The sequence below is a fragment of the Primulina eburnea genome, chromosome 5 (assembly GCF_022965805.1).
Source record: "Primulina eburnea isolate SZY01 chromosome 5, ASM2296580v1, whole genome shotgun sequence".
Taxonomy (NCBI): Eukaryota; Viridiplantae; Streptophyta; class Magnoliopsida; order Lamiales; family Gesneriaceae; genus Primulina; species Primulina eburnea.
In genome coordinates, this window is record NC_133105.1 from 8,600,557 (window position 1) to 8,741,989 (window position 141,433).

The 141,433-nt window shown below is 33.7% G+C and overlaps 11 protein-coding genes and 1 pseudogene across 18 annotated transcripts; 11 read left to right on the forward strand and 1 right to left on the reverse strand.

The window, feature by feature from the left end:
* The first annotated feature begins 2,180 nt into the window (after window positions 1–2,180).
* LOC140831335 (pectinesterase inhibitor-like) lies at window positions 2,181–2,723 on the forward strand. Its single transcript, XM_073195086.1, has one exon. It carries the CDS (start codon window positions 2,181–2,183, stop codon window positions 2,721–2,723), a length of 543 nt encoding a protein of 180 aa, XP_073051187.1.
* A 7,800-nt stretch (window positions 2,724–10,523) lies between these two features.
* On the forward strand, window positions 10,524–16,227 carry LOC140832899 (small ribosomal subunit protein bS1c). Its single transcript, XM_073197179.1, has 7 exons — window positions 10,524–10,918; window positions 13,846–14,121; window positions 14,283–14,366; window positions 14,860–15,141; window positions 15,220–15,330; window positions 15,868–15,954; window positions 16,071–16,227. The coding sequence occupies exons 1-7, from the start codon at window positions 10,622–10,624 to the stop codon at window positions 16,170–16,172; spliced, it is 1,239 nt and encodes a 412-aa protein (XP_073053280.1). The 5' UTR covers window positions 10,524–10,621; the 3' UTR covers window positions 16,173–16,227.
* Window positions 16,228–39,591: 23,364 nt separating this feature from the next.
* LOC140831721 (transcription factor MYB78-like) lies at window positions 39,592–41,095 on the forward strand. The gene is made up of 3 exons (XM_073195467.1): window positions 39,592–39,866; window positions 39,952–40,081; window positions 40,180–41,095. The coding sequence occupies exons 1-3, from the start codon at window positions 39,704–39,706 to the stop codon at window positions 40,868–40,870; spliced, it is 984 nt and encodes a 327-aa protein (XP_073051568.1). The 5' UTR covers window positions 39,592–39,703; the 3' UTR covers window positions 40,871–41,095.
* An 8,243-nt stretch (window positions 41,096–49,338) lies between these two features.
* On the forward strand, window positions 49,339–50,851 carry LOC140832901 (F-box protein At5g49610). The gene has a single exon (XM_073197181.1). The coding sequence runs from the start codon at window positions 49,547–49,549 to the stop codon at window positions 50,633–50,635; it is 1,089 nt and encodes a 362-aa protein (XP_073053282.1). The 5' UTR covers window positions 49,339–49,546; the 3' UTR covers window positions 50,636–50,851.
* A 5,030-nt stretch (window positions 50,852–55,881) lies between these two features.
* On the forward strand, window positions 55,882–58,644 carry LOC140832900 (alcohol dehydrogenase 3). Its single transcript, XM_073197180.1, has 10 exons — window positions 55,882–56,081; window positions 56,173–56,309; window positions 56,417–56,463; window positions 56,636–56,961; window positions 57,046–57,128; window positions 57,245–57,320; window positions 57,656–57,717; window positions 57,812–57,907; window positions 58,106–58,267; window positions 58,362–58,644. The coding sequence occupies exons 1-10, from the start codon at window positions 56,045–56,047 to the stop codon at window positions 58,473–58,475; spliced, it is 1,140 nt and encodes a 379-aa protein (XP_073053281.1). The 5' UTR covers window positions 55,882–56,044; the 3' UTR covers window positions 58,476–58,644.
* A 5,229-nt stretch (window positions 58,645–63,873) lies between these two features.
* LOC140832902 (uncharacterized) lies at window positions 63,874–67,063 on the forward strand. 2 transcript variants are annotated; one of them, XM_073197182.1, is made up of 3 exons: window positions 63,874–64,087; window positions 64,457–65,154; window positions 65,485–67,063. In XM_073197182.1, the coding sequence occupies exons 2-3, from the start codon at window positions 64,470–64,472 to the stop codon at window positions 65,850–65,852; spliced, it is 1,053 nt and encodes a 350-aa protein (XP_073053283.1). In that variant the 5' UTR covers window positions 63,874–64,087; window positions 64,457–64,469; the 3' UTR covers window positions 65,853–67,063. The 2 variants fall into 2 exon arrangements, with proteins under 2 accessions (XP_073053283.1, XP_073053284.1); XM_073197183.1 differs by having other exon boundaries at window positions 65,916–67,062.
* On the forward strand, window positions 66,209–66,961 carry LOC140831336 (uncharacterized). The gene has a single exon (XM_073195088.1). The coding sequence runs from the start codon at window positions 66,209–66,211 to the stop codon at window positions 66,959–66,961; it is 753 nt and encodes a 250-aa protein (XP_073051189.1).
* A 13,292-nt stretch (window positions 67,064–80,355) lies between the features above and the next one.
* On the forward strand, window positions 80,356–82,047 carry LOC140831722 (desiccation-related protein PCC13-62-like; annotated as a pseudogene).
* Window positions 82,048–88,455: 6,408 nt separating this feature from the next.
* LOC140832903 (desiccation-related protein PCC13-62-like) lies at window positions 88,456–90,015 on the forward strand. Its single transcript, XM_073197184.1, has 3 exons — window positions 88,456–88,854; window positions 89,013–89,238; window positions 89,482–90,015. The coding sequence occupies exons 1-3, from the start codon at window positions 88,544–88,546 to the stop codon at window positions 89,851–89,853; spliced, it is 909 nt and encodes a 302-aa protein (XP_073053285.1). The 5' UTR covers window positions 88,456–88,543; the 3' UTR covers window positions 89,854–90,015.
* Window positions 90,016–103,644: 13,629 nt separating this feature from the next.
* LOC140831723 (uncharacterized) lies at window positions 103,645–107,432 on the forward strand. 5 transcript variants are annotated; one of them, XM_073195473.1, is made up of 7 exons: window positions 103,645–103,827; window positions 104,395–104,596; window positions 105,542–105,754; window positions 105,859–105,951; window positions 106,059–106,157; window positions 106,239–106,533; window positions 107,235–107,422. In XM_073195473.1, the coding sequence occupies exons 3-7, from the start codon at window positions 105,596–105,598 to the stop codon at window positions 107,249–107,251; spliced, it is 663 nt and encodes a 220-aa protein (XP_073051574.1). In that variant the 5' UTR covers window positions 103,645–103,827; window positions 104,395–104,596; window positions 105,542–105,595; the 3' UTR covers window positions 107,252–107,422. The 5 variants fall into 5 exon arrangements, with proteins under 5 accessions (XP_073051574.1, XP_073051571.1, XP_073051573.1 ...); XM_073195470.1 differs by lacking the exon at window positions 104,395–104,596 and having other exon boundaries at window positions 105,411–105,754; XM_073195472.1 differs by lacking the exon at window positions 104,395–104,596.
* Window positions 107,433–115,881: 8,449 nt separating this feature from the next.
* LOC140832904 (uncharacterized) lies at window positions 115,882–118,317 on the reverse strand. 3 transcript variants are annotated; one of them, XM_073197187.1, is made up of 4 exons: window positions 118,296–118,317; window positions 116,884–117,550; window positions 116,395–116,557; window positions 115,889–116,296 (listed from the first exon to the last, which is right to left on the reverse strand). In XM_073197187.1, the coding sequence occupies exons 2-4, from the start codon at window positions 117,386–117,388 to the stop codon at window positions 116,293–116,295; spliced, it is 672 nt and encodes a 223-aa protein (XP_073053288.1). In that variant the 5' UTR covers window positions 117,389–117,550; window positions 118,296–118,317; the 3' UTR covers window positions 115,889–116,292. The 3 variants fall into 3 exon arrangements, with proteins under 3 accessions (XP_073053289.1, XP_073053288.1, XP_073053287.1); XM_073197186.1 differs by lacking the exon at window positions 118,296–118,317 and adding an exon at window positions 117,942–118,289; XM_073197188.1 differs by lacking the exons at window positions 116,395–116,557; window positions 118,296–118,317 and adding an exon at window positions 117,942–118,289 and having other exon boundaries at window positions 115,882–116,296.
* Window positions 118,318–130,794: 12,477 nt separating this feature from the next.
* On the forward strand, window positions 130,795–139,279 carry LOC140831337 (uncharacterized). The gene is made up of 3 exons (XM_073195089.1): window positions 130,795–130,980; window positions 131,023–131,499; window positions 139,208–139,279. Exons 1-3 carry the CDS (start codon window positions 130,795–130,797, stop codon window positions 139,277–139,279), a joined length of 735 nt encoding a protein of 244 aa, XP_073051190.1.
* The last annotated feature ends 2,154 nt before the right edge of the window (window positions 139,280–141,433 follow it).

The following is a 141,433-nucleotide window of genomic DNA, read 5'->3' on the forward strand; positions in this document are numbered from 1 at the left end:
CTCCAAAGAGCGAGCCAGCGGATCTATGCGAGGCATCGATTAGGCCAACACAGAAGTTAACATTCTTAGCAGCTGACGAGGCCCGCGTCCTTCTCATGCAAGGGCAAAATCTGGCGCTAAACGACAGGTTTAGGTCATGTATAGGCATCTATCAGCAGGCGAGTCTTGGTCTGTCTGAAGTGGAGCGGCTTTTGAAGGCGGGGAAGTATCATATGCCTGCTGAAGGATCTAGCTACTACGTTAGAAGAAGCTGGAGCTTATGATAGACAGTTTCAGCTGTCGGCAAGCGAGCCTGCCTAGATGAAGAAAGCAAGCATGGCTTTGGAGGATGGTTGTAGTGTAGTCTTGGTTATTTCTGGTCTTTTAGCAAGACATGCAATATAACGTTTTACATAATTATGTTATATTTGATTACGATATTACCCAATCATACAAATCTTTCTTCTAAAAACACTATCGGTTCATCTTCTATTATATACGTTGATTTCTGAGACATTCCGGACATAGATTATCTATTTGTTGATCACTATGCAATGTGTTCTATCCAGTGGCGGAGCCAGAAATATGGCTCCGCTTAGGCTAAAATTTTAAACTCTATAATTTTTTAATATATTAAATTGATCTATCCAGGCTAATATTATATTATTCTAAAATTATACAAAATTTACATATATTTTTTTTTAAAAAAAAATTTGGGCTACCCGGGCCTTTGGCTCTGCCCCTGGTTCTATCTGTCCAAACCGTTGTAAAATTATCAAAAGAGATAAAAAAAAAAAAAAACAAAAACAACCTCGAAGAGTGAGTAATTGTCCAACACAAAACAATAAGATATAACATTGGATTATACATTCTCTAGGGCACCCAACTCAATCTTGGAATGAATATACTTCTATGCATTTGAATCGTCGACTACTCCGATCGAGATAATGCGTGGCGGCACAGAGCCCTATCCGGAAATATGGTGTCCCTATGACAGCTTGATTTCTTTTAGCAACTCTTTTCAACACAAAAACAGGTCCCCGTACGTTCCTCTAATCATATCTCTTGCCAATTGGCTGAATACTGAAATCTCAAAGAAAGGAGGATGATTAATATATGTGTTCCATCTCTCATTGTTATGTTAATGCCAATTATGCATGCTAGAATAGTTCTCATACTAAAATCATAACAAATATAAGCCACATAATCACATGCTTAGGCAATTTTTAAATCTCACATGAATAATAAGTTAATAACAACTTAGCAAATGTGGCACAAAGTCAACATCCGAGAAAACTACATCTTTTGTTTTATAACTGGCATGTTTTTCATTTTTAGTCACGTTGTCAGGTAATTCATATTTTTAGTCCACTAATTTTCACTTTTTTTAATCTGTTCTGAACTATGATGTGACGTCAAAAAATGATAATATGATATCAAATATTACCGACGGATCTGATGCCGTAAAAGACCAAAATTGGAAAAAAACATACGAGTTAGTATACTAAACTCATAAATTGTCCACCAACCCATCCGCTGATAGATAAACAATCAACAACATGCTTATGCAAGCAAACAACTATCACTACATTACATCATTTCATAATTTAGGTCAAGATCAACATGAACTTATGGTTATTAGAGACATAATTACGGATAAAGTATTATAATGTGATGCATTTTTGTGTGAAATTAAATTTTACTAAAATTACCAACATATACTAAAACAATTGGCACACACGTAAATTAAATTTTAATCTAAAATATATTATATATGTGATGCATTTTTGTGTGAAATATAATGACATAAATAAAGTATTTTTTTTTTAAAATTGAAAAGTTCATTTCTGAATTTCTAAAATTTGTTTTATTTTAAATAAGTTATTATGGAAATGAGTATTTTTGGAAAGAAATTAATTGGTATATAAATATGAGCGTTAAAATATCTATAATATAGTGTAGATAATGTAATAATAAGTCGTCCTTACATAAAATACAAAATAAGAATCTGATTTATTGATTTTAATACGAATCAAATTACAGTCAAATATATAACATAAAGTTTATTAATTCATGCATGGCTACAAAATCCCTCGTTGTACTTAATATACAACATTAAATGTGAATTGTTTCTGATTTATATACTAGCAACTTGTAAATATACACTATCAGAAATCAGAATCCTCTCATATATTCAAAAAATGGTGTTTTCTTGTCCCAAAAACTGCTCGATCATCTTCGTTTCTCTCTCGCTATTCCTTCTAATCAACACCAACGAGTCGTTTCAAGGGGACGGAAATGATCTGGTGAATGAAATTTGCCCCAAGACCCGTAATCCCACCTTCTGTTACCAGAATATAGGGAGACTTAGAAACGAGAGCCTGCCCGAGCTATGCAAGGCAGCAGTCGTGCCGGCACGGTTGTTAGCCGAATTAGCGGCGGACCAGGCTCGTGAGCTTCTCATTCAGGGGCGATTTCCGGCGCTCAATGACAAATTCAAGTCATGTATAGGCAGCTATCGGCAGACCAATCTTGATCTGTTCGCAGTGATGGGGGCTTTGAATGCGGGGAAGTATCAAAGCCTGCCTGCCGAAGCATCTGCGGCGTTCGCAGAAGCCGGAGCTTGTGATAAACAGTTCCAGCCGCCGTCCACCGAGCCTGCTCAGGTGAAGAAGGGGACCAAGGATTTGCTGGATGGTTGTAGCGTAGTGTTGGTTATTTCTCGACTTTTAACAGGACGTTAAATGTAACTTTTATATAATTATATTTCTTGAAATATATATGTCCAATTTATTGAGATATTTCTAAGAATTATTATTGGTTTTTGTTCTTTTATGTCGATTTACGAGGAAAATAGGATGATAATCGATTTGGTTCATACTTACCGTCAAAAACAATAATTTTTATATAAAAAATAGAGTTCCTTTTGACAAGAGTTTTTTTATAAAAAGTAAAATTTTTATGACTGGAGTCGTTCTAAATTGACATGTAAATGATTTTTTTGTGTTATTTAAAATGCTCGACCACGAGTCATTTCATAATTTTGTAAAATTTATTCTGAGTCAATTTTGGGCAAATCCTACCGTTATACATATCTTTTCTAAAAGAGAATATACTCAATTAACATAAAATTCAGAATAGTAATCTTGCATATTAATAAGATGCATAAATTTTAGAGTGTATTTTTCCTATATGGGAAATATCTATGTAAAATAAGTGATTTGACTGTATACAAGTTTTTGTGCCTCAGTGCCCCGGTATTTTTAAGAAAAAGTTTACAAGTTTTCTTTTTTTTTTTTTTCTTTTTTTTTATTTTTTTAAAATATGAGTAATAAGGTTCTGTAGTTTATTAAGAATAATTTTATAGAAATCTAATAAAAAAGAATAATTTTATATTATGAAATTTCTAACAAAATGATCATACTCAATAAATGGTATGGATATACATCATATCAGTATATATATACTCAAATAAAAAAAAGAATATTCACTATTATATTTTGGGCTTAACTAATTAAAATACATTTCAGTACAATGTATTTGGTTAATCATTAAAATGAACCCTTTATTAAATGAAATTATATTTGATTCTAGTGGAAAAATATAATGTTTTAGCTTCTGATCTCTTTAATATTAAATATTATTAATATCAAAATATTTAAATATAAATATAAAAGAGTGGGTCTCATGTGAGATCGTCTCACGGATCTTAATCTGTGAGACGGGTCAACCCTACCCATATTCACAATAAAAAGTAATACTCTTAGTATAAAAAGTAATATTTTTTCTTGGATGACCCAAATAAGAGATCCGTCTCACAAATACGAATCGGGAGACCGTCTCACACAAGTTTTTTCCAATATAAAAATATTAATTCATGTCATATATTATATCGATATATAATATCACAAAAACAACGCGTGTATCTATATAGCGACTAGAATAATATAATATCTAGTAAATAGGTTGACAAATATATATTTAGAGCAACTTAATATGCAATATTAAATAAATCAAAATAACATTGCCTAATTCTTAAGAACCCTAGCTATATGCAGACTCTCCAACACTAATAAATACATATGTTCAAGCATAATCAACCCATCAAGACATCTGACACACACGTACTAGTGAAATTCAAAGCCCAAAAATGGGTATTTCTTGTTGCAAAAACCTGCTGATTCTCTCCATTTTTCTCACCCTATTTTCTCTGAACATAAATATTGCATCCGCAGAAAAAGGCCGTCTAGAGAACTCAAAAACTGCAGATTTGATCAAAGAAATCTGCCCGAAAACCCGCAACTCAAGCTACTACTTCTACCTTCTCGGATTCCAGGAAAACGCCACACTCTCGGAACTAGGGCAGGCATCAGTCAGAGAAGCAGTGACTTCGGTGATTTTAGCTCAGTGTCAAAGAACTGAAGAACCCAAGCTAATGCTCAAATGGGTCAAAGAAGAATTGTATTTCAGTTGGTTGAAAATAACCACTGTACAAATGTTTATATACATTTCAGTAGATGAGCTAAGAAACGTGCTTCCAAAATGCCACACAATACAATCGTGTTTTATTATTTTGTACAATTAATACTCCCCCTTCAAGCTTGGTGTGGATGTGAACACAAAGCTTGAACCGAAAAAAAAAACTTTGAGACTATGCAATGCAACAAGCTTGAATTGTGGTAACTCCCCCTTCAAGGTTGATGCAGGTCATAAACACCGAGAAGCCCGAGTAGGTAATCATGTGAAGTCTTCCCCAAGCTTTTGGTAAAAATGTCCCCAAGTTGTTGGTGTGTGGGAATGTACAGAGTTCGTATAAGGCCTTCCTTGATTTTCTCACGTACCAAATGGCAATCGATCTCGATATGTTTGGTCCTTTCTTGATATACTGGATTGGCGCCAATATGGATGGCGTCCATATTATCACAAAACAACGTTGTAGGACCACGAATATGAATTCCCATGTCACGCAGAAGACCAACAATCCAGATGATTTCACAAGTAGTGTTTGCCATGGCCCGATATTCGGCTTCGGCAGAGGATCGGGAAACAACGTTTTGTTTCTTGGATTTCCAAGAGAGAAGGGAGTCACCTAGCTTAACACAATATCCAGTAACAGAGCGGCGGGTCATGGGGCAAGCAGCCCAATCGGAATCACAATAAGAAATAAGAGAGAAGGAAGGAGAGGGCCGTAACAAGATACCTTGACCTGGACTTTTTTTAAGGTACCTAACCACTCGAACAGCAGCAGCCAGGTGCGACTTATTCGGAGCATGCATGAATTGGCTTAGAGATTGGACTGCATAACAAATGTCAGGTCGAGTTATGGTCAGGTAGATCAACCTGCCAACCAAGCGCTGATATTCATGCGGATCCAGCAGTAAAACATCATCAGTGGTACTTTTGTGATCGTGTTGCAGGCTAGAATCTAGCTCGTGGTTGGTGAACTTGCGGTTTTGCTCCATAGATGTATCAAATGGCTTGGCCCCTGCCATGCCCGTGTCAGCAATGAGTTCCAAAGCGTACTTCCGTTGATTAAGGTAAATGCCGTCTTTGGAACGAGCAACTTCAATGCCTAAAAAATACTTAAGAATCCCAAGGTCCTTAAGTTGTAGCTTGGAGTGAAGAAACACTTTGAGCTCATTAATTGCTGTCAAACTACTCCCTGTGACGACAATGTCATCAACATATACGACGAGCAAAGTAATTGATGCATTAGCATGTTTAAAGAACAATGAATGATCATGTTGAGATTGACAATAACCAAACTCAATCATTATATTTGAAAACTTCAGATTCCATTGCCGAGAGGCTTGCTTTAGACCGTTTAAGAATTTTTGTAATTTGCAGACCTTCTTTTCTCCTTGTACAGTGTATCCCTGGGGTAAATTCATGTAAATGTCCTCATCCAAACTCCCTTGGAGAAAAGCATTGGTCACATCCATTTGGAAGAGAGGCCAATTCTTATGCATTGCCACATGGAGAAGACAACGAATGGTCACAATTTTTGCAGTGGGAGAAAAAGTGTCATGAAAATCTATGCCCGGCTGTTGTGTGTAGCCCTTCGCAACCAACCGTGCTTTAAATCTCTCCACACTTCCATCGGACTTGAGTTTGATTTTGTATACCCATCGGCATCCAATGGGCTTCACTTGTGGTAGTAGATCAACCACTTCCCATGTGTGATTTTTCTCTAGAGCAGCAAGTTCTTCATCCATAGCAGCACACCATCTAGGATCAGTGACTGCCTCATGATTGAACTGAGGTTCTTTAACTGAGGACAAAGCTGCAAAAAAAGACTGATGTGGCTTGGAAAAATGATTATATGTAAGGTGGTTAGCCATGGGATACAAACAAGCATTATGATTTTGATTATGAATGAATGAACAAGAGTAATCATGTGTCCAAATAGGAGGAACTATAGCTCTAGTGGACCTGCGCAATGGAACAACTGCAGGTGTAGAACTAGGAGGAGATGGTTCAGGCAAAGGGATAAGCACTGGTGGTTCGTCAGGGACAAGTAAGGGATCCCCTGTAGCAGAGGATGGAGTAAAAATGAGAGGATATTGACTAGGGACAGCAAATGGAAAGATGTGTTCATGAAAGATCACATCTCTAGAGATCAAGGTCTTGTGTGATTGAAGATTAAGGAGCTTATACCCTTTCTGGACAGTAGAGTAGCCAATAAAGACACAAGGTACAGCTCGAGGTGAGAATTTGTGGCTGTGAGGTAGGATAGATGCATAGCATAAGCACCCAAAAACTCTTAGGGCAGTGAAGGAAGGGATCCTGTGAAATAATAGTTCAAAAGGGGATTTATTTTTCAGTAATGGTGTGGGGGCACGATTGATTAGGTGCACAGCTGTTAACACACAATCTCCCCAATATTTGAGTGGTATAGATGATTGGAATCTAAGTGCTCTAGCTACATCAAGGATGTGTCTGTGTTTTCGCTCCACTATCCCATTTTGTTGGGGAGTATATGGATAAGAACTATGGTGAATATTGCCCAATGATGAGAAAAAATTAGTACACTCAGATTTAAAGAAATCAGTGGCATTATCTGTCCTGATAGCAAGAATTTGTTTAGAGAATTGCTTGTCTACCAAAGCAAAGAACAATCTAATGAGCCTAAGCACATCCATTTTAGATTGTATGAGATATACCCAAGTTCCCCTTATAAAGTCATCAACAATGGTAAGAAAGTACCTTTCACCATTGTGAGTGGGAGTATGAAATGGACCCCAAATGTCCATATGAATCAACTGGAAAGCAGAGGAAGATCTGGACGAACTAGTTTGTGGAAAATCTAAACGGCGACATTGCTTGGAAATAGGACATACAGAACAATGCGATAATGAATCATTTCTTTGTATAAAAGGTAACAAATGCATTCTGGATATTGACATATGTCCTAACCTTTTGTGCCAAGTATCAATACTAACATCCTTACAAAGATCAGTAGCAGAACAAGAATATAGACTGTCTATTCTAGGTAGAAAAGAATGAAGATTGAAACTACCCTTGGGAGGTGATTTTGGAACTGTCTTTGAGATGAAATGATAGAGTCCATGCCTCTCTTTACCAATCCCCATTACTCTCCCAGTCCTGAGGTCCTGAAACACACAAAAAGGTGGGTAAAAGGTGATAAAACAGCCATGATCTTTGGTAAATTTGGACACATACAGGAGATTGAATTGAAAGTGGGGTATATATAAGACACGTTCGAGTCGAATGGAAGTTGTTAGCTGAACTGAGCCAGTCTTATGAACAATGGCTGTACTACCATTTGGCAATCTCACTGCACTAGTGGAATCTACCACGAATTTAGAAGCTTGCAACAAAGAGATATCACCTACCATGTGCTCATTAGCTCCTGTATCAATAATCCATTTCGAACTGAAATTGTGTGAAGTATTACCTGCCATATTCACTACTGGTGCACACTCATTTTGCATGTGATGATTTACCAGAAGCTTCAGAATTTCATTATACTGATCAGGGGTAAAGATAGGTGGAGCTCCAGCTGCTATTTTTGGTTGAGCAACAATGTTTTCTTCCACAAAGTTAGCATCTCCTGACATTCTGCCTTGCTTCCCATTGTCTCTGTACACATTCTTGTTCAATCCCTTATTCGGGGCTTTGTACCATTTATGCCATGCAGGGTAACCAACAAGTTTATAGCAGTTCTCTTTGGTATGTCCACCGTAATTACAATGATCACAGAACAAATTCACGCGATTCTTCGCTGAACTTCCTGCCTTAGTCTGGTTAGTGTAGAAGGCTGCTATAGGAGCCTCAACTGATGATAAAGCCCTATGAGATTCTTCCTGAGACAATAGGGAAAAGGCTTGCCCCACCGTAGGTAATGGAGTCATCAGTAAAATTTGGCTCCTTACATTCATGTAACTGTCATTAAGCCCCATTAGGAACTGAAGGAGCCGTTGCTGCTGATCGTGTTCCAAATATCTTCTAGCAACATCACACTCACATGAAGGCAAGATCACAATAAAGATCACAATAGCAGAGTATTCATCCCAAAGTTGCTTGAGCTTACAGAAATATGTTGAGATAGTACTAGTACCTTGAGTTAGGCGCCCAATTTCTCTATGTAATGAGAAGATTCGCGATCCATTGATCTTGTCAAACCGCTCTTTCAGACCGGTCCATACAGATGAAGCATCGGATGCGTAGATGATTCCTCCGAAAATATCCTTTGAGACTGTATTCATTATCCATGACAAGACAAGAGCATTGCATCGTTCCCATTGAAGAAGATTTTGGCTACTTACTGAGGGTCTTTGACAACTGCCATCAATCAGCGCAATTTTGTTCCTCGCCCGAAGTGCGATCAGCATGGCTCTGCTCCAAATGCCATAGTTTTCCACACCAATCAGCGAATCACTGACCAAATTCATTCCCGGAGTATCCGATGGATGAATATACAACGGATCATTGAAGTTGCAATTGTTAGCCATGAGCTCTCTGGAAGAAATCAGGGGGAAAATTGCGTCGAATTTGTTTGGAAAGCTACGCAATTGAGCAGCAAATTGAAAAAAAAAGCCCTAGGATGATTCCTATGGCTCTGATACCATGTCAAAGAATTGAAAAACCCAAGCTAATGCTCAAATGGGTCAAAGAAGAATTGTATTTCAGTTGGTTGAAAATAACCACTGTACAAATGTTTATATACATTTCAGTAGATGAGCTAAGAAACGTACTTCCAAAATGCCACACAATACAATCGTGTTTTATTATTTTGTACAATTAACACTGAGGACGTGGCGCACGTGAACATGATTCATGCTAAAAGTCCAGAGCAAAAGCGAATATTTCGAGCATGTTACTGAACTTTTCTTCAGGTCGGCGAAGATGTGGCGGCGGTGGGGGAACTTATGAAGTCGGGGCCCAGAAGTTACAAAAACTTGCCTGTACAAGCTGCTGCCGTTGTAACAGAAGCTGGAGCCTGCGACAAACTCTTTCAGCCCCCGATTCCACCGCAACCTGAGGATCTGAAGATTGTGAGCCAGGATTTCCAGGACCAGTGTAGCATTGTTTTGGTCATTTCAAAACTTTTAGCTGGAGAAAAGTTATGACTATGGATGAGCTTGATGGTTAATAATTGGTAATAATGATAAAGATCGTTGTAAAATGCATGACAATCCATAAAGCTGAGTCTACTGAAGTAATATTTTGATAAGTAGCTTTTTTATATAAGTTGGAGCAACACGAAGTTTAATTATCACGATTGAAAATATGTTTTTCAAATTTTAAAGGGAAGTGATATTACAAGTATATAAAATTAAAAGTGAGTCTCATGTGAGACCGTCTCACGGGTCATAATCCGTGAGACGGGTCAACCTACCCATATTCACAATAAAAAGTAATACTTTTAGCATAAAAAGTAATACTTTTTTCATGGGTGACCCAAATAAGAGATCCGTCTCACAAATACGACCCGTGAGACCGTCTCACACAAGTTTTTGCCTAAAATTAATTGTTATATTTAAGTGATATGTTTGTCGATTTATAATTTGAGTAATTCTTGTACGAGACAGTCTCAAAGATCTATATTCATGAGATAGATTGAACTGATTTATATTTACAATAAAAAATAATATTTAGACATAAAAAGTGAAAATTTTCGTATACCGAGTCGGGTCTGTTTCACAAAATTGACCTGACGGTCTCATAAAAGTTTTTATGTTATAATTTTGATCTTATACATTATTAAAGTTTGATCTTAACTATTTATCTTTTAAATTAATTTTTTTTTATCACTTTAATGTTTAATTTTGCTATTTCGACTTGCCTAAAATTTATAGTAATTTATTAGCATCGATTAAATATTTAAAAGGGTTATTAAATTGACACATTTTAGAATCGTGATATATCAAATCTCAAAAGGGAAGACCAAATTCTATGTGGGCCTCAGTTTCTACGAAGAAAAACCCATTTTTCATGCTCTAAGCCCAAATTACAACCAGTAAAGACCATCAAACTAAGCCCAATAATTCTTCGTGGGTCCCTCTCATCTCTCCATCATCATCTTATCTAGCTCAAGCGTTTCACCAAAATCGGGAGCCACAGCAAAATCTCTCCTCCGTAATTTTTCTGTGTCGAGGTGTGAAAATCTTGAGCAAAAATGGCAACTTTGACACAGCAATTTGCAGGTCTGAAGTGCCCACCAATAGCGACCACCAGGAACAGCAAACTGTCCAATTTCAAGAACCATTGCCCGAACAGAAAGGGAAGCGTGATATTGGCAGCTGCCGTGGCTGTATCCAATGCGCAGACAAGGGAGAGGATGAAGCTCAAGGAAATGTTTGAAGATGCATATGAGAGATGCCGGACAAGCCCCATGGAAGGTGTGGCTTTCACCATTGAAGATTTTCATGTTGCTCTGGAAAAGTATGACTTCAATTCCGAAGTCGGGACAAAGGTCAGACTTTCTTTTCTTCCTTTTTTTTACATGTTAATGCTTGTGGGTTTGTGGAGTTGGGATGTATTCTTTTGTTTTATTCAGTGGGATATGAGCCGCAATGAGACTTTGTATGTGAAATTTGATTGCAATTTTCCATCTTTGTTTGCATCTAATTATTGTAAATTTGGGTTTTCTCATGTCGAATGTTCCCGTGAAATATCTGTGGTTGTTGGGAATATTAGTTAGCAATGTGTATATGCTTTCTTCTGTGTGTGGAGTGTGGACGGGTTCTGAGTGAAATGCAGTTAATGGCATGATGGGGTTGGCTAAAATCTGTTATTCTTGTGGGGCTTCGTGCTGTGGATTGTTCTTGGTTATTTATATGCATTTTATGTTGTTGGATGTGCTTTTGGTATTCAAGGACAATTACTTGCCATGAAACAAAGATTAAACCATGGCAAACAATAGACAAGCGGATGAAACTGTTCTATGATCGATGCTTGTGGCTGAATAAGGCTTTGTATGTTAAATCATAAATGGAACAGACTTTCTTTTAACATGTACATGATGCATAGCTAATTTAGAGAATAAATGAGGAAGGAATTGACGAATCCAAGAAAAGAAGGAGAATGGATTTATAATTCAGACTCAGACAAATGTTCAAATACAACTGTTTGCCTCTTTTCTCCCGTTTTCCCCACTTTAATATTCTACAATGCTAGTTGAACTAACTAGTTACTATTTTATACAACTAACTATCTATCATTTCAACTGAATTACAAAATCTTCCCATTTTGCTCTCCTACCATGTTGGTGCTCATGTCCAAATGACACAACCAACTTACATGGATTTAATGCCTTTATTCCTTTCTGTCTTTTGATTAATTCTATGTTGAATAGCTACAAACTCCCCCCACTCAAGTCTGTTGCTTTGAACACCATTGAATTCACTTGTCTAGCATATTTCTTCTAGTCACGCACGAAGTTAACTTCCTCCGCCCAATATTCTTCTTTCCTGCTAATTTTTCAAAGCCCAATTTATTTGGATCCCTAGCAACTCTTTTTTTTCGCTGTCATGGGTTTCCTACTTCCTTCCATTTTGGTTTGTGGGGATATATCTGTCAGATTGGTTTATCCTCAATGGTCGGTACAGTCATGCTTGAAAGATCGCTCACAGAATCGAGTTGTTCGAAGATGAGTGTTGAACGCTGTTCATGGCCATCTTCAATTCAAACACAACTTGTACTCCTTCTTTACCGACCGTCTCTCCATCCTCCAATTCCCCTTTCATAATTTTTCTTCTGTTCTGATATGTTCATCTTTTGGTTGGTGTTTCTGGAATCGACGCTAAGATTCCCAATTACCATCAACAGCCTTTGTTTGCCCAGTGAAGTATATGTCCAACATCGACTTTAAATCCTCTGCCGTTTGATGAGCAAATTCAAGTTGTATATGAAGTTAAGGTTTTAATCTTGAGTGTTCATAGTTGCCACGCCATTTAAGGTCCTTTCAACTCTTGAACTCCAATCAAACAAATTTACCCAAAGCAGGGCGGAAAATCGAGACTCCTGTACTGGAATTGATTTTTGTGTGCTGGAAAATTGTTGTGCCCAGGTATTATAAATTTGGAATTGATCGGCAAGTGCGACTGAGTTGCTGCGGTGAGATGTTGATATCGGCTTCTGTATTGTTCCATTTTTTCGTCAAACATTTGCAGACCAATTGTAAAATCTTTCGCTGAATTGGAGAGGAATGCAACATTTTTTTTTGATAGGAAGAGGAATGCAACACTAGTGTTTTGTTTCTCGATTAACACAGCTTGATTCTCCTGTAGGACTGTGACTTTCGCAAGAATTTCCTCCAATATATCTACTTGCATTTCTGCTGCCATTATCGACCCTCGGAGACTTAAATGAGAGCACCAAATGATGCATAGCTAATTCCAGAAAGCTAATCTCCTAACGAGTTAAAGAGGAAGGGATAAAAGAATCCAAGAAAAGAAAATGAGAATGTAATTAGAATTAAAATTCAGAAAAATGTTCAGATACAACTGCCTGCCTCTTCTCTCTTTTCCCTACTTTTATATTCTACAAAGCTAGTTGAAGTAACTAACTTGTAACTATTGTACACAACTAATTATTTATTATTTCAACTGAATTACAAAGTCTTCCAATTTTCTTGGTAGTTTTTGTCCTCCTTTTCCTCACCTCTACAAGCATTATCTTTAGCCGTATCAGTGCAGCAGAGTAGATATAAATCCACCACATTTTTTATTGAATATGTATGTTAATCCACTACATTTAATTGAGTGCTTACTGATTGAGCTCAACTATTCTTATATTTGTCCAGCTGATTGGAGAATCTCACTTGGAATTTGTGGAAAAAGGGGTGGAAGAATGACGTGATTTTGTTTAAGTCTGAGATTTAATAAAACTAAGGATGATTTGGTTTAAAGTCTGGGATTTAGTAAAAGTCAGATCTCTAACTGCTTCCTAATCGGATTGTGTAGAAGCCATTTTTTATTCTTGTGTATGTGTTTGTGTTTGTGTTTGCTTATGTTGAGTTGATACATCAGCAATTTAAACCCGAATACAAAGTTAGATGTGACTGCGAGCAAAATGGCCGGGCTGGAGGCAACAATAATAACTGGAATATAGATTTGTTATGCCAGCGGTCTTAAAGAAAATTTTAATCTTTGGTGAGTCTAGCTTTATCTAAATTGATAAAAAGGGTCATTCAAAGAGGTCGCGCATCTTCAATTAGGATGAACATGTAACAGTTTGATTTGTTGGATGCATAATCCTAGACTCTCTGGAAAGAGGGGCTGTTTATGTTTAATTTGTTGACTCTTAAATCACTGCCACCCATTATCAAAGGAAGTTTTTTAATATAGAAGGAAAGTGAATTGATAATGTTGTAATTTGGTTGCATTTTATTTGTTTCAGGTGAAAGGAATAGTTTTCAATACGGATGCAAATGGAGCATTAGTTGACATTACTGCAAAATCATCAGCATTCTTACCTTTAAGAGAGGCATCCATTCATAATATTAAACATGTGGCAGAGGCTGGCATTGTTCCAGGTTTACGTGAAGAATTTGTAATTGTTGGAGAAAATTCATCTGATGATAGTTTAATTTTAAGCCTGCGGTCGATTCAATGTGACCTTGCTTGGGAACGGTGTCGACAACTGCAAGCTGAAGATGTTGTTATCAAGGGTAAGGTATGTCTTCACCAAGAATAAACGCCAAACTATGCTGTTTGGGTGAGGTCGGGCATATCATGATAATGTTTTTGCATCCATTTTAACACCACGGGCATCATCTAAAGTTCTTTGTTCGAAAAAAGTTATTCAACTAAGATTTTCCTTATGATCACATGCAGGTTGTTGGAGCAAACAAAGGTGGAATGATGGTGGCATTGGCGGAGGGCATTAGTGGTTTTGTTCCTTTTTCACAAATCTTAACAGTTTGTTCTTCACTCTGGCTTGCTTATAAATCTTCATGAACTATTACAGATTTTTTTCATAGTTCTTTAGATTTTAATTTAATGTTTTAGTGAGATGAATAATTAGATGTTCCAAAAACATGCTTATGAAGCGTTTCGCGTCCAGTTGTTACAAAATATCTAGTTCTTCAGAGATGGACCAACCATCATTTCATGTTTTAAAACTCTTCGGCTCTCCCCCCACGTGGAATCTAGAGAATGGGAAATAAATTCCCTGAAATATTATCGAAATTGCAGTCACTGGGTTTGTGCAACAAAGCTTAAAAATAGCCATCTTAATGAATATGATAGAGGCAATTTTTTGACGATTCCAACTTTTGTAAGCTTGCTCTGGTGTCACGTTAGTAACCACTTGTCCCAAAAAATTTTGATGAGGTAAATGAACAGTTTTGTACTTCATACACACTGTATTGTTAACCAAACATTTACGATGCATCTCTCTGAATTTTTCCAGAAATCATCTGCAGAGGATCTTCTTGGGAAAGAACTTCCTCTTAAATTCGTGGAGGTCGATGAGGAGCAGTCCAGGTTAGTCCTCAGTAACCGCAAAGCAATGGCTGATAGTCAGGCACAACTTGGAATCGGATCCGTGGTAATTGGAACTGTTCAGAGCTTGAAACCTTATGGTGCATTCATTGACGTCGGTGGAATCAATGGCCTTTTGCACGTAAGCCAAATCAGCCACGATCGTGTCTCAGATATCGCTACAGTTCTGCAGCCTGGTGACTCTTTGAAAGTGCGTTTCTTTGCAATTTTCTGTTTCTGTTCAATGCCTCCAAAGCATTTTATGCTAATGTGTTCAAACTTGCTGTAGGTCATGATACTGAGTCATGACCGCGAGAGAGGCCGAGTGAGCCTTTCGACCAAGAAATTAGAGCCTACTCCAGGCGACATGATTCGGAATCCCAAGCTGGTCTTTGAGAAGGTAATGTTTGATTTTATTTGGCTATCTTGTTGGAAATTGTTTCTCATAATATGTTTCAAGAAAATGGATTGGAGAATGTGTTTTCTTTATTTTCTGAAGGAGATATGTTTCTAAGGTATGCCACGTATTATAAAAATGTGTTGGATAATCTATTTTTTTTTATTAGTTTGCGTGATATTATCATCTCGAAGACTAAAGAATTTTGAATTAGAATATTATAGGTTTACAATTCTTTTTGGGGTGATGAAAATTTTAAATAAAATAAAGATTGTATTGGGATGCATAAAAGTTGGATGTCTTTTGTAGAGAATTTGAATATAACGTGGTCATGTTTGGAGTTATCTCCAGAAAATGAAATCATTCTGCTTGTGTAATTTTTCGCAATAGCCCAACCCAGCTTGCTTCTTTTGCATCCGCGATTTACAGTTGAATAGAAACTGCGTCCTTTTGACACGTCTTTAGTCACGTTACATTGCTATATGGGATTGCAACTCCTTATGGCGTTTGTATGAAAAGTTCTTTGATTTGGTATGCCAGGCAGAAGAGATGGCTCAGACATTCCGGCAAAGAATGGCTCAAGCAGAAGCCATGGCTCGTGCAGACATGCTGAGATTTCAACCTGAGGTATTTCTTTAGTACATATATGCTAAATTGGGCAACTTTTTTCTACATTGTTATGAGGCTTTTTCCTCGCTAAATAAGCCTAAGAAACGACGCCTGCCTGCACTTTTTACTTGCAGAGCGGATTGACGTTGAGCTCGGAAGGAATATTAGGCCCTCTGACTTCTGATCTCCCAGCGGAAGGTTTAGATTTAAGTGATATCCCCCCTGCTGAAGATTGAATCAACAATTGACTGTTTGTTGCATATCTATTTTAATGTAGAACGTTTCTCAATATCTCTTGTTCAGTGTCATATATGCTTTGCTTTTTCGAGTTTAAACTTTTAGAAAACCAAAACAAAACCAATTGAAGTTTGCATTCCATGTCGACTTTTGGAACTGTAGACGTAACCAAAACAAGGCCAATTGTGGTCTGTCTCAAGGTTAAATGACAGTCATTGTTAAAACTTTGGGCACAAATAAAAATATACGACTGATTGATCTAATACACTTGTTAATACATTTTTAAGTTCTTACAATATATGTCAAACACTAAAATAAAATACATATTTTTAAAGATAATAAAAACTTGACCAGAATGCATCAATTTTCAACGTCGTTTAGCTGCGAAGAGTTCGAAAAATTCCGTCTGAACATTTTAGAATCCTTTTGTTATTTGAAATCTGGAAGGAAATTTTGTTCAATCCATGAACTTTATAAGCATATTTATATTTCGAATTAATAATTTATAATTTTGAAAAATAATTTGCAAGAAGAAAAAATTTCAAATCGTGTACGTGGGAAATCATTATAATTTAGGGAAGCTTCTTTAGTGGAAATGGATATAGTCTCTCGATGCCAATTTTCATTAGGTTTCTTGAATATAAATATACAACATCGATGAAAGAATAACAAACAAATAATTTAGAATTCCCACTTGTTTCGCACGCATGCGCGCGCGCACACACAATTATATATATACCCTGGGTGGAAATAACAAACAAATAATTTTAAATTCCCACATATTTCAGACACGCGCACGCGCGCACACACACACACACACACAAATATATATATATATATATATATATATATATATATATATATATATATATATATGAGTGTGTGTGTGTATGAAACAAGTGGGAATTCTAAATTATTTGTTTGTTATATATATATATATATATATATATATATATATATATATATATATATATATATATATATGTGTGTGTGTGTGTGTGCAAAAACTTGTGGGAGACAGTCTCACAGGTCGTATTGGTGATACGGGTCTTTTATTTGGGTATCCATGAAAATGTATTATTTTTTATGCTAAGAGTATTACTTTTTATTGTGAATATGGGTAGGGTTGACCTGTATCACAGATTAAGATCCGTGAGACGGTCTCACTTGATATCGGCAATAATGAAGTAAAATTAGAAATAAGATCAACATGTCCATAATATAAATATATATATATATATATATATATATATATGAGATATTGGATTGCATTTTTAAGGGCAACACGGTTGAGACTGTCTATGTCATATTTATATGTAATGATAAATCTAATAAGAAATTTATATTTATTCTTTATTTTTTTATTAATAAAAATAACCTCTAGAAAATATATACTAAAAATAAATCTAGTATATATATATATAACCTTTGACCTTTAAAAACATGAAATTGGCAGGCTTCATTTAATAATGTTTTTGACAATATGAATTTTGTTTCACAGTGGATTGAGTGTTGAATTTGGACTCAACTTAATTTTTCCACCTTTTTGAAAATGGAGAATCAAATTCAAATTTATTTTGATTGAAATGACATTAAATTGTTTGCTATAATTAATTAAGTTTGAAAAACCATCTAAAAAAGATGTGATAGTGTACATTGGTTCTAATAGTAGGTATAGTAAAAGATATTCATGAATATGCCTCGAGTTTGACATGGCTAAATCAATTCAAATATTGGACTACTCAAAGTTTATCGATTAGGGATTTGAGTTTGAATTAGAACGTGATTTAACATGTATGAGCAAAAATTAATCGTAAATGATAAATATATTTTATTTTATTTTTACAATTTTGATCATATATATTTGTTTCTTTGCGATTTTTATTCTGTACGTGGTCAAGTTTCAGCTCCTGACATTTATCTTTAAAATTTTAGCCACTTTTCATCGGATATGCTGATATGACATTGCATATATCAATATCCACATCGTCATATTGGAAAAATGATTGTAATACGCTCAAAGCTCTTCCAACCACATGTGAACCCGAAGTAGAAATCAAGTTTGAGTCAGAGTGTAAAAAAAAACAATTCAAATTTGGGTGGAATATATCGATATTTTTTGTGGATAATATGAAATGTTTTCGTATCGAAAACATATGACTTAATACAAAGCAAAACAATTTTGTCATCTAAGGGCCATTTTTCTTTTTGAATGTCGATGTTGGCTTCTTTTGTTGACAATCAAACAAACGTGTGGTGTCTTTTCATGATACTATAATTAAATAGGTTTGTTTAGGTTTTGAAACCTATGTCACAATAAAGAAACAAATGTAAGTCAAGGTCTTAAAGCCAAAAAAAATAATCATTTTTTTACTTGATTTAAATAGTCCTTGGCTTTAATCGTGCCGCAACTTTTGTATAATTTACTGATATTTTATGCTTTGAAGTTCAGGGAACGAGGACGATTGAGATTTAAAATACTTGAAACATTTTCAAGAACACAATTAAATAAGTTGGCTTATAAAAAAAATTTGGATCAATCCAAAGAACATTTGCAATTGTGAATCAGTCCGACAATGTTTTGTAGGGACTTTTGCCGACCCATTATCTCTCTCGTGTATAAAGCCGGTTTTATGTTGTTGAGTTCATATTCGACAGTTTATATATATATATATATATATATATATATATATATATATATATATATATATAGTTTTGATATGTTGCACACCTACCTTGCATACCTACCTTTGCGAGCACCGATGAGGTGTCACTCACCCATTGGATGTGATGAAATATAGAAAGACTTTTGTAAGCACCGATGAGGTGTCACACACACATACATATGTTGTACTATGTATTGGAGAATAATTATAGTCCGTCAAAAAGAAAAACGATCGAAATGTGATGCATAGATATTGTTCAGTTTAAGAAGATTTTAGTTGCATGGTCATAATCATCTACTACTTATATCCTAAATATAAAGCTGTATTTTCTTTTCCAAGTGTTCCAAATGTATCGTTTAGTTTCCTTGGTTAATAAATTTATTCTTGTTTTATTTCAATATACCATATTAACTAACTTTTGTAAATATATGTAATTGTTTCTTGAATAAATTAAATAAGAGTAAAATATAAAATTTGTTTTTTCAATGAAATTCTTAATCAATGTGAAAAATAATGATCAATCTACCTAAAAGTTCCCTATGAATATAGAAATCAAATGTAAATTATCTTGAGTTTTAGCATTACCTGGAAGGTTTGAGTGTAGTCTTTCTTCCACCTTTGTATTTTCTGCAAATGTAGGAGTATAATGTAATTTACTGAATTACACTTAATTTTTAATTGATTAATTATGGTTTGAATTGTGGGTTAACTTTGGCAATCTAAAGTCTTACACGCAATTTAAATAAATAAATATTATGTACGTGCCCACAGAAAAAGAAACTGTTTAAACTTTTCTTTTTTAAAAAAGAAGAAGAAAGAAGAACTAAAAAAGCTGTTTATACAAATGTTAAATCACCTCACTAAGCAGTTTTAGTTTTCTAGCTTATTTTGTAACAATCTAGATTCGACGATGATCCTCACCGTATCAATAAAAGTCTTTCTAGCATGCTTATGTTATGACTCATACATAACATGAGAAAATTTCAAAATGGTTATTCATCCCAAAATTATCTCAAATCAAGTACGCTTATCTTTGAAGTTCTTATGTGATGAACTCTCGAGAAGAAGTTATATCTTGTTGATATCATAAGTATAACCTATAAAATCTTGTATTCCTCTCATTCATGGTCCGAGTCGCCCAATCATTAGTGAGATTACCATCTTTCAGGTATTAACCATTTATACAGTGGATCATGTACTACCCTTGAAATTTTGGTATAAGATGTCACATAGGTCAGGCTTATAATTTTTCTCTGTATTTCAACATAGTGTTTGTTTATCTTTAAAAAATCGATAAGTTTTTTTTGGGTGAAGAAGTTTTGAAAATGCAATTTTTGGTTTTTAGCTCTCAGGTTAAAAACCATTATCATATAGCCAAAAAAAAAATAATAAATCAATGGTTTTGATTCTGTAATTTATTATTTATGTTTTAGTGGATGAAACATGTGAAACAATCAAAACTAATTTATCTAACAATTATATTATATTATAAAATATTATGAAAATAAAATTTTAATTTAAAACATAAAATTAGGGATTAAATTTAACTTATAAAAACTAAGTTGTTTAATTATATGCAATGTGTTGTCTTGTGAACTATACTCATTTTAAAATCTATGATTACCTTCCGATTCAGGTTAAAGTTTCATGCAATTTCAGTTCTAATCTATTAGTTTTAGAATTAAAACTGAATAATAAGTTCTTAGGTTCGTTTTTTTTTTTTTATGCATACGTATCTAATTTTGATTCACGATTCCAAATAACGATGGTCGGGTGACTCAGGTCTATTGTTATAAACTCTGAGGAAATAGAATGTCTATGCTCATGGACAAATTTAGGACTATCATATGCATAATCACAAAAACTCATGTGAGACTGTTTCACTAGTTAATTTTGTGATACATATTTCTGACCTGACCAACTCATGAAAAAGTAGTTTTTTTGTTAAATATATTACTTTTCATTAAAAATATAGATAAGATTAACTTTTTTTAAATATAGATATGTGATATTGTCTTACAAAAGACCTAATGATACATAATTATATAGTAAGATATAGATATAATGTTATTGGAAAATTTCCCTAATTATCAAACTATGTTGAAGATTTGTAATTCTATTTTTCATGACAAGTAGCCTAATGAGAAGACTTGTTTCAGTCTTTTATCTGACTTGGTACTGGACCCTATCAACTTCCCCTCCATCTCAAATTTCTTCCTTCAATTCTTTCTTACCAATATCTCCCATACATAAATAAACATACAACAATTTTTTTGCCAATATCTCCAATACATAAATAAACACACACACACACATATACACACACATATAATATCTCTTTTGTATTATAATAGTTGAGAGGGTAAGAAAAACTGTTCGAGGATGATACCAGTTTTTTTTGTGTATGCATTTTTATAAAATATAATCGAGAATTATATCACATTGTTACAAAATTAAATTCTATCATGTTAGATTGCGGAAATGCTAACAATTAGATTTTGATAATAACAAAACTTGTTATTGTATTTCTAATATATTTATTCAAGTGTGAAGTTGTTATCTCAAGTTGGAAGCTGGAACTCGAATTTTGGAAACGTCTAGACTCTGGCGAGCTTCAGTGTTTCTATGATAACTCATAGCTCAATAATCTAAACAACAAGAGGGAAAATGTTTGAATATAAAACACAATTTTCTACAAGTCTTGTTTCAGACCGGTTGGGGATTGTTAGGATGTCATCTAGGCAAAATCAAGTTAGAAGTTGCTGATCCAGCAAACGACTGGACTTGACCAACTCTAGAATTTTTCTCATCTCGCAAACCAATTACTCCAATGACCAAATGCCAAAATGGTTGGAAAGCCAGCTCAAGTATTTAGAAGTCATATTTCAGGCTGATTGGGTTATTTCGGACGTTATATATACTAACCAAACGTCAAAATATCCAACTGGAAGTCACGGATATAACAAACGGTTATATATGAGCAGTTTCAGTATTTCGAGTATATTTCTCTAATATGAACTCTAAATTGGGTGATTCTTGATTCATTGGAAAGTGAAGAAAAAAGGGCTACAATTTGCATGTTCAACACATTGCTCCAAAATCAAATATTCAAGAGCTATGATCACCGAACCAGACAACAAAACTTCAAGCCGTTCATGGGACGGTTTTTCAAGCAGTTCTAGTTTTTCGTGCATATCTCTCTCATATGAAATTGGAATTAAGTGATTCTTGATTCTAAAAAAAACAACGAGAAAGATCTACTATTTTATATGCACCACTTTACCCAAAAATTGATGAATCAAGAGTTATAACTAAGAGAAGATATCAACTAAACTTGGTTCTAATTCCAGCAGCTCAAAGTCATGCCGCTCAAATCTAACCAGACCACTCCAAAATTCTAGCCGCCATTCCAATAGCAAAAAGTGGCTATAAAGCGAAATGACCGTTTCAATGTCAAAAAAGTGAGAAAATTTTCCAAAATGTCATATTCTTATATCTGATGTTCATATCATTCTTGGATGCCATAAATACCACACTTTGAAAATCAAACAACAAGCTTTGATGGGATTTCAAAGCATTTGTAGCCTATATAAAAGAAAAACAAGCTATAATGAGAGCAAGCTCAAGAAAAAAAGTCTAAATTTATTATATTAGCTTAATGAGAACTTTTACCTTGTGCATGAGGATGCATTTGAGAGTAAGTATATACACTGTAATAGATTAATTTCTCATACACAATCACTCATATAAAAGAGAATTGAACTTCAAGAATAATTGAGTGATAGTCTTCTCACAAAGTCACTAAAGATTATGTTTGTAGTTTTAGCATAAGAGAAGTTAAATATTATACGGATTGTGATATTGTGATCTATAATTGAGAGTGTGCTAGGAGTTTCGATTAGACAAATGATAAATCCTAAGTCGAAATGAGTACAAAAAGTTGTATAAATCAGAGTCTTTCAGTGAATCATTATAAAGTGGAAGAATGGGTAACATGAAAGTTTTATCTCCGAACATCCATAAACAAATTCGTGTCTCTTAATCTATTGCATTTAATTATTTCTACTGTTTTTAAGATACATTGTCGAAGCATTTTATGTGTCTTTCAAATACCAAGATATTACATACTTTTAAAATGATGTACAAAATAATTAATCTTTTTTAGAAGGATTATTTTGAGTTTCTTCTGTATGATTTTAGAACCAAACTCGATTTAATTTTTTCGATTTTCTGTTCATTTTTAACATTTCAAAAACGAGCTATTGTAGACTTTACCGCAAATTTTTTTGAGGTGTTTATTCACCCTCCTTTTAAACACATTTCCGATCATAATACATCTAATAGCTACATACATCAAAATTTAGAGGTTGTGAATTGTGTACAACTCATATTCATCATCATATATATCGAATCCGGAGATCAAAAAAATATAGATACACGGAAGAAATACAAGATGGCGCCAAAGGCCTTTCGACCCAGTGACGTTCCAGTGTCCCGATATGAGATGATATTAGACGACGACCCATGTTTATCGGGTGAAAAACAAACACCTAAAACCAAATAAAAAACTCGAAGAAATTCCACCAATATGTTTCGAATGTATAATATTAGCTCTAAACTCAAGTAACAAATTAATATTTCAAAAGTTGTATTCCCATATCTAATTGTGACAAATTAAAAATATAAAGAAATGCGATATAATCGTAGAGAAAGTGGTTGAATGGTCCCCCCCTCTTCCAAATGCCATACATACAATTTTACACGTTACATTAGGGTATTTTTGTACGTAACTTTAGATTTTGGTATCATACTCTCGAGATCTTGCTTCTCAACATACAACTCGAAGACGCAAATCATTTCATGCATTGGAATAAATGGACATGTAATTTTCATTGGTTTTGATCCCCCATCAAATTTTAAATGTTATAAATTAAAAGCTTATAATATGTATCTTGTGAGACAGTCTCACGAATCTTTATCTGTGAGACGGGACGAGTCAACCCTACCGATATTCACAATAAAAAGTAATACTCTTAGCATAAAAATTAATAATTTTTCATGGATGACCACTATGTGAAAAAAGGCTTTTTACTTCGGATATTATCCGAAGTAATAGGGTAGTTAAGTGCCGAAGTATATGGACGTGAAGTAATAGATGACCTTTTACTTCATACAATAACTGAAGTTGTATGATTGAAAATACTGAAGTCTTTGGTACTGAAGTCTTTGGCCGGTTTTTGTGTAACTAAATTACTAAATTTAGCGACGGAATTCATGTTACACACCGTCGCTATATTGCGACGGAAATATAAACTGTCGCTAATTAGAGACGGAATTCATGTTAGAAACCGTCGCTACCTAGCGACGGTCTATGCATGAATTCCGTCGCTAATTTGTTCGGTAAAATAAAAAAAAATTAAATAATTTATTAAATCTGTTTTATTAATAGGTGCGGTAAAATAAAAAAATTTAATAATTTAATAAATCTGTGTTATTAATTGGTACAATCGTGTAAGAGATAAAAATTTTAAGTATTGTGAAGTGGTAAAATCGTGTAAGAAATTTAAATTTTAAGTGTTGTGAAGTTGTAAAATCGTGTAAGTGAGAAAAAATTTTAATTGTAGTGAAGTGAAGAAATTGGAGAGAATTTGTAAGTATTTATAGAGAGTGGTGGAAGAAAATGGAGGGAAAAATAGGCGGGAATGAATTTTTTTGAAACTGGCGACAATTTTATTAAAAACCGTCGCAAAAATTTGAATCGGCGACGGTTTAAATGGAGAGAAATATACGCGGGGTGTAATTTTTTTTAAAATGGCGACGGTTTTATTTAACCGTCGCCAAATTTTAAATCGGCGACAGTTTTTATTTGACCGTCGCTAAAATTAGCGACAGGTTAAAGTAAACTGTCGCCGATTTTAAATTTGGCGACGATTGTTTAAACCGTCGCTACATTTAGCGACGGTTTATAAAAACCGTCGCATGGTTTAATCTTTTTACTTCAGTACAACGCATTTTCATTATTTTTTACTTCATCAAAATTGATATGCCGAAGTAAAATATAAAAAAAAAATATAGTGAAGCCCGTGTTTTTAAACATCCGAAGTAAAATATATTATTTTACTTCGCTTGTGTTATTAATGAAGTTATTGGTAACGTATTACTTCGTAATTTATATTTGCCGAAGTAACGTCTGGCGAAGTAAAATGTCATTTTTCACATAGTGGACCCAAATAAGATATTTGTCTCACAACATACGACCTGTAATACCATCTCACACAAATTTTTGTCATATATATAGATATATATGAGGCTATAAAGTAACCATCTTCGTATCGAGAAATTTCATGCGACCTTAGGGTATATACCCTAACGATGTATATAAAGATGACTATTCATCCTCATATGTGAGATCCATTGAAAAAATGTAGATCGCATATGCATTCGTAATTATACAATCCTTGGATGTATTTAAGTGCGATACCATAAAGGTAACATCTCATCAACCGCATATTTGACGTCATACTGTACCACAGAATGATCATTCTACTTTTAATCTATAAGGCGGCGTTTGGTTTGAATGATAAAATAAACTAATGATTAATATGTAAAAGATAAAGAAAATGATTGTTGTAGAAATGTAATATATGGTATAAAATAGTATTTTGTTTGGTAAGATTTTTAAGTGTAGGATAATTTTGAATTGTTTGATGAGAGTACTAAATTGTCATTTCCTCTTTTTTTTTCTTTCTTCCACTCCGACGATGGCGGTCGGCCGGAGGCGGCGGCGGCGGTCTGCGGGGGATGCCAGCGGTGGTCGGCCGGAAGCGGAGGTGGATGTCGGAAACGGCGGCGGCGGTGGTAGGCAGTTGCCGCGGCGGTGGCCGGCGGCCGACGGAGGTGGTCGGCGGTGGTCGGTCTTTTGCGGGGTTGCCGGTGGGCGGTCGGAAGAAGGAAGTGGTGGTGAGTTTGAATTTAGGAGAAGGATAAAATTGGAAAAATAGAATGTATTAAGAGTGAGATAAATAATCATGTGGGGTGAGTAGGTATTATTTTAACTTACCTAATATAACCTAATCATTCATAAGATGAATTGACTTGGTTAAATAAAAAACCAAACAAATGATTAGGTAGGTTTAAAAAAAATAAACCTACCTAGTACTGCAAACCAAACACAGCGTAAATGTAAACTTAGAGAACAATAGATGTGTATGATACATTTATTTGATGTTAACGTTGTCAAATCACACTTCCATATGATCAGTGTTTCCAACGAAGATTTTCTTACAGAATACAAAATGAAGAAAAAAAATTTAAATTAATTCATTAATCAAATTTAAATTTCACATAAAAAATTATGTGTCCGGTTAAATAATTAATTGTTTAGGAAAGAATATTGAAGAATATAAATGAATATATGTCTACATAAATGCCATGATGATACGCTACGTAACCTCGATTAACCTCGATTAATGTTTTGTTTATTGCAAAAGAAATAGCAGTACGCGTGGGATAATGTTTAAAATCACATAAAACATTATCCTAAAAAAATGACAGTTTTTTTAATTTGAAAATATCAAAATAAGTAAATCTATATCTACAAATGTGTAAATAATTGAATGAAAACAATTATACATTTGGTTATGTATATTTTTTTTTTTTCTAATTTTGGTAATCAATAATGTCGAATATCAATTTTAGTTGACTCGAGTGTGTAGTGTCACACCAATACTCCTAATAATAAAAAAATTACTAAATTTTGAAAGATACCAGAGTAAGATCAAATTTCGACAATATAAATAACTAAAATCGACAAACATTTAGAAAGAAAATTGCAAATTTCTCATACCTAAATTTACCTTAATATATATCCATTCCTTAATCATGACACTCGAATTGTTACATTTGTGGTTCAAATAATATATGGAACTTTTTGACTAGTATTTGGACAACTATTTAATTGTCTATCGAACTTCAATCAATCCTTGTTTGGTAAATTATCACATAAATAATTTTCAACCATATAATATTGAAATTAATGGGTTCATGTATGTATATCTATTTCTATCATTATACTTTCTTTGACATGTTCCTGATAATTTTCTTCATCAAGATGGAGTTACAAACGCATACGTACATACCTCTTTAATCACTTGACTTTTTTTTTATTAATCGGCGCGTGTTGTATATATATACATATGGAGCAATGATACCCTGCACACTCTTTTCCTGCACACATGTGGGCGCCTGCCTGCATGGCACGTCCACAACCACACAAAATTTTTTGTTTTGTTTTTTTTAAAAAAAAAGGCTGACCAATCGTGGCGGTGCTCATGATACCTGCACACCTAGTGTGCAGGGTAACAAATTCGTATACATATGTATGTGTATATATAATGAATATATCTCTTGTGAGATGGTATGCATACCTCTTATTATATATTATTTACTTATCATATCACACGACCCAAACGATGTCAAATAGTTCTATTATTCACGAAAATAATTATACCGTAGGACGTATTTAATGAATGAAATATCGTTATTGCTGTCTCATGTAAGATTTAGATGAACAAGATGTGTATATTCTTATCAAAATCGCGGATGAAATGATATAAAAATATAAGAATAAATTGCTCTACCTTAAATAAAAAAAATTATTATTCATCCAAGTGTCGTACCTTACAAACCACGTAAGTCAGGTACATAACACTAGACAAGCCAACGTGACAGGCTCGACGGAAAAATTGTTGGTAAGATAATCGAACTCGTGACCAATTTGATCACACACTCACCTATTTCACTAACTTAAATACTCACGGGGTTTTTTATACTCTTGATTCAATTATCTAAAATAGAGATGTTTGATTGTTTTGACTTTAATTCTCTCATAGAAAATTTTTTATAGAAAATATATTGTGAATACTTTACATAAAATAAAAACTGAACTTTGTAATTTATATATATATATATATATATATATATATATATAAAGAATTTGTATGAAAGACATGAACAAATAAATGTATTATATGTCAGTTATGTCAGTTACATTTAAAATATAATGTTTTCTTGAATATGTGTCGTTTAGTTATTTTATATACCGATGTATATATATTTCTAGATAGACTCCTAGCAATCAATTTCTAGCAAGCTCTAATATCGATTCTTTTAACCAATTACATTTCACTAAACTTTGATCTTCATTATATAATACAATAAAATATTATATATACTGAATAACAATTTTTATTTTCATATTTTAAGGGCGTAATATTTATGATTTATAATTTATTGTATTTTTAGAATACTTTTTAATGACAAATTTCATCATGTAACTTTTCTTCCTTGTTTATTTATTTTTTTTGAAAATGTATGTATATATTTATTCATAGGAAGTTACGTAGAAATAATTGTCCGTGTTAGAAAAGCAGCCGAAACCTGAATATATTTATTATATATGATTTTTTTTTTGGCCAAATAATTATCATATGTAATATAATTAAGTATATACCCTCATGTATATTTTATGCACAAATATGCAGTAGCATATAATTAATGAACCTAAATCTCAAGGGAGGATGAATTAATTGAACAAGAACTACACATGTAGGTAGACGTCTTTAGAAAAACGGAACCAACCTGAACCCGAGTTTTTAAATAAATAAAAAATTAGCCGATCCTATCAGGTGTAATCAGATCGAGTATCCGGGAAAAAACTCCTACCTCTATTGCTGGGGTATATATATATATATATATATATATATATATATATATATATATATATATATATATATATATATATATATATATTTGGATCCTCTACTGTGTTGAAAACACAGCATTTGGTGCTGTGTACTTTTTACACGAGATGATCACATGATCATCTCGTTTGATCTGACAATTTTTTAAATTTATCTCATATGGTGTGATGTCCACAAGATGATCACGTGATCATCTCGTGTAAAAAATGCACTGCACCAAATGCTTTGTTTTCAATACAGTAGAAGATCCAATCCTATATATATATCGGTCCCCCTATATTGAAATGCACCACTTCTCAGATGACAAGAATCAAGTAGAATTTAATCAATTAATATTCCCTTTGTCCTCTCGAGATCTTTAATTATGCAGTTATCGTAGTCAACTAACTATTCATTCATTACTCTAAGTAAAGTCCCATTGCTATTTAATTGTGAGAGTGGAAAATATATATATGCTACTGCTACATATGCAAATTGTTACTTTAATTAGTGTGGTAGAGTTTGAATTCTGAATATTTCTTTTTGCACTATGTAAATTTTTTTAGAAAAAACGCTTATATTAATCTATTTAATATTTTCAGTTTGTATATAATTGTTTGTATTATGTATTACTTTCGTCCCAATTATGCATGTTTTTTTTCATATATATTAAAAATTCATTAAAAATTAATATTCTCGAACAGAAGTGATACATAAAATATGTTCGGAATAGTTCATCATTAATGATCGAAATATCAATTATACAATTTTTTTTTCAATTTTACCTTTATTTAATGAATGTTTATATACATTGTTTTTTTTAATCTTTCCAATAGTTAATTAATTACAAGATCCTAAATTAAAAAATAGTATATTAAGAAAAGAATAAAATAAAAAAATTATTGATATGATACTGGAAAATTATGTAGCATTGAAAAGTAATGACGTGGCATCGGAGATTATTGACACGTCAAAAATTTGTGAAGTGTTAAGCATCAAGTCAGTACTCCAGTAAAAAATGTCTAAAATTATTTTTTGGAAACAACTATATATCCTTCGGTGAGAGATTTTAGTTACAGATATTTACATCCCTAAATCTTTAAGTTTTTTTTTGTTTTTGTTTTCACATTTTGTACGAAATTTTCACAAAATATATACTTTGTTGATAAAACATATTCAATATTTATGTTATGAATTAAATATATTGAATTTTATTTTAATTCCATGTATGACGCTTGCTATTAAGGAGTCCACGAAAAAATGAAATTGTGAATTAAGGAAGGTAGATTAAGCTAAAGGGGAAAGTGATATTGTCGATCGGTAATGTACGTTGGAATACAAATTTACTGAAGAATCAAATTAATCCAAAATATTAGTTATGTAATTTATTCTGGATCTTTAACACTAGAATAACGATGTGTAACAACAGTAAGCATTAAGTCGAGGCAATGATAAGTCTTCTATCTGCAAGACGAAATTGTTTGTGTAACAGTGTTATACGTTGACGGCAATCGTCTCTAAAATACAACGAATTCAAATCAAAATAATGTAGCACGACAAGTCTTGATTACAGCGAACGAAATATACAGAACTTTCAAGTACAAAAACGAGAAGAGAATGCAGCAATGCGAGAGAGAAAAAAAAGAACGCGAGTAATGCAGTTGATGGGATTATTTGTAGCAATCCACCAGTTGCGTAAAAGCAGCGCAACTTTCTGTGAAAGGGTAATGGACGCACGGGATCAAATTCATCCTTCTTGGACTGTTGAACTATTCTGGACGAACACACTGTTTCGATACAGACAGACGCGATGTTTGATCCGAACCGAACATTTCTGTGATAGGCTATGAGATGGCACACACTATTTTTGAATGGGTGCAGTATTTATTTCGAAAATAAAAAATCTTTTTCCAAATAAATTGTCTAAAAAAAAATATGGTCAAGAGATCCCACCCACTGAGCTAGTTTTGCCGCACGTGTGTGTTTTATCGAGACCCAAGCCTATTAGCGTCTTTCCTTCTAAAAACTTCTAGGTAATCCTTGGGACCCAAACCCTTAGCTCAAACTTGGAGCTAATAAGAAAGACTATTCCTGACACATTTTTTAGTGTGGGACAACTCTTCATTTCATTCACTGCTTACCATTTATCCAAGTTAAATATTAAATATCATTTCAAAATTAAGATTAGGTTTCTTCACGAATCTATATCCGCGAGATGTGTTAACTCAGTTAATAGATGAAGTCAAAAATAATATTTTTGGCATAAGAGTAATTTCCATTTAAGATAGTCTCAATGATATTAGATATGTGGGCTTGATCAATCTAATCAATGTATAGAGTGAAAAGTAATTTTGACATGAAAATAATAAATTTTAATGGGTCGGGTCGAATAGAAGATATGTGTCATAAAATCGATATGTGAGACATACTCATTAAATTTTTATGTTTACGTAAAAAAATTAATATTTTTTATGAGTCATGTTGATTAATAAATCTATCTGCAAAATTAATTCATGAGACGAACTCATAAGAATTTTTGTGCAAAATTAATTATGAGATCAGTATAAGATTGCAACATTCACTAGAAGTTAGATAGGAAAAGAAACATAGTTTTTTCATTCATCTGTGTCTAATTCATATATTTGACAATTACCTCACTTGTATCTTTTAAAAATTGCTCAATCTAAAGTTAGTTAGATATATGATCTTATGTGAGACGCTTTATCTCAAGGATTTTTTTTTTTCCAAAATATCTCATGATAAACATTGTCCTATTCTTGGCAAAAACTTATGTGAGACGATCTCGCAGATCGTATTTTGTGACACGGATCTTTTATTTGGGTCATCCATGGAAAAATATTACCTTTTATGCTAAGAGTATTACTTTTTGTTGTGAATATCGGTAAGATTGACTCGTCTCACAGATAAAGATTCGTGAGACCGTCTAATAAGAGATCTTGTTGAGGATCGAACTTGAGTTTAGAGGGGGGTGAATAAACTCTACTCGTTTTTCGTTCTGATGAGGTACTAAAATCCTGTTAAGGATAGTAGTTGATCTTGTGCGAATACTTTCACCTGATTACAGTAGAACGTGCGGAAACAATCTGATGAAGTAGTTGAAACAACAATAAAGCAGTAGACAGCAGTTGTTTATGGAAGTTCGAAGATAAACTCTTCTACGTCTCCCCTTCTTCTGTTTCCAGAAGGTATAACTAAAAGACTTTGGATATTACAGTACAACACTTGTACACACCCACTTCAGAAGGACTTACACCTCAGCCTACTTAAACTCTTAGTTTCTCAACTCACAAATATGCGAAACACAAAGTTCTGAAAAGACTCTTTTCAGATTACAGACTCTTCTGATAAATATTAGTGCAGTAAAGATCGTGAAGAGTGTAAGAATTAGTAGCACAAGATGATCTACAAAAGATCAGATATAAGCTATGAAGCGTGTGCTACTTTTCTTTGTGTTGAAATTTTAAAATGCTCAAGGAAAACTGATATTCGTTTGATAAGAGAGTAGCTTTGTTCCTTGAAAATGATATTATGCGAAGTGTATTTTTAACAAGGATTTGATTCAAGTATATATAATCGACTGAGTTCAACGTTCACAATCAGAGAAGTCTTCAGATAACTGATACAATCAGCTTTATTACCGAAATGAGTTCCTGCAGAAAAGCTATAAAACAATCAGTCTTGTTTTATACTTAATTGGGTAATATGCATTAAATGACTCCGTATAGTATTTAATGCTGCAATTAATACTAGTACTAGGAACTCTTTAACGGTAACAATTAAGATAGCAACGTTAGAAGACATTCTCTACTGGTTTGTATTGTTATCCTTTTTCTACTGGTTTAGTTTTACTAGAGCAGCAGCTACTGATAATCTATTCTATTGTTTTGGTCTGCTGGTCTACTGGTTTTAGTTATCATCGCCACAATAAAATTCATATCTAACAGATCTACTAAAAATTATTGTTGGTGTCATAATTTTCTCTTCTTTTACGAAACTTTTTATGGTCAAATACAATTTGTTGATAAAAAAGTAATTTTGACATGAAAATAATAAATTTTAATGGGTCGGGTCGAATAGAAGATATGTGTCATAAAATCGATATGTGAGACATACTCATTAAATTTTTATGTTTACGTAAAAAAATTAATATTTTTTATGAGTCATGTTGATTAATAAATCTATCTGCAAAATTAATTCATGAGACGAACTCATAAGAATTTTTGTGCAAAATTAATTATTAGATCAGTATAAGATTGCAACATTCACTAGAAGTTAGATAGGAAAAGAAACATAGTTTTTTTCATTCATCTGTGTCTAATTCATATATTTGACAATTACCTCACTTGTATCTTTTAAAAATTGCTCAATATAAAGTTAGTTAGATATATGATCTTATGTGAGACGCTTTATCTCAAGGATTTTTTTTTTTTCCAAAATATCTCATGATAAACATTGTCCTATTCTTGGCAAAAACTTATGTGAGACGATCTCGCAGATCGTATTCTGTGACACGGATCTTTTATTTGGGTCATCCATGGAAAAATATTACCTTTTATGCTAAGAGTATTACTTTTGTTGTGAATATCGGTAAGATTGACTCGTCTCACAGATAAAGATTCGTGAGACCGTCTAATAAGAGATCTTGTTGAGGATCGAACTTGAGTTTAGAGGGGGGTGAATAAACTCTACTCGTTTTTCGTTCTGATGAGGTACTAAAATCCTGTTAAGGATAGTAGTTGATCTTGTGCGAATACTTTCACCTGATTACAGTAGAACGTGCGGAAACAATCTGATGAAGTAGTTGAAACAACAATAAAGCAGTAGACAGCAGTTGTTTATGGAAGTTCGAAGATAAACTCTTCTACGTCTCCCCTTCTTCTGTTTCCAGAAGGTATAACTAAAAGACTTTGGATATTACAGTACAACACTTGTACACACCCACTTCAGAAGGACTTACACCTCAGCCTACTTAAACTCTTAGTTTCTCAACTCACAAATATGCGAAACACAAAGTTCTGAAAAGACTCTTTTCAGATTACAGACTCTTCTGATAAAATATTAGTGCAGTAAAGATCGTGAAGAGTGTAAGAATTAGTAGCACAAGATGATCTACAAAAGATCAGATATAAGCTATGAAGCGTGTGCTACTTTTCTTTGTGTTGAACTTTTAAAATGCTCAAGGAAAACTGATATTCGTTTGATAAGAGAGTAGCTTTGTTCCTTGAAAATGATATTATGCGAAGTGTATTTTTAACAAGGATTTGATTCAAGTATATATAATCGACTGAGTTCAACGTTCACAATCAGAGAAGTCTTCAGATAACTGATACAATCAGCTTTATTACCGAAATGAGTTCCTGCAGAAAAGCTATAAAACAATCAGTCTTGTTTTATACTTAATTGGGTAATATGCATTAAATGACTCCGTATAGTATTTAATGCTGCAATTAATACTAGTACTAGGAACTCTTTAACGGTAACAATTAAGATAGCAACGTTAGAAGACATTCTCTACTGGTTTGTATTGTTATCCTTTTTCTACTGGTTTAGTTTTACTAGAGCAGCAGCTACTGATAATCTATTCTATTGTTTTGGTCTGCTGGTCTACTGGTTTTAGTTATCATCGCCACAATAAAACTCATATCTAACAGATCTACTAAAAATTATTGTTGGTGTCATAATTTTCTCTTCTTTTACGAAACTTTTTATGGTCAAATACAATTTGTTGATAAAAAACAATAATTAAAACGGTTAAACATATCAAAACATCGTATTTGAGCTACTACCAGAACGTTTAAAATACAATATACATAAATAAACTGTAGATGTATGTTCAGGCCGACGGTGGGGATGTTAGGTAGTTTAAAATACATGATTTATGTCATGGCATAAGTTATAACTTTCAGAAATAATTTTATCAAAATTGTCACATATATTCTATATTTTAATTAGTCGAGATAGGTCTAATAGCAAGCTACCGAATATATAGAGTGGGGTTAGCAAAGTATACAGTATTTATTGTGGGATAGAATATATATAGATGGTATCGAAGGGCATCCGCAGTCCTTAGTGAATTTAATACAGCTTATAGCTTACACTCTATTCATTTACTTTGAAGTTGCACCCACCCCCCCCCCCCCCCCCCCCCCCCCCCCCCCCCCGAATATATCTGACCTTTTTCATATTTTGAGTTATTAAGACATAAATTGATCCACACCAATAAAATCGAACTGTCAACTTGAAAGACATACGACGTTAGATCGTTGCCGGAGTGCGACGACGAAATCTTTCCGACACAACACATAATCATAAACGAATATAATATATATTGCGTAAATAATACCGTAAATGTTATATGAACTGGATAATTTATTAAAGTTGTATATTCAGTTACTGTTTTAATTAATGGAGATATCTTTTATAAATTAACTATTTTTGGTGTGGATGGTGATTTTTTTTTTTTTTGCTTTACAAGGCTACCCTGAGTATTTATAACTTCATCTCCTACTTCAAAAGAGTAAATATTAATAATTATTTCAAAATTATTTAATATAAACTATCATTTATAATTTTATTTTATTTCTTGCTAATATACTAGGCCCTTCCGCCTTAATAATACAATATAGATATGTTTTTAGTAACAGTTTTTTTAAAAAAAAAATTAGTTGACAGTATAAAATATTAATAAAATTAAAATAAAACTAAAATATATAATTTTGTATTGTACCTTTTTTTATAGCTATTTTGTACCCATTATTTCACCCACAATATGCGTATAAAAATATAGTACTAATTAATTATATATTAAATGTGTGTGTATATATTAGTTTGGTTGAGTTATACTCTAATTTGTTACTCTTGATATATACGTGTAGATGATGAGTAGGTTTCTGGTTAACCTTATTCATATTCACAATAAAAAGTAATATTTTTAGCATAAAAATTAATATTTTTTCCATAGATTACCTAAATAAAAGATATGTCTCACGAAATACGACCTGTAATTTTGGTCATTTTTTGTCAAATTTCAGTTTTAATATGATATATTTACATTATTTTATATAATTTAGGTATTTTTTGTTTCCAAAGTGGTGCTGAGCCATTGGCTTGACACCATCGTGATGCTCATTGTGTATTGTCAAATCTACACTCTTGATAAAAAATGATAGAAATTAAAAAAGTTAAAAAATATGTGACTAAAACTCAATTTTGAAAACATAAATAATGAAATATACAAGAAAACAAAGCAAACAAAATAACGATAATTACAATTTACTCATCTATTTGTTTAACTATAAACCACGAGCTCTTAGTAGTTTTTCGGATAAACTAATACTGACAAAAACTTGTGTGAGACGGTCTCACTGGGTCGTATATGTGAGACAGATCTCTTATTTGGGTCACCCATAAAAAAGTATTACTTTTTATGCTAGGAGTATTACTTTTTATTGTGAATATGGGTAGGGTTGACCTGTCTCACAGATTATGATCCGTGAGACGGTCTCACGTGAGACTCACTCATTAATAAGTCGGACATTTTTCGGCTCACACAACCCACGAGTTCTAATGCAATAGATATTTCTAAAACACAATTAGCCGCTATACTAACCATAGTAATTTAAAGCTCTTTTATAATCTTTAATTTGATTAAGAATACGTGTCAGCTTAATAACACTTTATAATGATCTTTACGTCGTTATTACTTATAATAATTTTATGTTAGTAAATTTTATATTAAAAAAATTAAGAAATTATCTTAAAATTAAATAATGTTTAAAATTCATTAAAATAATTATTAAAATAGGACACATTTTTATTATATTTAAAATTTATGTTGCTTTATAATATTTTTCTATTTTTAAAATTATAGGTGGCATATATGATCATTTTGTAATTATTCAATGATATTAAATTAGATGGCTTAATCCAGAACTTTTATTTATTATTATAAGATAGTACAGATCATGGGATATATATTTTTTAACGTGATACATCGTACGCTAAAAATTTAAAAATTTTCTATCATTTTTTATTTTTATTTTTAAAAAATTTAATTAAAAGAACTTTTAAGAACCTAACTCGTATCGCTTTACGTTTTAATTAGTTCACAAATCACACTTATCTTAATTATATGCTAGTGAGTAGTGAATAAATAACACATCATGAACTATGTATACAAAAAAAAAAAATTGTTGTTACTGATTTAATGTGTCAATTTTGTGAAACAGATCTTCTATTTAGATCAATCGTAAATAATATTATTTTTTATATCAAAATTATTACTTTTATTGTAAATATAGACATGGTTGACTCTCTCGCGAATAAAAATATATGAGATCGTCTTACAAAAGCATCATATACTAATTATATGAAAGCCATAATGTGATTTTAGATTTTCCCAAAATACATTCTGTCTTATCAAACTAATTACATAGTTTTACTATATAATAACAATTTTCTTATATTTTATTTTCTCACCTACCATTTGAATTTCAAAAATTATTAAAATTTATTTTAATATTTTTAAGAAAAAACTATTTCATTATTTTTTTAACAGAATTCATTCATCGCGTGTGTCATGATCTACTAATTTTAACAAAAGAGACGGAGCGATAAAAAACAATGAGACGAAAATCGGTTATTTTTTTTAAAATAATACTCATCAATTAATGTAAATATAGCTATTCACACACACAGAGTGAAACCATATTAAAAAAAATAGTTAATAAAGAAAAAATCAAATATTAATTAATGGTTTTCTAATTAACTTTCTAATGCTTCAGATTATGAAGAAAAAATCGAAATTTATTCAAAACTTTCTAATGAAATAAAACTTAAAAACAACTATCGATAACAATCAATCATCAATACATAAAAAAATATATGAATGCATAAAATATTTACATTCTTTCTAAAAAAAATTAACCTAAAAATAATATATGATAAACTATTCATAATGTAACAAAAATTTAGGGCTTTCTATTATTTCTCTCACCCATTTATTCTATTATATAATAAAGAAAATATAAAAGGAAAATGATGGAGGGGGCGGGGAAATTTTAATTATGAAGTGGCACTTTTAGAAGACTAAGAACAGAAAATCAAAGAGAGAAAAGTCAATCAAGATTATGGACTTCTTCATTCTTTGTCTCGACATGGGTTTTGTTTCAGTACGCTGTTAGGTTATGTTTGGACGAAAGAAGTAATGAATTTCAAATACATCGAACATGTACATGAGTTACATTATCATAATCATCTGAACTATCAAATGAATTTATATTAGGATGGAAGGATTTCAAATACATCGAACATAATATCATCTGAACAATCAAATGAATTTAAATTTCATGGCTTGAAATCCTTCCATCCTAATATAACATCATAGAACAAGCTAAGAATGCTGATAGAATCTCTTAAGCCGGGATGAATAATAGGACTACTCGGGCCAATTTTCTCGGGAAGGCTCCTAGAACCCTTGACTTCACCGTGCTCGGAATTCCTCCATCTTTTTAAAGGGGCAGTGATGGTATCCGCGGGATGTTTCATAAGCGGATCATTTTCAACAAAGCTAAGAAAAGACGAGTTAAGATAATCGATCGATCATCTCACTGTAAAACAAAAAAGTTGATAAACGTTCCACATTCATTTTTTTGTTTTTAGATAAGATGATCGATCGTTCGTTTTTTACAAACCAAAAATCTAGAGTATATCTTCCTATGAGCATAGACTCACCCACTAAGAAATGACCCACACCACCTTCCCCAATCAATCGTCAAATTTCAAGTTGATACAATTATTGTGAGATTTAATAATTTTTATCTACCATAATGACGATCGAGACATATGGTGTTTGATTTGCTGAGATTTAAAATCGAGTCGCACATTTGTCAATAATTATGACTTCTGGTTGTAAGAAAAATGTTCGATCATATAGTAAGAGTAACACTTATTTGATTTAACATATGATCATTAATCAAGTCCACTATATAGTAATTTTGAATATTCCATTTTACCTCCATCGTGGAATATGTGTGTGTATAGATATAGTTAAGTCTCTTAGTGAAACTGTCTCACGAATATTTATCTGTGAGACGAGTCAACCCTGTCGATATTCTCTTAGCATAAAAAATAGAATAGGTCTCTTGTAAGACGATCTCACGAATCTTTATCTGTGAGACGGGTCAACCATACCGATATTCACAATAAAAAAATAATACTCTTATTATAAAAAGTAATATTTTTTCCTGGATGATCCAAATAAGATATCTGTCTCACAAAATATGACCCATGAGACCATCTCCACAAGTTTTTGCCTAAAAAGTAATAATTTTTCAGAGATGACTCAAATAAGATATATGTCTCACACAATTTTTGTCATACATATATATATATATATATATATATATATATATATATATATATATGTATATATATATATATATATATATATATATATATATATATATATATATATATATATATATAAACACGGACTAGTAAGTTTAAATATTCCATTTTACCTCCATCGTGGAATGTATCAAGTCGTACGAGAAATGAAGTGGCATAGTCAATGATCGGGTAACAATTTGATTGGACAGAGAAGTCGGAGTGGATACCGACAATTCTTTTTTCATTCTCCATTGTTTCTAATTATTATATCGATATCTATGTATATATCCAAAAAGAAAAAAAGAAAAATATTTTAACCATCTCCACGAAGAAATAAACCATCAAAGTCAAAGTGTCAAACCCCAAAGCTGCCGTTAAACAATATTTAATGAATTTTTATATTATATAATTCGCAATTAGTAGAATAGGAAGCCCCAAGTTTTAAGTGTGCGGGCAATTAATTATTTAATTAGTGCGTATATTAGCCATTAATTAGCTGTAATTAATTCCCATTGCGGCTTCCCTCTCTCACATGCCACCTTCTTTCCACCATTATTCAAACTTCTCCTGCTCTTCTATATAAACCCCCTACCTTCTCTTTTTCTTCTTCCTTGTATTCAAATACCAAACCCCCTAAGATCTCTCTCTCTCTCTCTGATCCATACGAAGAAATTTTCTGTGTCAAAGTTAGATCAGATTACTGTAAACAAGAAAATGGATGATCGAAATGCTAAGGTTTCAATAAATGACAGTGGAAGTGACGAGGAATTGATGGAGTTAAGAAGAGGGCCGTGGACTGTTGAAGAGGACTTCATCCTCATCAACTACATAGCTCATCATGGAGATGGCCGCTGGAATTCCCTTGCTCGATCTGCTGGTAATAATTTTAGTTCCTTTTGTTTCTTTATGATCATCAGATTAATTTAAAATGGGTTAAATAGAACTAAGTTTTCATTTCACAGGTCTGAAGAGAACTGGGAAGAGTTGCAGGTTGAGGTGGCTGAATTATCTGCGGCCTGAGGTTCGAAGAGGAAATATAACTCTCGAAGAACAGCTTCTGATTCTTGAGCTCCATTCTCGATGGGGTAATAGGTATGATATGTTATTACTCTTAGCAAAAATCTGTAAAGTACATTCATATGTTGTTTTACAGATCAAATAAAATTTGGAAATCCTTTTTGTGTGCGTAGGTGGTCGAAAATCGCTCAACATTTGCCTGGAAGAACTGATAACGAGATAAAGAATTACTGGAGAACCAGAGTTCAAAAACATGCGAAGCAGCTGAAATGTGACGTGAATAGCAAGCAATTTAAGGATACCATGCGGTACCTATGGATGCCGAGGCTCGTTGAGAGGATTCAGGCATCCGCCGCCTACGGCGGTGGAACCGCAGAGGTGGCGGGGGCTTCTTCTTCCTCCACCACCACAACCAACTCCGCCACCACCACAGCAGATCGCCGTCTCAGCTACCAAAACAACAATCATCTCGATATTATAAGCTCGGGAAGTCAGATAATGATGCCGCCACCTGATCCTAGCATGATCGGCGGAGGTGTTCACTTCTACACGGCTGAGACCTCCAGTGCCGCGGCGTCTTCCGACTCTTTCGGGACTCAGGTTTCGCCAGTCTCCGACCTGGCTGAGTGCTACAACTACCCAGTCAACGAAGGGAACAATCAAGACTGTTATCTTGTCAATCAACCTCTGTGTTATCACGATCAATCTTTAACGAGCCCCACCGGCTACAATTTTAACCATGGTTTAGATTTCCAGGTTACGAGTCAAAACTGCAACCAGTGGATGGACGGTGCTGATGCGTCGGATGGTCTGTGGAATGTTGATGACATGTGGTTCTTACAGCAACTCAACAGCAATGTATAATTAGAAGAAAACAAGAAAAGAGAATGTAGAAATTAAACACAACAAAGAAAGTAGGAAAAAAAAAAAAAGTGGTTCAAAATAATGAAATAAAAACTAGATATTAATTAGTTTTTCATGCCATCATTATACAAATTTTCTATTTGTATTCCTTTTTATTTTAATTAATTGTATTTGGAAGGTACGTATAAAAGAAAATATTGGGAATTAAAGGTTTTTATTTTTTGGGTTATCATGCATGGATTTGTTTATATATTAATTACTATTTGTGTGAAAAATATTTTACATAAACAAATAAATAAGTAGCAGTTTATATGCCACATGAAAATCATCATAGATTTCAACTATTTATACATATACGAAAGGTATTATATATCACCACATATATTTGACATACTAATATACATAGTTTGTACTCGAGTCTTTTATATATCTATAGATCTAGATATATATAGATGAATTTTTATTTTTTTACAGTATGGTTCGACTCTCGATTTATCTAGATTAATCAATAAACACATATCTATCTAGATACGTATAAATATGTGATTTCGTCTTACATAACATTTACATATACATAAATATATACATATGTATACATAGTTCATTAGTGGTTCCATTATCTGATTACTTAAATGTCATTGTTGCTTGTGGATTATAATAAACAGTATTTTATTGATTGTGGAGTCAGGAAACACAAGATAATGGGTCCTCTCATAGATTAAAGCCAAGCACCCATCTTTTTAGGTATATATAATTTATATATAGATTAAAGTGAAAATGAAATCCAGAAATGATTCAGAAAGATGGGAATAATCTCAATATTTATATACTAGCTAAAGTCTCCATTTACTGTGATATTAATCAAGTTACTCAAATGCCATGTGAGTGGCTTACAAGGTTACACATTTGCTAACCTCATCCCCCATATTTTTAAGTGTATTACATATATTTAATTAGTTCTATAGCGTACATGCATAAATTATTGCACAGACATTCTCTTTACTAATGAGAATCAAACGCTTAACTTTAACTCTGATATCAAATATAAGATCGAGCTAGTGTCTATATATCAAATATAAGGTCAACAAAAAGAATTCAGTAGCTAACTTGTGATAATGGTTTATTTCAAGGCAAAAACTTGTGTGAGACGGTCTCACGGGTCGAATTTGTGAGACGGATCTCTTATTTGGATTATCCATGAAAAAGTATAATTTTTTATGCTAAGAATATTACTTTTTATTATGAATATGAGTAAGATTGACCCGTCTCACATATTAGTATCTGTGAGACGGTCTCACATGAGACCCACTCTTATTTATATTTCAAGCCGTTTAACACCCAAAGAATCACATTCTAATTACTCTCCTTGACGGGATATAATAACTACTCCCCGATAAATGAATAAAAAAGATTTTATCTGATTTCCTTGATTTTTTCCCCTAAACCGACAAATTATAAGTTATCCGATACAGATTTTGGTGGAAGATTATATATTATACGTGAGGAAGTATATTAATTTGGTGTGTTGACGTAAAATTCATACAAAAAAATTGTCACATCCAACTCGAAAATATATATATACCAAAGAAAATAGAGAAAAGGGCGTCATAATTTTATAATATTGGTGGCTAAATTTGAAGCTGTCATTTGGAAAATTGTCGCACCGAGACTTGAAGAGCAAACCGACCTCATCTGATCAGAGATATTCGATGGTTGACAATATTTTATCTCATTTTCGTTCGAAGATTTGATGTACAATCTTTCAAGAAAATGGGTTCGTGTAAGTTTTGGGACCACCGATAGCATTGTAAAGCTTAAATTATTTAGATTTAGAAAAAAGATTGATAATAATTAATGAACCCAATTGGACGGAGGGGGACTTTAGAATTGAAAACGTGATGGAATGGTATATTGATACACTAAAAAAAAAAAATACTCGGTAGAAAATTTAGAGATTATATTCAGATTAACAAGTTCGGAGTTTCAAAAGTTTTATAATAAACCAAACTAATTACTTATGAAATGTATTTTTAAATTTTATAGTTATAGTATGAAAGTTTAAAATAATTTATAATGGTTAAAACTTGGGTTTTCATTTTCGTAATCCGAAGATGAAATATGAATTAAGTAGTTATTACAATAGTTCATTGTGCAATTGTATTTGTGAAATTTGAGTAAGTCTATTTTGACATAGTCTAACGAATTTTTATCTGTGAAACGGGTCAACTCTACCGATAAAAAGTAATACTCCTAGCATAAAAAGTAATATTTTTTCGTGGATGAATCAAATAAGATATATGTCTCACAAAATACGACCAGTGGACCGTCTCACACAAGTTTTTGTCGTGAAATTTTGGGTCCGAAACACGAGAATATGTATTTATATATAAAACAAACACGATATGCATACATGTATGAATTTATATATAAATTTATGCATAAAATAAGACTTGTAATAGTGATCGTCCATCACGTTCATATGTTCCAAATTATATATTAAATTATGTTATTATTCTCTTCATGTCTCCATTAGGAAATTGTTTTTATTGGGCACATCAGTCATCGAAATACATCATAATTCTCAACTCACAACATGTTGATCTTCTCTCCATATCATTAATTCCACACGTTTCTCCCATACAATCAACTCGGATAAAATAAAATTAGAATTTAAATTTTTTAATATTGTATTTTTAATCATATATATCTATTTTCATACGATTTTGATAATCTACAAATAAGTAATGATTTCAGATACATATTCAAGTATTATAATATATATTAAAGATTCACAAATATTTCCAAAATCACCCGCATCTGTTCTACTTGGTTGGTAGGATATACGAAAATTTACATCTATATATTTGACCAAACTGTCCTACTTGATTGATAGGTCGATCGATCTTTTTATTTTATTTTATTTTTTTGGCTAGCTAGTAATCTCCATAGATTTGACTAGACCGAGAGAGCTATTTGGGGATCAAACCCTATCCTACCATTACAGTGGCTACAAAAAGATCGGATCGGATCGGATCGGATCGGAGGAGTCGGCCTCGATCTTTTTGGACATTGTATAAGTCGTTAGAGTGTTCATATAGTTGTATATAACATATAAAATTACGGTTGTATGAATCTCACCTCATTGATACGTATGCACACGAGAAGAACTTTTAATATAGCAGATATATTTGGATGTATGGACCGGTAGGGGTGAGCATTTGGTTAATTCGGTTACCGACCGAACCGAATTAGCTATAACCTGAATCGAATCGAAATATTTAACCATAACCGAATCGATCGAATTAATTTTTATAATCCATGAAAATCGAACCGATTTAAAATCGGTTAATTCGGTCACCGATTAGTTTTAAAAAAAATTTGTGACTTAACTTTAATCATATATGTAATTTTTTTAACACTATAGTTTACATAAATGCATAAAAACATAAAATTACTTACATCACAAATGTATAAGTTTTATTTGAATATAATTAATACATATTATATCGATTTTAAAATTAAAAAATAAAATATTTATAAAAATTGTTAAATAATAATATTTATTATATCAGTTAATTCGATTAACCGATTTCAAAAGTTTGAAAACCGAATTTCCGAAATAGTCGAACTGAATTTTCGAATTGGTTCGGTTCAGTCGATTAATTCGATGTAACCGAAATCTTACTCACAAAGATGATTTCCATATCTATCTACCCAATTTTTTTTAAAAAAAAAATGTTAGAACTAAATTATAGATATTTAAAATGATTAGCAAATCACAGAAGACGACGATTTTAGTAGTAGATGTTACCAGAGATGGAATAAGAGGAGGTAGGAAAGGAATGAAAAGGGCGGCGGCGGGAAATATTCTAGGCAGCGTGCCTTTTCGAGAAAGCCGTCACAAGTGGTCCAAAAGTGTACTGGTGTTAGTAACTCGCCACGTTTACATTAGCTAATATTTCAGGAAATTATAATTATTTTTTTTAAAAAAAAAATTATTTTGTTTTCAGTTTAATTTAATTGGGATGGCTTCCTAGCCGGAAGCACTAACAGCCGCAACTATTGAAAATTTGGAAAAGTCTTTCAGTTGATATATATATATATATATATATATATATATATATATATATATATATATATATATATATATATATATATATATATATATATATTACACATTGTTTGATCATATTCAATATGTGTACGTTATTTCAATTATGTTTATATAAGTATTTATTATAGATGTTGATAATATAAAAAATAAACGAGTTTAGATCTTTTAAGCATTCACTTTGAGTATTTTGTGAGTATATCTGATGTAACGTTATTTTATTAAATATATAGTTTCATCACATCTAATATATGGACGCTATCTCGATGAAGCTTATATAGATGCCTACTCTTAGATCAATTACATAAATATATATATAACACATGGGATATATAAATGTTTCAAAATCATCGCCCCGGTATATATGTAAGTACACAAGAGGCTCCTTAAATATTTACTATTTATATGTCTATCGCTCTTAATATTAGTTAACCGAAATTATTCATGAGTGCCTTAAATGAGATATCTATCACACAAAATTGATTCATGATACCGTTGTCTGACAATTTTTTTGTGATATGTAGATATAAATCTTGTAAATAATAAATTTTATATTTTGGGTATGCATGGTATTCTCTTCACCTTCACGGAATATCCTGAATATTTGTACATAAATAGTGTCCAAGAATTAGCATACATTCACCACCACTAATGCAGCTTTGAATTTTCATGTACCAAAGCTAATTTTGCAATGTTCATACTTATTCACAAATGAATCAGCGGTCCTAGAAACAGTCTGAAACCTTATCAATCAAATCAAGTTTTGGCCTAATAAAAATGAACAACTATTATGTTTTTTTATTCAATGTCAAATGTAACTTTAGTCATTTTGATATTTTACCAATTTCATTCTTACAATTATTGATAACCATAATATAAGTAGGTCTCTTGTGTGATGATCTCACGAATCTTTATCTGTGAGACGAGTCAACCCTATCAATATTCACAATAAAAAGTAATATTCTTAACATAAAAAGTAATGTTTTTCATGTATGACCCAAATAAGAGATCCGTCGCACAAAATACGACCCTGCGAGACCGTCTCACACAAGTTTTTACCTCATAATATTATCTTATTTTATAATATAAATCCAACCAATTGACTATATTTAGTAGTTTTTTAGCAGTTTTTTTTTTTAAAAAAAAAAAAAACTGTACAAGTACTTAATGTATGCAACGGAATACTAATTTACATTAATTTTAAAGATCCCCTATTATATAAACACGCATAAAAATATTAATAATCAAGTCATGAAAATCAAAGACTGAATATTAATTATTATTGCAATGTCTGAATAAAAAAATGTTGATAATCATAATATTGCAGAAACATACACCATTGAGTCAAAACCAACTGTGTTAGGAGGTTAGCTAATTACATTGTCACAAGGTCTGCTGCTCTTCAAATTAAATAATATTTAATTAATCTAATCTCCTCCTAATTCTACTAATCATTCATTGTCTTAAAATTTTAATTAATTTTTTGCAGAAACCGAGTCTTTCCCACAAGTAGTATTTTTATTTATTTTTATTAATATTTCATGTGTCCTTTTTCTAATTTCATTAAGATGCATTGAACCATAGAAAGATTTAAAATTTTTATCCAGATTAATTGAAATGTATGTATCGTTGCTATTATTTGAAACTTTCAAGGTTTTTCCCCCCTTCTATATGATCCACTCGTGTTCGAACTTGACTTTTTCTTCTCTTGAAAGTTAAAACTTATGAGACGGTCTCACGGATCGTATTTTGTGAGACTGATATCTTATCTGGGTCTTCTATGAAAAGTTTTATTTTTTATGCTAAGAGTATTACTTTTTATCGTGAATATCGGTAGGGTTGACCCATCTCACAGATAAAGATTCGTGAAACCGTCCCACAAGAAACCTACTCAAGATATTTGTGTGACTGTTACGTAGCAGGTGACAGTCGTGTGCTTGTTTTAGGACGCGGGAGGAGATGAGTTAGAAAACATATAGACTCTTGCTTCCACAAGTTATATGGAGTAGAATTTATTTAAGATGTTATTACGTAATCAACAGTGTATACCTAATTCAAAATCAATTTTCGGGGAAAAAAATTTATTCAGTCATTTATTCATATAATAAAACCAAATTAGCCATATGTAGCTGCAGAGATTTTGGTAAGCCTCTCGACCCCCACATTACTATATTAAGACATTTCCAGAGTATGATCGAAACATGTCACGGGGAAATAATGATACATCAATAAAATAATTTTTGAAAATGTTGAGTATATACTTGAAAGTACACTTAGTCTCATATTTTTTTTTTATTGAGTGTGTCTCATATGAAACCGTCTCACGGATCATAATCTGTGAGACGAGTCAACCCTACCCATATTCACAATAGTCAAAAATATCTTTTTAGAAGTTATAATTTCCGATTTTTTGATTGCTGCTTCTGTTTATATTTAAAAATAAAAACACCTTCTAACATTTATTCAAACCCAAAATCGTTTTTGATTTTTTTTTTTTATTAAAAAGAACACTTTAAGAAGCTGGAGTTATTTTAGTGTTTTTTTTTTTAAAAAAAAATTACAACTCATGTATCCAAGTGAGTGGATTTTGAACAGAAACAAATGAAGAAATTGTTCGAAAACGCATATTTACAACACTAAAAGTGTGGTGAAAGTCGAAATAACCACTTCAATAATCACGATTAAATTAAATCGGATCGAATATCCTACCCGACCCGGCCGGTGTGGTTCTCAATTTGTGTTTTTAAATTGAAAAACAATACACTATTAAAAAGTAATTAGGAGAGCTAGCAGCCTAATAATCTCTCGAATCCTTTGTCTGAAAATGGCTAAAAAAAAAAGGGTGAATCTCATATGAGACCGGCTCACGGGTTATGAATCCGTGAGACGGGGCACCCTACCCATATTCCATAATAAAAAGTATACTTTTAGCATAAAAAGTAATACTTTTTCATGGGTGACCCAAATAAGAGATCCGTCACAAATACGACCCGTGAGACCGTCTCACACAGTTTTAGCCAAAAAAAAAAACACAAGTCAAATTAAAGACAAAGAAATTAATTGAGTCAAAACTTTTACAGCTCTAGCCAATCATGCTCTTACTTTGAAGTAATTGACCTCTAATTTCAACTGTTTAATTTTATTTAAATAAGGCACAAACGACCAGTGTCATTTCGTTTCTCTCGCCCGCCTTCCTTCTCTCCATTTATAAATGAACAAAATACTTAGTACTTTTTTTTCAATGGCCAACACAGCTGTTACTGGTGTTCTAAAAAGTTCGTTTAAGTCTCACTTAATCTTACTTAAACTTGAAGCTTCCCTAAAACGTTTCGCTTCAACCAAAAGAGGTAAAAAAAAACCGAACAAATATAGGTTGATCATATTAAACGTCATTAAATACGTCCGAGTGACATTTTAAAAAAAAAAAAATGAAATTGATAAATAAGAAGAAGAAGAAGACGAAACACAAGTTAGCGATTTTATTAATTAATGATGCCAATAATATATATAATCATGCTTAAAACGATTAAGTGTGACATTTTTCAAAAGAAAGATTGACGAACAAAAAGAAGAGAAAAATTAATTTGAAATTTTACTAGCAAGTAGTGCCGGTAATATATAATATTGGATGGTTAAGAATAGCGACGAAAAATATGCGATAAATATTATTGATACTTTATAACCTTCAAGAAATATTAATGCTAATATTTTAAGTATTTCAATTAAATTTGGTTTGTATTTGATGTCACTGAGAGATGAAATGATATAATATATTGAACTGAAATTGACAAAAAAATCATGCATTACACTTACATTTATTGTATCTATACAATACTTACTCCATTAATTTTTTTGAGAAAATTAAAATTATATTTAAATTAAAAACGCTTTTTTTATGCTTAAGGTCGTATTAATCTCGCTTAAACTTAAAAGCTTGAAGCTTCGCTCTCACGTTTCGACGCGTTTAACACTTTTTAGAACCTTACTATTTACGCTCTAATTTGATATATAAAATTTATTGAACGAGTGGAGTGTATATAATATAAAAATAAAACGTAAAAACATCACTCATAATTTACTAAACATTAGTTGATGACTCGATGATGCGCCATAAAAATTGAAGAAACTCTCTTACACGGTAATGAAACTTCTATGACGAAAAAAAATAAAAAAATAAAAAAAAACAGAGAAATTTTCACTATGAAAAAAGCCGATAGTACTGGTTTTGCTTGTGGGCCAAAATTGAGCCCATAAGTTTAGATTTGGGCCGCAAAAGGGGAAATCTTTGTTGGGCTCTCCATATCTTAAGGCCTAAATCGTCAAGACGAAAACGCTTTGTTCTTTCATTGTGCCAACCTATAATTTTACGTCATTTTTCTTTTTGCCTAAAGTAGTCCGAAGATGTGGAAAAATTTTCATCTTCATCCTCATTGCAGGTGTTGCAGAGATTTCACCGAGTCGTTAGAGTTCTTTTTTAGGGCAAACAGACGCTCCTGATGTTACGGAATTGGGTACGTGTTTATTGGACTATTTCTTGATTATTTTTTAAAATCGTTGAATACGAGATGAATCAACGCGATTCGAAATGTGGGTTTTTCCCTGATGAAATTGTACTTCAGATTCTTGCACGGTTACCCGTTAAATCCCTTTTTAGAACTAAGAGTGTTTGCAAGCTATGGCACAAGTTGACATCGGATGTATACTTTTTGAAGCTGTATAATAAGGTTTCTATGAGAAATCCAATGGTGATTGTGGAGGTCAATGAATCCTCGTCAGAATCAAGGTCTAGTTTGATTCTTTTTGATAGTTTCAGGGGCGTGTCTGAACTATCACTTGATTTTGTTAAGGATAGAATCAAGGTTAGAGCATCTTGCAGTGGAATGTTATGTTGCTCTAGTATTCCTCATAGAGGTGTTTATTATGTTTGTAATCCAATGACAAAGAAGTATAGGTTGCTTCCTAAGAGTAGGGAAAGACATGTCACTAGATTTCATCCTGATGGTGAAGCCACGCTTGTGGGCTTGGCTTGCGATTTGTTGACCCAAAAGTTCTATGTTGTTCTCGCGGGGTACCATCGATCATTTGGGCATAGGCCGGAGAGGACATTTATATCCATGATTTATGATTCAGAGTCAAATAAATGGAGAAAGTTTGTTTCTTCACAAGAAGATCGTTTTACCCATATGAATCAGAATCAAGTTGTGTTCACTAATGGTGCCTTGCATTGGCTGACAGCAAGTTGCTCTTATGTTCTTGCTCTCGATTTGGATTCTGAAATATGGAGGAAAATTGAATTGCCTAACCCACTGACCAGTGGAAATGGAAATCGGATCTATTTGTTGGATTCAGACGGGCACTTGTCTGTGATTCAAATTTTGGATGGCCGGATGAATATTTGGTTAATGATTGATTATGTGACGGAAGATTGGAAATTAGCGGATAGCGTAAGTCTTCTTTGCATTAGAGGGATGGTTCCAGGTATTTTTCCAATAAGTCAGAACAGTGAATACGTGTTTCTTGCGACTTACAAACAGGTTTTGGTGTATAATCGAAACTCACGAGTTTGGATGGAGATGTATTCTGTGAAGAATGGTGCCACCCTGCCTTTGTGGTTTTCTGCCTATTCCTTTCGGAGCACAATTTTTTCTTGCTAGAAATGCATGGGTAGCTTATTTGTTATCATCAATTGAATTGTATGTATGTAAAACTCTCGTTGTGGGATTGGCTAGTCTTCAATGTGGATGTCTGAATTCCAGAGATCTTCCACATATTTGTTAACCATTGTAGTTATCTGTCAGGAATTTGAAGTGGCTCTGTATTATGTATATATCTTGTTTAGAGAACAAGTATGGAATGCTCTCTGTTGGTCACTGCTGCACACCTTGATAATTTCTAAAGTGGTCTTGGCCTTGTGGATTTATGATTTTATTTTGGCCTAATGTTAAGACTGTCCTTTTATATAATACATTCACTTCTCAGTTAAATTGAATAATTCTGAATCACGAAAGCATACTCTTGCATCTGGTAAATATAATACATTTACTTTATTGAAGTGCTGGTGGAACGTCTTTGGCTCAAGTCTCCATACTCCCGTTTGTTAGGCTTATTTCAAAGTTACACATACCTCTTGATTAACCGAAAGAGGACCTTTGGACCTTCTGTTTGAGATACCCCTCATCACCCTTTCTTCCACCTGCACCTGCATCTGCATCTGCAAGTGCAGCAGCTGATGCCTGTGAAACTCAATTGCCACAGCCCACATGTTATTAATGTGTTTCCAAATAACTGTGAAAGTCTACTTGAATTCAACAAGATGTTTTCTTCACTGGCAAAATGTGATCCTCGCTTTACGAGGAAGAATGAATGCTTTTCGTAACACATCATGGCACTTGATTGTTGTATGTTGTTTCTCTTCAGATGTGCTAATCACTATTGATTAATGATTTATGTTTTGCAGTTGTTTTCTGCTAATCCTGATTTCAAAGGGTGTAACAATTGTTTTTATCATGTTTTCATGGCATTAGCTTTTCATGTTATAGAGCATCCATTTGGCTGCCTTGCAGTATATATCAGAGCATATCTATGATATTGTTGTCTTGCTGACTCTATATTTCGAATTATATACATTTGCATTCTTGAAATAGAGATTTTCATTCGTGATGGTTTAAACTTTTTCAATATATTAGCTACTGTCATTTTTAGGCTTATCTTGATGGATTTTTTTTTTGGAAAATCGTTATCTTGATGAAACGTAGCTAGCTATATCTGTTGTCGAATACTGGTTGCTTAGCTTTAAGGAATTTTTTTTCGTTTATTACTCTCAACTAGCCCACATGTGTTAATTTTTCGGTAAGAAACTTGTACGATGAATAAATTTAGTCACCATTACACTTTGTCTAACTTAAGCAGATTTAAAACCTTTTTTTGCTTGGCGTTTGACATGCGAGTAATTGTTTCTTAATACATTTGATCTCATGGTTTTTCTTTTATCGAGTTGTTGGATCAATTTAGTTTTGGTAATTTAATAAGACAAAAACTTGTGTGAGACGGTTTCACGGGTCGTATTTGTGAGACAGATATCTTATTTGGGTCATCCATGAAAAATATTATTTTTTATGTGAAATATATTATTTTTTATTGTAAATATGGGTAAGGTTAACCCGTCTCACAGATTAGGATCCGTGAGACGGTCTCACATGAGATTCACTTATTTAATAAAGAGTAGGTCTCATGTGAGACCATCTCACGGATCCTAATATGTGAGACGGATCAACTATACCAATATTCACAATAAAAAGTAATACTCTTAGCATAAAAAATAATACTTTTTCATGGATAACCCAAATAAAAGATCCGTCTCACAAATACGACCCGTGAGATTGACTAACACAAGTTTTTGTCTATGATAAACTGAGTCGAACTGAATTGATAATTAGTTAAACTGAACATAAAATATTGTAAGACGAAATTCGTTTGAAGCTTAACTAATATCTAGATCTATCCAATTGATAGATGAAGATCTACTGAACTAAAAGATAATTGAGTAAATAAAGAAACATTATCTGAAGACTCATTTAGACTGCTCAGAGTTATAAAATTGAATTATTGGATAAAATATTCCGTATCAACACTGTAATTTGTCAGAAATCTACGGGCACTATCTACAATGTATTTAGTTTTGTATCTATGCAAATTGTAAATCCATGGATTGTTACACATTCCTATTTTCGACTATTCTTTCGACTTCATTCACAATTTAAAAATTATCATCAAAGTTATTTAGGAACGTGGCTTCATTATATATATGTTGCATGAGAATGGAAAGTGGCTTCATTTTTGGTCCAACACATCTCGCGCATAATGCTCGACCTCAACTCGCGCATATGCACGAGACCTATTGATCTCAGCACATAACATCTCGGCAGCTCGCGCATATGCGCGCCCCATCGCTGCGCATATGTGCGAGGTCCTCTGGACTTGGCATTTGATTCTCGCACAGCTCGCGCATATGCGCGCACACCCACCGCACATATGCGCGAGGTCCTCTTCTCACTTCTTGCATATGCGCGCATCAGTGTCACGCATATGCGCGAGGGGTACTGTTCCTCGCACACATTTCATGTATTTTCTCGTCTTCCCCGGTCCGATCCTTTCCGTCCATAATTATAGCAAATTATAAATCATTAATCACAAATTATCAAATAAAATTCTGGACATTACGTAGTTATAGTCAAGTGAAAATTCACTAAATGTATATTACTAAACATCTTAAGTATTTTTACCAAGATCTAATAGAGACAAATAACTTCATGTGATGAAATCAAGATCTAATAGAGACAAATAACTTCATGTGATGAAATGTTTTTTTTTATTTAATATCAAATTTATCTTTATGCAGTTTGGTAATTTACCATATTTATCTTAAACATGTTGATAATTATAATGATTTTATTTTATAATATAAATCAAACTAATTATAAATTTTTATTAACCTCTGAAAAAACTTTTTTAATAAAAAAAACAAAACTGTGGAAGTAAGCATTATCAGATACTAGCTTTTATAATTAAAAGTAACCATCGTTTTAGTCTTAAGCTCATCCTCTGCATCATATTTAAGTCTAGATTTAATTTTTAATCTTAGTCAGTTGTATATATTAATTTTTTAAGACGTGAAAACCGTCAACTACTATATTTCGATGTATAATTGGTAGACTTTCGGCTAACGTAAAAGTCTGCAAACTACGTTAACCAAATAAACCGTATTGCTCAAGCTCTGTGCGATATGTTTGTCCGAGAAGATACTGATAAGAGAAATCAAACATCTATTCATTGGTCAAACGTCCACCTCTTCCATAAACTCAAACACCATTGATTCTGATTGTATATATTAATTAGTCAAGTCAACGTTTAAACAAGGTTTAAACAATGCAATAAATAAATAAAGATGCCTAAACTTACTGGAGACAAATGATAGAAACCACCAAAGTACGAGGCATCTTGGTAGATGGTATTAGAGAAATGACCCCACTCTTAATTTTTTTTATATAAAAAAACCTCTTTTAATTTTTTTTTAAAAAAAACCACTTTTAATTTTACATCATCATCATCATCATCATCATCATCATCTAAAAAAAACCACTTTTAATTTTTTTTTTTAAAAAACCACTTTTAATTTTACATCATCATCATCATTTTAAGAGGAGCGACCATAGGCAATGACAGAGGACTTTGATTGTCATTTTATTATCTAAAATTTTGATTAAAATAAATTAAAAAATGGATGTGATATTTTGATATATCTAAGCGTGGTTATTAGTTTTTTTAAGTGTTTTCTTTGTCACAAATGTTAAGTGTTTAAGATAATTTAAAATATAGAAAAAATAAAGTTAGTCTGATAAAACATAATAAGAATATTGCTGATTTTAGGCCGACTCATGAAGCCCAACTGAGACAGTCTATTTATTTGATTCGCCAGAAAAAATCCATATATTTCCTGAGCAATCAGTATGATTAATGATTAATGATCAGAGCCTAGCTGAAATATTGAATAAAGCTTTATGTACTAATAGTCACCGAATTTTTAAAGAATGGTAGATTTTGAGGTATTACCAGAACATGTCATTAAGGACGATGACATGACAACAACAACATCTAAATTTGAAAACAGATATTTTTGAAAAGATTACCGTTGTAATATTAAGTGTCATTTTCCTTTTTTTCCACATTTTATTTTTGTTTAGATGAACTTTAACATGGATAAAATACGCTTTACTTTCGGATAAAACAAAACTTTGAAAAATCACATGACTAAAATCATGAATAAGTCAACTTACAAGATTGAAATTTTAATTTTTTCTTCATTTTATACAATAAGGGTGAGTTATTTCCTACATAAATCTAATTGAACCCAATAATTCATGGTCTTGGAAGTAATACAATATTTATATCACTATTCAAATCACAATAAAGTTTGCAATCGATGGCTATTCACATCGTTTTTCGAGTCAATTTCATTATTGTAAACAAAGAGTTTTTATGATAACTATTTCATATTCGTCTTAATCTTAAAATGGTTAACCTCATTTTATCATAGGAATTCGTTATCACTCTTCATCAACCGATTCAAGTACTCTTCACTAAACTATATTGAATTTAGATACCATAAATTTATAATAAGTCTCGATTAATATTTAATCCGTTTGTTGTAATCTAATTCATTACGTGAATACTAATTTAAATTGACAAAAAACTTGTGCGAGACGGTCTCACATGTCGTATTTTGTGAGACAGATGTCTTATTTGGGTCATCCATGAAAAATATTACTTTTATGCTAAGAGTATTACTTTTTATTGTGAATATCGGTAGGGTTGACCCGTCTCACAGATAAAGATTGGTGAGACCGTACCTACTCATTCAAATTTTAGAAAATTCTTTCAACCATAAACCTTTCAAAATTCTCTTTTTTTAGATCACGGAGAGATCTCCTAAAAAATGCTCGTTTGTTATGATATAAACTAAAAAGTCAAATTCTTAACTAACTTTACTTATTGATTATTTGAGATTTTTACAAATTTAAATTTCAAATCTTATCAAAAAATATATGATTGATTATTATTAAAAAAATATAAACCAATCAAATAAATAATTCAAAATGACACTTTAATCAAAGATGGATGAGTTATATTTTTGTAATAATTTGAGAAATTTAATTAAATAAAATTATTCAATCAATGAATTAAAAGATTCAAACTTCATCCTGACAAAAGATTTTAATATTATTTTATTTTTGGAAGAATACTGTGAAAACAAACAGCGAAAGCAGAGGGAAGCTAAACCAGGAACAAAAACCTTGGACTGCCTTGCCTAACCATGTGCTCAACTGAATTCTTTGTTGTAAAAATACAAAATATTCAAACCAATCAAATAAATTGCATGACTCCTTTCTCCCACTTGATTTCTACTATAAATACGTCGTCAAAAAGTGAAAATTCAAATCAAAACAACAGTAAAAATTCGATCTTTGTCTAACTATTTTACAGTGATCAAGAAAGAACGAAAGAATATGTCGACTGCTGCAGGGAAAGTCATCAAGTGCAAAGGTAAACTCTATATTTCGTCAGTTGAATGTAATAATGGTTTCAAGATTCTTGAATATGTCTGTTTTCCTGGGTTTTTTTTTTTCTGTTGCAGCTGCGGTGGCATGGGAGCCCGGGAAGCCGCTGGTGATTGAGGAAATAGAGGTAGCGCCGCCGCAGAAAATGGAAGTGAGATTAAAGATTCTTTTCACGTCACTTTGCCACACTGATGTGTACTTCTGGGAAGCCAAGGTATCAACAATTTTGAAAATGTAATTTATTTTTTTGTTCGATAAACTTCATTCTTTCTTGTTTCTTGTTGTTGCTGCTGATGATGTTGTTTTTTCCGGATTTTGTAGGCCCAAAACTCCGTCTTTCCTCGAATCCTGGGTCATGAAGCAGCAGGGTATGTTCCATTTTCTTTCATGTGTTGTTTGCTCGTTCTACATAGTAATGGGGAAATAGGAGGGATTTAGTGTCTTTTGTCAGGCGGTAAAAATTACGCATGAAATTTGAACATTGCTTTGTTTGAATGCTGTAAATGAATGAAACTCAACTATCTTTGTGATGGTACATAGGATCGTTGAGAGCATAGGGGAAGGGGTTACCGAACTCGTGCCTGGGGATCATGTGCTACCAGTCTTCACAGGAGAATGCAAAGAGTGCGCTCACTGCAAATCAGAAGAGAGCAATATGTGTAGTCTACTGAGGATCAACACTGAAAGGGGAGTGATGATTCACGATGAAAAGCCTCGATTTTCAATCAACGGAAAGCCCATCTACCATTTCGTAGGCACTTCTACATTTAGTGAATACACTGTTGTTCATGTCGGTTGTGTCGCGAAAATCAACCCTCTTGCTCCCCTTGACAAAGTATGCGTACTGAGCTGTGGGATTTCTACAGGTTAAAACTCAATTCTTGAGACAAACACTGTCATTTTTTGTGAATCTTCGGTTTTGAATGATTTGTTTGATGGTTGTGGTGTAGGACTTGGGGCAACACTGAATGTTGCCAAACCAACAAAGGGCTCGTCAGTGGCGATTTTCGGGCTTGGAGCAGTCGGACTTGCTGTATGTTTCTTGATTTCCCAGGAAATTTTTTGTTTATTATGCAAAGATGTATTGTGGTTTTATGCACAACAGGAGAAGAAAATTTGTCAATGAGTCCACTTTTAATGGGATTTCAGGCTGCAGAGGGAGCTAGACTTGCCGGTGCCTCAAGAATTATCGGCGTGGACTTGAATTCCGCCAGATTCGAAGAAGGTATACATATGAAATTGTTAGTAATACACCTAGCGAGATGTACTTGCAGATTATTCCTAACTTAACAAACCTGTTCGAATATATCATGAGTTTAGGTAAACTGCATTGGCACTCTGTCTCAATACATAGACACTCCCTTCAGTTAGAACACTCAATAAACGACCTATGTTGCAATTTATATAATCTTATATTTTGGAATTATGGTCATCCCATGAAAGGGCGGTGTCCGTGTAAAATATGTAATTTAACTCAACTTTAATCAGCACCTTTCACCAGCCTACAGTTACATAAATCGAAATCATTGATACTACATCAAATGTTGTTATGTTATGCAGCAAAGAAATTTGGTGTGACTGAATTTGTGAACCCTAAAGACTATGACAAGCCTGTCCAAGAGGTAATACATTTATCTAGTAACGATTAGTTTCAACATATCCTCCCGTATATATCACGTGTATCGACATTTTCTCGTTCTTATGTCCTGTCTACAGGTTATAGCCGAAATGACAGATGGAGGAGTGGACAGAAGTGTTGAATGCACAGGAAACATCAATGCAATGATCTCTGCATTCGAATGTGTTCACGATGTAAGTTCCCTAAAAACACACTCATACAAAAGAGACTAACTGACTGTTGGATAGCAGATTTAAACTACTTTGCAATTTGAAGGTTTGAGTTGTATGACTACTAACAACTATAGTCTTCGTTGCAATGCCAAGTGTTTGATCCTACCATATTGTCACGAAAATTTACATTGGGTATCAATTAATCAATACTTGCTATAGGGCTGGGGAGTTGCGGTTCTTGTTGGCGTCCCACACAAAGACTCTCAATTCAAGACTCATCCGATGAATGTGCTGAACGAAAGGACGCTGAAGGGAACTTTCTTCGGAAACTACAAACCAAGATCAGATCTTCCATCTGTAGTTGAAATGTACATGAAAAAGGTCAGTATTCCAAGATTATTTGTAAACTCGAAAAAACACAGTTTTTTAGGCTGTTTCACTTTTCTCGCCATAGTCATGCTTTTTCCATGTTCAGGAGCTCGAACTGGAGAAGTTTATAACGCATGAAGTGCCGTTTGTTGAGATCAATAAAGCGTTCGAACTGATGCTGAAAGGCGAAGGGCTCCGTTGCCTTATCCGGATGGAATGATGGTGATGATGTAGCATCAAAGGAGGAGAAAATAATGCAGTCTGTTGTAATTCTTGTGGATTGTGCATCTCTTTCGTTTTCTGTTCTGTTTCCTTGTGTTCTGTTGATGATAATAATAAGAGATTATTGGCTGAATTTCAATATCATTTTGGTCCAGTTACTAGTGTGATGTGAATTTTGTATCTTTTTCATTAATAATGACGTACATTATATTAATTTTGTCATGTAAAATTATTTTCACATTACTCGGTTTCAGTGTGATAGCACGAGATTTAAATGGAAAAAGGAGCTCGAACTCGGAATCACGAGCTTATAAAAAATATTATAAAATAAAAATTCGTAAACAACTATGTTGGACTAAGAAGTAAGTTGAATTTTTTAGCTAAAAACTTCGAAGGACTAAATTCGGCAAGACTACACAAGACTAAAGTGCTTGTACTACTAAAGTCTTTACCGATATTCTCCCGGAAACAGAAAAATAAGAGATGTAAAACGATTACATTACATTCGAACTTTCATAAACATATTGTATTTGTTGTTTCTTACTTTGGCTATTGAATTTCTGCTGTTTCTAAGAAGTGCTGAATTAGACCATTGTATCAACACTCCTACTGATTCCAACAAGCTAGCTTCTTTCCGCACGTACTCAGCATGGTAAAGATTAGATTTATGACTGTTGATCTAGTTTATATTGCCTGAACTTTTACTGATACTTCTTTCTTCGACTATTTTCAAAGGCCTTGTTTCTAAATTTTTAAAAAACAACTGATTTATATAATGAAAAATGTGTACTTATTGTAAGGATGTGATGCCTAATTTATAAGGTTTTGTTCTTGAAGTTGAAAGTATAGCACTAGTTCACAACTTTAATTTCTATAATTAAATGATTAATTGATGAGGATCAGGTTTGGAGATGGACGAGCAACGATGCTCTTTCATGATGTTCTCCGTGAATTTTTTAGAAGTGTAATGAATGAAGTTATTGTTGGGATCCGAATAGAGTTTAGATAGTGAGATGAAAGGAGTGAGAAAAATAAATTCGTAAAGTAAAATAACAAAGAGATTTTATGGATCTTCGGAGACAAAAACTCTTACGTCACACCTTCTTCTATTAGGAAATTCTTTTACTTAAAGACTTTGGTTTTACAACTTTTTGTAAATACCCACTACAACTAGGACTTATAAATGCCTAAGTTGAAACTTTGAGTTATCATTTTAAAAATCTGGCTTGTTTAAGAATCTTTGATTCACCAGAAAACACAAAAAATAACTAACGGTTAACTTGTAATGCTTTGAGTTAGTGAATTAGCACAAAGATGTTCCTTGATGATCATATATGAGCTGTAAGGCGTATGTTTGATGAGCACCTTGCTTGGAGTTAGAAAGATTCGAGTGATCAAAGATTCAGGAATGCATATTGTAATGTGTAGAGTTTCAGTCGTTCTTCATTTTTCAATCTACAATTTGAGTATTATAACACATACATACGATATTTGAATGTATGAAACAATTTGATGAAAATGTTCAATTTTTTTTTTTAAAACATGGTAATGTTTTATAAAATTTAAGTATAAAATATATTATTCGGGACCAATAGAATAAATTAAGTATTGGAATATATAAATTTGGTATTCAAAAATATGTGACCATTTGATGTCATAACAATTAAAAAAAATATGATATTATTTTGTGAAATCGAAGTATAAAAATATATAATATAACTAATAATTAGAGTAAAATGAACGATATAACAAATATATCGGGACATGAATGAATGTGGTCATTTGACACTTCCTGGGCATGCAAATATTTGAAAATTTATCTCAAAATTAAGGATTTGAGTAATTTAAAGAAGAGTTGGTTTTTTATGAGACGGTATCATGAATCTTTATCTGCGAAACGTGTCAACCTTATCGATATTCACAATAAAAAGTAACACTCTTAGTATAAAAAGTAATACTTTTTCATGGATGACCCAAATAAAAGACTCGTCTCACAAAATACGATCCGTGAGACCGTCTCACACAAATTTTTGCCAAATATTAAATAATGAGTGTGTCTCATGTGAGACCGTCTCACGGATCTTAATCTGTGAGACGAGTCAACCCTACCCATATTCACAATAAAAAGTAATACTCTTAGCATAAAAAGTAACACTTTTTCATGGATGACCCAAATAAGATATATGTCTCACAAATATAACCCGTGAGACCGTTTCACACAAGTTTTTGTCTTAAATAATTTTGTGAGACATATATCTTATTTGGGTCATCCGTGAAAAAGTATTACTGTTTATGCTAAGCGTATTATTTTTTATTGTGAATATCGGCAAGTTGATCCGTCTTACAAGAGACCTACTCTTAATATTTAACATATATGTAGGATCGAACGTTGGTCGCTTTACCAAAAATTATAGATGGTGGTAACGGTTTAACCAAATCTCTTAAACCATATAACAATCCAAGCGTTATGGTTCGATCACTCTCGCAGTAGAAACAATTCTTTCACCCCAACAATCTTCTTTCAAATAATTATATTGATTACAATCAAGGTGAATCGAACGAATGCATTGACTCTAATACAAATGGTAGGACTTAGGGCTTGTCGTTTTATCAAAGTTATAGCTTGTGGTAAAAATGTAAATAAAATATTTTAAACTATATGATAGTTAAAATGCCACAGTTCAATCGCTCTCGTAGCAAAAACAATTATTACACGAAATGAATTTTATTATTCTACAAGTAAAATTTAATAAATTTATGAATACTACACACACACAAAAATATCCTTATAAAATAATATAATTTAAATACAAACAATTTATATATATATATATATATATATATATGTGTGTGTGTGTGTGTGTGTGTGTGTGTGTGTGTGTATGTGCGTGTGTGTAAATAAAATAAGAGAATTTTATATGGAATAAGGGCATTTTAATAAATATATATATAGAATTACAATAAAAATATTGAGATTCATTTTAATAATAATCATAATAAATAATAATAAATAAAAGAGATAATAAAATAAAATATTGAATAGTAAATTATCATTTAAATTTAAGTCTATTTGTCAAGAAAAAAAATTTAACAATTTTTAGGTAGGTGTTGAGAAACAAGCTTGACGCTTGTTGTATGATGATTGATGATGACTCACCTCACCTAAATTTTGCCTATAAAATGACTACAAGGATCGATTTTATCAGATCAGTGTGCCAAATTTTGTGAGTCTTAGAAAGGAAAATTTGGTTAGAAATTAAGCAGAGAAAATTGCAAAATAGAGAAAATTAAAAGAAAATGCCAAAATTTGTCCAACAATCTCCAAATTATTTACGCGACCCTTTATTATCCAGAAACTACTGTGTGCTGGAGGTGTAACAAGACAACGAAACGAGCGGAATTGTCCCAGAAAAATCGAAACCGTGAAGTGTAATTTTAGGAAAATTTTCAGAAAAACTAGTTCTAAGTAGATATACTTATAGCTTGTTTTTATCATTATTCTTGAAAGAATTTGGTTTCAGTTAACATAAAGGTCGTTCAAAATGTTTCTTATTTTACGAACGTGACTGCCAATCATCCTCACAGGCTTCGGAAATGCTATTTTTGAATTGCCAAAGTAAGCCAAATAATCATTTTTTTTCCTAAATCTGAACAAGATCGGTTCCGAACTTAGAAAACTTTCCTACACCGAAGTTGTAGATCGAGACAAGATGAGTCCACGATGAAAAATTCTGGCCACACGTGGTTGCTAGAGCTCCTCCAAGTGTGGAACCGCGTCACTACGATGATCGGGATTTCAAAGGCCAAACACTTCTGAGTGCATTCTTGGCCATTTTAGAAATTTTCGTGATTTTATGACATATTTAATTGTTTATGATTTTTAAAATTTTTAAAAAATATTTTTTAAAAAGGTTCCAAAACATTCTACCAGCCCTAATCAATCTAAAATCACTCATATTATATTTATAGAAAATTATCTTACTTGAGATTGAAACTGAGACGAAAAAATAAGCTATGTGAGGTTTCTACTATGAGTTTACTATCGATTTTTCTTCAATTATGGCCTTTTTGACATTCGACCTGTAATTTACAGTAAATTTTCATACACCGGCCAATTTATTCACACATATTGCATCATATTGTGTATTTCACATTTTATCGATCATATTGCTTTGCATATTTGATTTATGAATGTTATTGGCTACTAACCAGCTATCGATCGGCTACTAACTGATTGAATGACTGAAGCACTAGATAATAGTGTATGTACCGGAATTCTAGTCCACTAGAGAACGCGCCTTCATCCCAGAAAGTGAATCTAATGAACAATGTGTTTAAACCCTATTATATGGTTCATCTTAACAACGTGACTTCAGTTCACCTTGACTCGTAAATTATTATTAAACATCAAAGAGTGTTAATAGTATTGTTCGGAATCTATTGTAAAACTTTAAAATTAATTATCCTGTAATTTTGGTATTTTTAAAATAATTATTGAGTTGTTAAATAAAAATAATTATTTATACCAAATGATTAGAAAATTGTGTTAAAAATATATATTTTTGAATATCGAAAATATAGACGATATAAAATACATAATAGAGCTAAAATAATTAAGAATATATTTTAAAATATTTTTAAACAAATTTCTGTTGCTGTTGTAAAGTAATTACTTCGTTGCATGATAATTAAATTCGATTAGAGTACCAAGACCTCATATCCCTTCTAAATTGATATTTGATTTATATCCATTAAGTACTCATGTTTTAAAAGAGAAATCATTAAAAAAAGTTATATGTATATTATATTTTTATGCTATGATTTAAAAATTCATTTTATTGAAATTTTCGAGTTTAATTGTAATCAAACCGTATAATCTATCACATATAAATTAAACACGAGAAAAGATATGGGGAGTGATCTTGGTAAGTGATTGTAACCTTGATAGTCACTTTTTCGTGCTGTAATTTTAATGAGAACTAAGGTAGGAAATAAATTAATTATTAATTTAGTGAACATGGAAAAAGTGATTATTTGTATGATAGATTATGAAACCAAATTCTTTTAATGAATTTCTTTTTTAAGTGAAAGAAGACAAGACATTTAAGGATTAAACATTCGAAACTCCATAAAAATCACTTGTGTTGGTTATTTTTCTACATTCATTACTTTCCGACAGGGACGTGGGCTCCAGCCCATGCTATAATTTTTGGGCTTAAGAAATTTTTGTTATTGACAATGATTTAATTTATTTGGAGCCCAGGCTATAATTTGGGCCTAAGAATTTTTTTTTTATTAACAAAGGCTTAATTTGTTTAAAACTTATGTTGTTTACCGTTTAAAAAAAAATTGTTAAACTCTAGTCACAGTACATACACGATCGAGCAACCCAGAAATTAGAGAACATAAACAAGCGTCCAATTATTAAACCCATTTCCCAAAGAAACCCAATTAACCCTACCCTTTGCCTCTTGTGGCCCACCGCTGGCGGAGGAACTCCCGGGTAGAGCTCGTTCCAAGCTTCACTTTGGTATCAATATTTCCAAGAAATATTGATTGTAGCCGTTGTTTCTACCATAGTTGGTCTAGATCTTGTTCTTCAATTTTCAGGTAATTTTGCTTCGATTCTAAAGAGAACTTTTGCAGTAGTTGGTTGTAGGAGGTTTATCTGATGAAGTATCAGGTTTCCCCAATGTATCAGTACTCATTTGAAGTGAAGCATGTGTAATCAGTACTCTTTTGAAGTTTCCCACTAGTATTTGGGATTTTCTAATTTTTAACTGAACTTGATTGTAGATCTCTGTTTAGGTTTTATGAGTATGGGGTTTTGTGGCATCCCAACAATATTTCAAACTTATTACATTGTGTTTCCTTTCAAGTTAAAATAAGATTTTCTTTGATCAATTTATCATTTTTCCAGTAAGCACACATAATTTCTAATTGTGAAGTGGAATTTATCATTTTTATCTGATTGTGTAGACAAGAAGAAAATATGTTTTCATATTTTAAACCTAAAGCTAGTACATCGACTAGAGATGAGCATTCTCCAACTAATGACGAGATCTCAAACCATGATGAACAATACCCGGTCAAGTATCAAAGAGTTGACAGTGATGTTTGCGGTTATGTTCAACTAGATCCGGCCAAGTGTACTCCAATTTGGCAATGTCCTGTCAATGAAAGAGATGCAATCAGACGGGCTTATATCTTAAGGGGGCCATATCAACATGTTATGGAGTATCCGCGAACAAAATTAGGAGAACAATACCGGCGATTTCAAAAAATTTGGTTTGAGCAATTTCCTTGGTTGGAGTACTCGCCTAATAAAGATGCAGCATTTTGCTTCCCATGTTTCCTTTTCCAACAAAAAGAGGCTCGTTATGCTGCATTTACAGTTGATGGTTTTAGAGGTTGGAAAAGAGTTAATGATGGAAAAAGATGTGCTTTATTGATGCATACAGGAAGTCCCACTTCACCACATAACAATGCCGTGGAATCTATGAGTGCTTTGATGAATGTAAGTGGTCACATTGATAAAGTGATGAATGCACAAACATTAGAAGAAGTGAAGAAAAACCGTTTGAAGCTTACAACCACAATTGAAAGCATTCGTTGGCTTTGTTTGCAAGGATGTGCATTGAGAGGAAATGATGAATCTTCATATTCCAAAAATCAAGGTAATCTTATAGAAATGATAAAGCTTATGGGAAAAATGGATGTTAACATTAATACTGTTGTTTTAGAAAAAGCACCAAAAAATGCAAAGTATACATCACCAGATATTCAAAAAGAAATTTTGCATATTCTTGCTGAGAGAGTGAGAAAGAAAATACGTGAAGAGGTTGGGAGTGCAAAATTTTGGCTTTTGATTGATGAGGCTAAAGACATATCAGACAAAGAGTAGATGGTTATTGTGTTGAGATTTGTTGATCGTGAAGGGTTCTTAATGGAGCGTTTTTTTGATATTGTGCATGTTTCTGACACCACTGCGGTAACACTTAAAAAAGAAATATGTAATGTGCTTGGTCGACATGATTTGCATATCAAAGATATTCGGTGTCAAGGATACGGTGGAGCTAGCAATATGCGTGGCTCATGGAACGGACTGCAAGCTCTTTTTCTGAGGGATTCTCCTCAAGCATATTATGTTCATTGTTTTGCACATAGACTTCAATTAGCATTGGTGGCTGCTGCTGAAAAAGAGAGTTCTATTTGGCTATTTTTTTCAAAATTGAATTCTATTTGTAATCTTATTAAGGCATCTCCAAAACGTTACACTGAGTTGCAATCTGCCCAAACTATTGAAATTGCAACAATGGTAGCTACTGGTATTCGCGAGACAGATACTAAACTTAATTATATGATTTCTTATTAATAAAATTGATTTCTCATTTTATTTCTCACTAATCATTTCACTTCTCATTTGTTTGCCACGCAGGTACTGGCCTTAATCAGATTGGTACTTTGCAACGAGCTGGAAAGACACGTTGGAGTTCTCATTTTGAGTTGATTTGCAGTATGATATATATGTACAGCTCTGTGATTATTGTGCTTGAGCACATGATGGAGGAAGCATCTTCGAATTCTATACGAGGGGAAGCTATAGGTTTTTTGATTGCATTGAGATCATTTGATTTCATATTTATCCTATATTTAATGCATAAGATTATAGGGATCACAGATTTGCTTTTTCGAGCTTTGCAAGAGAAGTCTTAGGACATTTTAAATACAATGGATTTTGTCTCAACTACCAAATATTTACTTCATACTTTGAGAGCAGAAGGTTATGATATTCTTCTAATGATCGTGCAATCAGTTTGTGAAAATAATGGTATTGAGATACCAAATATGAATGCTTGGTATAGATCTGCTACAGGACGTTCGATCCAGCAAAGGGATTCTATTACATTTGACCATCATTACCGTTTTGATGTATTTAATGCTGCAATAGATTTTCAAGTGGAAGAACTCAATAGCAGATTCAATGATGGAGCTGTAGAACTTCTTAGACTTAGCTCTGCTTTGGAACCTCGAGACAACTTTAAGTTGTTTAATGCTGATGATATTTACAATCTTGCAGAGAAATTCTATCCTAGTGATTTCAATAAACAAGAACTACATTATCTGAAAAGTCAGTTGGATCATTATAAGTTTGATATAATTCATCATGAAAGGTTTCAGAATATTTGTACTATTTCTGAATTATGTCGACGATTATTAGAGACTGAGAAGGCACGTCATTATCACTTAATTGACAGATTGATTCGTCTTGTTTTAACGCTCCCTGTTTCTACTGCGACAACAGAAAGATCATTCTCAGCTATGAAACTTCTTAAAACATCTCTCCGAAATAAGATGGAAGAAGAGTTATTGGCAGATTCTATGATTGTCTACAATGAAAGAGAGTTTACTGCAAGGATAGACATTGATTCAATAATTGATGAGTTTTACTCAATGAAAAACCGCATGTCACATCTTCAGTAGTTTATATCTGGTTTGTATCACTCTTTAATATTAATAGTTAATTTTTAAATATTTGATTTATATTATTTAATGTTGTTTATCGATTCATTTAGTCGAAGATCATAATATTTCTTGGCTACGTCCCTGCTTTCCGGGTTGTATTATCAAAGACTTAGTCACTTGATTATATTGTTCTTCAAATCCCGTCGTACCTTTCCGAACTTCGAAAAATCTTTTAAAGTAGTCCAACTGCATCCGTCTAGTCTAAAAAATGATTTTTACAACTAACCACTGTCAAGTCTGGTTTGAGAATATATCAAGCAAAGAAATTTTTAAAAATTTTATTCACCCACTTCTCTAAACTTTAAACTCGATCTTAACAATAAATCGTTCAAAATCGAAAAAAAAAAACATATAATATCAAAAACGCAATCTTTCCTATAATTATTTAAGCACGGTTAGATGTGAAGGATTGCATTTCACTTTTATTATAATCTAGCGTTTGTCTCAAGTTACACGTAATTATAATTTTCCATATTTCTTGATTTATTCAGCAAGTCAAGTAAAAGAAAAATACATAATTATTTTTTTAAACATTTTTTTAAAACTAAATAGCTTGACAAGTAATCGACTTCTAGAATGAGAGAAATTGTTCACGGCTTAATATATATTTCAACCGAAATTTCAAGCCCTGTCGCGTGTCACCATTAATTCTGAAAAATAAGATTGTTAAATACATGAATTAGTCTCTGGATTTGATAAAAATCAATTAAAACAACTTTGTCCAATCTTAGAGGTTTCATTGATTATGGGGAACTAACATGTACTTTGTACTTTATATTCATAGCTTCTGCCAATGGGGTTCCTCTAAAAAAATAAAAATAAAAATACATGTATTTTTTCTACAATTTGTTATCATTTATCTATTAAAATTTTGACAAAAAGTTGTGTGAGACGGTCTCACGAGTCGTAAAATTGACTCATCTCACATATTAATATCCGTGAGACGGTCTCACATAAGACTCATTTCTAAAAATTTTCTAGCTTTTGTGCCAAAAATTTAAATTAACGATTTCAATATATTGATAAGATAAACACGTTTTTTTAATAATTCTTGTATATATAGTTGACTCTTTATTCATATAATAAATTAAATTTATAAGTCTTACAAATTAATAAAATGAATGTATTATTTCTTAATTTTTTTTAAAAAAAAACTTAAGTCTAACTAAATAACATCTCTTAATGACCATGCAAAATAAAAAAAAATCGCAATTTCTGTACTAGTATTAATGTTGAAGAACCTTGAATATTTCTCTACTAGTAATTAGTGATCAATAACTATCTAGGGACACTAAAGTTAAGAAAATATCGTGATTAGCGGGTCGTGACACACACAATGTGTATGAAAAAAAGATTGTTTTTTTTTTTATAAAAAATGAAAATTATCAAATTGAAAAAAATAAAAAAAATTAAAATTTAACATCTTTCTTTGTATTATGTTATTTTTCTTTCATTCAATTTATATGAATTATAATACATTATTAAAAAATTGCTAAAAATATATTATTCTATAGATATAAATCTTATGCTTACGTTTTCTTTCATTCAATTTAAATGAATTATATATTATTAATTTTTTTAAAAAATATTATTCTATAGATATAAATCTCATGCTTACGCAATACATGCGTTGGTGTCGATAGTTGGATAGTTTTTATCAAGTGTGAACAACTTTTGTAAGTTTTATTCGATAGTTCAACATTAAATTTATTGCTAAATGCATTCTGACTTAAAACTCTCGGATCTTATAATTATAGTCAGAGTCCTTAATTTTAAGAGCAATAATTCAAATTTTATAAATTCTAGTTCAAAGAATGACCATCGAATTTTCGGACGTTAATACTTACGGTGTGTCTGATATATGCAAAATATCTCATTTAAATATCAATAAAACCTCTATGATAACGTCTAAGAGTTAATTTTATGAGTCAGATCTCTTCTTCGACCCCATCAACGAAAAAATATTATTTTTTATTTGAAAAATATTACATTTTTACTTTGTGTATGAAACATATCGACTTGTCTCACTGATATAGATCTGTCATACCGTCTCATAGGAAATTTACTCAGATATAATGGAATTTTGGGTCTCGGATGAATAACAATTTTTAGAGGCTAAAACCGCTATAAGTAGATGTTTTAATTTAAGAAAAATTAGATTTTTTACCATGTAACCTACATAATTATCAGTTTTGGCCATGTTATTGGCCAATTTATAGTCTCGTCACATTAAATTTCTATTTTTTTATGTTTTAAAATTTTTTCATCTGAGTGTTGACGTGACATCGAAAAATAATGATGTGACATCGAATATTTTTAACATTTCCAATGTTACGTCGGCACTCCGATTAAAATGGACTGAAATTTTATAAGAATGAAAGTTATTGAATATAGCACCACGTAAATTGCTCGATAACATGAAAACAATGAAAATTTTTACATAACCAAAAATATAATTTTTTTAAATTTAAAGTTGAATAAAAAAGAAGAGCAAAAGTTACAAATACAAAATTATTAAGGCTAAATTCTCAAGAGCAAAATTACGTAATATGCGTTCTTCTTAGTTCATTTTCTTCTATGTATTTAATTCTTGAGCGTTTAATATTAAACTTAATAGGTCTAATTCTAAAATCGTATGTTTTGAAATCTACCAAACATTACCAAGTACTGTGACGTGTTTGGCTAGCTTGGAGCTCTCGAGACGAATAAATTTTAGTAAATCCTTCGATGGATGAAAGAAGTAACAGAGAAAAATAGACATCGACTTTTTGCCGTCGAACAATTTATTCTTTATTTCTTTGCGTAACACAAGCTCAAACATTTTTTTATATTTGGTAATGTTATTAAATTATGTTTCGTAATAGTTGAGTATCCAGTGATGTACTATCACATCTAATAGACAGACGCCACTTCAACAATCTCATATAGATGTTCACGGTGGGTGCCCGGTATATCAACTATATATATATATATATATATATATATATATATATATATATATATATATATATATATATATATGGTTCAATATTTGTATAATAATAAAATATTTTTGAAAACAGAATTTTCATCTCGAAATTTCATTATTATTTTTATTTTATATATATATATATATATATATATGAGAAAGCCGTTTCAAAAACTGTAAACTAAAAATTCCAAAAGTCTTTGAAAGTAGAAGCGACGTGTTTAAGTTTTACATATTCTTCACTAATTTTAGAGTTAAGATGGAATAAGTGTGCTAATCCAATCCGCGGTAAGCCAAATTCAAGGGTAAATACGTGTAATTAACATGTGTGTTACTATTATATTAAATGTCGTGACCTAATGAATAATTTTTCTTGGATAATAGAATTTAGACGTACTTGCCAAATTAAAATAACCAGCGCCTCAAATATCTAGATTGTGTGTTCCTTCGCTGCTGTTATATACATTTGTACGAATAACTTTGATTAGATGATTTTTTTTTTATCGCAAAAACTTTTGTAAGATTATCTCATGGGTCAAATTTATAAGACAAATATTATATTTGGGTCGCCCACAAAAAAATAATTCTAAATATGGACAGAGTTGAGACATAACATCATGAGTTCAAGTAGTCTATGCAAGAAAGTCAAACCATAGTACTTCTGAACTTTAGCTAAAAGAGATTATTTGAAAATCTAACCATATCAAAGTTCTATATGCAATACACGTTTCCAAACCGTTTAACTCTAACCATACTACAAACTGTTAGATTTGATTAAATTCGAAGGATAATACAAGTCAAGCCGTTTTTGATAAAGTATGATGACACAGTCTCCTACCAACTTCGAATAACAGAATGTTTTCAAATATGTCCAAAGAATCAACTCGACTTTTTGAATCAGATAGACTTTCCAGATATGGTAACCAGAGACGGATCTACGCTAGGGCTATACTGGGCTGTAGCTCAGCCCATTTTTTTTTATTTAGCGACGGTTGTAGCGACGGTTTTTGATAACCGTCGCTACTTTTGCGACGGTTTTAGTAAACCTGTCGCCGATGTGGATCGGCGACAGTTTTATCAAAAACCGTCGCAATTATTAGCGACGGTTATTGCTAAAACCGTCGCTACATTATTAAAAAATAAAAAAAAGGTGGATCGGCGGTTTTAATTAGCGACGGTTTATTAAATAGAACATCATTACCACTTTGATGTTTATAATGCAGCAATAGATTTCATTTTGATGGAGTTAAATACTCGGTTCAATGAGTCATCGGTGAAACTTCTTTCTCTTAGTATAGCTTTAGATCCTAAAAATTCATTTGACTCATTTAACAGTGATGATATTTGCAAGCTTGCGAAGAAGTTTTATCCTGGAGATTTCACAGATCAAGAAATTGTTGTTTTGAAGTATGAATTGATACATTTATAAACTCGATGTGATGCAGAATTTAAAGGTTCCTACACTTGTTGAGTTGTGTCAGCAATTGACCGAGAGTGGACGGTCAAGTGTTTATGTTATGTTGACTAGATTGATTCATCTTGTTTTGACATTATCTGTGTCTACTGCCACTATTGAACGGGCTTTTTCAGCAATGAAGCATGTGAAGACGGCACTTCGCAATAAAATGGAGGATGACTTTCTTGCCGATTGTTTGACACTCTATATTGAACGAGATTTAGCTAAACATATTGATGTAAATTCTATTATTGATGAATTTTATGTTTTAAAATCCCGTAAGGCACAACTTCGTTGAACGATATAATGTACTTTTTTTTTAATAATATATAACTTATCATATTGAGTTCAAGCCCATCCCAACTCTTATTCCTGGATCCGTCCCTGATGGTAACTGTTTCATCATCCTTTCTAACAAAATGTACACTATGGTAGTGCATATTGAATCGAACACTTTAACGAATTGACAAGTAATTATGACAGGAAGGATTTTCATCTCATGATGTTTGCTGGGCTCTAATTTTTATCATGTTTTCACATTTCAGTTTAGTATGTTATGTTTGTAATTTTTGACAATTTTAGTCTTTTTTTTTCGGACATAATAATGATGTAACTATGACGTATGTAATGTGAGATAAACCCTTTCAATGAAAAAAAAAAGACCAAAATTCCAAAAATTAGAAGATATGACTAAAAATGAAATTTGATAAAAAAAAAAAAAAAACCAAAACCACCAAGAAGCAAATATGCATGACCAAAAATGCAAATTTTCTTTTAAATAATTATAACCCTCTATCTACGGCGATGTTGATGTCAGCCCCACATTGAGGGTTTTTTACAAAAATAATTTAATTTTTAAAACTTTTTTCAAAAATAATGTAAAAAAAAAACCTTTTCAAAACTACCCTAATCCGCTCTCACGGAGCGCGGACGCTGCACACGTGGAGCAGCGTCCGCGCTCCGTAAGAACGGACGCTGTGCCGTGTAGGCATCAGAAAATATTAGCGACGGATAATATAATCAAACCGTCGCTACTTTGCGACGGTTTATAAAACCGTCGCAACACCGTCGCTATTATTCGCAACGATTTATAAACCGTCGCTGCAATGTACCCAGCGACGAGTTATAAAACCGTCGCAACTGAAACCGTCGCTAAATGCGCATTTGAAACTTTAATAAATTTGCATGATGGATTTTTATCCAAACTTTAATATTGTGGGTGTTCAACCGAAATGGATTTTTATCCAAAGTTTGAACACCCACAATATTCACTACAACAAAAATGGATTTTCGCAGCGCGCAAATTCTCTTACCGCAGCGTATATTGAAGACTGCAAACTTGCAAACCGTTGAAAGTTCAAAATTATCCGCGGCGTATATGTGCACGATGTTGATACAATTACGCGTAGCGTGCGTAGAGGCAGGTATCTCGAAATTAAAGTGTGCGTCATATAAACAAACAAGTTGAAATTGTCAATCAATGATATTGGATCCTCGATCGAGATTATGATGATATTAATATAATGGGGGCATGGATCGTGGGCTTGCAAGAGTATAAGCCCATCATGCAAATTTATTAAAGTTTCCAATGCGCATTTAGCGACGGTTAAGGGCGCCTTTATAACCGTCGCTCAGTTGCGACGGTTTTATAACTCGTCGCTGGGTACATTGCAGCGACGGTTTATAAATCGTTGCTAATAATAGCGACGGTGTTGCGACGGTTTGATTATATTATCCGTCGCTAATATTTTCTGATGCCTACATGGCACAGCGTCCGTTCTTACGGAGCGCGGACGCTGCTCCACGTGTGCAGCGTCCGCGCTCCGTGAGAGCGGATTAGGGTAGTTTTGAAATTTTTTTTTTTTATATTATTTTTGAAAAAAGTTTTAAAAATTAAATTATTTTTGTACAAAACCCCCACATTGATGCCTGCTAGGGTTGAGTAGATGGAGCATAATTTCAATTCGATTTCAGGCATTCTTATAGCCGATTCTAATATTCAACGAGTATATCAAAGTTTGACTTATAAATAGTTTATGATTTTTACCGACAGTTCGGAAAATACATATTTAATTTAATAGCTCAATGATAAAATCAAACCGTGTCTTTAATCCATATGCTTCTAAAATCCAAATCGAACAACAATTAATTCGATGGTGAATTTTTTTATAGAGTTGCGTGTCGAGACGCCGAGAAAGACGTGCCATTTATCTCAGCAATGTCAATGTTTCTTCCTCTCTATAATTAAATGCTCTTGAATATATATATATATATATATATATATATAATTAAATGCTCTTGAATATAATATATATAACTAATGTTCCTCTACACGACATGCTATGTATACACATAGCACGCCGTATATAGCATGCTGTGTAGCGGAACATTAGTTTTATAGAAATATTTATATATATATATATATATATATATATATATATATTATAAAAGATATGTTGTGAAAAAGTAAAAATTTATGGTAAAAAGTAAAAATCTCAAACTCTCAAAATTTACCAAACTACACACTTTATAATATTTTTCTCTCTACTCAATTGTGATTTTCTTCAAAAATGAGAGATCTATTTATAGGAAATCTTTACAAATAATCCAAAAATAAAATACATCATTACCTACATCATCACACACTAATTTTCAATATTTACAACTCTTATTTTCAACATTCAAATATTCAATACACACATTTTAAATATATTTTTCAACACTCCCCCTTGTGATGATGATCATAATGATTGTCTTCATTACGTGTTTTTATACTGCCTCGTTAAAAACCTTACTAGGAAAAACTCATTGGGATAAAAACCATAGCAAGGGAAAAAGAGTGCAGTCACATAAACTCCCCCTAATGTTGACACGAACAATTCTTCACAAATTTCGTAGATTGCGCATCTCAATATTATATATGTGCTTTCTGAATATTGACGTATGAAGTGCCTTTGTGAAGAGATCTGATGAATTTTCACTTGATTGAATGTGACGAACATCAATAAATTTATTCTTCTCAAGCTCCTTGGTGAATGCGAAGAACTTAGGAGGAATATGTTTAGTTCTGTCGCTTTTTATGTATCCTTCTTTCATTTTAGCAACACATGCAGCATTATCTTCATATAGTATCATAGGCTTCTCGTCGAATGATAATCCGCATGAGATTTGGATATGTTGGGTCATTGATTTTAACCACACACATTCAAGACTTGCTTCATGTAGTGCAATAATCTCGGCATGATTTGATGAAGTTGTTACGAGCGTTTGTTTTTGTGAACGCCAAGAAATTGCAGTGCCTCCACGAGTAAAAACATATCCAGTTTGGGAACGTGCCTTGTGTGGATCAGATAAGTATCCAGCATCGGCATAACCAATTATACTTGGATTAGCATCTTTTGAATACAAAAGTCCCAAGTCTGTCGTTCCTCATAGATAACGGAATATATGTTTAATTCCGTTCCAGTGTCTCTTTGTTGGATATGTGCTAAATCTTGCCAACAAATTTACGGCAAAAGATATATCAGGCCTTGTACAATTTGTAAGATACATAAGGGCACCGATAGCACTTAGATATGGTACTTCTGGACCAAGAATATCTTCATCTTCTTCACATGGTCGGAATAGGTCCTTTTCTATGTTTAATGATCTAACAACCATTGGAGTACTTAATTGATTTGATTTATCCATATTAAAACGTTTAAGGATCTTTTCTGTATAATTTGTCTGGTGAACAAACATCCCACATTCTTTTTGTTCAATTTGTAAACCCAGACAATACTTGATTTTTCCAAGATCCTTCATTTCAAATTCTTCCTTCAAGTATGACACAACTTCTTGAATTTCCTTATTCATTCCAATGATGTTTAAATCATCAACATATACATCAATAATTACGCATCCGGATGTTGTTTTCTTAATGAAAACACAAGGGCATATTGAATTATTTACATATCCCTTTTTCATCAAGTGATCACTTAGTCGATTATACCACATTCGACCATATTGCTTTAACCCATATAATGATCTTTGTAATTTCACAGAATAACATTCCCTGGGTTTTGAACTTTGTGCTTCAGACATCTTAAATCCTTCAGGGATTTTCATATATATATATTACTATCAAGTGATCCATATAAGTAAGCTGTAACAACATCCATAAGACGCATTTCTAAATTTTCAGATACCGCCAAGCTAATCAAATATCGAAACTTAATTGCATCCATCACGGGAGAATACGTTTCTTCATAATCAATTCCAGGCCTTTGAGAAAAACTTGTGCAACAAGTCGAGCTTTATATCTCACTATTTCATTTTTCTCATTTCGCTTTCGAATAAAAACCCATTTATATCCAACAGGTTTTACACCTTCAGGTGTAAGGACTATAGGTCCAAAAACATTACGTTTATTTAGCGAATCCAATTCAACATGGATGACTTCTTTCCATTTTATCCAATCCTGCCGATTTTTACATTCACCAAAAGATTTTGGTTCGTGATCTTCATTATCATTTATGATGTCGATTGCCACATTATAAGAAAATATATCATCAATTTCTTCTATATCTTTTCGTTTCCATATTTTTCCAGTATTAATATAATTTATAGAGATTTCATTATTCTCGTCAGTTTGTGGTTCTGACAGAACATTTTCATCATCATGTGTTTCTTCAGGAACACCATTCTCTATTTTGTGATTATCATGTGTTTCTTCAGGAACATCATTTTCTCTTTTGTGATCATCGTGTTTCTCTGTGAATTTTCTTTTTCGAGGATTTTTATCCTTGGAACCGACTGGCCTTCCACACTTCAGGCGTTTAATGACATCATGAGTATCTTCAATTTGTTTCTTTGGAATTTCAATTCGAGTAGGGGCATTTGCAGCATGTATATATGATTTAGTTACCCCTTTTGTGTCTGCAAATGCATCTGGTATTTGATTTGCTATTCTTTGCAAGTGCACAATTTGCTGTACATCTTTTTCACATTGTTTTGTTCTTGGATCCAGATGTAATAATGATGATACATACCATGTAATTTCCTTTTCGGTATGTTTCTGTTCTCCCCCTAACATTGGGAAGATTTCCTCATTAAAATGACAATCAGCAAAACGTGCCGTGAACACGTCGCCTGTCTGAGGTTCAAGATATCGAATGATTGATGGACTATCATAACCGCTATAAATTCCAACCTTTCTTTGAGGTCCCATTTTTTTTCTTTGCGGTGGTGCAATAGGCACATACACCATACATCCAAAAATTCTCAGATGAGAAATGTCTGGTTCTTTACCAAATGCAAGCTGCAATTGGGAGTATTTATGATATGCACTTGGTCTGATGCGAATTAATGAAACAGCATGTAAAATTGCATGTCCCCATATAGAAATAGGGAGCTTTGTTTTCATAATCATTGGTCTATCAATCATTTGCAGACGTTTAATCAATGATTCAGCCAATCCATTCTGTGTATGTACATGAGCAACATGATGCTCAACAATGATTCCCATAGATATACAATAATCATTGAAAGTCTGGGAAGTAAATTCACCAGTATTATCAAGTCTAATTTTCTTGATTGTATAATCGGGAAATTGATTCCTCAATTTTATTATTTGAGCAAGTAATCTTGCAAATGCAACATTTCGAGTTCACAATAAACATACATGTGACCATCTGCTGGAGGCATCAATCAATACCATAAAGTATCTGAATGGTCCATATGGTGGATGGATTGGTCAACAAATATCACCCTGAATACGTTCAAGAAACATTGGTGATTCAGTTTGGATTTTGGCTGGTGATGGTCTTATAATAAGTTTTCCAAGAGAACATGCTTTACATTGAAACTTATTATTCTGAAAGATCTTCTGGTCTTTCAGCGGATGACCATGTGTATTTTCTATAATTCTTCGCATCATTGTTGAACCAGGATGTCCCAATCGATGATGCAGTTGGTTAATATTGAAGAATTATCAACTACCATGTTTGATTCAATCGGACTTATATGTGTATAATGTAATCCAGTAGGGAGCATTGGTAGTTTTTCAATCACATATTTCTTTCCTGATTTATATGTGATAAGACACATATATTTCTTATTCCCTTCATTCATTGTTTGAGTATCATACCCATGGGAATATATATCATTAAAACTCAACAAATTTCTTTTCGATTGTGGTGAATATAAAGCATCATTGATAAAAAAATTTGTACCATTAAGTAACAAAAATTGTGTTTTACCACATCCTTTAATCAAGTCTACAGGACCTGATATTGTATTCACCGTTGTTTTTGTTGGTTTTAATTCCAAGAAATATCTTTTATCTCGGAGGATAGTGTGCGTTGTACCACTATCGGGTATGCAAACTTCATCTTTGCTCATAGCATTTTCCATTTTTGAACTTCAAAAAATATGCAATGAAATAAAATTACTGGCAATATATATTTTAATATAACACATATCATAATTTTATAATAAAACATTATTATATGAATACATGAAAAATAAATTATTGTACATTTATATTCTACCACTATATTGTTCATTTTCAGAGAAATCATTGAGAAAATCTGCAGCATCAATATTGTTCATTTCTATCCCACCAACATATTGTTCATTTCCAGAGAAATCATTATAAAATCACCAGCATCAAAATGAGTTGAATTACTCAAACGGTCACTGCGTTCAGTGAAGTTGGTCTCATTTTCTTTTCCCTTTAATGATTCTTTATAAAGTTTACAAAGGTGTTCAGGGGCTCGACAAATTTTGGACCAATGTCCTGGAGTACCACATCTGAAACAAGAACTTTCATATCTTTTTGAGTGATTCTCATTAACACTTGTATTCTCATGATGCCTTTTCTGTGGATGGTTTGGGACGCTCTTTTGAGATGAGTTATAAAAATAACTATATCTATTGTTTTCAAAACCACGGCCTCGACCTCGACCTCGACCAAAACCTTGTCTTTGAATTTGATTTTGGTTTCCAGGTTTAAATTCATTTTTACTTACAGTATTTACTTCTGGAAATACTGTTGATCCAGTGGGTCGGGACTGATGATTTCTCATTAATAGCTCGTTGTTCTTTTCCGCCACAAGAAGACATGCGATGAGTTCAGAATATCTCGCAAATCCACGTACTTTATATTGTTGCTGTAAAGTAATATTTGATGCATGAAACGTGGAAAATATTTTTTCAAGCATTTCCGATTCTGTGACCTCATGTGCACAAAATTTTAGCTGCGAGATTATTCGATACATCGCTGAATTATAATCACTGGCTTTCTTAAAATCTTGGAATCTTAACATATTCCATTCATCACGGGCGGTCGGAAGTATAACTTCCCTTATATGTTCAAATCTTTGTTTCAATCCTTTCCACAAAGCCATGAGATCTTTTTCAATTAAATATTCACATTTCAATCCCTCGTCGAGATGTCGACGCAAAAATATAATGGCTTTTGTCTTTTCTTGTGATGTCGATATGCCATTTTCTTTTATTGTCTCACTTATACCCAATGACTCAAGATGCATTTCTACATCGAGAGTCCATGGCATATAATTTTTCCCCGTGATGTCGAGCGCAACAAATTCGAGATTTGTCAAATTTGACATGGTGGTACTAAAGAAAATTACGATGCATTTTATTAGTTAATGAATATTGCAATGCAAAGTAATGGATAAATAACAAGTACAAGCATTTGTAAAAATAAAGAAAACACACGAGGAGGATATTCTCCAATAAATACAAGACTCGTGAGTATGATAACCAAAATAATTAAAAATAACCTTGAAAAAGCCATCTTCTTTTTTCTTCAAAAAGTTTGATGAAGAATAATTTTTAGAGAAGAAGAGAAAGTTGGAATGATTGAAAGAGTTTGTGAGATCATATTTATAGGGCAAAAACTAGCCGTTTTTTTTTTACCGTTGGTGTACAAAAAAATAAAGGTATGTATTTGTATAATTTTATGGTAATAATATGATGTATATAATATTAGACATGTTTAAATAATTATGTATATCATATCATATTATTATAATGAATTGTAATAATTTATTTTGTTTAAAAATCTTATAGGCTTTTATACTTGTCGTATCCCTTACCGGGAGTGTGGGATGTCGTCTTAACATCCTCCCAGGATTTATAACAAGTTTTCGAAAAATTTATTTTTATTATTTCTAATAATAATATTATATTATATATTAAATATATACACAATAAATAAATAACAGTAAAATAAATATTATTACTTTTGTTAACTTTTTCTTGTGTTTGGAGCTTGGAAAAGTATGGAGGACTTTTTGAGCTTCGTGCTGATAACGTGTTGTGAAAAAGTAAAAATTTATGGTAAAAAGTAAAAATCTCAAACTCTCAAAATTTACCAAACTACACACTTTATAATATTTTTCTCTCTACTCAATTGTGATTTTCTTCACAAATGAGAGATCTATTTATAGGAAATCTTTACAAATAATCCAAAAATAAAATACATCATTACCTGCATCATCACACACTAATTTTCAATATTTACAACTCTTATTTTCAACATTGCAAATATTCAACATTCAAATATTCAATACACACATTTTAAATATATTTTTCAAAAAGATAAAATTATAAAAAAAAACTTTGATGTCATATTAAAATACGTATGGTATACTTAAATTTAATAAAATAGCATAGTTTAAACAACCATTTTCTTGACTTAATTGGCTTTGAATTTTGTCTATAAATACCCAACCCCAGAATTCAATTTGCATGAAGAATAACCCGTAAACAAAACGTATATCACGATAAAAACAAAAAAACAGAGCCAACTTAGGTAGCCATCTCAAATCATGGCAACAATATCGTCCATTTCTGCCGCCTCAACCGCCTTTTCTTCTTCCTTCTTCTTCTTTCACGGCAGCCTTACGGTGTCGCCGGGGTATGCCCAAATCGGACGTGATCTTCTCTTGAGTTCCCTCTGAATTTGGAATACTTGGAGGCCGGTTCTTCGCTTGGAGCTTTTGTTCATGGATTGGAAGTTCTTGAGCCAATCTAATCGGGAGGTCCACTTCGGCGTCAGGAACTCAGTCCATTGCTCGAGACTCACATCAGTTTGCGTATCAAGAATTCGGATTTAGGCCTCCTAATCAACTATTCAATCTTGGCACCAGATTAGAGGATTTGTGGATTAAGATTTGGAATTGGATTTGGAAATCAGTATTGATTCATTTTGCTTGGTTTAAATTAAAAGCAATCCATTTGTTTGGAGAAAAATATCGAATTGGATTTTGCTTTTACTAAACTACCCTATAAACTTTGGTGGGAATGATGGTTTGATAAAAAGTAATTTTGTTTTTAAACCAATCCACCAAATCTCTCAAATTTGATGGGATTTGGTATAGTGAAATTAGAAATCCCTGAATAAGCAATCCAACTTTTTTTTTAATATTGTCAACAGTAAAAATAGATTTGAAATCCATCCCATGAAACTCCCAATCCGGGTTGACGTTGTTTGTGATAATATTAGTTAATATACTAATTATATATGTTAAAATAAAATTTTTCATCAAATATGATGTTGGAGTATCTCAAAGTAGTCAGTAATAGCCCTCATACTTAAAAATATATGCAGGGCAATAAAAAGGACAGTCCCTGGATTTCCCCGGCCCCTGCTCGACCTGAGTGTAGCCAATTTCGCGACAGTGATGAACAATGCATTTGGGAAAGAATTGCATCCTCCATTTGATCCCTATGCAAATGATCTCAACTATCTGCTTGCAAGCTATGTTATCCCTTATGTTGGCCTCACCGGATATGTTGGAGCTAATCCAAAACTCCAATCCCCAACCGCCAAAAAGGTGATATATTGCTAGCTGCCATCTTTCTCTTTTTACTTAATTCTACCGGACTATTGATCACAAATTCACAACAATGCCACTACCATCTTCCCTAATGATAATATAACATATCAGTTCATGTGTTTTTTGCGATGCTTCAGTTCAGTTTGATCGAGTTCTAGTCGACTTCCAAGTAAAACTGAGCGATATATCATCTCGTGCCATTAATCACTAATATGTTGGTTACTAATCTTTTGAAAATTTAGCTTGTGGCGGGACTCTTAGGTGTCGAATCAGGCCAAGACGCGGTCCTTCGAGCACTGCTGTACGAGCATGCCGGTTTACCAGTGATACCCTATGGTTATACAGTGGCAGAATTTACAAATAAGATATCAAACCTGAGAAATAGGCTTGGAAAGGAAGGCATAAAAGATGAAGGTCTGATCGTTAAACCCGAGTTAGGCCCGGAGGGGAAAAGTGCAGGTAACGTGCTAGCAGGAGATCGAGACTCGTTGGCTTACGGGCGAACACCCGAGGAAATACTTAGGATTGTGTATGGAAGTGGGAATGAGTCTCAGCCAGGTGGATTCTACCCCCGTGGAGCTGATGGCGCGATAGCAAGGTCATACTTGAAATGAAGTTGCATACGTACAATTCTTTGTATCCATAAATTATATGATGATGATGCATTGTTGAGTGTATGATTAATAATGCTGCTACAATAAGAGCTGCAGATATACTGAAATAAAGTGCATGTATTTTTGTGTGATTAATAACATTTTATATACTTGGTTTATGAACTTTCACCAAATCTTTCAAATTATCCGAATGGGATGATGATGATTTTGCAGCAGCAAAGGAAAAGTAAGTGAAGTTAGTTAGTTGTAATTCTTGTGGAAGTGGTGTGTTTTTTTTTTTTCTAAATCCAAATCAAACTTAAGCTTGAATGCTTGATGTACATGTGCGTGGAAACGCCGAGAAATTAGATTTGCCTTAATAATCTCCACACCCATGTCATTGTGGCTTCCTATTTCTTCTATAGAATTAAATGATAGCCCTACCAATAAATCCAATCTTTACGTGGCTTTTAAATTTGACATGGCGTTTCTATACAATAACTATCCCCCCATTTTCTTGAAGAAGCTGGTGGCATTTAATTTTGCCTATAAATACGCAACCACAAGAATTTAGTTTGCACGAAAAACTCGTAGACGTGTCAATGCTTCTTCTCCACAGCGGAGATCTCCCGCAGGATCAAATTCTTGTATTCGTCCCAAAAATATTAATGGGTTGGGGAGAATCTCCGAACCCGAACTTATTATTAAATTCTTAATGTATTTTTGAAAATATTAATAATAACATTCTTATTGTATCATTATTATTTAATATTAATAATAATATTATTAATATAATTTTCGAGTTGATTTGGAAATAAGGATAGTTTTCGGGGTGTAACTCATTTATCGAATGCGATTATGCATGTCCAAATTGTAGATTCAAAATAGATGAATGATATTTCATTAGTGGTATATATAAATGGGAACAGTGAGACAACATATCAAATTATATATATTTATATATATAACCAAATCAACTCGAATATTTTGGTCCATGTGAATATTTAATCAGAATAGTTTATGGTAAAGTCAAACTCAACGTGTAGGCCTAGGTGTTATATAAATAAGTATCGTATATCGAATTGCTTCTATTAATATTGTACACGTTTCACATTGATAAAATATAATAAAGGTTATTAAACAATATTATATAACTAAGAGAATGATTTGGTCTACAATAGAATCAGAAATTAATGAAAGCAACTTTAAAATAAAATAAACATACGAATATCATTTCATTCACATTCACATTCTTGATACCAGAAAAATAAAACAAAAATAGAGTAAAATTAGTTTTAACTGTCAAATAATTTCTTAATTTAAATTCAAAATAATAGTTACTAAAAAATGTGTATTATTGTTATTATTATTTTAAAAATAAATTTATAAATATTGACACCCTATTAATTATTATATAATTATCGTTATCATAAATAAAATAATATAAATGTTGATCTTAATTTTATTTTTATTAGTAATATTTTATTTATTAAAATAATCTTCTTTCATAAAATATTATAATAATTATTATTTAAAAATCATTTTATTTTATTATATTTTTTAATTAATCTGTCAATATAATTGTATCCAAAATACTATGACCACTACAAAAAAAAAACGGCATTTGCGACGGTCAAAACCGTCGCTAAATGGTAAGGCGACCGTTTTAACGACGGTTCGACTAACCGTGACTATAGGCTTGCGTCGCCTTTTAAAAGCCACGGTTTTTCATCTCGCGTCGCTATATTGCGACGGTTTAATTGATGAAGACCGTCGATTCAATTAGCGACGGTTTATAAAAACCGTCGCTACAGTAGCGACGTCTAATATTAAAAAGACCGTCGCTAAATTAAAAGACGGTTTTTTAAAGAACACCGTCGCTATAATAAGCGACGGTGTTTACAACATCCGTCGCTATATTAATTGGCGGTTTTTTAAAAAAACCGCCGCTTAAAAGCGACGGTTTGTAACCCTAAAATCAATAAAAAAAAACTACAACACAAAAATTATTAAAATTATGTAGTAAATTTTCGGTGAAAAAAAAAATTCAAACCTTATTTGTACGAAGATATGTAACTGAAAGATCACACCGACTATTAAATCTACAAAATAAATACAAAAAAATGTTAGTACAAAATAAAAAAATCGAAACATCGAAATAATGGAGAGAGTTTAACTACTACCAGAGACAAAGTAAGAATCGATTATGAAAATGTTCGGTGAACCTCGGTTTATATAGAATAATAGCGACGGATCTTAGTGCAATGGTCGCTATATAGCGACGGTTTAAGAAAAACCGTTGTTAAATTAGCGACGGTTTAGGAAATGCCGTCGCCGATCTAGATCGGCGACGGTTATTACAGAACCGTCGCTGATGTAGAGACGGTATTACCTGAACTGTTGCCGATCTATAAGCGACGGTATTAATATATCCGTCACTATAATGGCCACGGTTAGTTTTAAACGGTCGCTATAATAGCGACGGGATTTAGTAAAACTGTCGCTTAACAAATTAAGCCACGGTTTACTAAAAACCATCGCTATTATAGCGACGGTTATAATCAAACCGTCGCTATAGTGGCGACAGTTTTTATATTACCCGTCGCTATTATTGCGACCACCTTATACACCCGTCGCCATTTTGTAACAGTTGCAATAATAGCGACGGTTAATGAAAAACTGTTGCATTTTTAGCGACGGTTAAGCTTTAACCGTCGCTTTTTGAGCGATGGTTTTTATTTGACCGTCGCTTAACTTGTGACGCGACGGTTGTTTTAACCGCCGTCGCTATATAGCGACGGTTTACGATAAACGGTCGCTATATTAGCGACGGTTGTATTAAAACCGTCGCTATAGGCTCCGTTTTTTTGTAGTGGACGTAATTCAACTGAATACATATCTAGGAAAATGAAAAATGACTAATTAGATGTTTTTAATTACAGTGGTATCCGTGTTTACATGTTTAAAATGTAGTTTTATATTAAAATGCATAAAACTGTGTTTTAAAGGACATTCGAAACGCGATTGAGTAACGGAGATTGGGGACCATTTGAAGAAAAATATTTTTATTAAATAATTATTTTTAATTGTTTAATGTGGTATATTTTAATGAAATTTTCGAAAATTGGGTATTTTGAGTTGTTTTTATACTCCAAATCGTATTTTAAACCGATAATCAATTTTCGATGAAAAATATGGACTTTTTGGGAACTGGATAATATTTTCGAAAACTATCCTAAACGAAATAATTTTACTATATTCTAATGGGCCTAATGAACATATTATACCTAGGTTAATGGACCTAGCTTACTACCAAACTATTTATATCAAACTTTAATACTAAAAACACTAACCTAAACACATATTATTCACGCCTCACCCCTCACAAAGCACTAGGACTCCTAGGGCAGCAGCTATACGGCACACACTTTTCAAGGCAAGCTCACGAAACTTTGAATGGAAAATTCAGCAAGGTTCCTCTCCACCGACATCCCTCTCATCGCAAGTTGTTTTTCATGCGTAATAAACGCAAAGGCATGCCCTAATCTTCCTTTACTCATCTTTCACACCATATTACATGATTTCATACATGTTTGCATTAAATATGATACACTTTGTATATTTTCGTTTTTATGACTATACATGCACAAAACTAGTATTTTCATCCTTTAAAACTCTTGCTATTGATGAACAAATTAAAGGGGATGACATGGAATGATTTCTTGAAAGGATGTTATTCCACATGTTTAAGGGTTCATAGATGCATAGGTAAGGGCTGGACAAAAGTGGAAATAAGTGGAACGAAAATTGGGATAATGAAGGTTAGGGTGTTCGACTTTTGGAGAAATTAGGAAGAGGGCTTTCCAAGCGAGGGGACGGGCTCATGAGGGTCCTAGCCATGTGCCATGGTGGTCCAAGGACGGTGGAATGGTTCAGGAAGGAGAGGCGCTCGACTAGGAGTCCATAAGATGTGCATGTATTGGGTGGGCGCGGATGGTGCACGTTCTCGTGCATGGGCCGTAGGGGATGGTATAAGGGGATACTAAAGGGTTTGGTCTAGGTCCTAGAAGTGTTGGTCAGGGGCTGGTCCAATGGGTTAGGGTCTAGGTTCGAAAGTTTTGAGGGTGGCATGAGTTAGGGTTCGATCCATATAGGGCAGAAAATTCAGTAGCTGATCTAGGCTGGTTCGAGGGTCTTAGTTGGCTTGATTTGGGTTGTATATGGTATAGTTAGGTGTTATTAAGCTATGGTTCAAGTTTGGTAAATTTTTGTTAAGTTTCGAGTTAATTTGGTTTAAACCGGTATGTACGTCTAAGCTTTAAATACGAATCGAGAAGTTAGTCGAGGAGCTTAAGTTTACGTCTAAGAAATATTTATGGGTATATTTTAAGATGTTATGTTAACTTTGGATGGATTTGGTTCGTAGTTTTAAGGTCCGAGGATAAATTGGGAAAATTAGGGTTTCAGGGGCAAAACTGTCATTTTACACCTGAAAAATGTTAAACGTCCTGATAGTGTCTTGAATGCTGCAATAAATTTTAAAATGTTTATGAAATTTTATGATGAAAAGTTAATGCTGAAAGACGTGTTGCATACTTGGTTTAAAAGAAAATTAATCTATATATACATGAATTTTTATAAGTGATGGAAATGTGAAAAGTTTAAGGAGGTGAATTGATTGTGGCTAATATGATGATATGACAAGTAAGGTCATTGCTCAGGTGACGGCTGAGAGTGTCGCTGATGGCCCCGCCGTCCGGTACCGTGGTTATACGTAGATAGATTCATCGATCCACAACTAATTATACAAAAGTCACAATTGAAGATCTGAATTCAATAAAAAGATAAATGTATACGTATATGATGAAAAATAAAAAGTATATGATGAAAATAAAATATTTAAGTTTATGCATGTTCATGAAAAGCTATTTTATTAAAAGTTTTTTTCTGTTGCTTGTGAATGTATAAGTATTATTAGCTATCATGATTAAGGTTTGTTGAGTCAATAGAGTCGATAGGTGTGATCGATGCAGGTGAGCATGATGTTGATATTGATGGAGGAATTGATGGTTGAACTAGCTGGACTGAAGGTGCTAATAACCCGAGGACCGTTGCTAGTTTTCCGCAAAAATTAAGTTTATGATTTAAGCTACTTTAAGGATTTTATGACGTTTAGTACTTTTATGCTTTCGAGGAATTTTGAGAGATTGGGATATTTATGTTTTATTTTGAAAAATATTAAATTTAGGTTTGGTCGACGATTTACGATTTCATATTTTGAATATTTTCTTTTGGATTTTCAAATAATTAGTTCAAGAGTTTATTTTAAATGATGTCAAAATTATTTATATATGTATAGTTACATTTCGGCCGCTTAGATGGGAAAGAAAAAAAAATTATAGTATATTTTAAAAAAAACGAGTAGTGAATGTTTTAATTAAGATATTATTTTATTTATTTTAATTATTAATATTATCATCATTATTTTATAAATTTAATAAAATATTATTACTATTATTAAGATATAGATTTATATTTGTAGCGTCCGAAAATCAGTTCGAGTAGAACGTATGTATGAAAATTATTAAATTGCTAAAATATTTTAATTAAATGATTTTGGACGCATGAATGATATATTTTGAGTGACTAAATGATTAATTGTGTAATTTTGCTCGAATTACATAATTTAAAGATTTTTCATGCGAATATCGGTGGTTGGCCGGAGACGGAGGACCGAAGATGATTAAGGTGTTAAATATTTAAAAGCTAAAATTTATTTTTAGTTAAGAAATAAATTATTTTCAAGGTCAAATTTAAATTAATTAGTGCGAGCAAGTAAATTATGTATTTTATAAAGGATTTTTTTGGAAATTGATATTTTTAAATCTTTTAATTTGTGGCCTAATGATTTTATAAATCTTAATCTAAATTTTATATATCAAAGTTCGAGTTATAAATAGTGTATGATTCTAACATGGAAAATGCATGTTTAATCTAATAGCTCAATAATAAAATCAAACCGTGTCTTTAATCCAGACGCTTCTAAAATCCAAATCAAACTACAATTAATTCGATGATGAATTTTTTTTGAGTGGGTCTCAAGTCTTAATCCGTGAGATGGGTCAACCATAAATATATTCATAATTAAAAGTAATATTCTTAGCATAAAAAGAAATAATTTTTAATGTATGACCCAAATAAGATATCAGTCTCACAAATATGATCCGTGAGACCGTCTCACATAAATTTTTGCTTTTTTTTTTTAGAGTTGCCAAAGACGTGCCATATATTTGGCAATGTCAATGTGGCTTCCTATTTCATCTGTACAATTAAATGCTCTTGAATATAATATATATATATACACACACCAAAGGCCAATCTTCACGCGATTCTTCCATAATATTTCTATATAACTAATGTTCCTATGCCGCTATATAACTAATATTCCGCTACACGGCATGCAGCATAACATAATATATATATATATATATATATATATATATATATATATATATATATATATATATATATATATATATATATATATATATATATATATATATATATATATATCCAACCCCAAGAATTCAATCTGCATGAAGAATTAACCCGTAAACAAAAGTATATCAGATACAAAACAAAAAACAGAGCCAAATTAGGTAGCCATCTCACATCATGGCAACAATATCGTCCATTTCTGCCGCCTCAACCGCCCTTTTCTTCTTCCTTCTTCTTCTTCACGGCAGCCTTACGGTGTCGCGGGGTCTGCCCAAATCGGACGTTGATCTTCTTGAGTTCCCTCTGAATTTGGAATACTTGGAGGCCGAGTTCTTCGCTTGGGGAGCTTTTGGTCATGGATTGGACGTTCTTGAGCCTAATCTTACATCGGGAGGTCCACCGCCTATCGGCGTTCAGATTGCTAAACTCAGTCCATTAATCAGAGATATCACAGCCCAGTTTGCATATCAAGAATTCGGACATTTGAGGTCCATTCCTAATCAATGATTAGTTTCGTGCATATATTATTTGAGATTTTAAATATACTAGATTTTTATATAAATTAAAATAAATTTTTCCATCAAATATCATGTTGGAGTATCTCAAAGTAGTCAATAATAGCCCTCATACTTAAAAATATATGCAGGGCAATAAAAAGGACAGTCCCTGGATTTCCCCGACCCCTGCTCGACCTGAGTGTAGCGAATTTCGCAACAGTGATGAACAATGCATTTGGGAAAAAATTGCATCCTCCATTTGATCCCTATGCAAATGATCTCAACTATCTGCTTGCAAGCTATGTTATCCCTTATGTTGGCCTCACCGGATATGTTGGAGCTAATCCAAAACTCCAATCCCCAACCGCCAAAAAGGTAATATTTGCTAGCTGCCATCTTTTCTCTTTTTACTTAATTCTACCGGACTATTGATCACAAATTCACAACAATGCCACTACCATCTTCCCTAATGATAATATAACATATCAGTTCATGTGTTTTTTTCGATGCTTCAGTTCAGTTTGATCGAGTTCTAGTCGACTTCCAAGTAAAACTGAGCGATATAATCTCGTGCCATTAATCACTAATATGTTGGTTACTAATCTTTTGAAAATTTAGCTTGTGGCGGGACTCTTAGGTGTCGAATCAGGCCAAGACGCGGTCCTTCGAGCACTGCTGTACGAGCATGCCGGTTTACCAGTGATACCCTATGGTTATACAGTGGCAGAATTTACAAATAAGATATCAAACCTGAGAAATAGCCTTGGAAAGGAAGGCTTAAAAGATGAAGGTCTGATCGTTAAACCCGAGTTAGGCCCGGAGGGGAAAAGTGCAGGTAACGTGCTAGCAGGAGATCGAGACTCGTTGGCTTACGGGCGAACACCCGAGGAAATACTTAGGATTGTGTATGGAAGTGGGAATGAGTCTCAGCCAGGTGGATTCTACCCCCGTGGAGCTGATGGCGCGATAGCAAGGTCATACTTGAAATGAAGTTGCATACGTACAATTCTTTGTAATCCATAAATTATGATGATGATGCATTGTTGAGTGTATGATTAATAATGCTGCTACAATAAGAGCTCAAGATATACTGAAATAAAGTGCATGTATTTTTGTGTGATTAATAACATTTTATATATCTTGTGAACTCTATACTAAGTTTCACCAAATCTTTCGTATTATCCGAATGGAATGATGATGATTTTGCAGCTGCAAAGGAAAAGTAAGTGAAGTTAGTTTGCTGTAATTCTTGTGGAAGAGGGGTGTTTTTTTCTAAATCCAAATCAAACTTAAGCTGGATGTGCGTGGAAATCCCGAGAAAGATTTGCCTTAATAATCTCCCCATGCCATTGTGGCTTCCTATTTCTTCTATAGAATTAAATGGTAGCCCTTGAAAAATACCAATAAATCCAATCTTTACGTGGCCTTTAAAAAAACCATTATAACAATATTTTTGGATTATTGATATAGATAAATCCCACAATTTTTTAAGAAAAAGTACAAATTTGGTATTGTATATTTGTCTTCTATAATTTTGATCATCTATGTTATCAAAGTTCAATATTATGTATGTTATCTTTGTTTTTTCTATAATTTTAGTCATTTCTCCGGCGTGACACTCATGTGATTCCAATGTGGAGTAGATCTCTTGTGAGACAGTCTCACGAACCTTTATCTGTGAAACGGGTCAACCCTATATATACGTTCTTGGACAATCCTCTCCGCTTGAAAACCGAAGCATATATATATAACCAAATCAACTAGAATATTTTGGTCCATGTGAATGTTTAATCAGAATACTTTCTGGTAAAGTCAAGCCCAACGTGTAGGCCTAGGTGTTACATAAATATCTTATACTGAATTGCTTCTATTAATATTGTACACGTTTCACATGGATAAAATATAATAAAGGTTATTAAACAATATTATATAACTAAGAGAATGATTTGGTCTACAATAGAATCAGAAATTAATGAAAGCAACTTTAAAATAAAATAAACATACGAATATCATTTCATTCACATTATTGATACCAGAAAAATAAAACAAAAATAGAGTAAAATTAGGTTTAACTGTCAAATAATTTCTTAATTTAAATTCAAAATAATAGTTACTAAAAAATGTGTATTATTGTTATTATTATTTAAAAAATAAATTTATAAATATTGACACCCTATTAATTATTATATAATTATCGTTATCATAAATAAAATAATATAAATGTTGATCTTAATTTTACTTTTATTAGTAATATTTTATTTATTAAAATAATCTTCTTTCAATAAAATATTATAATAATTATTATTTAACAATCATTTTATTTTATTATATATTTTTTGTAATTAATCTGTCATTATTAATGTAAGATCCAAAATACGATGACGTAATTCAACTGAATACAGATATAGAAAAATGAAAAACGACTAATTAGATGTTTTTAATTACAATGGTATCCATGTTTACATGTTTAAAAATGTAGTTTTATATTAAAATGCATAAAAATGTGTTTTTAAAGGACATTCGAAACGCGATTGAGTAACGGAGATCGGGGACCATTTGAAGAAAAATATTTTTATTAAATAATTAATTTTAATTGTTTAATGTGGCATATTTTAATGAAATTTTCGAAAATTGGGTATTTTGAGTTGTTTTTATACTCCAAATCGTATTTTAAACCGATAATCAATTTTCGATAAAAAAATATGGACTTTTTGGGAACTGGATAATATTTTCGAAAACCATCCTAAACGAAATAATTTTACTATATTCTAATGGGCATATTATACCTAGGTTAATGGACCTAGCTTACTACCAAACTATTTATATCAAACTTTAATCCCAAAAACACTAACCTAAACACATATTATTCACGCCTCACCCCTCACAAAGCACTAGGACTCCTAGGGCAGCAGCTATACGGCAGCACACACACTTTTTCAAGGCAAGCTCACGAAACTTTGGATGGAAAATTCAGTAAGGTTCCTCTCCAGCAACATCCCTCGTATCGCAAGTCGTTTTTCATGCGTAATAAACGCAAAGGCACGTCCTAATCTTCCTTTACTCATCTTTAACACCATATTACATGATTTGATACATGTTTGCATGAAAATATGTTACACTTTGTATATTTTCGTTTTTATGACTATTCATGCACAAAACTAGTATTTTCATCTTTTAAAACTCTTGCTAATGATGAACAAAGGGGATGCCATGGTATGATTTCTTGAAAGGATGTTATTCCACATGTTTAAGGGTTCACAGATGCATAGGTAAAGGCTGGACAAGAGTGGAAATAAGTGGAACGAAAATTGTGATCATGAGGGTTAGGGTGTTCGACTTTTGGAGAAATTAGGAAGGGGGCTGTGCAAGGGCTTTCCAAGCAAGGGGATGGGCTCATGAGGGTCCTAGCCATGGGCCATGGTGGTCCAATGACAGTGGAATGGTTCAGGACGGAGAGGCGCTCGGCTAGGAGTCCATAAGCTGTGCATGTATTGGGTGGGCGTGGATGGTGCACGTTCTCGTGCATGGGCCGTAGGGGATGGTATAAGGGGATCCTAAAGGGTTTTTTCTAGGTCCTAGAAGTGTTGGTCAGGGGCTGGTCCAATCGGTTAGGGTCTAGGTTCGAAAGTTTTGAGGGTGGCATGAGTTAGGGTTCGATCCATATAGGGCAGAAAATTCAGTAGCTGATCTAGGCTGGTTCGAGGGTCTTGATTGGCTTGATTTGTGTTGTATATGTTATAGTTAGGTGTTATTAAGCTATGGTTCAAGTTTGGTAAATTTTTGTTAAGTTTCGAGTTAATTCGGTTTAAAACTGAGATGTACGTCTAAGCTTTAAATACGAATCGAGAAGTTAGTCGAGGAGCTTAAGTTTACGCCTAAAAAATATTTATGGGTATATTTTAAGATGTTATGTTAAGTTTGGATGGATTTGGGTCAGAGTTTTAAGGTCTGAGGATAAATTGGGAAAATTAGGGTTTCAGGAGCAAAGCAGTCATTTTACACCTGAAAAATGTTAGACGTCCTGACAGTGTCCTGAATACCGCAATAAATTTTAAAATGTTTATTTTAAATGTTTATGAAATTTTATGATGAAAAGTTAATGCTAAAAGACGTGTTGCATACTTGGTTCAAAAGAAAAGTAATCTATATATACATGAATTTTTATAAGTGATGGAAATGTGAAAAGTTTAAGGAGGTGAATTGATTGTGGCTAATATGATGATATGATATGTAAGGTCATTACTCAGTTGACGGGTGAGAGTGTCGCTGATGGCCCCGTCTTCCGGTACCGTGGTTATACGTAGATAGATCCATCGATCCACAACTAATTATACAAAAGTCACAATTGAGGATCTGAATTCAATAAAAATATCAACATATACGTATATGATGGAAAATAAAAAGTATATGATGAAAATAAAATATTTAAGTTTATGCATGTTCATGAAAAGCTATTTTATTAAAAGTATTTTCACTGTTGCTTGTGAATGTATATGTATTATTAGCTATCATGATTAAAGTTTGTTGAGTCAATAGAGTCGCTAGGTGTGATCGATGCATGTGAGCATGATGTTGATATTGATGGAGGAATTGATGGTTGAATTAGCTGGGCTGAAGGTGCACATAACCCGACCGTTGCTAGTTTTCCGCAAAAATTAAGTTTATGATTTAAGCTACTTTAAGGATTTTATGACGTTTAGTACTTTTATGCTTTCGAGGAATTTTGAGAGATTGGGATATTTATGTTTTATTTTGAAAAATTAGGTTTGGTTGACGATTTACGATTTCATGTTTTGAATATTTTCTTTTGGATTTTCAAATAATTAGTTCGAGAGTTTATTTTAAATGGTGTGAAAAATATATATATATATATATGTATAGTTACATTTCGGCCGAATAGATGGGAAAGAAAAAAAAATTCTATTATATTTTTTTAAAAAAAAAACGAGTAGTGGACGTTTCAATTAAGATATTATTTTATTTATTTTAATTATTAATATTATCATAATTATTTTATAAATTTAATAAAATATCATTATCATTATTATTAAGATATAGATTTATATTTGTAACGTCCGAAAATCAGTTCGAGTATACCGCATGTATGAAAATTATTAAATTGCTAAAATATTTTAATAAAATGCTTTTGGATGTTTGAATGATATATTTTGAGTGACTAAATGATTAATTGTGTAATTTTGCTCGAATTACATAATTTAAAGATTTTTCATGCGAATATCGGTGGTTGGCCGGAGACTAAGGACCGGCAATGATTAAGGTGTTAAAGATTTAAAAGCTAAATTTTATTTTTAGTTAAGAAATTATTTATTTGAAATAATTTAAGAATTTTAGCATTTTCAAGATCAAATTTAAATTAATTAGTGGGAGCAAGTAAATTATGTATTTTATAAAGGATTTTTTTGGAAATTGATATTTTTAAATCTTTTAATTTGAGGCCTAATGATTTTATAAATCTTAATGTGCATAATTTATTAATTAAAAAACTAGTGTTGATTAAGCCCATTTGTTTTTGTTTTTTTTAAATAACTAACCTTAAACCCTAAACACACACACCTAAACACATCGAAACACACACACAATTTTCGAAATGAGGCAGTGGCCGAATAAGCAAGAACATAGGCTAAAACTTGGAGTTTAGGCAAGGGAATTTCGATATTTTTCTCCTTCATTCTTCGATTTTCTTCTTCCTCATTCTTCCTTTCTACAACGATCACCGACTCCCTTGCATCACAAATTTGTGGGTGTTAGGTGGGGTTTTGATAAGAAAAAGGGTAGAAAAATGGCTCAATCTTCCTCTGTTCGTCACCAACGTTACACTGCTTCGGTATTCGCATTTCGAGCATTTTAAAAGAAAATACATGCTTCTAAAATTTCTTTTTGCACCATGCAAATCATAATATGTGTGTTTTATGTTTTGAAGCATGAACATTGTATTGATCAAATTATATAACATTTTGGCGATTATTTTCAAAGTTTTTTACGTTTTTATGTTGTTTGAGTTGGTTATGATTCCTAAAAGGTACGCTACCAATATGAGACGTTTAAGTGAAGGGTAAAGTGTCGATTAAGGGTAGGATGATGGCTGGTCATATGTAAAATGAGTCGTGCTTGGGTGAAACTAGAACCTAGGGCTTTCATGCACGATTCTGAGATGGTGCGATCGGCCAGGGAAGCAGATGGACCAAGAGATCGATCAGGCGTGTTCAAGACCCTGTGAGGACTGTTTCCTAGGGCTAGGAAGAGTCCTAGCATGGCTGGACTCGCTGATTAATGGATTAGGTTAGCCGCAATCCTAGGGAAATCTTGGGGGTGCGCGGCTAGGATTCAAGGTGCGAAGGGGTTGGTGCGCTGGTCTTGCCTTGTCAATGAGGTTTTAGGAGGGTAGGCTAGGGTCTGGGCATGGTCTGGTCCGGGGTGGCTCAATGGTGGCTCAGGTTTTTGGAAGAGCGTGGCTTAGGAAGGGATGAAGGGTTCGAAAATGGCTAGGAGAAGATAAGGTGCTCGAACCATGGTCCGTGGGGGTTGGATCATGGTTCACAGGGGTATTTTATGGATAAAAAGTCCAAGTTTAAAATTTGGGAAAATAATATTAAGTTTTGAATTAATTCGGGTTTAAAACGCTTCACGGTTTAGCTATTAAGTCATTAAATCAAAAGGTTCGGGTTTACGTCTAAGAAAAATATTAAAAGTCAAATTTAAGCTTATATGATAGTTCGGGATAGGTTCGAGTCAAGAAAAGTAAGAAAAAATCAAAATTAGGAAGTTCGAGCTTCAGGGGTAAAATGGTCATTTTACATCTCGGATAGCTCGAAAAGTCTGACAGTGTCCCGAAGAATCATAATACATGCTAAATGTTATTTTAAAATGTTTATGATGAGAATATGATATTTTTATGATATATGCAAATGCTACATGTTGGAACTTTTCATGTTCGCAATCTTGATTTTGATTATAACAAAACTTGTTATTTTGTTTCTAATGATTTACCTAAGTGCGCAGGAAGCTGAAACTGATCAGGCTTCGAAGTGATCATTCAAACGAACCAAAACTGAAGCTAACAGATGCAAACTAAAAGTTTCAGCTGATTGCCTAAACTGAATCAGCTCAACTGATATATCAAAGAACAGTTCAACTGATTGTCCAGCTGATAGGTAGTTCAGCAGAAAATTTTCAAAATCCCGGCCAGTTGATGAAGTGCTCAACTGATGAAGAGCCCAGCTGACCGGTTCAACAGAAAGAGTGAAATCAGTTAAACTGATGAGTCAACTGATTTCACCATCTCAACTGAAAATCGGTTTAGATGAACAGTTAGGTGCACCAGTTAGGATTTAATCAGTTGCAGGTCTCGGCATGATTATTCAATGGAATCCAGCTGTTAACAAAGGTACAAAAGCAACTGTACGATCAAAGATACAATAATGGACGTTGCAGCAAAGCTTAACAACAAAATGTTCCAGAATAGATGTCGGAAAAGTCGAGACACGGATCTCAAGGAACACATTCAAGCTGCAACAGATACAATTATTGAGTCTCGTTGTATGATCAGTTTTCGCCTATAAATAGAAGATCATTGAAGACCAATATAAGAACAAGTGTGTGGAAAAACAGAGAGTGCACGCATAATTCTTATCAGCTTTGAAGAAGCAATCAGCCCAGAGGAAACACTTCAAAGTGTTATCATCTTAGTTTTAGAAGCATATTTCCCTCAGTGTGTGAGAATACTTTCGGGTAGTTTTTAGATATCTTTTCTCTCACACACGCACACCACCACTCAAATATAGTATTTCACAAAGACAATAAACTTGTGTACATAGTCTTTGTTGTCTTTGACACACAGACGTTAAACAAGTGTTGGCTGGAAGGTGCTGCCTCCAGTCTAGTCTAGGAGTTCAGTTAGGCAGTTGGATAAGTCCTAAGCTGAGTTGGTTTGTACTAGTAAATTGTATATATCAAAGTATTCTAGTGAATCCTACCCGATGTAGAAGAAGGGGTGACGTAGGAGCAGTTGAAGTCTCCGAACTTCCATAAACATATCTTGTGTATTTAATTGTTTAACTATTGTTTTAAAATGATTTGATCAGTTAGAGCATCTGTCAGTTCAGTTTTCACCAATTGAATTTGTAACGATCATGGGCCATTAGGCTGAACCAACAAAGGCCTCGGCCCATACCCACGCACCACTACTGGTCATGGGTCGTTAGGATGGTCCAGCATGGGCCTCGGCCCATGCCCATGCACCGCCACTCACAGAATATCTCACTCCTGAAAAGTGGTTCCTTTCGCCTTCCCCAACACTTGAACCTAGGACCTCCAGGATAAGTACCTAGATTCCTAAGTGTTGGTACCAGTTGAAAACGCCCCAGATTTGACAATTGTCCTCACTGTACCAAGACGAGTCTTTGCAGCGTGCTTATGTCCTCACTCACACGCACCCTAGGAAACTTCCCAGGAGGTCACCCATCCCAAAATTGCCCCAAGTCAAGCACGCTTAACTTTGGAGTTTTTATGTGATGAGCTACCGAAAAGAAGATGCACCTTCGTGATATGAGTAGTACTCATCAAATCTTTTAAGCCCTTCTTCAACTGTACAGTCCATTACATTGAACAGTCTCGGAATCCCTCTCCTTCCGGTGTAAGAACGGTTCATTCATGTTCCCTCCACCTAGAAGCCTGCCAGGAGCCGCTCATTGTCCGTGCCACCTCATGGCCGGGGCGATCACCCCCCGCCCTCTTCGGTCCCGAACCACACCGTACTCGGAGAGAACCTGGCTCGGATACCGAAGAGGGCGGGGGGTGATCGCCGGTGCCATGAGGTGGCACGGACAATGAGCGGCTCCTGGCAGGCTTCTAGGTGGAGGGAACATGAATGAACCGTTCTTACACCGGAAAGAGAGGGATTCCGAGACTGTTCAATGTAATGGACTGTACAGTTGAAGAAGGGCTTAAAAGATTTGATGAGTACTAGTCATATCACGAAGGTGCATCTTCTTTTCGGTAGCTCATCACATAAAAACTCCAAAGTTAAGTGTGCTTGACTTGGGACAATTTTGGGATGGGTGACCTCCTGGGAAGTTTCCTAGGGTGCGTGTGAGTGAGGACATAAGCACGCTGGAAAGACTCGTCTTGGTACAGTGAGGACATTTGTCAAATATGGGGCGTTACAGAATTGATATATGTCACAACTGATTCCCTTTATTTTCAGTTATTCAGTTACACAGAATATAAAATATATCAGTGTTTCTTAACGAATGATTATTTTGAGTGTTTTCCACTTGATTTAATATCAAACTCGATTTAACTCATCGGTGCAAAAATTCTTAGAACACGAGCTATTGCAGCTCTTGGAGAATATTGTGTTTGAAGCACCTCAAGGTGTCCAACACATGGTCCTTCAATTGGTATCAGAGCTAGCTGTTCTAAGAAAGACATTTGAAAAGTGACTAAAATTATGTTACTTTAAAATAGTTTTAAAAGCTATTTAAAAGTACTTTATATTATTTTCAAAACTATTTGAAAATGCTTATCCAATGATCATTGCTAAGAGTTGAGATGATTGGTCCTGCAACTAACATTATAGCCACTTCGCTCGACTTAGAGCTTTGGGGCTTTCATCAGCCTGCAGGGGTATCAGTCCTACATGTTGGCTATTCATCAAAACTGATCGGAAGACAAGGTTTCAGCTGCTAACCTACTAGTTGAAGCTGATCAACAGACGAAGCCCAGCTATGTTGAGATGTTGGATGATTAAAGTGGAGCTTAATCATCAGAAGTATGACGCCGCTTAACTGTCATTTCAGATCAAGTTGATGATCATTGCGGTTCAATATCAGCTGAATCCAGTATGAATCAGCCCGACCAGTTTGGCAACACAAAGTCATGTCCAAGGCAGCGAACTGTTTGTCTCGCAAGAAGACTCAAGATCATTGCAGCACTTCAAGAGTTTAAGACAATCAGTTGATGGTATATTCAGTTATGTCATGCATAAACTGATTGATATTTGATGTTACTTAAAATATGCTATTGTAGTAGCAATTTTCCCTTATAATCGATGATGTACTTAAATATTTAATAAAAGGGAGATTTATTCGATTAAATCTTGATCTGCCGAGTATGGAGGATCAAAGACAATTAAGGTATTAAAGATTTAAAAGTTAATTTTTTATTTTTAATTAAGAAAATATTTATTTTAAATGATTTAAGAATTTTAGCATTTTTAAGGTCAAATTTAAATTAATTTGTGGGAGCAAGTAAATTATGTATTTTCTAAAGGATTTTTTGGAAATAGATATTTTTAAATCTTTTAATTTGAGACCTAATGATTTATAAATCTTAATGGACCTAATTTATTAACTAAAACTAGGGTTGATTAAGCCCATTAATTAAATAATTAAGAAGTCTTTTTGTTTTTTTTAAAATAACTAACCATAAACCCTAAAAACACACACACACTTTTCCAAAGGAGGTAATGGTCAAACAAGCAAGAACAGCGGCCAAAACTTGGAGTCTAAGCAAGGGAATTCCGATTTTTTCCTCCTTCGTTATTCGATGTTCTTCCTCATTCTTCCTTTCAACAACGATCACCCGACTCCTTTGCATCCTAAGGTGGGTGTTTGATGGGGTTTTGACGAGAAAAATGGGTACAAATCGTCCTCCGTTCATCACTGATGTTCCACCGCTTCAATATTCGTATTTTGAGCATTTTAAACGCAAAGACACGCTTCTAAACTTTCTTTTTGCACCATTCAAATTATAATATGTGTGTTTTATGTTTTGAAGCATGAAAATTGTATTGATCAAATTATATAACATTTTGGCGATTATTTTTAATGCTTTTGACATTTTTAAGTTTTTTGAGTCGGGTTATGATTTCTAAAAGGTACGCTGCTAATATGAGACATTTAAGTGATGGTTAAAGTGTCGATTAAGAGTAGGATGATGGTTGGTCATGTGCAAAACCAGCCGTTCTTGGTGCGATTGGCTAGGGGTGTGGCTGGACCAGGGGCTCGATCAGGCATGGTCAAGACCTTGTGAGGGCTGAGTCCTAGGGCTAGGAAGAGTCCTAGCATGGCTTGACTCGCTGATAAATGGATTAGGCATCCGCAAACCTAGGTAAATCGTGGAGGTTCACGGCTAGGCTGCAAGGTTTGGAGGGGCTGGTGCGCTGGTCTGGGCTGGTCGGTGAGGGTCCAAGAGGTTAGTCTAGGGTCTGGGTAAGGTCTAATCCAATGTGGCTCGAGGGTGGCTCGGGTTTTTGGAAGGCGTGGCTTAGGAAGGGATGAAGGGTTCGAAAATGGCTAGGAGAAGATAAGGTGCTCGAATCGTGGTCCACGAGGGTTGGATCGTTGTTCACAGGGGTATTTTAGGGATGAAAAGTCTAAGTTTAGAATTTTGAAGAAAATATTAAGTTTTGAATTAATTCGGGTATAAAACGCTTCACGGTTTAGTTATTATGCCATTAAATCGAAAGGCTCGAGTTTACATCTAAGAAAATATTAAAACTTGAATTTAATCTTATATGATGATTCAGAATATTTTCGAGTCAAGAAAAATAAGAAAAAGTCAAAATTAGGAAGTTCGAGGCTCAGGAGTAAAATGGTCATTTTACGTCCCGGGTTGTTTGAAAAGTCTTGTACATGCTAAATGATATTTTAGAATGTTTATGATGAAAATATGATATTTTTATGATATATGCAAATGCTGCACAATATCTCAAAATAGTATTTTTACGATTTTTGAAGGACACGATATTTTATAATAAAAAAGAAGGAAAAATATGTTGAGGGATGTGAACTGGCTGTGATACAGAGGATATGTGGGGGATCTGTTTTAAGAAGGAACGGTGAACATACAAATGAGAATATAGTGAGGGAAAGGTTCAGTTGGACTGGTTCAGTTTGGGCAATTAGTTGGCAGTTTCAGTTTGCGTTTCGATAGCTTTAGTTTTGGCTCGGTAACTGGTCAATTTTAAGCATGATCAGTTTTAGCTTTCTGCGCACTTATTTAAATTATTAGAAATACAATAATAAGTTTTGTTAACATTAAAATCAAGACTACGAATATGAAATGTTCTAACATATAGTCACTTTCAAATATCAAACTTCATACAAATGATATACAGTGATGAAAGGCTTTATGATTTAATGACTTATTTACGCTTAAATGTTTATTTTAAATAAAAGTATGATTTTTAAATGTATGTGCCTGTATACTCCTGAGGGACATTGTTTTCTACATTAACTTACGATTTAAAGTTTTAAACTAAAGTTTTGGAGGATTGTGCTAGTAAAGATTTTATGATTTGATTTGAAGTCTGACGTTGAGCTTTCTTTTAAGACGACTTACGTTTTGCGATTAACGATTTATGGTTTTTTATGCATTTAAAATCTTTAAATATCAGTTTTTATGTTTTGATGGTTTTGAAGTTAGAGGAAAATGTCTATAAAAAAAACCAGTATTATTTTAAAGTTAAAAAGGAAGGGAAGTTAGTATCAGAGACAATATTCCTGTAAGGGTTGTTTCACTGCCACTCGACAACCTCAAAAAAGTCAAGCCTCAAGCTCTGTGAGTATTTATTGTTTTGAATTAATTTATACGATGAAAATTTTTAAATGCCTTTATGATATTGAAATTTAGAGGTTTGATGTTGCCAAAGTGATATCTTTTATGTAGATTAGTTTATTTTGAAATATAAAAGGTTTTTTTGGTGTATGTAATTTGTATAAATATTGTTCAGCCCAAATGAATTTTAATATTTAATATCATTATATATGCACTTGTGGTGCTAAACATGTAATAGTTCGGTTGTGAATAATAAATTAGCCGAAATGAAGGTCGTTATTTGACATGATAGTTATTATCAGTGTTTGACTGCCACGCTAGGATATCACTTACAAATTAATATTTTGTCCAAAGATAAAACATTAATAGAGCGTTCGGTATCCTCTTATGTGATTTGTGTTATTTCAATTTATTGATTAATATATTTGGATATTTTGGTTTAGCATGGATATTGTGGTTTTTGTTTTCTCTGTTCAGATTCGATTCTTGTGAATATTCATTACAACATTAATTTTATCTCTATGTTAAATAACTCAAATTCTAAATCGTGGCAAGAGAATTTATTAATAGTTCTCGGAGTAATGGATTTAGACATGCGATAAGGTCGACTTTCCTCCCGTCATTACGGATACAAGTACCTCTGATTAAAATAGAGAGTTTGAAAGGTGGGAGAAGTCGAAACGCATGTGTGATGATCACGAAGAGTGTCATTCCATAAACATTCAGGGGTACAATGTCAAGCAGTATTGCTACGACTAAGGAATTCCTTAAAGACCTCGAAAAGAGGTCTGCTAAGAGTGAATGTATCAAATTGGTACACTCTTGGCAAGCCTTGTTTCAATGAGTTAAATGGATAAAAGCTACATATAGGTGTACATTCTGGAATATCTCATCTTGCTTCAAGGTTGAAAGAATTTAATCTTGACCTCTTTGAAAGCTTGTTGGTGCATTTAGTCTTGATATCTCTTCCTCCTCAGTTTAACCAGTTTAAGGTGAGCTATAACTGTCAAAAAAAGACTCGATCTTTGAATGAGACAATCTCACATTGTGTTTAGGAAGAGGAAAAGTTGAAGGAAAATAATATAGAAAGTGTTCATTATGCCTCTACCTCGAAAGACAAAGGAAGGATAAGAAAACTGTAGATACACATCATCTGAAGAAACAACAAAAAAATCCTATCATAGTTTATTTGAATTTCATATAATAGGATGCGTAACCATTTTGGCTTCCAAAAATATTTTTGTAAATAGAAAAAAATTGCAAGTAAAAGAATTAAAGAAAATTAACCAGCAAGAATCCAGCTAAGTCATGACACAAAAGACTGGATCATATATCTGAAAGGACAATAAGAAGACTTATGTCAGATAAAATTCTCGAGCCTTTAGATTACACAGCTTTTAATAATTTTGTTAATTGCATAAAGGAAAACAAACCAAAAAATGAGATCTGAAGCCAACATGTTTTCAGACGTTTTAGAAATTATACATACTAATATTTGTGATACATTCTTTAAGGCTTCATGGAATGGTCAACAGTATTTTATAACATTCATAGACGATTTTTTTCAAGATATAGCTTCATTTATCTCATTAGTAAAAATGCACAATCGTTGGATGTATTCAAAATTTATAAAGCTGAAGTTGAAAATCAATTTGGCTTAAAGGTTAAAAGCAAATAGATCTGACGGTGGTGGTGAATACTATGGTAGATATGGCGGTTTAGGCACTACAAGAAAAGTGATTTATAATGACAAAAAATTAATGAGGGTGTGAAAAATGGGTCACTAAAAACATAATTTTTGAAGTTTTTATGAGGGTAAAAAAAACCATTATTAAAGAGTTAAATTATTAGTGACGAATTCTCAATTTCATAGCTATAGATAACTAATCCCATCATTATATAAATACAAAAAAATCCCTCTCATAATTGCCTACATATTTTAGACGCCATGTATAAAATAATTTCCCTCCAATCACCACTACAGATTTTAAGCACCTAAATAATCCATTTTTATTTTTCATTATTAAAAATTTAAAAACATTGAGGTGGGAGGGTTCACACGTACACGTACAGATTAATTAAAAACATATTTTACCCCAAATACCTTTTACCCCAAATACAAATTAATTAAAAACTTCTTTTACCCCAAATACCTTTTACCCCAAATACAATTTTACCTTCAATTAATTTGTACGTGTAAACCCTCCCATCCCCTCTCCTCCGACTTCGATTTTTTTTCCACCTACAGATTTTTCTCGCCTCTCATAATCACTTATCTCTCATTCTCGGTGCTCTCTCATACTCGGTGTGACTGAGAGAAGGGGAATCCCAGTGGCGGCGTTTGTGGAAGGACGTATACGGTTGCCTCTCCCAGTGAAAAAAAAGGTGCGAATTTTTTCTGTTAGATCTGGTATTGTTGATGCTTCTGTTATTGTATATATCTGAACACGTTTCTCATTGATGTGTTAATGAATTTGGTGTTTGTATAATTTTAGATTTCTTTTAATCGGAGAATGGCGTAAGAATTGTGATTGTTACGTTCTTGCTTCTGAGATGAAAATTGGTATCGCTTTCCCATCGCCTCTCCAAAATCTGTAAATAGTTCGTATTAATTATTGTGAATTGGTATCCCTTTCCCATTGCCTCTCCAAAATCTGTAAATCTGTAAATTGTGATTGTTACGTTATTATATAAATATTACATTAATTATTTATAGATTAAACTATTGAGTATTGAGAACTAAAATAGTTCGTAATTTTTGTTTTTTTAAAAATAACGTAAAATTATTTGTTGATTTACTTCCCATACATGTGTACTAAATCCCCATGAATCCACATAAAATTTGTCGGCTCCACAGTCAACTTTATCTGTCATAAATAAATATATAGATTCACTCATCCTACTCTAACACAACATTAAACGATTTCTGCAAAATGTTATGATGGATTGTAGCAATAAGAAGAGCGAATCAAGAGGAATAAACACAAAAAAATTTGGGTGTTCGTCAAGAAAGTGAATGGGGCAGCGTGATTGCCATGGTATAATTTAACAATTTGAAGAAAAATGGTTAGAGGGACTTAGGCAGTGACTTCTTCTTCCACGCTACAACTTTCTCCGGCGTAGTACTTCATAACTTTCTTGGAAAGAGTTTGAGGTACACAATAAAACTTTATTTTGTGTTACTTTTAGTTTATGGTGTGGTTTATTTTTTAATTTGGTGAAAACATGGAAAGAGTTTACTGAATTAGACAAGCAACACATGTGGGATTCGGTGAAGGTAAAAGAATTACATTATTAATTTCAAGTGAATTTACTGTTAGCATAAAGATAATAACATATTCTAATATATTTTAACTTTTGGTAAATCAACCATTTGCAATTTATTTTGTGTTACTTTTAGTTTATGGTGTGGTTTATTTTTTAATTTGGTGATTTTTAATAAATTTGATACTTTTTAAGGCAGATCTAAATTTTTTATAAGCTAATGAATTGGTGCAATTGGAGATAGTGTGTTTGGAGTTTGGAGAAGAAAGCTTGATATGATTGAAGCTTTGATTTTGTTATGTAATTTGGGAAAAAAATATCCTCCATGATTATCCCCTTACTATGGTTTTGGTATGCATCTCTCGAGTGTCGGGCTGGATTTGATGGTTTGCTGATCTACATTGGTTTTATTTGATGATCTAATCGGATGAATAGTCTGCTTTATTTTTGCTTTTTTGGATTTTGCTATGTGGTTTATTTTTTTCTGTTTTTACATCGGACACTGGATAGTTGTATTAATCCTTTATTGACCAAAACTTGTTTTTGAGAATGGGATGTAGCATCTAATATTAATGTCAAATCACTTATGTTAAAAATGTGCTATTAGTGGGGAAAAGTTTGACATTTTACATTTTAGCCGCTGGGGAACAATCTGTTTGCAATTTTTTATTTGTATATGATTGAGATCTGTAAATTATTTTTAGGTCTTCGAAACATTATTGTCAAATACAAACACCTGCTTCATTCTCTACCATTTTTCATACTTGGTGGACGATTGAAATGGCTGAGGTACACTTTTGATAATAACTATTGTTGTATTATGATTATGTTGCAGGAATGCTTTTTCAGTCCTAATATAGAATTATATCGTGAGCATACTTTGGAGCACATGGGGGCTTTGTGGACAGCATGGAGGTCATCCTTGAATGTTGATTATGTGAGACCTTGCAAAACAAAAGCTGAAGTTCTAAAAAATGTGCCGCAAGGGTTTAATGCTAAAGAATGGGACTGGCTTGTAACTAATAAGTTCTTAACTGATGAGTTTCAGGTATAATAATACTGGTTCAGAGTGTAATAAAAAATATCTTCATTTTGCAGTTAAATCGCACTCATAGAACTGATGATTGTGATTTTGGTTTGTGATTTATGTAGAAAACCAGTAACCAGAATTCTACTAATCGGGTAAATGGAGTAATGCCTCATCGAACTGGAAGCAAGCCGCACAGACAACTGATATATGAAATGGTCATAAACATCTATATTAATTCTTATGTTTATTATTTATGATTTTTTTGCTTAATTAACACACACACACATATATACATATTATTAGCCTTTTATATATCTTTCAGGGAGGCAAGGATAATAACCCACCTGATATTGCAAAAATTTTCTATGAGACTCGACATAAAAGTGGAAAGCTTGTTGAGCCAGAAGCGCAAGAAAAATATGTAAATATCACTACTTAATCTTTTAACATAAATTTGTTGTTTATCATTTATTTGAATGACATGAGTGATGGACCTTTGTAGGATGAGATTGTGAAGACTGTTCAATCTAATGCATCACTCTCACATATTGAGGTTGTTGAAAAGTGTTTTGGACCACAGCGCCATAGTCATGTCTTTGGTTTTGGAGGTGGAATGAAAAGAAAACATTTTAATTGTTCACAAGCGGCTTATATAAAAGATCTTGAGGCTAAGCTCCATGAGAAGGAAGAAGAAAATAATAACCTTAAGAGACGCATGGATGGAATTGAAAGTAGATTATCCAAAATCGAAAATGAAAACCAAGAAACTTCATATGCACCTACAATGTTTGGTGAAGGTGTGTTGTGTTACCTTGAATTTTTACTACATATATTTTACTTCAGGTTTATACATTATTCTGCATTTATTCCTTTTTGGGAGTTTGCTAGTTATGTGTATTAGGCGTCTACCCATGATATAATGCCACTTTAACTTGTAAGATCAAAGGTTATCGATTTATTAGTTTCTCCCCATGATAAATGCCTCTTTGTGTATCTCCCTGTTTCTGGTAGACATTTTGATCCATTTTAGTGAATCCAACTTCTAATGAAACAACATCGTTTTGTCTTTTATGTGGGTTATTATTTGAGGATTGTTGTGCTAAAGAGTTGGAATCAAAGGATCATTTAAGCAACTCGAAATTGTGTTTGTGGCTTCTAAAAATTTTCTCAATAAAAAATTGTGCACTTGTTTAACATCAATATTTGAGGCTTCATGTGTTTGGTCTATCTGCATAATTTTCTGGTATTCGCTTTTTGTATGAGATTAATACTTTTGATAAGAGGTTTTTTTTTTTGGTATTTGGGATTTTGTGTTGACATGTATATAGATTTTATTTTTTAATTATTTAAAAATTCACTTCACATGTGTTTGACATAATATATCATTGTTTTATGGATATTTTGTTTACAAATTTCGACATCAAGATAGTTTTCACTCTTACTTTATGTTTGGTGTACATCTTTATTTTAATTTATTTTTTCTATTTTGGTTTTACAGATGACACGCTGCCTTAATCTGATGACGTGCTTCAAAGAAGAATTCAAGCATTGATTAGGAAATTAGTACATGATATTTTGAAGCATCTACTAAGTGATCACCATTTATGGTCCTCAAATATTTTTGTACTCCAAGGAGTAGATATTCTGTATATTTTGAATATATGAATAGATATGGATGCATTTGTTTATATAAAATCTTTTGTTCAAAAAAATTACTTGTTCCAGATTTCATATTTTTTTTATTAATGTTATCTTTTAATATAATGACCAATTAATATAAAATAATTATTATAAATTTCATCACAATTAAAAATATTTTTTAACGAGGGTAATTAATGATTTAATGAGAGGTAATTTCATAGTTAAATCGATTTTTAGTGAGGGGCTAATAACTAATAATTATAGTAAATTTTATCAATAAAATAACATATAGTGAGGGCTAAATAATGATATAATGAGGAGATATGTTGTCATTAAAATATTATTTAATGAGAGGAAAATGGTAGTATAATGACGAAAAATTTCGTCATTTTATTCATTTTAATGACGGTATAATTTCATCATTAAATATGTTAGAACAATAATGACGGGATGTCTTACCGTCATTAATTACTTTTACCTAGTAGGGCAATAATGAAGGTATATGACGGGAAATTTCCCGTCATTAAACGTTTTTTATGACATGTTTTGGACATTTATTGACGATATTTCCCGTCATTATAGATCAATTTTTTTGTAGTGAGGTTAACAACGTCCAGGTCCTTTCTCTAGATTCCTAGAGGAATGTGGTATCTTCCCACAATACACTATGATAGGTTCGTCTATTATGAATGGTGTTGCTGAAATAAGAAGCAGAACACTAAGGACATGATAAGTAGTATCATTATTCATTCTACATTACCAGAATCACTCTGGGGAGAGGTACTAAAGACCGCAACATATATCATTAACAACAAGATTTCAACTAAATTATTGACCAAAACCCATTATGAACTTGGCAAGGCAAAACGCCTAGTTTTAAGCATTTGCACTTTTGAGATATTTAGCTGAGACAAGACCTTATAAACCTAACAAAAAAACTGGACTCAAAGACGATAATTATTTAATTGGATAGTCTGAAAGATCAATGACGTACAAATTTTATGATCCCACAAGTAAGTTGACTTTGAGTCAGAAAATGTCTGATTCTTTTAATATATTGAGTTTTGGGGGAGATATAGTTAGAGTTATTGTCTTTGAAAATGAATACGTTGATATCCTCATAAGTATTTTGGACATTGATTAGGATCATATTCATGACCTTGACTAAGACACAATACACCAAGATAATATTAGAGATCTTCCCATTCCAAATGAACAAATTCAAGCATCTCCAGAACCTAACATTAAGAAGATCCCCAAGAGAGCAGAGAAATGCAATTTCAGATGATTACATTGTATTTCTTCGAGAACTTGAGCAAACATTAAAATGATGGAGGATGATCATATCATCTTTCGTCAAGCGATGGAAAGTTCTAACTCTCAAAAGTTAAATGATGCCATGAATGAGGAGATAAAGTCCGTGAAGGACAATGACGTATGGAATATTATCCTATTGCTTAAAGGTGCCAAGCCCATTTGTTGCCAAATGGATATTTCAAACCAAGAGGGATTCGGAAGACAATGTGGAAAGATATAAAGCTCATCTTGTCGCTAAAGGTTTTATACATAAAGAAGAAATCGATTATAAAGAGACTTTTTTTTAAGAATTATAATGGCTTTGGTGGTGCATTTCGATTTTGAGCTTCATCAGATGGATGTAAAAACTATGTTTCTCAATGGTGAAATTGATTAAACGATTTAAATGGTGCTGCTAGAAAATTTTGTGTTCAAAGACACAAATAATATAGTTCGTAAACTCAAGAAATTCGTCTATAAACTCAAGCATACATCTCGGCAATGGTATTTCAACTTTCATCAAATGATCATCTCATTTGGTTTTGAGACGAATTTGGTCGATGATTGTGTATATCATAAGTTCAATGGGAGCAATCATATTTTTCTGGACTTATATGTTGATGACATCCTACATGCTAGCAACGATATAGAGCTATTGCATGACACCAAGAAATTTCTAGCTAATAATTTTGAGATGAAAGATCTCGGTGTTGCATATTTTGTAGTGAATATCGAGAACATTGGGACTGTTCTCGAGGTATTCTTCAATTATTACAGGAATACTATATCGAGAATGTTCTCAAGCGATATAAGATGCAAGACTGTAAACCAACGGATAGTCTTGTGGCTAAGAGAGATTATTTTAGTCTCAAACAGTGCCCCGGGAATGATTTTGAGGAAAAAGAAATGCAGAAGATACCCTAGGCATCTGCAGTCGGGAATCTGATGTATGCTCAGGTTCGTTCATGTCCGGATATTGCATTCGTCACAGGATGTTGGGCGGATATCTAAGTAATTCAAGATTGAAACATTGGAAAGAAGTCAAAAAAATTTTACGGTACCTACAGAAAACAAAAAATTACATGCTCATATATCGGAGGTTGAATCAGCTTGAGGTCATTGGGTATACTGACTCCGATTTTTCAGGATGCCAAGATAGTATGAAACTACATCGGGTTACATATATCTCCTTGGTGGAGGTGTCATTTCCTGGAAGAATGCTAAACAGTTTCTTATAGCCTGTAAAATCCCGGATTTTTATTTTATCATGAAAATATTTTGTATCAAGATTTTCGAGATTTTCAGGATTTGTGATTTTTGGAATTCAAGAATAATATCGTGTGTATTTGTTTCAGAATTTGAGATAGATAGAATTTTACCGGATAAAGATTTAAACGAGGAGATGACTTAATCTTAGAACTAAAATTCTTGAGGATTGTAGCATGAGATTTTCGAAAATATTGGGATAAATACTAGGGAATTTTCGAAAATCATAGATAAGGGAAAAGTCTACACGATAAAATGCAGCCTTGGGAAAAATTTAAAAGTTCAGCTACCAGGATTTTAGGAAAAATAATCCAAATATTATTTGTGGAAAAATACCAATAATTTCGGATTTAAGTAAGCAAATTTGTGGGATTTTAGAAATATAATTTTTATTATTTTAGGAAGTCAAAAATATACCGAATATTGGGAATTAGACACAAAAGTCGAAATTTCACAGACTGGGCAAGGCTTAATTTCGAAAATTAGCTTGGATATAGATATATATTTTCGAAATTTAGGATAAGAATAATAAAGATTTGATCACGATTTAGATATAGATTTGATCACGATTTTAGATGAGGATTTGATTCAGAATCAACGCGATTTGATACACGATCAGGATAGCAGCCAACCCCTATAAATAGGAGGGCATGGATCTCGAAAATTCACACCACTTTTCTCTCAAATTTTCGAGAAACACACCTAGTTTTCTTAGGATTTTTTTCGTGCACGGCGAAGCGCTGCCGCAGTCCAGCCACCGGAGTTTTACGTTTTTCTTCAAGAAGCTTAAGGTAAGTGGGCTTGTTTTAAATTGTTGCATTTTTCGGTGCATGTATTTCGGTGCATGTAATTTTCGGTTTTATTAAATTTCGGTCGAGTACAACTCTTTTCTACCCCTTCTGGTTATGATTTGTGCATAAGTTTTATGTTGACACTGTGAGGATCCAACTGGATATGGGAGGGAATCCCAACTATGACATGACCCTCATACGGTGGGGATATAACCGATTCGGCCTCGCCCCCTTAGAGGAATAAAAATTAGGGACTGACGTCAGTAAACCATTGAAAGTAGAGGAATCTCAGTGTCAGGTCAAGAATACGAACGTGGTATGAGTCAAAATATGCATGGTGTGTGTGTATGTATTTCGAATTTTATGCATGTTGTTATGTACTCGAACGGCCCCCACTTGCTGAGTATTTCCCCAAAATACTCACCCCCCTTACACCTCCCCAGATAAAACTGAAGATAAATCAGAGGAACAGGTCGAGGAAGAAGAGTCGAACCAGTTTTGGGGCTGGTGAAATTATTTAAATATCGAGAATTATGCTGCAAGATTTAAAATTTTAGTAGGTTTATTTTAATTGTAAACGCTTCCGCAATTTATTCAATTTATTCCGTTGTAAAGACAATGATTATTTTTTTGGCGAATTTATGAAATAAACTGGTTTCGGTTTATACTGTGCTACGAGGCTTGTCGTTTTTCGATTTTGTGATTGATGAGCGACGCCGGTGTCTAACCCCGGTCTCGGGGCGTGACATTTTAGTGGTATCAGAGCCGCCAGGTTCATAATCCGAGTGGGAAAAATCGAAAAATCGAGTTTAAAAAAAAAAAAAAAATCGAATTTCGAAAAAAAAAAAAAAATTCTGAAAATTCGGCCAAACAGCCCCTACGCGCGCCGCCACGTTTTCCTCCGATTTCGGCCGATTCCTGTAGTGTTTCTTCGATCCGCGACCATTTCCAGAATCGTCTTGAAGAGACGAACAAAAGCCCTCAATCAATTTTAGATATTTTATTCGGGGGAAGCCGTAATTTCAGATTTAAGAATTTGGGCATAAACCCTAAAATTCTGAAAATAATTTCGTCCAATTACCCTAATAATCCTACTCCGATTTTAAATTAATTTTACCCAAACGATACGCAATCCATGGGTAACGTTTAGCTTCAATCAATTTCGGAATCTGATCAACCGATCGTAAACACCCAAATTCGAGTTTAGTTAGCGAGTTGCGCGATTTCTCTGGCGAAATTAGGTAACTTCCCGACCGATTCTGGCCGTGCCATCACCGGTTCCGTGACCCTTACCCTGTCGCCGACATGTGCCTTTACTCCGACCGTACTCCGGCGAGTCAACCCGGCCGAGTCAACGAGTCAACCCGCCAGCATGTTTTCTTCGATTTTTTTCGTAGGAAACTCCGAATTCGGTTCTGTCAATTGTTCTGGAACCCTCTCGACGTAGTCTTTCAATCCATATGTTAATCCCTAGACTTCTATTTTTGGTAAATATCTCGAAAAAAATTTCGTTCAACGCGTTTCTTGTAGTGCTTATCGGATTTTTATGGAATTTTATTAAGGAAACTATTCGTATTGACCTATATTGTTGGGATTGTACTTATCTGAGATAATTTGATTTAAGTTTCCGACGTAAGGTGAGATATTTGATTTGGGACAATAAATTATTTATGGGATGAAGAAAAAAAAAACTAATATGTGAAAATCCGATATAAGAGTTATAATAAGTTTTGTATATCCAAGATGGAAGTTGATTTTGGGCAATAGTTAAATGTGTAAACGTTAAGTTGGGGTCTTAAGAATGCTAAGCGTTAACTTTAAATATGCATGATTTTGGGTTATCTTGTTTAAATGAATTGGGAGACAATATCTTAAGGTTTAGTAATTTATATTACTTTGGGATAACCAGTAGATTACGACCTTATGTAAAATAATTTACGAGATATTGTTTGGTATTGAGGAAAAAGACAGTATAATAAGCTTTGAATTTTGTTACGGTACTAAGAATAATTAAAGGAGAAAGACATTCAGTAGAAATAGTTGTGGTAGATCTCTCTAAGCTAATGGTCTCGAGGAAAGTAAGGTTTAGTGCAAGTAAGATTTAGAACAAGAATTAATTGAGGATTTATTTCATTTGTTCGAGGTTGAATAAGATTTTATGACGATTGAGTTATAATTTTTGGGATTTAAATCAATAGAGTATAGATTGATATTGAGTTAAGTTCCAAGATTTTATATAGGTTTTAAGTTTTGAGATAATAATTGTGATAATTTCAAGATAAAATAAAATCATCATTTATTCGCATATATTCCGTGCCGACTTGATTCCAAGTACTTTGGTAGATTTCAATATCATCGTATGGATGGTTTGGTAATCTAAGAGCAGTGCAATAGCAGATTGCCGAAGTAAGAATTTCAAAATCCAAACCGTGAACCAAGAAAAAATCAGGTATCATGGCAATGCCAAGAGACATAAATATATTTTTCTGCTTCCGAGACTTGGAAAGCCATAAAAAAAAAAAAATCAGGCAAAGAAGTTACCTAGAAATGGTGAACGAAGTGCAGGAAGAAATTGAGCTCAAGCTGGAAGATACCCTAATGATGCGAGAATTCCAGAACGTTTTTTTGGAAGAATTCTCGGGATAGTCTCGGACCACGAGGTTGAGTTCAAAATCAATGTGGTTCTCAGTGCTGCACCAATTTCAATAGCACCATACCGAATGATGCCAGCCGAACTCAAGGAATTAAAAGAACAACTCCAAGAATTGCTAGATAAAAGGCAAATTCGACCGAGTGTGTCCCCCTGGGGAGCTCCAGTACTCTTCGTAAAGAAGAAAGACGGTAGTATGAGATTGTGCATCGACTACAGAGAATTGAACAAGATCACAATCAAGAACAGGTACCCTCTACCTCGGATAGACGACCTGTTTGATCAGCTTAAAGGAGCCGCCATATTTTCTAAATTGGATCTGAGGACTGGATACCACCAACTGAAGGTCAAAGCTGAAGATATCTCCAAAACAGCTTTTCGGACAAGATATGGGCATTATGAGTTCACAGTGATGCCTTTTGGGTTGACCAATGCACCTGCGGCCTTTATGGACCTAATGAACAGAGTGTTCAAACCATTTCTGGACAGGTTCGTAGTGGTATTTATTGACGACATCCCCAAATACTCACCCCTTACAACCTTCCCAGATAAATCCGAAGATAAATCAGAGGAACAGGTCGACGAAGAAGAGTCGAACCAGTTTTGGGGCTGGTGAAATTATTTAAATATCGAGAATTATGCTGCAAGATTTAAAATTTTAGTAGGTTTATTTTAATTGTAAACGCTTCCGCAATTTATTCAATTTATTCCGTTGTAAAGACAATGATTATTTTTTGGCGAATTTATGAAATAAACTGGTTTCGGTTTATACTGTGCTACGAGGCTTGTCGTTTTTTCGATTTTGTGATTGATGAGCGACGCCGGTGTCTAACCCCGGTCTCGGGGCGTGACATAGCCTCTTCCACCATGACAGTCGAGTTTATAATGTGTTATGAGGCATTCAATCATAGGATGTGGCTGTAAAATTTTGTAACGGGACTATGCATTGTTGATGGCTTTGAAATGCTACTAAGATTAAATTGTTATAATAAATATGCGGTCATGTATTCTAATAACAACAGGAGCTTGACGAAGTCAAAACATATTGAAATCAAGTTTCTGGTTGTCAAAGAAAGAATCCAGAGTGACAAGTTTTCTATTGAACATATCAGTACAAACTCAATAGTTGCGGATCAAATTACTAAGGGACTACCACCTAAACACTTCCGCTTAAAGTTTTCAGTCAAATTCTTAATTATATAGTATGATTAAAATGTGGTTATATAGATTTTCTCCAACATATATGATATAGTGATGATACATCAATATATGTTGTAGATAACATAATTATGATTTGTACTCTAATCTTTAGTAGAGCTCGAGCAAACATAAAATGAAACAGAGATACATAATGCTCATCTTTCGCAGAGTGCTCTAGTTTTCCTAGTTCTTGAAACTTCAAGGGTTCTTACATGTAATTAGACCAAACTCTACTGGATGCATACAAAATTTACAAGAAGAAGGCACTCAGATAACTGCATTTTGGCTTAAGAAATATGTAGCAAAAAGTATTTAAACACACATAAGAATAAAACCACGCAGCCTAACCAAATGTATTCTCAATCAAAGGCAACAACGAGAAAAGTTTGAAAAGAAATTATCAAGAAAGGGAAGGGAGTTGTGCTCCTCAGTCTGCAACTTCAAATACAATTTGGGCACACTTAATGGCAAAACGCAGGAGAGTTTCGACGATTATTTACTTGATCCTATGGTATTCATCACCGTGCAAGGCCATCTTACACGCCATTTTTTGCAATTTTTCCTCCCCAGTCCGAAGAAATCTCACCAACAATTTATTATTATTATTATTATTATTAACATGGTTGTGTGTGTGTGTGTGTGTGTGTACATGGTTTAGATATATGGTTATAATCTTGTGGCTTGTGCTGACAACTAATATTGGGTTACATATTTATTGAAATTCCAGCTTCTGGCGGGACTCCTAGGCGTCAAAGCAGGCCAAGATGCAGTCCTTCAGGATTGGAATAAGCTTGGAATTTACAAATAAAATCTCAAACCTGAGGAATATGCTTGGAAATCAAGGATTGAAAGATGAAGGTCTCATCGCTCACCCCAGCCAAGGTCCAGAGGGGAAAAGTTCAGGTGATGTGTTATCAGGCGATCAAGACTCATTGGCATTTGACATAACACACGAGGAAATACTTGGGATTGTGTGTGGAAGTGGGAAGGAGACTGAGCCTGGTGGTCTACCCCAATGAAGCTGATGGTGAGGTAGCTAAGTCATACTTGAAATTGAGTTGCATATAATTTTTTTTTTTTTTACGCGAAGATGGTGATGTATTCGGACATATACTGAAACCTTTAGAATGTATGTATAATAATTCTGAGTTTTTAACCAGCAATAATAAAGAGCTAGAAACGCACTAATAAAGTGCCTTTCAGATTATGACATTCTAGTTTCTCAATATTAAACTCAGTTTATGACTTGTCACCAAACCTTTCACAGTTCTAATTTTTCAAACTTAAGACCAACCTTTATTGAACTGAATTCTGGCATATCAAATAACACCACTAAAGTATTTCAAAAAAAACACAAGATCGCAATCACATTCAATAATAATATTGATTCAAGACGCTCAATTCTTAATATGAAACAAGGCACACGCTCAACCTAACAAAATGTACTCTCAATCAAAATGACGACATACAAGGAGCAAAAACTCGGACAAAAGAGCATCCAGAAAGAAAAGGGAAAGAAGCTTCTTCCCATCTGCAACTTCAAATACAATTTTGGAATACTAGTGGCAAAACGCAGCAGAGATTGGACAATAATTTCTGCCACCCTTCAGTAGTTTTCGGTTCAGAGAGAAATTTTTAGACACAGTTTACTTATCTTTCCCCAAGAAACTCTTTTCCTCTTCCCTGCAGTCTGAACCAGGCACCAGTTCCATTTAACTGCAAAACCAAGAAAATGGAAGCTCGATCACTGAGGCCAAGAGTTGGTTATCCATTAATATAATAATTAAGACAGAGAAATTAGAAAGATGACATACGAGGGAGATCCAGCGCTCAACAAGGGTGCGTTACTCATGGATAAATTTTGCCGGTTTTGAAATTGAACCACGATATTATTTCCACTTATTTCACTATTTGATTCAGAAGATCCATGGATGTTAATGGTGGTGTTCTTCGGGTGCATTCCTGAAGAATGGCATCCTAATGAAATACAATAGAGAATCAAGTAAGTATTCCGATAGCCACGATTCTGATGGTAAAATCTAGCAAGATTGCTTCCTTTTTCATCTCACTCGTGCATCAAGTTATATGTGTATTAATCTTTAGTTATCTTTAGCAAGGAGATGAAAAAGACACATAAATTGGATTGTTTTAAGCTAATTGTAAAAACAATACCCTTTTCAACGAGTCACAGCATGAGCCCCGACCAAGAAAGTGATATTGATTATAACTATATTGCTACAGAGGAATCAAATTCAGTAAATATCAATAACGAAAATAATAGCTTGAAATAAGATAAACGTTACCTTTAACAATGATGACAATACAAAACAAAACGGTGAACAATAAAGCAACCAAATTGCCATTCGATGATGCAGATGCCGATGATGAAGCTTTTGCCGCTTTCATTTTCTTCAACACCTTCATTCGTTCCATCCTAGCACGTTTTATCATGGCAAGTTCCGCCATCTCTGTAATAAGCTTCTGGTCAGCTGCATCAAGCGACGATCTCGGTGGACGTGGAGGTTTAGGAGGCTTTTTAGCACTCGTTGACTTACGACTATCTTTCTTCGCACTCTTGCCCAAATCTGAAGAAATCTCACTAACATTTTTCACATTTATGGGCAGGCTCACCGAAATTTCGCCATCCACCGAGTCATTTACAACCATCGGCATACCACAAACTGTGAAAGATACCACATTTTCAAGTTGGCCATCCAAAATTTCAAGACTCATTACTTCTTTGCTTGAATTTACACAGGTCTCAATATCAATCACAATGTCTCTCTCTTTTGCAGAAGTAAGATCCATTTTACGACTTTTATTCCTTCGATTCGAGCAAATACAAATTCAAATTCAACCAAATAACCATTTAGCCAAAATTACTTAGAATACACAGATTCAAGCACAGGAACATAAAAAGTAATCCGAAGTCATTTCTTCGAACTGCCCCATAAACTTTCCAACATAGTCCTGCGTGCAATAGGCGAAAAAAGTCAAACAAAGAGGAAAATGACAAGTAAAACTTCAAGAACACACCATGAATAGTGAATCACAAAAAAAAAAAAAAGAATACTACAAACACCAGACCGAGCAGATAAATATGAAAATAAAGACGATAAATTCGATTCTTCAAATAAGTGCATTTGGCGCAAAAAGAGAGAACGACCTTTACACTCGATAATTGATACAGAGAAGGAAAGCAAATGGCAGTCAAACATGTATTACAGCAACACAACATCAAAATAAACGATAAGGGTAACCATGAACCCACCAAAATAGACAAAAAAATGCATCAACAAGCAACAAAATACACAATTAATTGCATAAACAAATAAGCTCCAACCACAAAAAAAGTAAATACCTTTACTTAAAGAGCAAGAATCCCAGATCCAATAACGCAAGAAACATCAGATTCCACTACAAAACATAAATTAAAACTTGAAATGGGATATCCAAGATCCAATCTTTTACCCTCCCCTCGACTTTTAAGTTGCAGCATTGACTATATACACAGCGGAGGAGAGAGAGAACTTGGGATAAGCGCACGAGGTTTCGGGCCTCCCAGAAGAACGAGGGAAGTGGTGATTTTAATGTTAATTTATTCCATGGAATACAAATATTATTGGTATAATTAGTACAACACATCGAATCTATCTATTATCAATCATTTTTATACAAAAGAAACAAAGAAATGAGGCTTGAGATAGAGAGTGACAGGTGATTAGGTGAAGAATCATGGAGAGCTGAAACTAAAGATTTTGAACTGCCCATGTGTCCTATTTTCTTGGTAAACTCATATCTCCACCGACACACTGACGCCACACAGTGGATCTGTCTACGGCCCAAATTAGTGGGACATGGCCCAGCCCATTAATAGCCCTGGGACAGCCCATTTAAGGATCGGTCCCAATGTGCCTGTGCTCGGTATCTGGTCCGTCGATGGGTTCCATTATCCAACGGTTAAGATTTTTTTACAATTTCTTTAATTGTGGAAGATACTGTTAGAATTGAGTCTGAAACCAAAATCTCTTCTCAAGCTTGGATTTCCTTGACAGATAGACTATGAGCTATCGACAGATTATATACTAGAATTTATCATTTGCCTTCGAATAAGTGCTTATGTAAATCTTTATATTTTTGTGTTGATTTGAAATATGTCAAATGTGTGAGATTATGGTGATTATATACTATAATAATTCTTGTATTTTTAAAAATATGGTACTTTATCTTTTTTTTAAGATTATGGTGATTTTGTTAGCATATTTCGACACTATTGAAAAAAAGACAAAAATTGTGTGAGACGGTCTCACGGGTCGTATTTTGTGAGACTGATCTTTTATTTAGGTCATCCGTGAAAAAGTATTACTTTTTATGTTTCGAGTATTACCTCGTCTCACAATAGACCTCCTATTCATGAAAAAATTCTATTTCACCTATTTACTACATTATATCACTGTGAAAGTAATAACATGAAAATTGTATTTTTTTTATGTCTAAAAGATTATTTCTCACTTAAATATTATCATTTTTGTTGTTATAATTGAAGAAATATTGTGTAATTTATGTTGATTTGAGTGAAAGTATTATTTTTATATAAAAATTATATTGTGTAATATATGTTGGTTTCAATAAAAATGTATTTTTTATGTCAAAAATTTTATTTTTTATTGTACGTATGAAGTTGATCAACCAATTTCATGAATATAAATTTGTAAAATCGTTCTTGAACTGCAAAGTTTAGTGTTACCAGGAATTAAAGAAGGCTAATTCTTGCAGTATTGGTGGAAAGCTGTTTGGACCCTTTTTTTATAATTAAAAATTATGATTATACTAGCCCCCAATACTCTAGCAACATGTTATGCTTATAATATGAAAGTGCGTGTGGATGATTAACTGGTGAAAAATGGTTACAAGATTTAAATAATATTCAAAGATCATCATGTTTATGAGTATTTATCAATTTAAACAGATAAAAAAACAAGAGATAAAAGTATCATAAATCAGATATATTCAATTTCTATCCAAATGACATATTTTTCAATTAGTTTATTACATGATTTCGACATCACGACAACTCTCTCAAATCATAGATATATTAATTCTCTTTAAAAACAAATATATTGTTTTCATATGATTATCAATCACAAAGAAAACAATAAAAATAAATTAACATAAAAATAGATTTTACTATTGCACAAACCACAATTTACTTAAGTTGAGTACACATAATGACAAATGATTATCAACTAAAATTATCTTAATTAACAAAAATTATCAAATGTGTTAAAAAAAACACTTATAAAATTGTATTTAAATTTGATACGCATCTCCTTGGACTCGTGGACCTAACAATCCGACTCATTAGCACTCAAATAAGTAAACTCTGCACAATCACGAGTACAAGAAAATAAAATTATGTTTTGAATAATAACAATATCTTTTGTCCTAAAAATAAAATTTGGTACGTACGTACGTACTAGAAGATTTGACTAGCTATATTTTAGGTCTTGGTGCTCCAACATTTAAATGGTGTAATCTTACTTCATATTCATCTTCGACATATCAAAACAAATGGTTAAGTTAATGTACTATAGAAGTCAGTTATAACATCTAATAAACTAATGTCAAATTCGTTACTTATTTTCCCATTTCAAACATAATTGCTATGCATAAAAAGTGGGATGTTTTTGCCTATACAAACTGAGTATTCATAAGGACTCGAAAGTTTCCTAGATTTTTCATTTTCTAATGCAAGTATAAATGGGAAGGATTGCATGTCCTTGTGTTTCCAAGATTTTGCATTTTCTGTCCAATATATGCATGCATTTATATTTGGTCAATATAGTTTACTAGTAATGATCATTGGATTTGCTAAATGTGTTAGTTGTCCCACATCAGTGGTATTTAATATCTGAGAGTTGTATATATGGTCTTGGACAATCCTCCCCCTTGAGCTAGCTTTTGGGGTTGAGTTAGGTCCAAGTTCCAATCTTAGCCAACTTTTGAGGTTGAGTTAGGTCCAAGTTCCAATCTTAACATGGTATCAGAGCCCGGGTTCCACCGTTATGTGTTGGACTTCCTATAATTAGGCCACTCGTTCTACCCATAATTGGGTCATTTATAAACTCTACGCCTCAGATGTATATTCCTGAACGTGATAGGGGTGTGTTGCCCATAGTTGGGACACCCGTTCTGCCCATAACTGAGTCATTTGTAAACTTCACGCTCCAGATGTTCATTCCTTGATGTGAGGGGGGTGTGTTAATTGTCCCACATCGGTGGTATTTAATACCTGGGAGTTGTATATATGGTCTTGGGCAATCCTTCTCCCTTGAGCTAGCTTTTGGATTTGAGTTAAGTCAAAGTTCGAATCTTAACAAAATGATGGTGATATTTATTTATTTATCATTTTTCGTTGAAGGGTTTTTTTATTTTGATATACGTGGATTAATAACTTAACTTTTGTTTTGATAGGAATGCCTCCTAAGTGTGGAATTGTTAGAAAACACCGTTTTTGATGAGGCAAAAACTTGTGTAAGACGGTTTTATGGGTCGTATTTTGTGAGACGAATCTTTTATTTGGATCATCCATGAAAAAGTATTACTTTTTATACTAAGAATATTAATTTTTATTGTGAATATCGGTAGGGTTAATCCGTCTCGCAGATAAAGATTTGTGAGACCGTCTCACAAGAGACCTACTCTTTCAATGAGGCAACACGATAGTCGACTACAAGTGAAAATCACACAAATACACATTCAAAAAAACAAGGTAGCATCTCACTTTATACGTCAAGAATCTATTGATTAATTTGTAATTCTTACGTAACTTTTTTTCTCATTGGAAAGAATATTTTGTACTTTGTTGAAGTACGATGGTAAGTAAGTTGTGACATATAATAAAAACTCAATTTGTTAAGATTTTTGTGAAGGAAAATTTTGAGTGTATGTTTTGAATTACAGGGGGCAATTTAATTTTGTAAGATAAATTACAAAAATATCCTTAATTCCAATTAGATCTCTTATATTTTTTTTTATTATCTATTGCTCTTGAAAAGGAAAATTTTTTTATCATATGACAATCTAATAAAAGTTAATGAGATCCTACTTATGTGGGCACTGCCCTCACTTCATTTCAACGGGTAAGATCTTGCCACACATACAATTTCAAAAAAAAAAAAGAGTGGGGCCTATGTATGCATGGGCAAATCTTGACCATCCATCCTATCATAGGGGCAATGTCCACATGAGGAGGATGAAATAAACCCTAAATATACATCTAGCATGATCCTTGGGTAAAATCAATAATTGCACAGGTAACAAGTGGTCAAATATACAAAATACCATGAATTAACAAATATGTTAGGATTGGGTTTATAGTTTAGAGGGTCAGTGAATAAACTTTTGAAAATCTTTTCTAAATATTTTTGCTTGAAATGGTTATCGAACAGGAAATGAAAGTTGTTAGCTGCAAACTTCTTTTTCTCGACTGGATAGATGTGGTTGTACCACTTTAAAATGTTTTTCAAGGTGCGAAAAATGTCCGACTAGATATGGAGAAGAATATAATCAAATGACTAATTTTTTAACAAAGTAAACCAGAAAGTAATAAACATAGAAAAATAAGCAACACTATAGTTTTTATAAAAGTTCGAAGGTTTGATCTTTCTATGTCTCTCATTATTCAATATAAAATTAATTCACTAGAAGATTTTGGTTTTAGAACAACTTGTAAAAACTTACTTCAATTTAGGAAATTCCTTGTCTAAATCGAAACTCCTAGTACAACTAAAAAAAAAATACAGCTGTAAAATATGTGAATCTTCCAATTCAACATTTCAACAACTCTCGGTAGTTAGCCTTGGAAGAATAGCTTTAGAGATTGTGAGAAGCCAAGTTGATCTTGGATGACTTGAGATAAACTTGAAAACAAGAGCTACTGAGTAGTTTTAGAATTTGTCAAGTAAAAGTGTTTGAAGATCTTGAACATAAGAGAGCTTGAATGCTTATGAGAGAAGGTATTTTATAGTTTCTCTTGATTCCAAAGTCCAAATCCTTGCAACTTTCGGCTTTTTTAATGCAAAATCAACTTTGTCTCCGTCATTTCTTGATTCATCGTACATTGCATTAAATTATTGTTGGTGACTTGTCAAATATAAAAGAAAGGCTTCGAAAATTTGATACTATGAGATAGAATACAAAAATTTGTTGTTTCTTGGGAGACATTATGATCTTATGATAACATTGATTTTTTTTGTGCATAATTGGTCAAAAATATCTTCTGAGATTAATGAGCTGCTAGGTGAGATTGCTTTGAACTTTGTGAAGCCCAGCTCGAAGGCCAATTGTAGTAAAACTTGTAGAGCCTGGTTGGGCTAAAGAATATCTTATTTGATACTCAAATAATCCAGCAAGAAGAATATGGTCGTACATTGTAGCGGTTAGAGAGTCTAGCTAAATATAAAATCTGGTTAGATACTCATATAATCTGTCTCAAAGAATTTGGTTCTAGAAAGCAATGCGGTTAGGCTTCTTGAACTTCGGCTTGACACATGTAAATACATCAAATGGTGGATGGATACTAGGCATGCTTATCTGTTCCAACGGACCGGTTTAGGACCGGTTCCTACCGGTTTTCGGTCTGGTGAGTTCGGAAACGGTCTGAACCGGTTCCGAACCGGTTACGGTTCCAAGTTAAAATACTTGGAACCAATCCAAACCTAGACCGGTTCGGCCTCTAATAAATCGGTTCCGGTTCGGGTCGAACCGGTTCCGAACTCTAATTTATTATATTTATTATATAATTAAAATTAAAAATATTAAGGGACAATTTTTTATTTAATATTTCGATGCAAATAAATGTGCATTACATTAAAAAAAAATTTAACAAAATAACTTAAACATTTATTTTTACAATTGAACATCTAAAATTCATCACGATTTATTAAAATATATTTTGAATATTCTAGATCTTCGTCGGAGCTTGAGCTTTGAAATTCGTCGATCGCGCCAGATGTCCTATTCTTTTTTTCTGCAGCAAACCAATCTTGAAGGCATGTTAGCATGGAAAGTGTTTCTGGCTTTAAATTAGTTCTTTGATCACCAATGATCCTTCCACATACTGAAAATGCTGATTCGGAAGCAACACTTGAACTTTGAATTGGTAGGACATCTCTTGCGATTGCAGCTAACACTGGATAAAGTTTAGAATTTACTTTCCATCAATCAAGAACATCGAAATTCTCCGTAGTCTCAATATATTGGCTTAGATAAATTTGGATCTCATTGTAATTGGTTGTTGTCACCGATTTTCCTATGAACTTTTGTCGTTTCAAACTTTGAAAGAAGTTAAGTGCTCCACTTTTGCTTTTATATGTCGGCATCTCCTCCGGCTGCGCGCTCGGTTCATCACATTGTTCACTAGCATACAAATCAAACAATTCTTGGAGAGAATGCGTGATTGACTTCTTTTGATCGTCAACATTCTTCCCAAGAAATTTAGCATAATATTCAAAAAAAAATGTCTAATCCTCCTTGATTTTGAGTAGGATCAAGTAATGTTGCTAAACCATGCACAATTGGTATAGTTTCCCAATATTTTTTAAATTTATTTTCCATATTTGAAACAAAATCACGCATTACAGAATCATTACGATATTCAATAAATTTATAAAACATATTGAAAAGCAAAGGTAGAAACATCGTTGAAGTAGGGTAGTTAATGCCAGAAAATTTTTCGGTTGCTTCTTTAAAAATTTCTAACAAAGAAACACATTTACTCAAAATAATCCAATCATCGTCATTTAGCATCAAACTTTCTACCGCAATATTATTATAATATGGAGTAACTAAATCTTGAAAACGTAATAAAGTATGAAGCAAGTGATATAAAGAATTCCATCTAGTATCAATTGGAAGAGGAAATTTTTTAAATTTAATTCCGGTTGATTCGACTAGTGTTTTCCAGTCACGTCCAAATCTTCTTTCACGTAATAATTTCCCACATAATTTGAACTTTTCTATTACAGTGGACATTTGCTCATCACATGCACATTTAACACATAAGTTGATAATATGACACGCACATCTAACATGAAGCAAATTACCTTCTAAAATTGGTTTTAGTGAATCTTTAAGATATTTAATTGCAAGAGTATTGGCACTCGCATTATCTAACGTTATCGACAATATTTTATTTTGTATGCCATAAATTTTAACAACATTTAAAACATATCTAGCTATAGTGTATGCGTTGTGAGACGATTCTAAATGATCTAGCGCTAAAATTCTTTTTTGCATACTCCAACTTTCGTCAATCCAATGACATGTAACAACAAGATATGATTCATATTTTAAATTAGTCCAAATATCAGTAGTCAAACTAACTCTACAAGAAATATTTGAAAGATGCGATTTTAGTGTTTCTTTATATTCTTTATAAATATAAAAAAAATATTTTTTAAGTGTGTGCCTAGAAATATTGTGAAAACCAGGTTGAATAGTACTAGTAAATTCAACAAAACCTTCTTGTTCAGCTATTATAAAAGGTTGACAACATTTAGTAACATACTTTACGATAGCTTTCTTAGAAATTTCTTTTGTAATTGTGAAAGCTTTACAACTTGAAGGATTAATTTGTTGTTGTGTTAATTCCCTACCGAATGGTTGTAGCGTATCGGGGTCAAGTTTATGTATTTTAACTAAATGTTTTTTCAAAGTGCCGGTTCCACCGGAACCACCACCTGTTTCGTAAGAATACCTCGTTTTGCAAATTTTACAAACGGCAAAAGAGTTATTTGTACCTTGTTGTTCAATATCAAAGTGATCTCAAACTTTGCTTCGCTTTGCACGGGCCGTCGTCGTGCTCGTAGAAATTGTGTTGCTTGCTCGATTAGACGATGGCGTCCCTACATCTTTGTTGGGGAGTTCAATGGGTTCTTCATCCTCGTGGCCAGGTTCGACTTCATCAAAGTCGGGGATGTAGCCATAATGTTCACCAAAGTCGGGAGCGTATTCGCCACCGCCACCACCACCACGACGGTTTGAAGATGATGCCAATGAAATTCAAAATATTTATATGAGTAAATTACGAAATAGTAAATAAATAACAATAAAAATAATACGAATTATAGATAAAATTATAACACAAATATTGAATATATTTATAGATATGATAGCAAAGAAATATATTGCTTGTAGGGAAATGAAAGTTGAGAGAAAATTGATATATGAAATGAAAAAAATGACTTGTATTTATAGGTGATTTTTGGGGGTTAAAAAAAAATTTATTTGCAATTTGGCCCCCAATTTTGAGGAAAAAAACTGCAGATTTCAGTAGCAACGGCTACCGAAATCTGCAATCCAACGGCTGCATTTGCAGCCGTTGGACTGCTGCATTTGCAACCCAACGGCTGCAGATGTAGCCGTTGGGCAGCCATTGGGCCAACGGTTGCAAATGCAGCCGTTGGCCCAAATTGTATTTCTTATTTTTTTTAAAAAAAATTTCAAAATTCGGGTTATGGGTCCGGTTCCGGGTCGGTTCCGGATACGGTCTGGAACCGACCCGGAACCGGTTGAACCGGTTCAGAATATGCTGAACCGGTTCAACCCACAAATTAACGGGTTGTACACGGTTTCGGGTCCGGTTCTCACATACCGGATCCGGTTCCGGGCTTATCAGACCGGTTCCGGTCGGTTCCGGGTCGAACCGGTCCGATAAGCATGCCTAATGGATACTATAACAGTCAGCTATTTTTTCTTAGCGCCAAATTAAGGAATTACAATCTAACAATTTCTTTTTTTTTTGTATGGTAACAAAACTAAGCCCCAAACTCAAGAATGCATTACAACAATATAAACGAGATATGAGAAATGCAATGTATTTCATTAAGGTAATAAAATGACATTTTTACAAAGTAAAAACAATAAAAGTCTATTACACCTACTGAAAACTTGTAGTAATGCTTGAACTAGCTACTACTTCGACTACCTTATGTACTACCACAACCATCACCACCACCTCTGCTCTTGTAGTGATGTTGTTGAATGTTTCTCCTCATATCTTCCTCATCCTTTCTCTTGGCTTCATCATGTTTCTTCTTAGATTCTTTCTGCTTCCAGCATTTTCCCTATTTTTGCATCACCATGCTACATATAATCTAAAATTTCTTGCAACTAGCTATCAATGGTTGATCACAGATCTGGGCTTCAAGATTATTATGAGTTTGAGTGATTTGAACATAGAGAGTCATATAAGATATGTAGATGGGGCCTCTAACAGATCTAGGTTTCGGGCAATTAGGAATTTCTATCTCTTGAAGCGTCTCTTCTTTGTGTGCTTCTCCATGAACCACACTCTGAGTTGTTTCCATATTGAGTGGTGTAGATGCTAGTAAAAATTCAAAATCCGAAATATATTTGACCACTTCAACAACAGAAGTTAAGGGCACATCGAGTAGGGTCCCCATCTGCATCTCTTCATGTGAGGTGGAGGCAAAAATGGCTTCAAGGGTATCTAGAACAGAAAAAAAATCAAAAGAATGAATGTGAGAACCCGAATTTCCAGCATTTCAGTAGCAATGCAAAATTTCCAGCAGAAGATAATATTTCAGAAGCTGGTATTTTTCCAGCAGACATGTATTTTTCCAGCAGACAGAATCCAGCAGCAGAAGAGCGAGAAAGCAGCAGACAGTTACTGATTCAGCTTGGACTTGTAACTGAAGCATTTAAAATGGAATCAAGGCTGTTAAATGCAGATTATGACCATTAATAGGGAGCCTAACAGTCAGATTTCGGCCTATAAATAACACTCTCGAGTCTCTGAAATTGGTGTTACACAAATCTTGAGAGTATCACTTGAATTTTCGAGCTAAGAGAGTGCTGATTTTCGAGTAGTAGAACCAGTAGCAAGAACAAGCAGATTTCAGACTTCTACCGAAACACTTTGAGCAAATTACAGTAAGTGGGCTTATGTATAAATATCTTGAAATCCGTTCGATAATTTTGTTTTAAAGTTCAGTTTCTGTATGACTTCTGATATATGATTTTGAAGCACTGAAACTCCCTAGTGAACTAGTGGTAGGAATATATATTCTAAACATTTCTGAATTCTGATTCTGATTCTGATTCTGGCCTCACCCCTTAGAGGAGAGAACATATAGGGGACTGATATCAGTTTAGCCATGAAATTCACTAACGTGTTCAGTGCTTACCAATTCTGATTTCTGTTATGAAATACGAGTTTTTCTGTATATTACTGTATTACGGTTTATGTATTAAAATGATGTTCGAAAACTGGGAGTTATTCCCGCCCCTGCTTACTGAGTGACAATCATATCACTCACCCACCAAACCCATCTCAGATAAGAACGAGGAAGAGTTGATAGAAGAAGAGGAGCAACGTCAGTTTTGGGGCTGGTGATGAAGATCGTTGTTCTTAGTTCTGATTTATGTTTCTTTTGATTCCGATGCATCTGTTAAGATACTGTAATATTTGGTTTTACATTTCCGCTGTAAAACATTTGTCATTGAGTTGTAACAGACAATGATTATTATGAATAAAAGACTGGTTTCTGAAATTCTGTACTTCTGAGGCTTGTTGTTTTCGAATGTAATATTTGAGAGCAACGCCGGTGTCAACCAACCCCCGTCCCGGGGCGTGACATTGAAGTGGTATCAGAGCGAAACCGGGTTTCATAATCTGGGGAGGAGGAACTAGAAATAATAAGTTCTTATAGACTTCTGAGAATAAGTTCTGAAGGTTACTGAAATAGACTACCGAAAAATAAGCTACTGTAATAGACTACTAAAACGAGTTTAAAAAAAAAATCAGTAGGCCAAAACCAGTAGACGAAAAACAGTAGGATAAGACCAGTAGTCTGAAACCAGAACTAGTAGAAGGAGACCAGTAGATCTGAATGCAGAAGACTGGGTCAGTAGACTCGGAATGCAGCAGAAAATGCTGGAAAAGTAGCAGACTGAATGCAGTAGCATCAGAATTGCAGTAGCAAGCGAATTCCAGTAGGCGCATGCAGTAGACTTCGCAAAATGGTATGGAAGTTGAGGTGTTTTTCGCGCAAACTTCAAACGGCAATAACTTTTGATCCAGGAGGAATTTTTACTATTAAAAGTAGGCGTTGGAAAGCTCTCGACGAAGAGAACCTAACCTAGAACCACTTATCGTTCTAGCACCGCCGACGAACCCCAAAATCCATCGTTTAGATAGTGATATCATCATTTCTGTAAAATTTTCCAAAAATTTGCAAATTTGAGGAATTTTCATTTCCAATTGGCTTACTATTTTTACACCAAACTTGGCACCATTCATGTTCTTGATGTCAAGGATTTTTAGTAAATTTTTCACGTAATTCTGAGACCGAAAATATTTGGGCTATTTCTTCTGTTAATTGTATAGGCATACTGATTCTGTTCATTCCAGTAATTGTCTATAGTTCGACTTGTATTCTTGATATCATTCCTGAACCTTTACCCTTATGTTTTTGGATGTAGGATATGGCTGACCAAATTAGCTACATTAAGAGCTTAGAGAAGAAGCTAGAAAAACTCAAGGAGAATAACTACTGCCTAAAGTTGGACAAAGATGAGTTAGAGCGTCGAGCAGAGCACTTAGAGGGTGATGTTCAACGTTATGCTCACTATCTGCATGAAGCAGAAGAGAGGAATAGAAAGACTCAAGAGGAGTTTGAGATATTCCAAGAGACTGTGGTAGAATTCATCGAGTTACGTGATACACTACTCGAGAAGATCCAAATACTCAAGGATCAAAATCACCAACTCGTGCACCAGCATAATCAGTATAGTGCGCAGACTAATGCTCAGATTCAAGAGTTGCAAGATATTGTTGAAGTTCTTAGCGACCAGAATGCGGTTCTGCATGGGCATATTGAACATCTCGAAGCAGTAATAGCCAACCATGAAGATGAACCCGAGGAGGATCCCGAAGAAGAAGAAGAGGAAGTTGAAGAGGATCATATGAATTTAGATTTGGGAGAAGTGATAGATTAGAACATTAGTAGTAGTCCTGTGACACTTGTCCCATTTACATTTCTGTTTCAAAGTTCATTTGTAATTGCACTGTCTTGAAGAATCAATAAAAGATTATTTCTATCCATTGGTTCATATTTAATTTTGAAGCAATTACTCAATCATTGTGATTCTTTTGTTTAGTCTTTATTCTGTCATCAACCTTAGAACTTTCATAATTGTAGGAAATGGACGGAAGACCAGTGAGAAACAACCGCAACCCTCGCTACAACAACCGTAACAACAACCGCAACGATGAGAATGAACAACAACAACAACAACAACAACAACAACAACAGCCACCAGCAGTTGGCCTCAGCCAAGTGGATTTAATGGCGATAGCCACGATTGTGGCAACCACGTTACAAGGGTTAGTGAACCCTAATGCTAACCAGCCACCACCACCACCTCCAGCTCAGAATGGGACTAAGCAACATTATGAGGCTCTCCGAAGAGCAAGAGTCCCTAACTTCGATGGAAGCACCGATCCAGAGGTCGGACAAAATTGGATGAAAGAGGTGGAAAATCATCTTCGACTACTTGAGGTTCCCCAAAGGATCAGAGTAGAGGTGATTACACCTTTTCTTGTGGATAAAGCTGCCAAATGGTGGGAAGGAGTCTCACCAGCTATGATAGAGGCGGGACCTATCACTTGGCAAAGGTTCCGAGAGGCATTTCTGAGGCAGTACTTTCCAACAGCAGTTCGAGTGCAGAAGCTGTCATAATTTGAAAGCTTGGTTCAAGAACCACACATGACAGTGGTGGAGTATTCGTCCAAGTTCCACTCGTTGGGAACTTACTCCCCAACCATCATGGGAGACGAAGCCTTGAAGATGCATCGCTTCAAGAAGGGATTGAACAGCCGTATTCAATCTGCCCTTGCCGTTATCGAGCCCAATAGTTTTGATGAATTGATGGGAGCCGCCATCAGGGCTGAAAATGATATTAAGAGGCGTGAAGGCGAGAACAAACTCAAACGCCCTCAGCCAAGTCAGCACCAATCGGGCCAGCAATTCAAGAGGCCTAGGTTTGCAAGCAACCAATTTAGTGCTCCATCCAAAGGAACCACTTCTTCTCAATCAAACAAAGAAGGAGTCAAGTGCCAAACTTGCGGATTCACACACACTGGTGAATGTCGTAGGAATTCTGGAGCTTGTTTCCGTTGTGGGAAGATGGACCATCGCATTGCTCAATGTCCTATTCCAGATCCAAGGAATGGTCCAGCAGGTGGAACAACTCCAAATAAGCCTAAGGAGAACAAGCCCAATGCTCGAGTCTATGCTATCACTCAAGAAGAAGCGGACAACTCAAATGATGTCGTGGCCGGTACCATTCTAATCAATAATATACCTGCTTATGTGTTATTTGATTGTGGTGCTACGCATTCATTCATGTCTAAGAGATTTGCCAAGAAGTTAGGAGCTAAGCCTGTTAACCTAGAAGAACCATATAGAGTAGCAACTCCTCCTAATCGAATTTTAGAAACTCGCACTCTATATCGGAATATGGGTATCCTCATAGAAGATCAGAATTTCAAGGCAAACCTGATTCAAATAAACATGGTGGAATTCGACGTAATTCTTGGAATGGATTGGTTAGCCAAGAATCATACTTTAGTAGACTGTCATGGAAATACGGTAACTATCCAAGCTCCACACCAAGAGAAACTATTATTTCGTGGCAAGACCAAAGAACGAAAGACTCTTCTTTCTGCTTCTCAAACTTGGAAAGCCATGAAAAGTGGAGAAAAAGTTTACCTAGCTATGTTAAGCGAGGTAAAGAAAGAAACCGCACTTACGCTAGAAGAGATTCCGGTAGTACGAGAATTCCCGGATGTCTTTCCTGAAGAACTCCCTGGCGAACTTTCCGACCGCGAGGTGGAATTTGAGATTAATTTAGTGCCCAATGCTACACCAATCTCAAAAGCACCATACCGAATGGCTCCAGCAGAGTTGAAAGAACTCAAAGAGCAACTTCAAGAGTTGTTGAACAAGAAGCAAATCCGACCAAGCGCATCTCCGTGGGGAGCTCATGTCCTATTTGTAAAGAAGAAAGACAGAAGCATGAAGATGTGCATCGATTACAGAGAGCTGAACAAGATCACGATCAAAAACAAGTATCCGCTTCCAAGGATAGATGACTTGTTTGACCAACTCAAAGGAGCTTCAGTCTTTTACAAGCTCGACTTAAGGTCAAGCTATCACCAACTCAAGGTCAAGACGGATGATATTCCGAAGACAGCCTTCAGAACAAGGTATGGACACTATGAGTTCACAGTGATGCCGTTCGGATTAACAAACGCTCCGGCAGTATTCATGGATCTCATGAACATAGTGTTTAAACCATTTCTAGACAAGTTTGTTGTGGTATTCATCGACGATATTCTAATATATTCGTCAAGTGAAGAAGACCACAAAGAACATCTTCGTCTCACCCTACAGAAGCTGAGAGAAAAGGAACTATACGCCAAGTTCAAGAAATGCGAATTCTGGCTAGGGAGCGTCGCATTCTTGGGACACATAATATCAGCAGCAGGAATATCTGTGGACCCTAAGAAAGTGGAGGCAATCTCGGATTGGCCTAGACCAAAGAATGCGACAGAGGTACGGAGCTTCTTGGGATTAGCAGGCTATTACCGAAAATTTGTTGAAGGATTTTCCTCAATAGCCATACCTCTCACCAAGCTCACACAGAAGAACTCTAAGTTTCAATGGAGTGAAAAATGTGAGCAAAGCTTCGAGACTTTGAAGAAGAAGCTTACATCCACACCAGTGCTAGTATTACCTATGGAAGGTAAGGACTACACCGTCTATAGTGATGCATCCAAAGAAGGTTTAGGATGTGTACTCATGCAAGAGGGAAGGGTGATTGCATACGCATCAAGGCAGTTGAAGCCGTATGAACAAAATTACCCAACGCATGACCTCGAACTAGCTGCAGTGGTATTCGCACTAAAGATTTGGAGACATTATCTTTATGGAGCCAAGTGTGAGATTTTCACCGATCACCAAAGTCTCAAATATTTGTTCACACAAAAGGAACTAAATATGAGACAAAGACGATGGATCGAACTCATGAAGGATTACGACTTGACAATAAGCTACCATCCAGGCAAAGCCAACAAAGTAGCAGATGCTTTAAGTCGAAAGAATATGAGTAAGGTGATCCTGACATCACTTTCAGCACAACCATGTCTTCGAGAGACAATCAAGATGAGTCAAGATAGAGATTCCGCTTTGGTGAAACTGAAAGAGCAAGCCAAAGAGGGGAAATCACCAGATTTCGAGATAGACAACAAAGGAATCTTGTGGATGAAAGGACGCTTGTGCATACAAGACATCGACCACCTTCGACAAGAAGTAATGTCTGAAGAACATAAGTCAAAATTTTCAGTTCATCCTGGCAGTACCAAGATGAGGGACTTGAAGAAAAATTTTTGGTGGAGTGTAATGAAGAAAGACGTGGCAAATTTTGTTTCCAAGTGTCACGTGTGCCAGCAAGTCAAGGCAGAACACCAAAGACCTTGTGGACTTCTTCAACCATTAGAAATCCCGGAATGGAAATGGGAACATATTTCCATGGATTTTGTAGTTGGTTTGCCAAAGTCGAGACAAAGTCATGACAGAATATGGGTAATCGTAGATAGACTCACAAAATCTGCGCATTTCTTACCTATCCGCATGAATTATAATTTAGACAAGCTAGCCGTATTGTACATGAAGGAGATAGTACGATTGCATGGAGTTCCAGCCAGTATACTATCCGACAGAGATCCGAGATTTACGTCCCGTTTTTGGAAAAGCCTTCAACAAGCTATGGGGACTAAAATTACTCTTAGTACGGCCTACCATCCTCAGACCGATGGTCAAACAGAGAGAACAATTCAAACTCTTGAGGATATGCTGAGAGCTTGTGCTCTAGACTTCAGTGGTAATTGGAGTGAACATCTGCCTTTAATCGAGTTCGCATACAATAATAGTTACCACAGTAGTATTGGAATGGCACCATACGAAGCTCTGTATGGACGAAAATGTCGATCACCACTGTATTTGGATGAAATAGGGGAAAAATCCATCGTTGGACCCGAACTAATCCAAGAAACAGTGGATAAAGTTGCTGTGATCAAGGAGAGATTAAAAACTGCACAAGATCGACAGAAAAGCTGGGCTGACCTGAAGAGAAGGCCTGTGGAATTTGAAGTTGGAGAGAAGGCATATGTGAAAGTGTCACCCATGAAGGGTGTAATCCGATTCAATACGGCTGGGAAACTGAATCTCAGATACGTCGGACCATTTGAAATTCTTGAGAAAGTGGGAACGCTTGCTTATAGATTAGCACTCCCACCCGACATGTCAAGAATTCACAATGTATTCCACGTCTCGCAGCTGAGGAGATATATTGCCGATCCTAGTCATATTCTGGAAGCTGAACCACTGTTGGTTGAAGGCAATCTAAATGAAGAGCCGAAATATGAAGAAATTCCGATTCGAATTGTGGATAATAAAGACCAAGTACTGAGGCGACGAACTATTCCATATGTAGCGCCCTTACCCGAGCCAATACTAAACAGACTAATAAACATGCAACATTAAACTTAATACCAACAATTAAACAGCGGAAACCAAATACTTAATCATCTTACAACCCAAATGAAAACAAAGCAATAACGACAGTCTTAAACATTAATACAACCATAACAAATACAAAACATAACCCTGAACGAGAAAACTATAAACCACAGAAAACCTCCACTGGATCACCACCGAAAACCCAACTGCTCTAGCCACTGCCCTGGTCGTCCGAACCGTCCAACCTAAGACCTGCCCCGTGGAATGGGGTGCCCAAGATGAAAACAAGGACGTGAGCGACAATCGCCCAATACGAAAATGTACGAGTATACAAACTGATATGATGCATGCAAAATGCAATATGCTCGGATATCAGGGATCAAGTCAAGAATCTCATGCTCAGTCTAGAGGCGCCTAAGTGTGTAGTCTCTGATCTGCCCTAGGCATGTTTTGGCTCCCACACTCATCATCAAGACGTGGACCTGCAATGTCCAGGTCATCAGAGCCCGCGGGTCCCGTCGGACACTGTAGCTCTCGATGCCCCATCGTCCACAATACAGAATAGGGCTGAACGGCCCCAACAAACGAGGTATATCTCAAAAAATATCAGGCTCAACATGATATGTCATGCATAATATGCCAAAGCAGTAAAACATGTATCATGCAACAGATAAATATGCAGCATATAAGTGTGTATACTACGCTTGGATATCTCAGTCAGTACATCACGTACCTCACTAAAACAATCTGACAGAAAGCTCTGAACCTAGACAATACCAACATAATGAAATCACTAACAAACCAGATCAAACATGCTACAAAGATCTCCCTAATGATCCTTAAATCACTATCTAAGGATTTAGGATTATACCTGCGTCCGTCGTCAGCCCGCTGATGATGTATCGATCTCAGTACACCGACCCTCCTCGAGTCGACACTAGCTCCGAAACTTCCCGACACCAAAGTGCCCTAGAAACTGGCTAGAAAACCTAAGGTACAACTAGAACTCTCTCTGAAGAATGCGGTGAAGAAAACAAAAGAATCGGCTTCCATTTATAGGCTGAATCTGGACTAGTTCACAAAATCCGAAACAATCTTATCTGTCACGTGTCAGAATCTCATTGGTCTAGTTGGATTTCTCGAGATAATGTAATCCGAAGTAGGTCGGGTTATCCATTTAAAATTCGGTGGATACCAACAACTTGATCCCGAATTATCAATTCTTTAAAACTTAATTAACAACTCATTAATTATGTCTTAATTAATACTTCATTCAAAAAAAATATTCGGGTCATTACATCCTCCCCTCCTTACAAAGATTTCGTCCTCGAAATCAAAACTGAAGTACAATACAACTGAATAAAATACAACTCAAAACAAATGAGGATACTCTGAGCGCATACAACTCTCTAACTCCCAAGTCGCTTCTGCAGTACCTCGGCGTTGCCATTGCACTAGAACAAGTGGAATGGTCTTGTTTCTGAGCTTTTTTTATTTCCTACCCAGAATTAAAAGCGGCTGCTCGACATAAGTCAAGTCTTCTTCAAGTTGAACGTCTGTCGGACTAAGAACGTGAGACTCATCTGCTACATACCGTCGTAGCAACGATACATGAAAGACATTATGAATGCTGGACAAATACGGCGGTAAAGCCAATCGATACGCCAAATTTCCAACACATTCCAAGATCTCAAAAGGTCCGATGAATCTTGGGGCTAATTTTCCCTTGAGTCCAAATCTCATCACCCTGCGGAACGGTGAAACTTTAAGGAAAACTTTTTCCCCTGACTGAAACTGTAGAGGTCTACGCTTGGTATTCGCATAACTCGATTGACGATCTTGTGCAGTTTTAATCCTCTTCTTGATCAATTCCACTACGTCAATCGCTTGTTGCACTAATTCAGGTCCTTGCACTTGTCGTTCTCCTATTTCGTCCCAAAACAATGGAGTACGACAACGTCTACCATACAATGCTTCGAACGGAGCCATACCAATGCTACTGTAGTAGCTATTGTTATATGCAAACTCCACAAGCGGCAGATGATCATGCCATGCTGGTCCAAAATCCAAAGCACAAGCACGCAACATGTCCTCGAGTGTCTGAGTAGTCCTCTCAGACTGACCATCGGTCTCTGGATGATAGGCAGTACTCAGACTCAAAGTCGTTCCCAACGCTTTTTGAAAACTTCCCCAGAACCTTGAGGTAAAGCATGGATCTCTATCACTGACTATACTTGTTGGCACACCATGATATTTAAGAATCTCTTGGATGTATAGTCTTGCCATGCGATCGAAACTATATTCCCGACTATACGGAATGAAATGTGCTGACTTAGTCAGTCGGTCCACAACAACCCAAATTGCATCACAATTCTTAGAAGACAACGGCAAGTGGGTGACAAAATCCATCGTTACATGCTCCCACTTCCACTCAGGAATAGGAAGATTCTGAAGTAATCCTCCTGGTCGTCGATGCTCAGCTTTCACTTGCTGACAAACCAAACACTTGGCTACAAACTGGTAAACACTTCTCTTCATACCTTTCCACCAAAACTTGGTCTTCAAATCCTTATACATTTTCATGCTTCCAGGGTGGATACTCAACTTACTCCTATGAGCTTGAGATAAAATCTCGTATCTCAATTTAGAATCTTCTGGAACTACGATTCTACCTGACAAACACAAGGTTCCATCTGCTTGGAACGCAAAGCCAGATGTGTTGTCTCCGTTAGCTAACCTTGCTAACTTTTCCTCCTTCGGATCAGAAAACTGAGCTTCTCTGATTTTGGCATACAACATCGGTTCAGATAAAATGCTCGTTACTCGAATGTGTTCCATTCCTTTCTTATGACGGAAGTGAAATCCCAGAAAGCAACAATCTTGTATTACACTTGATATAAAACTTGTCTGAAGTGCAGATAATCTCACCTTGCGACTAAGAGCATCAGCTGTAAGATTCGCTGATCCTGGATGATACTTGATTTCGCAATCATAATCCTTTAACAAATCCATCCATCTTCTTTGACGCATGTTCAACTCTGCTTGAGTGAAGATATACTTCAAACTCTTGTGATCTGTAAAAATCTCAAATCTCTCTCCATAGAGATAATGTCGCCAAATCTTCAAAGCAAACACAATCGCTGCCAATTCCAGATCATGAACTGGATAATTCTCTTCATGCTTCTTCAACTGTCTGGATGCATATGCAATCACATGACCATTCTGGGTTAAAACGCACCCAAGTCCTTGAAGTGATGCGTCAGTGTACACAATGTACCCTCCTGATCCAGATGACAGAGCTAAAACTGGTGCAGTTGTAAAACGTTGACGCAGTTCATTGAAACTATTTTCACAATCATCAGTCCATTCGAACTGCACATTCTTACACGTCAGTTGAGTCAATGGTTTGGCAATCTGAGAAAATCCTGAAATGAATCTCCGGTAATAACCTGCCAAACCTAGAAAACTTCTTATCTCTTGAGCTGATTCCGGTCGTGCCCAACTCAACACTGCTTCGATCTCCTGACATCTGAAAGAAAACTAAAATCAACTTCTAAATCCTCAAAACAGAATTACTAATGTCCCAAAAATCTTTGCATGCTCTGATACCACCAAATGTAGCGCCCTTACCCGAGCCAATACTAAACAGACTAATAAACATGCAACATTAAACTTAATACCAACAATTAAACAGCGGAAACCAAATACTTAATCATCTTACAACCCAAATGAAAACAAAGCAATAACGACAGTCTTAAACATTAATACAACCATAACAAATACAAAACATAACCCTGAACGAGAAAACTATAAACCACAGAAAACCTCCACTGGATCACCACCGAAAACCCAACTGCTCTAGCCACTGCCCTGGTCGTCCGAACCGTCCAACCTAAGACCTGCCCCGTGGAATGGGGTGCCCAAGATGAAAACAAGGACGTGAGCGACAATCGCCCAATACGAGAATGTACGAGTATACAAACTGATATGATGCATGCAAAATGCAATATGCTCGGATATCAGGGATCAAGGTTGTTAAATGCATATTATGACCATTAATATGGAGCCTAACAGTCAGATTTCGACCTATAAATAACACTCTCAAGTCTCTGAAATTGGTGTTACACAAATCCTGAGTTATCTCTTGAATTTTCGAGCTAAGAGAGTGCTGATTTTCGAAGCTGTAAAATCCAGTAGCAAGGCAAGCAGATTTCCAGACTTCCACCGAAATTCTTTAGCAAATTACGGTAAGTGGGCTTATATATAAATATATTGAAATCTGTTTGATAATTCCGTTTTAAAGTTCAGTTTCTGTATGTTTGATTTCTGATTTTGAAGCACTGAAACTCCCGAGTGAACTAATGGTAGGAATATATATTCTGAACATTTCTGAATTCTGATTCTGATTCTGATTCTGGCCTCACCCCTTAGAAGAGAGAACATATAGGGGACTGATATCAGTTTAGCCATGAAATTCACTAACGTGCTCAGTGCTTACTAATTCTGAAACCTGTAACTTTCTGAATTCTGATTATGTTATGAAAATACAAGTTTTCTGGATATTATTGTATTATTGTGTCTGTTGAAAACGATTTCGAAAACTGAGAGTTATTCCCGCCCTCGCATACTAAGTGACAATCATATCACTCACCCACCAAACCCGTCTCAGATAAGAACGAGGAAGAGTTGATAGAAGAAGAGGAGCAACGTCAGTTTTGGGGCTGGTGATGAAGATCGTTGTTCTTAGTTCTGATTTATGTTTTATATTTCGCTGCATCTGTTCAGACATTGTAATTTCATGGTTTTACATTTCCGCTGTAAACATTTGTCGTTGAGTTGTAACAGACAATGATTATTATGAATAGAAGACATGTTTCTGAAATTCTGTACTTCTGAGGTTTGTTGTTTTCGAATGTAAATTTGAGAGATACGCCGGTGTCAACCAACCCCCGTCCCGGTGCGTGACAAATATCATTTGAAATCCTGTTTAAATCGAATGTGTGTTATTGAAATGCAGTTTACTATAAAAGCGAGTCGTGAAAAGCTTGAAATAAAAATGGGTTTTAGTGATCAATTGAATGCAAACTAATGTTTTTGTGCGTCATCCCTCACTATTTCTTTCACCACAGACTTGCATTTTGTCCTCATTATATATATATATAATAATAATAATAATAATAATAATAATAATAATAATAATAATAATATATAGATAATAATAATAATAATAATAATGAGGACAAGATATAGTGATGATATCCAAGTCATTTTCCATCCCTTGTCCCTTGGCTCCACTCAACAAGTAGAGACGACGGACTGCAACCTAAATTCCATAGCCCGAAAATCGACCCGATTCGATCAAGGTTTTCTAACAGAACTGGCCCGGCGTCGTAACCTGGATATATATGTTCGGATACCTACAATTACTTTTATTTTATTTATTTAATAATTTATAAAAAGAATTCGAATATTTTATTTATAAAATTAAGTTTTCGTTTATATTTTTAGAATTTTTGACATAATATTAACTTATAATACGGAGTTTTCGGGCTTTCCTGGTCACCGAAATGTACGTGGAAATCGGATGATCCTTTTTTTTGTAAATCTTTGTATAGCTCGTTGATGTTTAACTTTAATCCATGGGGAGTTTAATCATTTCTCGATAAAATGGGTAAATTAGGTCCATATTCTCAACTGTTTTTGCCTTCTAGAACTTGGAATTATTCCATTTTAGCGCACATGCCTCGCCAACACTTGGTGCATTCTTATATTCATGCATCGTTTTCGTGGCTCCATGAGTTACAATTTGTATGTCTACTTGTGGCCTTAATTCGAATAAGCATAAACAATGTATTGTGACACAAAAATTCTTACGAGACGATTTTATATATCAATTTAGTGATATGGGTTTTCTATTTGAGTCACTCAATGAAAAAGTATTATTGTTTATGTCAAAAGTATTACTTTTTATTATAACTATGGGTAGGGTTCATGCGTATCATGAATAAAGATTTATAAGACCGTCTCACAAAAGATCTATTCATATAATATATAAGAACAATGTATATTAATATTAATATCTCACCGAAAATTTGAAAGATCCACCAAGTTAACAATGTATTTTAATAATATTAATAGACCATATTTTTCAAAAGCAAAGATAAAATACGATTGATTCATAAACCCAAGGCAAATCATGATTTTTTTAAAACAGATTCATCTCCTTGTAAGGATGTTTTGAAGATGAAATGCTATTGGACATTAACTTGATCTATCCACTTCAAAAGATTTATAGATTTTAAAATAAATTCAAACTTAAAAGGAAAGAGTTCAAACCCGGCCTTTAGTTTTTGGGTTATATTAATCTCCATGAATTCGAAGATATATTAATATTTGAATTTAGATTAACAATTTTTATGGATATATGATTATTTAGATTTGATCAAACTTTTTTTGTAAGAACAATCACCCTCATTAACTGTATAGAAATACAAAAAAAATTATGATTTGTAGCTCATCTGACATTAAAATATAAGGTTTTGAACAATATCATCCTCTTAACTAAAAATACAGGAATCATTTTTCAAAGTAAAAATTTTACCAAGTCTAAATGCCCATTTTTAAAGCTTTATATAGTTATTAATATAAAAAAATTATATTTTATTTAATATGTTAGAAAGTATGATAATTGAATATATAATAGTATCACAAAACTCAAAACCATAACGAAATTAAATGAAATGATAGAATCAATTAATGAAGATACTTAAATATAGTTTATATTTTCAAATTACATCATATTCAAATTTGAATTTTAAAAAAAATGAAAAGAATTTATGTTTAATATTGTATTTATTTTCTTTTATTTCAAATATTTAAGCGTCAAGTGAAAGCATTAATGCTGATAAACATTCTTTTTATAACATATTATTTTTTGGCAAAAACTTTTAAAATATAGGGAAAAAATTTGTTTATATATATATAAATAGATTACTAACTTTTTTTATATATATTCTATATAGTTTTTGACATATTTTCTCATATAATTCACATTTGGAGCAAGGTTCTAAAAAGCGTGAAGCGCCACGAAGCACGGAGGTCGAGCTCCAAGCTTTTCAAGTTTTAGCGAGATTAGCACAGGCTTAATCATGAAAAATCTTTTTTTTTATTTTTAGTGTAATTGTAATTATCTCAAATCAATAAATAGATAAAATAATACATAAATATGATAAATTTAAGTCTG

Coding starts and splice junctions, on each gene's coding strand:
- LOC140832904 (XM_073197187.1), bottom strand. CDS start 117,388: ATGGATCTTACTTCTGCAAAAGAGAGAGACATTGTGATTGATATTGAG. Junction 116,558..116,883: donor TATTGTCATCATTGTTAAAG/GTAACGTTTATC, acceptor GTATTTCATTAG/GATGCCATTCTTCAGGAATG.
- LOC140831721 (XM_073195467.1), top strand. CDS start 39,704: ATGGATGATCGAAATGCTAAGGTTTCAATAAATGACAGTGGAAGTGAC. Junction 39,867..39,951: donor TTCCCTTGCTCGATCTGCTG/GTAATAATTTTA, acceptor TTCATTTCACAG/GTCTGAAGAGAACTGGGAAG. Junction 40,082..40,179: donor CATTCTCGATGGGGTAATAG/GTATGATATGTT, acceptor TTGTGTGCGTAG/GTGGTCGAAAATCGCTCAAC.
- LOC140832901 (XM_073197181.1), top strand. CDS start 49,547: ATGAATCAACGCGATTCGAAATGTGGGTTTTTCCCTGATGAAATTGTA.
- LOC140831337 (XM_073195089.1), top strand. CDS start 130,795: ATGGACCATCGCATTGCTCAATGTCCTATTCCAGATCCAAGGAATGGT. Junction 130,981..131,022: donor TCAATAATATACCTGCTTAT/GTGTTATTTGAT, acceptor TTCATGTCTAAG/AGATTTGCCAAGAAGTTAGG. Junction 131,500..139,207: donor GCGAACTTTCCGACCGCGAG/GTGGAATTTGAG, acceptor ATTGAAATGCAG/TTTACTATAAAAGCGAGTCG.
- LOC140832900 (XM_073197180.1), top strand. CDS start 56,045: ATGTCGACTGCTGCAGGGAAAGTCATCAAGTGCAAAG. Junction 57,129..57,244: donor TTGGAGCAGTCGGACTTGCT/GTATGTTTCTTG, acceptor ATGGGATTTCAG/GCTGCAGAGGGAGCTAGACT. Junction 57,908..58,105: donor CATTCGAATGTGTTCACGAT/GTAAGTTCCCTA, acceptor TACTTGCTATAG/GGCTGGGGAGTTGCGGTTCT.
- LOC140832902 (XM_073197182.1), top strand. CDS start 64,470: ATGTTTTCATATTTTAAACCTAAAGCTAGTACATCGACTAGAGATGAG. Junction 65,155..65,484: donor TTCATATTCCAAAAATCAAG/GTAATCTTATAG, acceptor CACTTAAAAAAG/AAATATGTAATGTGCTTGGT.
- LOC140831336 (XM_073195088.1), top strand. CDS start 66,209: ATGGATTTTGTCTCAACTACCAAATATTTACTTCATACTTTGAGAGCA.
- LOC140832903 (XM_073197184.1), top strand. CDS start 88,544: ATGGCAACAATATCGTCCATTTCTGCCGCCTCAACCGCCCTTTTCTTC. Junction 88,855..89,012: donor CAAGAATTCGGACATTTGAG/GTCCATTCCTAA, acceptor AAATATATGCAG/GGCAATAAAAAGGACAGTCC. Junction 89,239..89,481: donor AATCCCCAACCGCCAAAAAG/GTAATATTTGCT, acceptor TTGAAAATTTAG/CTTGTGGCGGGACTCTTAGG.
- LOC140831335 (XM_073195086.1), top strand. CDS start 2,181: ATGGTGTTTTCTTGTCCCAAAAACTGCTCGATCATCTTCGTTTCTCTC.
- LOC140832899 (XM_073197179.1), top strand. CDS start 10,622: ATGGCAACTTTGACACAGCAATTTGCAGGTCTGAAGTGCCCACCAATA. Junction 15,142..15,219: donor AGCCTGGTGACTCTTTGAAA/GTGCGTTTCTTT, acceptor AACTTGCTGTAG/GTCATGATACTGAGTCATGA. Junction 15,331..15,867: donor CCAAGCTGGTCTTTGAGAAG/GTAATGTTTGAT, acceptor TTGGTATGCCAG/GCAGAAGAGATGGCTCAGAC.
- LOC140831723 (XM_073195469.1), top strand. Junction 105,952..106,058: donor GACAACTGATATATGAAATG/GTCATAAACATC, acceptor TATATCTTTCAG/GGAGGCAAGGATAATAACCC. Junction 106,158..106,238: donor CAGAAGCGCAAGAAAAATAT/GTAAATATCACT, acceptor GGACCTTTGTAG/GATGAGATTGTGAAGACTGT.